This window comes from Meriones unguiculatus, chromosome X, assembly GCF_030254825.1.
Source record: "Meriones unguiculatus strain TT.TT164.6M chromosome X, Bangor_MerUng_6.1, whole genome shotgun sequence".
Taxonomy (NCBI): domain Eukaryota; kingdom Metazoa; phylum Chordata; class Mammalia; order Rodentia; family Muridae; genus Meriones; species Meriones unguiculatus.
The window spans coordinates 66668721-66812899 of record NC_083369.1 but is presented as its reverse complement, the minus strand read 5'-3'; the positions used below and the strand labels follow the sequence as shown (position 1 = coordinate 66812899).

Here is a 144179-nt window from a genome sequence, read left to right as displayed (position 1 = left end):
TGTTAATGATTGTACCTCACATGGTTCATTTCTGAGTAACATTGTTAATTACTTTTCTTCCCCAGAAACCTGAAAAAACATCTTTCTTTTTCAAATCAAAATTACTTTGAGTTTTAATCTTATTGCAGTAAAAATGGCTATGATCAAGAAAACAAAAAGCAACAAATGCTGGTGAGAATGTGTGGAAAGAAGAGCCCTTAAAATACTATTGATTGGAGGGAAAACTGTGCAACAACTATGGAAAACAGTATAGTGTTTCCTCAAGAAGTAAAATAACAACCATATAACCACTCCCAGGTATAGACACAAAAGATTATGTATCTTATACAGGGATACTAGCTAATCTTCTTTCATTGCTGCTCTATTCACAATAGCTAGGACATAGAGGATCAGACATGGGGAGAATCAGGGTGGGAGTTGAGAGGGCTGGGATCAAGAAGGAAACTGGGGAGGGACATCTCTTAGTCAAGCTGGAGGCCTGTGATAGGATAGACTTCTGGGAGGATATAGGTGTGATTCTAGCTTAGAGACCTATTGGGAGGGGGCATGAAGACTGAAGTGACCACCTCTTAGCCAGGTAGGACTAGTGGGAGGAGGAGATCAACAACCTGCTGACAAAATCTGTGAACCAAAAATTCCCCTGTTTCCAAGAAGTATAAAGATAAAGAGGGAACAAAGATTGGGGGAAAGACAAACAATAATTGGCCCAACCTGAGACCCACTCCACGGTAGAGAGCCAGCCCCTGACATTAATAATGATACTCTGATATGCTTTCAGACAGGAGCCTAACTTGACTGTCTTAACAGCAGATCGACACAGATGCTGAGGCTTGCAGCCAAGCATGGAGCAGAACTCTGCGGGTTCTGTGGAAGTGTTGGGGGAAAGATGGAAGGACCTGAAGGGAACAGTAACTTCATTAAAGACCAACAGAGACAACTAAACCAGTCACATAGGGGATTTCAGACACTAAGACATCAACCAAGGAGCATGCATGATCTGGACCTAGGTCCCCCTGCACACATGTAGCTGATTGGCATCTTGATCTTCAAATGGGGTGCTTAGTGAGTGGAGAGGGTGCTGTTTCTAACATGGACACTATTGCCTGCTTTTGGATCACTTACGCCTGGCAGGGCTGCCTTTTCTGGCCTCAGGAGATAAAGATATGTGCAGGCCTGATAAGGCTTCATGTGCTGGAGAAGGCTAATGCAGGGGGAGGGGACTCATCTTTTCTGGGGGGGGGGGGAGGGCAAAGGGAAGGGGGAAGGAGTGGAAGTGGTTGAGAGATGGGAGGAGAGTAGGGAGGGGGCACCCCTGGATGTAAAGTAAATAAACCAACATAAAATAAAAAAAGAAACATCTTAGGTGTCCATCCAGTGGTGAAAAAAAGAAGTATGTGGTTTCTAAACACAATGGAATTTTATTCAGCTATAAAGAAAAATTAAATCATGAACTTACAGGTAAGTGAATGCAACTATAAGTACTCACATTGAATGAGATAATTCATATTCATAAAGACAAGCAGCACATGTTCTCTCTCATATGAGGATCTTAGCTTCAAATCATTTTTGTAGAGTCAAAGAAACTGTAAAGTGGCTAAAGGGGTTAGAAAAGTAGAAAGGTATTATTAGGAGCAGTTAGAGTTTAATGGAAGGTTGATGTTAGAACATAGGTGGGATTAAGGGTTGTAGTTTAAATTAGGAGAGAAATAGGAAGTCAGGGAAGAAGGGAGATAAATAAAACTAAAGATGGCTTTAAAAGCTATATGGAATGTTGGCATACTTTTAAAACCTATTTTATTTTAGTTTCTTGTATCTCTTTCTCCCTATTGTACCCCAATCCCTTCCCATACCCCAATACCAGCTAGGAGAGAAAGAATGTTAGTGGGACAAGGGGTTGGAGTTCCTTAGACTACTTCCTGCTGGTTAGGGTCCTGGTTTCTTAGGGCAAGTCCAATCTTCGTTTCAGGATATCTCCAAATTCTTCTCATCTAACTGCATCAACAGCAACCAGGAGCAGTGGAGGGGAAACAGCAGCAGCCTTCTTCTTTCTCAGATCCCCCTTTCTTTCCCTGGGCTCTGACATTTATTCTTTCTCCAGAGTCCTCAGATTTAAACTATCTGCAGCTGGCAAATAGCCCCTCTCAGAGCCTGCACCAGGCAAATAGTTTGCTGCTGTGGACCGTCTAAATCAGTCCTACATCCCACACCTGAGATTAAAACAAAACCATGTTTACATCCACAACAATGAAAATTTACTGTTTTAGAAACTTCCATATATATATAAAATTAGGGTGGCGATACCTTATAAAGGGAATAGTACCTTTGCTTAGACACCATAGTTTATCAAACAAAAATCCCAGAAGCAGTTGCCATATACCTTCTTTTATTTATCAAGAGGTTTTCCACAACCTCTCCCAAACAATACAGGCTACTGCCATCACTTTTGGTCACCTTCTAGAACTTTATAAGACCCTATTGCTGAATACACTACAATACTTGGGTCACATAGTATGTGAGAAATCAAGCTGGTCTTGAACTAGAAGCTTCAAAGGACATCTTAAATAACAACTCATTTTTATTTCTATTATCCCATTGCTGTCCTTTATATTTTTTCAATTCTTTATTAATTATACTTTATTCACTTTATATCCCCTCTGTGGTTCCCTCCCTCCTCCCTTCCCAATCCCTCCGTTCTTCCACCCTCTACAAGAATGCCCCTCCCCAAGTCCACTGATTGGGGAGGACTTCTTTTCCTTCCTTCTGATCCTAGTCAATTAGGTCTTATCAGGAGTGGTTGCATTGTCTTCTTCTCTGGCCTGGTAATGCTGCTTCCCCCTCAGGGGGAGGTAATTAAAGAGCAGACCCATCAGTTCATATCAGAGACAGTCCCTGTTCCTATTACAATGGAACCCACTTGGATACTGAACTGTCATGGGCTACATCTGTGCAGGGGTCTTAGGTTATCTCCATGAATAGTCCTTGGTTGGAGTATCAGTCTCAGGAAAGACCCCTGTGCTCAGATTTTTTTGGTTCTGTTGCTCTCCTTGTGGATTTCCTGTTCTCTCCAGATCTTACTGTTTCCCACTTCTTTCCTAAGATTCCCCTCACTCTGCCCAAAGGTTGCCCATAAGTCTCAGCATCTGCATTGATAGCCTGCAGAGCACAGCCTTTCAGAGGTCCTCTGTGTCAGGCTCCTGACTTGTTCCCTCTTTTCTCCTTCTTCTGATGTCTATCCTCTTTGCCTTTCTGGATAGGAATTGCATTGCTGTCCTTTTTATCATTACATCATATATTCATAAAAATTGCCAAATTCAATAGGTAATGATATGTTTAGTGCATAAAAGGTCTTTTCTCATTTATAATTTGTTAGTTCTCAATTTAATATGTAATTTTCTAAATTCTCTTTTGTATCATGAATAGAATCCCACAATATAGAAAGAACACTAGTGGGGAAAGTTGAATAAAGGCTAGAGTTTAAACAAGTACCAATATTAATCTCTCAATTTTGACATATGTGCTAACATACTGTATAGTATATGAGTTGTGAAGATAGGCTGACATGTATACGATAACTTAGTTTGATATTTTTTTCTGTAAATATAAAATTGCATTTCAGAATTTTTATAGTGTATTAATCTAAACTAAAAGTTTATTATAATATAATAAAGTCTAGCTAGTTTTGAGCTCTAATTTTCTATAAGAACTGTACTGGAAGAAGCCTGGTAGAGAATCAAGAAAAAATATTTTTCCCCAAATAATTTTCTTCTTTTTTTTTTTTTAGTTAAGACAAATATTACAGTCCTCATACGCACGCATATGGTATGATCTAGAAGATATTTTGAAATAATGTTGGGAAACTAACAGTTAAACTAAATGACTAGGAAGCTAATTGCCACTTGCTGGAAAAGTGAAAATACTCTCATATATACTGCCCTCACCCTACCAAGCTCCTTGATATTTTTCCCATATCAGCATTTTTTGAGCTGTAGACTGTGGAATTGAAAAGAAAGAAAATTCTCAAAGCAAACTGATTCTTTAAATAAATTTGTAAGCCACCTAAACCTTCTTTCCTTTTATAAACACATTTCATGCCCAGAGTCTCCAGGAAAATTATTTATTTCCAGTGTTTTATCTGTAAGTGACACTTGTAAGTATCGTGGTATGCTTAATAGTGACAGAAGAAAGGAAATGTGTAAAGAAATATAGATTCCAATTGCATTACCACTAATGATAGTGTAACTTTATCAGAATCAATATTCTTTGATACATGAAGAGATAATCTAAAACATGACTAAAGGGTGCCAATTGTGTGGAGAGAACCAGGGACATTATTTCTTAACTTTCTCAGGACACTTTCGCTGTTTCTGCAGAGGTTAGCAAAATATATTAACTCACCTAGTTTATTTTCAGTACAAAGACAATGCTTCGGACAAGTAAGTACTTTCAGATGCTCTTTAAGGGGATTAATGGCAGGAGACATTTCCACACTCCTTTTCCCTAACATTGATCTTTAGGACAAAGGTTAGGGTATGATTAAGGAAAACCTTTTGAGTTTGAATCTGGCTACTTTTAAACATTTCATTATTTTAAATTATATGTTTGTGTGTGGGTTTGTAGACATGAGTACAGTGCTCAAGGAGGCCAGGGTTATAAGATATTCTGAAGCTGGAGTTACAGGCAGTGAGAGCTGCCTGACATGGGTGCTCGGAACAAGCTCAGGTCCTCCAAAATAATAGAAACTACTCTTAATTGCTGGACCATCTTTTTAGTTAAATCTGGATAATTTTTGAAATATTAAACAATTTACATTTTCATTCTAGGGGTTTCCCACTAATCCATTACCTACTCAGGTAGATTCACCATAGAGCATGCGTCTCCTCAGAGTTAAGTCATCACCACACAAATAATGTGAGAAAGAAATGAGTCAATTGCTGAATTCTTAAGTTCAAGCATAATCTAAGTGTCCATTACTGTGAGCATGGATAAATAAGCTATAATATACCTGCATGATGGAATGTCATGGATGTCAAAATGAGTGAGTTAGTTATTAACAATAGTGTTGATGGACTTAGTGGTATGATGTCAAATAAAAGAAGTAAATCCATAGAAGGTAAGACATAGGCTCCTTTTAACAGTATAAAGTCATGAGTTTAAAAACTATTTTTTGGCATAAAAGATGCAATAAAATACCATGAAAATGTGACAACTATGATGTTCTAGATAACAGTTGAATAATATAGAGAATAGTAGAGAAAGAAACAAAAAAAAAGGGTTAAAACATAGCTGGCCCTGGGTCAACAATGCAGGTAAAACAAAGAACATAACGTGCTTGACCAGATTTGAAACGTTCAAGTAAATTTGAGCATCTCTCACCTACATCAGTCAATCTCCATTTTAGGAAAGTTCTAGGAACTATCTAGAAACTTGGTTACAGGTCTTTTGGAGAAATGTATGGTGTGTGTGTGTGTGTGTGTGTGTGAAAGAGAGAGAGAAAGAGATGGGGAGAGAGATGGATAGAGGCAGAGACAAAGACAGAGAGATGAAATGACCAAAAGTGATCATGACTGAAAGTCTACAACTGATCTCAGTAAAGACATAAAATAGAAATGAAGTTGAACTATAGAAGACATAAGAATGTCCCATTTCTTACACAGTTGAGGCATGAAACCCCTACATGACTATACTATCTAATCAAAGCCAATGGGTGACTAGAAATATGAGAGTGGGAAGCAAAGCAAGTAGATGAGTCTTGTATGTGTTCCATGACTGGCTGTGTATCTTTAAGCAAGCCCTCACCTACAGCTAAAGTTTTGTTTCTATTATATAATGGCAACAGCTGGAGTGTACATTTAGGTCTGTCCCTACTAGTAATAAGATGTGTGATATAAGAAAACTTCTTTCCTTCTTGGTTTGTTCATGTGTATGAGAATGTACACATTCAAATGGTGTGTATCTCTTTCATATAAGCTATATATAACTTTCATATAAGCTATTGCCGAAGACACAACATATATTTTCTTTTTTAAAACTTTTTTTTATTAATTACAGTTTATTCACTTTGTATCCCCCCATAAGCTCCTCCCTCCTCCCCTCCCAGTCCCACCCTCCCTCCCCCTTCTTCACGCATGCCCCTCCCCAAGTCCACTGATAGGGGACGTCCTCCTCTCCTTCCTTCTGATCTTAGTCTACCAGATCTCATCAAGATCTTTGTCATCCTCTGTGGCCTGGTAAGGCTCGTCCCCCCTCAAGGGGAGGTGATCAAAGAGCAGGCCAATCAGATTATGTCAAAGTCAGTCTCTCTTCCCATTACTCTGTAACCCACATGGACACTAAACTGCCATGGGCTACATCTGTGCATGGGTTCTAGGTTATCTCCATGCATGGTACTTGGTTGGAGTATGAGTCCCTGGGGAGACCCCTGTGTTCAAATTCCTGATTCTGTTGCTCTCCTTGTGGAGTTCTTGTCCTCTCCATATCTTACTATTACCCACTTCTTTCATAAGATTCCCTGCACTTTGCCCAACAGTTGGCCATAACTCTCAGAGTCTGCTTTTATTGTCTGCAGGGCAGAGCCTTTCAGAGTCCCTCTGTGTCAGGCTCCTGACTTGTTCCCTCTTTTCTCTTTCTTTTGATGTCCATCCTCTTTGCCTTTCGGGATGGGGATTGAGCATTTTAGTCAGGGTCCTTTCTCTTGATTAGTTTCTTTAGATGTACAGATTTTAGTAGGTTTATCCTATATTAAATGTCTATATGACACATTTTAACAACAACACATAGAGAAATCAAGTTGGGGCTGACCAGGAAGTTTCCTCCACTTTATTCAGCTTTCCTGGTACTGAGATGTGCTATGTAGTCTGCTGTGAGGGAGAAGTCTAACAGCCTAACACACTATCCACCACACATAACTCTGTGAATATAAAAGGATTGATATGACAAGAGATGCCCATTGGTACAATAGTGGCACAAATTAAATGGGGGTAACCAACTGTTTTCTAATTAAGGTCTGCTCAATAGGAGAATACACATACCTGTTAGTAATATCAAGCTAAGATCTCATGGATGGAGAAATCATGAACCCAAGGGATGAGATTACTGCTATTGTTCTGATGGACATAGTATCAGACTTTCCTCTAAATTTGTGTCTTTATACTCATAGATTAGTACAGCTTTTATTATTTTTTACTTTTGCGGAATTTCTATTTTTTTCCTTTTTTGTTTGTTTGTTGTTATTAATTACAGTTATTCACTTTGTATCCCAGCTGTAGCCCCCTCCCTCATCCCCTCCCAATCCCATCCTCCATCCCTCATCTCCTCTCATGCCACTCTTCAAGTTCACTGATAGGGGAGATCCACATCTCCTTAAATCTGACTCTAGCCTATCAGGACTCATCAGGACTGGCTGCATTGTCCACCTCCATGGCCTGGTATGGCTGCTCTCTCTAAGGGGGAGGTGACCAAAGAGCCAGCCACTGAATTCATGTCAGAGACAGTCCCTGTTCCCATTACTAGGGAACCCACTTGAAGACTAAGCTGCCATGGGCAACATCTGTGTGGGAGGAGCGAGGGGGGAGAGGATCTAGTTATCTCCATGCATGGTCCTTATTTGGAGTATCAGTCTCAGAAAAGACCCCTGGGCCCAGATTTCTTGGTTCTGTTGCTCTCCCTGTGGAGCTCCTGTCCCCTCCAGGTCTTTCTAATTTCACTTCTTTCATTAGATTCCCTGCACTCTGCCCAAGGTTTGACTATGAGTCTCAGCATCTGCTTTGATACCCTGCTGGGAAGAGTTTTTCAGAGGTCCTGTGTGGTAGGATCCTGTGCTGTTCCCTGTTTTCTCCCTCTTCTGATGTCTATCCTGTTTACCTTCTGAATGAGGATTGAATAAAGATTACCTACAGTGGTCTTTCTTGCTTTTTTACTTGTACAGATTTTAATATGTTTATCCTATATTATATGTCTACTATCCACTTATGAGTATATATATACCATGTGTGTCTTTCTGCTTCTGGGATACCTCACTAAGGATGATCTTTTCTAGTTCCCACCATTTGCCTGAAAATTTCATGATTTCCTTGTTTTTCATTGCTGAGTAGTATTTCATTGTGTAAATATGCCATACTTTTTGTATCAATACCTCAGTTGAGGGTTGTTTCCAGATTCTGGCTATTATGATCAGAGCTGCTATGACATTGGTTGAGCAAATGTCCTTGTACTTGAGCCTATTTTGGATATATGCCTAGGAGTGTTATAGCTGGATCGTGAGGTAGCACTATTCCTAATTTTCTAAGAAAGCACCAGATGGATTTCCAAAGTGGTTATTCAAGTTCACATTCCCACCAGCAGTGGAGGAGGGTTCCCCTTTTTCCACATCCTCTCCAGCATGTATTCTCACTTGAGTTTTTGCTCTTAGCCATTCTAATGGGTGTAAGGTGTGATCTCTTGATCATTTTGATTGCATTTTCCTGATGACTAAAGATGTTGATCATTTCTTTAAGTGTTTCTCTGCCATTCGATATTCCATTATTGAGAATTCTCTGCTTAGCTCTGTACCCCATTTTTTAATTGGATTACTAGATTTGTTGGCTTTTAACTTCTTGAGTTCTTTATATATATTCTGGATATTAGCCCTGTCAGATGTAGAGTTGCTAAAGATCCATTCCCAATCTTTAGGTTGTCATTTTGTTCTGATGACAGTGTCCTTTGCTTTACAGAAGCTTTTGAGTTTCATGAGGTCCCATTTACTGATTTTTTATCTTATAGCCTGTGCTGTTGGTGTTCTGTTAAGGAAGTTGTCTCCTGTGCCAATGAGGTCAAGGCTCTTCCCCATTTTTTTTCTTCCTACAGGTTTAGTGATAAATGTGGATCTATTTGCATTTTCTACATGTAGACATCCAGTTAGACCAGCACCATTTTTTGAAGATGTTGTCTTTTTTTCCAATTTATTGTTTTTTTCTTCTTTGTCAAAAATCAAGTATCTGTTGTTGTGTGGGTTTATTTCTGGGTCTTCTATTAGATTCCACTAATCTTCCATTTAGTTTCTACGCCAGTACCATCCAGTTTGTATTGCAGTTGCTCTGCAGTACAGCTTGAGTTTAGGGATTGAGAAACCTCCAAACAATCTGTTGCTGTACCGTATTGTTTTAACAATGCTAGCTTTTATGTTTTCAAAATGAAATTGAGAATTGCTCTTTCAAGTTCTGTAAAGAATTGTGTTGTTATCAAACTAAACACAGAATAACTTAGATCAATCACACTGAAATAAGGGACAAGGCAAGGCTACCCACTCTCTCCATATATCTTCAACATAGTTCTTGAAGTCCTTCCTAGAGCAATAAGACAATAAAAAGAGATCAAGAGGATTCAGTTTGGAAAGAAAGAAGCTAAAATATCACTATTTGCAGATGATATGATAGTATAACTGAGTGACCCAAAGAATTCTACCAGGGAAATACTACAGCTGATGAACACCTTTGGCAGTGTGGCTGGATACAAAATTAACTCAAAAAAAAAAAAAAATCAGTAGCCTTCCTGCATACCAAAAACAAATGGAATAAGGAAGAAATTAGGGAAAAAAAACACCCTTCACGATAGCCATAAAGGATATAAAGTACCTTTGAGTAACTATAACCAAGCAAGTCAAAGACTTCTATGAAAAAAATTCCAGTCTCTAAAGAAAGAAGTAGAAGAAGATATAAGAAGAAGGAAAGATTTCCCATTCTCATGGCTTGGCAGAATTAACATAGTAAAAATGGCCATCTTATCAAAAGCAATCTACAGATTTAATGCAATTCCTATCAAATTACCATCACAATTCTATGCAGAACCTGAAAGATATAAAGTGAATATATTGTAACAAAAAAATTGAAAAAATTATTGTGTTGGTATTTTGATGAGAATTGCATTGAACCTATAGATTGCTTTTGGCAGGATGGCCATTTTCACCATGTTAATCCAACCAATCCATGAGAGTGGGAGATCTTTCCATCTTCTGATATTTTCTTTAATTTCTTTCTTCAGAGACTTGAAGGTTTTTTCAAACAGTTCTTTCACTTGCTTGGTTAGAGTCACACCAAGGTACTTTATGTTATTAATGGCTATTGTGAAGGGTGTTGTTTCCCTAATTTCTTTCTCAGCCCTTTTGTCTTTTGTATACAGGAGGGCTTCTGATTTTTTTTAATTTAATTTTATATCTAGCCACTTTGCTGAAGGTGTTTATCAACTGAAGGAGTTCTCTGGTTGAATATCGATGGTCACTCATGTATACTATCATATCATCTGCAAATGGTGATGCTTTGTCTTCTTCCTTTAAGATTTGTAACCCCTTGATCTCCTTTAGTTGTCTTATTGCTCTAGCAAGGACTTCAGTTACTACATTGAAGAGATATAAACAAAATGGGCAGCCTTGTCTTGACCCTGATTTCAGTAGGATTGATTTAAGTTTCTGACTGTTTAGTTTGATGTTGGCTATAGGCTTGGTTGCTGTACATTGTCTTTACTATGTTAAGGAAATGATCATGAAGGTTTTTCTCCTTCAGTTTCTTTATACGGTGGATTACACTGATGGATTTCTGTATACTGAACCACCCCTGCATCCCTGAGATGAAGCCTACTTTGGCATATTGGAAGATATCTTTTATGTGTTTTTTGGATTCTGTCTACAAGTATTTTGTTGAGTATTTTTTCAGATTTTTTTATTATTGTTTATTATTATTAGTTACATTTTATTAACTCTGTATCCCAGCTGTATCCCACTCCCTTATTTCCTCCCAATCCTACCCTCCCTCCCTCGGCTTCTCCCTGCTCCTTTCCAAGTCCACGGATTGGGGAGGACCTCCTCCCCTTTCATCTGGCCCTGTTTTATTAGGTATCTTCAGGACTGGCTGCAAAGGTCCTCTGTGATCTAGCACTACTGCTCCTCCCTTGGGAGGTGGGGAGGTCAAAGAGCCTGCCATTGAGTTCCCGTCAGAGATAGTCTCTGTTCCCCATACTATGAGAAACCAATTGGTTATTGAGCTACCACGAGCTTCATCCGATCAAAGGTTCTAGGTTATATCCATACATGGTCCTTGGTTGGAGAAACAGTTTCAGAAAAAAGCCCTGTGCCCAGATATATTTGGTCCTTGTGGGGTTCCTATCCTTTCCACATCATACTAACTACCTTTCTGCCGAAGGTTTGGTTATGAATCTTAGTATCTGTTTTGAAACGCTGCTTGGTAGAGTCTTTCAGATGCCTTCTGCGGTAGACTCCTGTCATATGTCAAATGCACATCTCATTTGTCTTTCTAAGTGAGGATTGATCATCTTACCCCGTGTCTGCTTTCTTGTACACCCATCAGAATGGCCAAGATGAAAAACTCAAGTGACAACACATGCTGGAGAGGTTGTGGAGGAAGGGAACCCTCCTCCATTGCTGGTGGGAATGTAAACAGGTACAACCACTTTGGAAGTCAATCTGGCACTTACTCAAACAATTAGGAATAACACTTCCTCAAGACCCAGCTATACCACTGTTAGGTATATACCCAAAATTTGTTCAAATACACAACAAGGACATTTGCTAAACCATGTTTGTAGCAGCTTTAATTGTGGTTTTTTGCTTTTTTTTTTTTTTTTTTTTTACACAATGGAATACTACTCAGCAATCAAAAACGAGGAAATCATGAAATTTGCGGGCAAATGGTGGGATCTAGAAAAGATCATTCTGAGTGAAGTATCCCAGAAGGAGAAAGACAAACATGGTATATACTTGCTTATATAGACCTACAAGATATGATAAACATAATGAAGTCTATACACCTTGTTGAGTATTTTTAATCAGTGTTCATAAGAGAGATCAGTCTGAAGTTCTCTCTCTCGCTTTTTTGTTGTTGGGTCTTTGTGAGGTTTAGGTATCAAGGTGACTGTGGCTTCATGGAATGAGTTTGGGAATGTTCTTTGTTTCTATTTTGTGGAATAGATTAAAGAGTGTTTGTGTTAGCTCTTCTTTGATGGTCTGGTAGAATTCTGCACTGACAACATATGGAGCTGAGCTTTTCTTTTTTTTTTTTTTTTTGGAAGGGAGACTTTTATCGACAGCTTCTATTTCCTTGTGGGATATAGGACTACTTAATCTATTTACCTGATAGTGATTTAATTGTGGTAATTGGAATCTATCAAGAAAGCTGTTCCATATGAGGATGAAAATTTTTCTTTCCAGGTCTGTAAAGAATTGTGTTGGTAATTTGATGGGAATTGCACTGAATCTGTAGATTGCTTTTGGTAAGATGGCCATTTTTACTATGTTAAATCCTGCCAAGCCATTAGCATGGGAGATCTTTCCATCTTCTGATATCTTCTTCTAATTCTTTCTTCAGAGACTGGAAGTTTTTTTCATACAAGTTTTTGACTTGCTTGGTTAGGTTCACACCAAGGTACTTTATGTCCTTTGTGGCTATTGTGAAGGGTGTTGTTTCCCTAATTTCTTTCTCTGCCTTTTTGTCTTTTGTATACAGAAGGGCTACTGATTTTTTTTTTTGAGTTAATTTTGTATCCAGCCACTTTGCTGAAGGTGTTAACCAGCTGTAGGAGTTCCCTGGTAGAATTTTTGGGGTCGCTCATATCATCTGCAAATAGTGATACTTTGACTTCTTTCTTTCCAATGTGTATCCCCTTGATCTCCTTCAATTGTCTTACTGTTATAGTAAGGACTTCAAGAACAATATTCAAGAGATATGGAGAGAGTGGGAAGCCTTGCCTTGTCCCTGATTTCAGTGGGAAAGATTTAAGTTTCTCTCCATTGAGTTTGATATTGGCTATAGGCTTTCTGTATATTGCCTTTACTATGTTCAGGTGTGTGCCATGTATCCCCGATCTCTCCAAGACTTTAAACATGAATGGATGTTGGATTTTGTCAATTGCCTTTTCAGCATCTAAGCAGATGAAACTCAAGTGACAACACATGCTGGAGAGGTTGTGGAGAAAGTGGAACCCTCCTCCATTGCTGGTGGGAATGTAAACTTGTATAACCACTCTGGAAAGCAATCTGTTGCTTTCTCAGACAATTAGGAATAGCGCCTCCTCAAGATCCAGGTATACCACTCCAAGGCATACACCCAAAAGAGTCTCAGGTACACAATAAGGACATTTACTCAACCATGTTTGTAGAAGCCTTATTTGTAATAGCCAGGAGCTGGAAACAGCCCAGATGCCCCTCAGTGGAGGAATGGATGCACAAATTGTGGTATGTCTACACAATGGAATATTTCTCAGCAATAAAAAAAAAAAAAAAAAAAAAAAAAAACAAGGAAATCATGAAATTTGCAGGTAAATGGTGGGATCTGGAAAAGATCATCATGAGTGAGCTATTCCAGAAGCAGAAAGATGCACACAATATATACTCACTCATATAGACATATAATATAGGATAAACCTACTAAAATCTGTACACCTAAAGAAACTAATCAGGAGGGAGGACTCTTGCTAAAATGCTCAATCCCTATCCAGAAAGGCAAAGAGGATGGACATCAGAAGAAAGAGAAAAGAGGGAACAAGTCAGGAGCCTGACACAGAGGACCTCTGAAAGGCTGTGCTCTGCAGGCTATCAATGCAGATGCTGAGACTTATGGGCAACCTTTGGGCAGAGTGAGGGGAATCTTAGGAAAGAAGTGGGAAACAGTAAGATCTGGAGAGAACAGGAAATCCACAAGGAGAGCAACAGAACCAAAAAATCTGAGCACAGGGGTCTTTCCTGAGACTGATACTCCAACCAAGGACTATTCATGGAGATAACCTAAGACCCCTGCACAGATGTAGCCCATGACAGTTCAGTATCCAAGTGGGTTCCATTGTAATAGGAACAGGGACTGTCTCTGATATGAACTGATGGGTCTGCTCTTTAATTACCTCCCCCTGAGGGGGAAGCAGCATTACCAGGCCAGAGAAGAAGACAATGCAACCACTCCTGATGAGACCTAATTGACCAGAAGTAGAAGGAAGGAAAAGAAGACCTCCTGAATCAGTGGACATGGGGAGGGACATGCATGCAGAGGGTGGAGGGAGGGAGGGAGGGATTTGGACGGGAGGAGGGAGGGAACCACAGGGGGGATACAAAGTGAATAAAGTGTAATTAATAAAGAATTAAAATAAATTAACAAAATGAAAATTGTTCATTTCATTTAGATTTTCAAATTTTGTGGCATGTAAGCTTTTGTAGTAATACCTAATGATTATTTGAATTTCCTCAGTGTCTGTCGTTTTCTCCTCCTTTTCATTCATGATTTTGCTGATTTCTATTATTCTTAGATAATTATTCTTGGATAGTTTTCTCTGCCTTTTAGTTAGTTTGGATAAAGGTTTGTCTATTTTGTTGATTTTTTTCAAAGAGCCATCTCTTGGTCTCATTGATTCTTTGAAGTGTTTTCTTTGTTTCTAATTCATTGATATCAGCTCTGAATTTGATTATTTCCAGTTGTCTACTCATCTTGGGTGTGTATTGGGTGTGTATGCTTCTTCTTCTTTTTCTTTTTATCCCCCTAGGACTTTTAGGTGTGCCGTTAAGTTACTTGTATGAGATATCTCACACTTCTGTTTTGAGGCACTTGGTGCTATGAACTTTCCTTTTAGCACTGCTTTCATTGTGTCCCTTAATTTTGAGTATGTTTTGCCTGTATTTTCACTGAATATTGGAGGTCTCTAATTCCTTTTTCATTTCTTCCCTGACCAAGCTATTATTGAGTAGAGTATTGTTTAGTTTCCCATTGTATGTAGGCTTTTTGTTATTTCTGTTGTTATTGAGGTTTAGTTTTAAGCCATGGTGGTCTGAGAGGATTCAAGGGATTATTTCGATCTTGTATCTGTTGAGGCTTGCTTTGTTCCCGACTATGTAGTTAATTTTTGAGAAGGTTCTGTCAGGTGCTGAAAAGAAGGTATATTCTTTTGAGTTTGGGTGAAAATTCTGTAGACATCTATTAGGCCCATTTGATTTAGGACCTCTGTAAATTCCTTTATTTCCCTATTTAGTTTCTCTCTAGATGATCTGTACCTTAGTGAGAGCTAAGTGTTGAAGCCTCTCACTGTTAAGGTTTTAGGATCGAGGTGTGATTTCAGCTTTAATAATGTTTAATTTACAAATTCAGGTGCTCTTGTATTTGGGGCATAGATGTTCAGGATTGTGATGTCCTTCTAGTAGATTTTTCCTTTGATGAGAATGAAATGCCCCTCATCTTTTTTGATTAATTTTGGTTGAAAGTTTATTTTATTAGATATTAGGTTAGCTGCCTCAGCTTTTTTTCTGGGTCCTTTTGCTTGAAAAACATTTTTCCAGCCCTTTACTCTGAGGCACTGTTTATATTTGTTGCAGAGGTGTATTTCTTGGATGCAGCAGAATGTTGGATCCTGTTACCACAACCATTCTGTTAGTCTTTGTCTTTTTATTGGAGAGTTGAGTCCATTGATGTTGATAGATAATAGTAAACAATGAATGTTATTTTCTTTTTTTGTGGGTTTGGTGATGTTACTGTCTTTCTATGTTTGTTTTCTTTTAATTTTTTGTTGTAAAGTTATCTATATCTTGTGTTTTCTAGGGTGTAGTTGAGTTCACTGAATTGGAGTTTTCCTTCTAGTATCTTCTGTACGGGTGGGTTTCTGTGTAGATATTAAGTTTAATTTTGCCATGAAATACTTTGTTTTCTCCCTCTACGTTGACTGAAAACTTTGCTGGGTATAGAAGTCTAGCTTGGCATCTGTGGTCTCTTAGAGTTTGCAGGACATCTGCCCATGCCCTACTGGCTTTCATAGATTCTGTTGAGAAGTCTGGTTGATTCTGATAAGTTTAACTTTATATGTTACTTGGCCTTTTCCCCTTCTTGCTTTTAATTCTTTGTTTGTTTGTTCTCTGGATTTGGTGTTTTGACTATTGTGTGACATGAGGAGTTTCTTTTCTGGTCTAGTCTATTTGGTGTTCTCTAGGCCTCTTGTATGTTAATGGTCATCTCTTTCTTTAAGTTGGGAAATTTTTCTTCTATGATATTCTTAAAAATACTTTCTGGACCTTAGAGCCTGGAATCTTGTTTTTCGTCTATTTCTATTATTCTTAGATTTTGTCTTTTTATGGCATCCTTGACTTCTTGGATGTTTCCTGTTTGGAACTTTTCTGATTTTACTTTTTCTTTGAGAGATGTATCAATTTGTGAAAGTGTATCTTGTGTCTGAAATTCTCTCTTCCATCTCATGTGTTCTGTTGGTTATACTTACCTTTGTGGTTCCTGATCTTTCCTCTAAGTTCTCCAGCTCCAGAGTTTTCTCAGTTTGTGTTTTCTTTATTGATTCCAATTCTGTTTCCATGTCTTGCACCATTTCCTTCATCTGTTTGAATGTGGATTCCTGTCTTTACATTATGACCTTTAGTTTTTTGTTTGTTTCCTCTCTATATGCCACTACTTGTGCCTTTACATGTGCCTCTATTTGTTTGGCTGTATTTGCCTATATTTCTTGGAGAGCTTTGTTTGTTTCCTCTTTATGTGTCTCTAATAACTGGATAAGCATATATTTGAGAACATTTTCCTGTGTTTCCAATGAATTAGAATATCCATTGATTTTGAGGTTTGCTGGTGAAAGCCATGATATCCTGATTTTTGTTGGATGTGTTCTCACTCCTATGTCTAGCCATCTGCTTATCTCTAACCTTCGTTGTTTCTTTCTGAAGTCTGTACTTCAGACTGGGTCCCTCTGTCTCTGGTACCTGGAATATTCTTCAGGAGTATGAGAGAGCTCCACTGGTTAGAGAGTGTATGTTGGTCTTTCAACTGTAGCTAAGGGAGGAAGGTGGCGGGTGCATGTGTCTAAGCCCAGGTGTGTGCGCGTGGAAGTAGAAGGACAGGGTACTAGAGCATATAGATGCTGGGAAAGATGAAGCTTAAATGCAGGAGGGGTGATGGTCCTCTATGTGGGGCAATGGGCGTATGTAGGTGCCCTGAATACCTCAGTGGCCTACATACCTGTAGTACTGTCCTCTTTGTATTCAGATCTGTCTGGGCTTCAGGAATTGTTTGCCTGGATTCCACTGGTAGACAAGAGGGGCTTCAATGTTGAGAATGGTGTCCCAAGGATCCCTATGTTGCCCACAGTGGGGGTGTGGGTGAGAGGGATCAGATATCTGCCTGCTAGCATAGAGGGACCCTGGATCTAGGGCTCTGCATGTGGTTGCTTGAGGCAACCACTGCTGCCCCCCGCTGAGCAGGGAGGCTAGCGCTTGTAGTAAGGGGAAGTGCAGGGGGGTTGAATATTCTCCACTCTCAGGCTCTGGAGATGTTTTCGGGTAACCTAGATCCAAACTGTTTCAGCTCACAGGTGTCCCCTCTCACCTAGGAAGCTTCAATATCAGTGTTCTGGCTTCAGCTGCCCCTCCACTCACCAATGTCTGTGTTTTGGATCCTGCGCCCCTCAGACACAGTGTGCACTGTTTTCTGTCATCTTGGACTCCCTAGCATAACTTTTAGATTTCATTTAAGAAGTTTCTTTGTGCAGTGAATGGCAGATAATGAAGGAACTCGCACCTGGTACAAAAAAATAATAATAAGTGTCTGTGAAATGTTGATCCACCAATGGGACATCTTTATTATACCATCCTGATAAGGCTTAGACCACTGTGTAGAAAGGGGGTAAGGAAAGATTGTAGGAGCCAGAGGTCAGAAATGGCCAGAGCTAACCACTATCTTCTGAACATCCTGACCAGAGCCAAACACTGTCTTCTTGACATCACTGCACTCATGAACTCAGGGCAGCTGTAGTTGCCCACGTAATATTTACAGAAGATCAACCCAACATTCCAGCATGAATATTAGCTCAAGAGTACACACCTCAAGCTGAGGAGCTGTTGACAGTTAATTGCTTCTGGGGAAGGGAGCATCGGTTTTCATTAAGGGTGTGCCCCATGTAGTTTTACCAAGATCCAGTAGATGCCCCCCCACCACATGATTAAATACTAACACAAATTAGACTCTGTTTATTATAAAATAATAAAGGACATAAGGTAGGGAGGGGATAGGAAAATAATGGGCAAATCTGGGAGAAGTTTGGGAAAGAGTTGGGGGTGAATATGGTACAAATATATTTGTGTTCACACATGAAATTTTGGTAAGAATTAACAAAAATTTATTTTAAAAAAACATTGATAGACAAATTGGTTTTGTAGTGGACCATTTCACCAAATCTACAACCTTTCACTCAGATAGCCAGAAACAGCTGAGACATTAATATTTAACCATGAAAAACCAGCAGGATTCTTCTGCAGAAATAAATACAATCAAATTTTGTTATTTTACTAAATATTATTTGCTTGGCTGTCTCTGCTTGAGAACAGTTTCTAAGTGTCATGAATATAACCAGAGAGACCTCTTCCAATGCAACCTCAAAAGTGGCTCCATTTACTTTTTTTAAGAGTTGATGTATAGGTTTTGTCCCTCTGAACATTTCATTTATTTGCCTGCAAAACAACATCATGATAGAGGGATGAGGAGATATGGATATAGTATGTAGTTCTGGTGGACTATGACTCTGGTGATGGGAAGCCAGGAGCTCACTATTAGGTAGAAGGTAAAGAATGAAAACAAGGTTTGGCAGTACATGCCCGGGCATTTATAGACACATGGCTGGTGATCGTTAGCATGTGGAGACACATGATGTGGGGAATAGAGATGGATAAGAAGTGAAGATTTGACATTCAGACACAGGACTTGTGTGTTTTGCTTATATATTACTAGCACCTACACAATAGGGTTGCTGGTGTTCCAAATAAGAGAGTACATACATTAAAGGACAGAGCTTTATGCCTGATATGCATTGAGTATGTTCTCATTTCTATTGCCATGAAAAAATGCTGGCCAAAAACAACTGAGGGGAAAAAAGGGTTTATTTCATCTTAGAACTCCTAGGTCACAATGCCTCATTGAAGGAAGTCAATGTAGGATTCCTCAATGCAGGAATCCATAGGCAGGAACTGAAGCATAGATCCTGGAAGAATGCTGCCTACTGGCTTGCTTTCTATGAATTTCTTGCCTTGCTTTCTTATACATTTCATGACCAACTTCACAGAGTGGGACAGGCCCTCCCAAACCAATCATTAACCAAGAATATGTCCCCACAGACAAGCTCCATAGATAAATTTGATGGAGACATTTTCTGATTTGAGGTTTCCTTTTCCCAGCTGATTCTAGCTTGTATCAAATTGGTAAAAGCTGAATAACACATTGCTTAATATATTAAATTAACATTTGATGGTTAATAATAAACATCACTCTAGAAAGTCCTGAAGTTAGAAAGATGCCCTAAGATCATTTAACTAGTAGTCCGTTGGTTGTAAAGATGAATAAGACTAGACTGACTTGTAAGAAGATAAAGTTGGCAAATGGCAACACCAGTATTAAGATGAAGGTTTCCTGAAGTCCAATCTAAGCTCCAACCATTGATGTCACATACATACATTATATTTATGTTCTTCTACAACTAATTCCTGTATTCTGGGGACTACTACAAGGCTCAGGGTGATTTTCATCAGGGTAAATTTCCATTCATAGAAGCCAGCCTACTACCCTTATGGGTGATCATAGCAAAGATATACTTCAAGATATATATATATGCTTACACTAGAGAAAAATGTAATAAGTAAAATAATCTACTATCTCTGGCTGTCCTCAGAGGGTTTTATGTTTTATGTCTGAGGCTGACAAAGAGAACCACCAACTACTGAGCCCACTGCTCTAGAAACTCATGTGGTAGATAACTGAGAAGGAACTTGAGACCTCTACCTCACTTTTTTTTGTTGGTCAACATTTTTAAGTTTTTTTTATTAATTATGCTTTATTCACTTTGTATCCTCCCTGTAGCTCCCTCCCTCCTCATATCCCAATACCTCTCTCCCTCCCTCTTCTCTCCTCTTCTCTCTTGCCTCTCCCCAAGTCCATTGATAGGGGAGGTCTTCTTTTCCTTCCTTCTGATCCTAGTCTATCAGGTCTCATCAGGAGTGGCTTCATTGTCTTCCTCTGTGGCCTGGTTAGGCTGCTCCCCCCCCTCAGGGTGAGGTGATCAAAGAGCCGGCCAAACAGTTCATGTCAGAGGCAGTCCCTCTTCCCATTACTATGGAACCCACTTGGACACTAAACTGCCATGGGCTACATCTGTGCAAGGGCTCTAGGTTATCTCCATGCATGGTATTTGGTTGGAGTATCAGTCTCAGGAAAGGCCCCTGTACTCAGATTGTTTTGGTTCTGTTGCTCTCCTTGTGGAGTACCTGTCCTCTCCAGATCTAACTATTTCCCACTTCTTTCATAAGAAGATCTAACTATTTCCACTTCTTTCCATACACTCTACCCAAAGGTTGGCCATAAGTCTCAGCATCTGCTTTGATATTCTGCAGGGCAGAGCCTTTCAGAGGCCCTCTCTGGCAGGCTCCTAATTTGTTTCCTGTTTTCTCCTTCTTCTGATATCCATCCTCTTTGCATTTTTGGATGGGGATTGGGCATTTTAGCCAGAGTCCTCCTCTTGATTAATTTTTTAGGTGTATAGATTTTAGTAGGTTCATCTATATTATATGTCTATATGAGTGAGTATGAGTGAGTATATACCGTGTGTGTATTTCTGCTTCTGGGACAGCTCACTCAGGATGATCTTTTCCAGTTCCCACCATTTACCTGAAAATTTCATCATTTCCATGTTTTTTTATTGCTGAGTTCCATTGTGTAGATGTGCCACAATTTCTGTATCCATTCCTCAGTTGAGGGGCATCTGGGTTGTTTCCAGCTTATGGCTGTTACAAATAAAGCTGCTACAAACATGGTTGAGTTAATGTCCTTATTGTGTACTTGAGCCTTTTTGGGTATATGCCTAGGAGTGGTATAGATGTATCTTCAGGAAGCGCTATTCCTAGTTGTCTGTGAAAGTGCCAGATTGATTTCTAGAGTGGTTGTACAAGTTTACTGTCATCAAAACAAAATGACTGCCTACAGACTGGGAAAGAATCTTCACCAACCGTCTATCTGATAGAGGGATAATATCCAGTATATATATAAAGAACTAAAGAAGTTGAAAAGCAACAAATCAAGTAATCCAATTAAAAAATGGGGAACAAAGGTAAACAGAGAATTCTCTATAGAGGAATATAGAATGGCAGAGAAACACTTAAAGAAATGCTCAACGTCATTAGCCATTAGGGAAATCAAATCAAAACGACCCTGAGAATTCACCTTACACACATCAGAAAGGCCAAGAAGAAAAACTCAAGTGACAACACATGCTGGAGAGGATGTGGAGAAAGGGGAACCCTCCTCCACTGCTGGTGGGAATGTAAACTTCTACCTCACTTTTGAGAGCTAAGATTGGCAAAATATTTCAGAGCCTTTAAGTATTAATGCATTTAGTGCTTTGGAATGAGGTGTCTTCTTTATGAATTCATCTCGTATTCATCCAAATAATAATTTAACAGAAAAAGTCAGGTCTCTGGGGGATATCATATTGATTTTATAAAACACATGCACACATACACACACACACACACACTTTACTTTTTTATTTTTTTATTTTTGCCAAAGAATCATTCTCTGTCTTCTTGTCTCATGTGATAAGGTATCCCAAGAGACCACTGAAGTACTGGATCTCCACAATGATTCTCCAGAGGCATATTTAACCAGTGTTGTTTTGAGAAAGAAAAAAAAAAAGAGCTTGTCAAATGGGCTTCGTAAAGATGATAATTAAATTAAATGAAATTAATCCCAAGGACCACTATTATAGGATTGGCTGATTACATAGGTAGCTAAGACCCACTAACTACCATTTTCCCTACTGCACTCAGAAAGGACATTTTTGTTCTGGGTGAATGTGGTAAGAACAGCTGAGTCCTGTCCAAAGAAGGGACTCTTCTTCATGTATACTGAAAATCAGGAGTCAGAGTAGAGGCTCTGGAGTCTGCCCTCTGGCCTGATGGCTGTACTCCTGAATGCTCCTTGCTGTGTTGTGCCATAATTAATCAAGCTTTCTAGGTTTTAGTTAATTTCAGTACCCCAATAAATTGGTTTGTACTGGCATTAGTCCAATTCTGATAATTTCACAGCCGTGTGCTTGGAAACTGCTGTAAGTTTGCACAGGACTTAGCAAGCAGGGAGCTGGGGGAGAAAGCATAAAAGGGACTCTTGTTTGGCTTAAGTTCCATTAATATTGGAGAAAGCTGAACTCTAAGTGACAGAAAAACATGGTTTAGCACAAGGACTTTGTACATGGGGAGGGGGAGGGTGGGTTTCCCTGAGTTCTTTTCACTTTCCCTCCCACTTCAACTCATGGTGGATTTGAAAACAATAAAATTAAATAAACCCAGACCTTTAGCTTGACATTTCTCTTTGTCTGATTGTTCTTGAGTTTTCTGTCTCTGATTTCACAAGAGTCCCTTGAGGAGTAAGCCTGCAGCCCATAATTTAGTAAAAGGTTCATTTGGGTTTTGGCTATTTCTTGTTAAAAACGTGATGCTTTGCGTTTCTTTTTCATTTCTCAGTTTAAGGAGGCATTTATGACTTAGGAGGTTATCAGAAAAATTCAAAGGCAGCAACAATAAGTCCCTGATGAGAATACAAATTTGTGGCTGGCTATCTAAAGAAATGGCTGTAGAAATGATTTCAAGAACAAAGAAGTATACAGGTTTTCAGCCATGTAACTGTCTCTGGCACTTGGGTACCAAAATGTCATGCAGCCAAAGAGACTGGGGCAACCCAATAAGCTGAGTGAATGGACACCTGCTGTGTGATTCTACAGTTGATACAGAGTTTGAAAGCTCTGACCATTCAATTCTTTCACTTTGCAGATGGGAAAACTGAGGCTCACAGGAAGCAGGCAGTTGGCATGTTGCCTGTCAATGCAGACACAAGGAATAAATCTAAGACTCCTAAGTTGTAGATGAAGAATCCTTCAAGGATCTGATGGTACTTTTCTTTTGACAGGAACATTATATTTTCTCTAAAATGGAAAGAAAAGAAAAAGCCCTGGACAGTTGCTTGCAAGGCTGTTGTGAGAACGGCTTTTTAGATTTTTTTGGCAAAACCTCTGAATGTGCAGATTCTCTGCTAAGTTTTTGTTTGTTTGTTTGTTTGTTTTACATTTCATTTTCTTTTTTTAATTTTTTAATTTAATTTTATTTTATTAATTACACTTTATTCACTTTGTATCCCCTCATAAACCCCTCACTCCTCCCCTCCCGGGCCCACCCTCCCACCCCCTTCTTCACACATGCCCCTCCCCAAGTCCACTGATAAGGGAGGTCCTCCTCTCCTTCCTTCTGATCTTAGTCTATCAGATCACATCAGCAGTGGCTGCATTGTCCTCTTCTGTGGCCTGGTAAGGTTGCTCCACCTTCAGGGGGAGGTGATCAAAGAGAAGGCCAATCAGTTTATGTCAGAGGCAGTCCCTCTTCCCATTCCTATGTAACCCTCTTGGACACTAAACTGCCATGGGCTACATCTGTGCAGGAGTTCTAGGTTATCTCCATGCATGGTACTTGGTTGGAGTATGAGTCTCTGGGAAGACCCCTGTGTTCAAATTTTCTTCTTCTGTTACTCTCCTTGTGGGGTTCTTGTCCTCTCCAGATCTTAATATTTCCCATTTCTTACATAAGATTCCATGCACTCTGCCCAACAGTTGGCCATAAGTCTCAGCGTCTGCTTTGATAGTCTGCAGGGCATAGCCTTTCAGAGGCCCTCTGTGGCAGGTTCCTAACTTGTTTCCTGTTTTCTTCTTCTTCTGATGTCCATTCTCTTTGCCTTTCAGGATGGGGATTGAGCATTTTAGTCAGGGTCCTCTCTCTTGATTAGTTTCTTTAGATGTACAGATTTTAGTAGGTTTATCCTATGTTATATGTCTATATGAGTGAGTATATACCGTGTGTGTCTTTCTGCTTCTGGGACAGCTCACTTAGGATGATCCTTTCCAGTTCCCACCATTTACCTGCAAATTTCTTGATTTCCTTATTTTTTATTGCAGAGTAATATTCCATTGTGTAGATGTACCACACCTTCTGCATCCATTCTTCAGCTTTATTTGTAGTAGCCAGAAGCTGGAAACAGCCCAGATGCCCCTCTGCTAAGTTTTTAAATCACTTAAATGTAGAGAAAACTGGAGACAAGTGTTTGGCTGTGTCCACATGATTGTGTCAACTGTGTTGACAGTTGATTCCATCAAAAAACTATTATTTATATTGCTAATTTTGTGGACTGAATCTTTCTGTTTGTAACTCCTTGAGAAGTACCAGTAGAAAGCCCAGGCTGACAGTCAGAAACCTGTCTTAGAGGCCTGACGGTTCTAGTTTCACTCACAACTGAACCTCAGTTTCTCTTTCTGTGAGTTAATCAGATGATACTACTCCATATGCATACTCTTCCTCTAGGAGACAGGAGAAGCTGACAGCCACCCTTGAGGCTTTTCCATTTGCTTATAAGGTCAGCAGCCTCACACTTGTAGTGTGAGAAGAGATTCCTGAAAGTGAGCCACAGCCTATGGTCATTTCACTCTGATCTTAGGTTCTACATAAGCAGCTACTGCTCATTCCAGTCCCATCCTTTAATTTCTTCCTCTTAGGGTGAAAGGGGTCTAGTGGTCTGTGAGAAGAACTCAGTAGTACTGTCAACGGTCCTGTACTTTACATCTTGTCCTCATCAAAATAGTGCCAACTATTTCTCATCCCACACCTTCCTTGAAGATTATTCATGCCCAATGGCTATGTAATTGGTCTGTGGGCTTCTAAAAAAGAGTAAGGGAACAAGGCAGCAGTGTGGATGTAATGATGGGTTCCAATGAAGGGGTTGGATCAGATTCTTTTTGGATACTTTCTGAATCCTAGCCTGTGAATAACGTCTTCTGGCTTTTGCTCTTGATCACGCCAATAGCTTGCTGAAGCTTTCTAAGCTTCAGCTGGAGGAACTCTAACAAGCTCTCACCAGCTTGTAAACAGATTGCACACCAGTTTTACCAACTTCACACCAAGTGACAACATGTGTTGACATGTCCTTAGTTGGAAATTGACTATTTTGGGACTGTTTATGCACAGAAATTGGAAATTGCTATAAAGCTTGTATTTCTTCCTAGAGAGTCGGCTTTTCATTATCACTGCATACTGTGTTTCAGATTTAAATGCCTTTAGGGCCTAGAAAGGTAACAGCAACAAGTAAAAGAAGCCAGAGCATAACCAATGAGGTATAACATGGTGTGGTGGAGACTATCACAATTACCAAGTATTTATGCCCTCTGAAAACAGCCACCTCAGCCTTTTTCAGACTGTGTTCTCTGTCATGCAGGAATGTCAATCCCATGTCACCTGGAATTCTAAGTTTTCAAACTAGAAGCAACGTTTTGTGTGAAATCTCCCGATAATGAAAACAGGAGATCTTATTCAAATTTGAGAGAGAAAAACATTCGTGTTTAATCTAGGCAGATCATGTGGGCAGGCTCTCCTCATACCTTGAGTTTGCACTGGACTCTCAGTGCTTTTTACATTTTCTGCTTCCTGATCTTTTGGCTGTGATATAGCTCCTATGTTGAGTTTCCTGCATCCTCCATAATCTGAAACATTTTCTATCTTGAGAACTGAAAGAATAGTCTTTGGGGATCTGAGAATATCCAAGTGGCTTCTCCAAATTCTATTTTGGCCTATGGCTTGTTTTCTAGTCCACTTGCCATCAAAATGAAGAAGACTGTAGCTCAAAACCTGCCTCTATCATATGTGATATATTCTAGGTACCAAGACAACATCTGATGCATATGAACCTGTGTGCAAGGGTTTTCATTCACTGTTCCACCTAGAGGCATTTACTGTTCTACTCTTTGACTCATTCTAAGACTCCCTCTCTTCTAAAGACAGGAAAACAAGAGTTAGTTAAGAAAGGCAGGAAAACTAGAAAATAGTTAAACCAAGTAGCTAATAAAGGACTTTACAACATTGCTAAACAGCTCTCACATTTACATAAAGTGAATGGAGGCACAAAGGGGCAAGTGAGGGTGGAAACAATTACTATTTGCCTATGATTTGCCAGACACTGCCTACATTATACCATTGAATAGTGACAACAGCATCATTATCAACCTTTTTTACATATAAGGAAATGGGATCGGAAAGTTTATATAAATTTTAAAAATCCAAGTTAAGTTTCATTTGATTTTAAATTTTTGGTTCTGTGGATTGTATGATGATACTCCCTGAGGAAGCTAGAAGCTTTGGTTAAGACAAGATTGCCACTATGTGGTTCTAATGAAAAAAAAATGAATAATGAATAAATTACCTGTCTAAGGAAATAAAAATGATATTCATGATAGCTCTCAGTGATTGTGGATAACTCAGAATCCTAGAGTAAGCTATTTAAGGAAACGAAATTTGGTAACGTAATTAAATATTCTATAGCAATACAGGTTCTAGAGAGCCACTTCCTATTCTGCATTTGGCAATACATAGCATGAAACTTGTTCATATTCTATCTCCAGTTTGCTTGGATAATAAATTTGAAAAAAGAAACTTCTTGAAACTTTGTGAGACAAGACAAATGTTGATTAGAACTAATTATTTTATATTCTTCTCATGTGATCCACTCATTGCAACTGTGGGCACACTATTACACTGGAGCAGAAAGTCATTATTTTATCTGTAGATATTTATTATAATATGGTAGACTATTATATGTTTATTTGGATTGAAGAAATCTGTATGTTTCAAAGATTTTCTATAAACAAAAATTTTCCTTTGAAATGGCCTTTATTATAAATCTGAGGATGTGATCTTTTGGAAAAATAATCATTTTATTTAATTTTTATTATTTATTACAATTTACTCAATTTGTATCTCAGCTGTGGCACCCTCCCTTGTCTCCTCCCAATCCCACCCTCACTTCCTCTTCTCCCATTATGCCCCTCCCTTAGTCCACTGATAGGGGAGGTCCCCCTCCCTTTCTATCTGACCCTAACTTATCAGGTCTCATCAGGACTGGCTTCATTGTTTTCCTCTGTGGCCTGACAAGGGCATACCAGCCAGGGGAAGGTAATCAGAGAGCCTGCCACTGAGTTCATGCTAGAGACAGCCCCTGCTCCCCTTATTAGGGCACCCACTTGGAGACTGAGTCTATTGGCTACATCTGAGCAGGGGTTTTAGCTCCTCTCTATGCATGGTCCTTGGTTGGAGGTATCAGTCTCTTCAGGGCTTCCAGGGCTCAGATTTTTTGGCTCTGTGTCTCTTTTTGAACCCTCCAGGTCTTTCTATCTTGCCTTTCTTTCATAAAATCACATGTATTCTGCCCAAAGTCTGACTATGAGTCTCAGCATCTGCTTTAGTATTTTGATCAGTATAAACTTTCAGAGGCCCTCTGTGGTAGGCTCCTGTCCTGCTCCCTGTCTTTCCCTGCGTTCTGATATCTACCGAATTTGCCCTTCTGAATGAGAGTTTGAGTATCTTCCCTAGAGTCTTCCTTCTTTGTTTAGCTTCTTTAGGACTATACATTTGCATTCCTTCCATGGCTCAGCTGGTAGAGCAGAGAATTATAGATTTTGGTATGTTTATCTGATATTATAAGTCTAAAAACAACTTATGAGTGAGTATATGCCATGTGTGTCTTTCTGCTTCTAGGATACCTCACTCAGGATGATCTTTTCTAGTTCCCACCATTTGCCTTCCAATTTCATGATTTCCTTGTTTTTAATAGCTGAGTAGTATTCCATTGTGTAAATGTACCACAATTTCTGTATTCATTCCTCAACTGAGGGATTGTTGTTTCCAGTTTCTGGCTATTACAAATAAAGCTGTTTTGAACATAGTTGAGCAAATGTCCTTACTGAATGGTGGAGCACTTTTTGGATATATGCCTCTGAGTGATATAGCTGAATCTTGAGGAAACACTATTCTTAATTATCTAGAAAGAGCCAGATTGATTTTCAAAGTGGTTGTACAAGTTTAAATACCCACCAATAATGGAGGCAGGTTCTCCTTTCTCTACATCTTATCTAGCATGTGTTGTCACTTAAGTTTTTGATCTTAGCCATTCTGTTGGGTGTAAGATGAAATCTTTGACTTGAAATTCTCTGATGATGAAGGACTCTGAACATTTCTTTAAGTGTCTCTCTGCCATTCAATATTCCTCTGTTGAGAATTCTCTGCTTAGCTGTTTAGCTCTTTACCTCATTTTTTAATAGTATTACTTTGTTTTTGTTTAACTTCTTGACTTCTTTATATATTCTGGAAATTAGCCCTCTCTCAGATATAGGGTTGATGAAGATCCTTTCCCAATTTGTAGGCTGTTGATTCGTTCTGATGTCAGTGTCCTTTGCTTTACAGAAGCTTTTCAGTTTCATGAGGTCCCACTTATTGATTGTTGATCTTAGAGCCTGTGCCATTGGTGTTCTATTCAAGAAGTTGTCACCTGAGCCAATGAGTTCAAGGCTCTTCCTCACTTTTTCTTCTAACAGGTTACTGTATCTGGTTTTATGTTGAGGCTTTGATCCACTTGGGTCATTAGTTTTGTTCAGGGTGATAAATATTAATCTATTTGCATTTTTCTACATGTATATATCTAGTTAGACCGGCACCATTTGTTGAAGATGTTATGTTTTTACCATTGTATGGTTTTAGGTTCTTTGTCAAAAATCCAGTATCCGTTGGTGTGTGGGTTTATTTCTGGCTCTTCTATTTGATTCCATTGATCTACCATTCTCTTTCTATGCCAGTACCATGAAGTTTTTATTACTGTTGCTCTGTAGTACAGCTTGAGATCAGGGATGGCCTTACCTCCAGAAGATCTGTTATTGTACAGGATTGTTTTAGCAATTTTGTTTGTTCTTTTATTTTTCAATATGAAATTGAGAATTGTTCTTTCAAGTTCTGTAAAGAATTGTTTTGGTATTTTGATGGGAATTGCATTGAATCTGTAGATTGTTTTTGGTAGGATGGCCATTTTTACTGTTAACCCTGCCGATCCATGAGCATGAAAGATCTTTCCTTTTTCTGATATCTTCTTCAATTTCTTTCTTCACAGACTTGAAGACTTCTGCATACAGATGTTTCAATTGCTTGGTTCTAGTCATACCATGGTACTTTATGACTTTTGTGGCTATTGTAAAATGTGTTGTTTTTCTTTCTCAGTCTTTTTGTCTTTTGTATATAGGAGGGCTACTGTTCTTTTTTTTTAATTAATTTTGTACCCATCCACTTTGCTAAAAGCGTTTATTAGCTGAAAGAATTCTCTTGTACAAGAAAAAAAAATCATTTGCAATCACACACAGAGAAAGTTCTTTCTATAAAAATTCCATTCATAAAAAGTACTAAGCACAAATAAAAAAGTGCCTTGAGTTATCTTTCCTTGGCTAAAAACAACCAAAAGGCATTAATGGAAATCTGACAACATGACTAAAAACACTATATTGAAGCAACAACATCTTGCTCCTGATTCTAGACCTGAGGATTTGTTTTGGTATTATAGTGTGGTTGAAATGCACAGGCCCTGGGTTCAAAATACAGTGCAAAAATAACAAAATTAATTTAAAAAATACGTGTTCTTATTAGTTCAAATTCCAAGATGCTATAAGTTACTTTGCATGTTTACTTTGCTGGTTTTGTTAAATTTTAAGAAACAGACTTAACTGGTGATAAGGGCCACCATTGGGTAGGTTATCCTGTAAAAATAAACAATTTCAAATCTCAGAACCTTAACACAGAGTGCTTCCTCTGTCACCCATTCTTGTAAGAAGATAAAATACACCTGCTTGGAGCTTTAGTTACCTTAGTCATTCAAAAACAGAGCCTTCATTTGAATATCTGTACTAATTATTCCTGTGGCTGGGAAGAGGGAATTAAGCAAATTATGCATTGCTAAAATTTATACCCAGAAAAAAAAATGATATATCACTTTTGGTGACCAAAGCAAATCTGATGGGCATGTTCAACTCCAAAACAGGAAAAAAAAGTAAACATTTTCTATTGTTCTCAAAGGAAGAATGCTCAAAATCCCAGCTAAATTGCATTAATGGAAATCAAAGGTTTTTTTAGAACTTACTATAAAATGATGACAGAAATAAAATACAACACAGACCCAGATTTCAGTAATAAACAAAAGTGCACAAAACCAATGAAGCATTACTGCTTACTTGTATTAAATGGTCTGTGGAGAGGCTTGTCAATGCTTATATATTAGATAAAGTAATTACAAATGCATATTTTAGGTTAGTTTGCATTTTATAAGGGGGTAAACCTATACTATAATACATTAATCAATTTATATGTATATGTATACATATATATATAATCATTTTCAGGAAATTAAATCAACAATCTTACTTTTTTATGTTCCATTGGGATAAGAAACATATAAAAATCTAGAATTTTGAGCTGGATAAATGGGTCAGTGATCATGAAAGCTTGTTCTTCTTGCAGGATCCAGCACCTACATAGCATTTCATAGCCTTCTTTAACTCCAGTTGCAAAAGATTTGACACTGTCTTCTGACCTCCACTGGCACCAGGCACGCATATTGTGTACAGATATACAAGCAAGGAAAATACACTCATATACATAAAATAAATAAATCTAAAATTCGTGTCATCCGAACACTGTTCAGTATTTATCAATAATTCAGTAATGTGCCCATTTGCGCTTTTTGGTTATTTTTGAGCTTATTTTTTAATTACACTTCTCCTGTCACTTTCCTCCCTCAAAATCCTGCCATATTCTTTGCCTCATTCTCTTTAAATTCATGGCCTTTTTAACATCAATTGTTATTAAATCTACATATAATATATGTGTATACACTTAAATATGACATGTTGAACCCATATGATGTTACTTGTATGTATGTTTTTGGGGCTGACAATTTGGCACTGGACAAGCCATTTTTGCACTCTTTCCTAAGAAGGGACCATCTTTCCTGTCTACAGCTTTCTTCAGTTGCCTGGCGTTCTTTGGAGTTGAAACCTCATGTGGTCTTCTCTGTCCAGTTTGTCATGCTCACTATTATCATCCTTGCCCAGCTCACAATTGAGAAATCTTGGAGGTATTTCATGGTTGTAGCTCCTGATGTAAGTAGGAGACAAAAATCTCACATCAAACTCCCTGATCCTTTGCCTCTTACAATCTTTCCATTCCATCTTTTGCAATATTGCTTGAGCCTAAGGTGCAGAACTATTTTGCATTTTTAAAATGAGTATATATTCTGAAACTCTTATTATAGATTAGCACATCTTACTAATTACATTTATAAATATTAGCAATGAATACCTGGAAACTGAGCTTAGAGCAACATGATATTTATAATTCTTTCTTTTTTTTTTTTTTTTTTACACCTGAGAGGTTTATTAAGGGAATGGGAAGGAAAGGAGAAAGGGAAGAGGGAAGGGAAACAGAAGGGGGAAGGGGTCACAGAGACAATCTCTGGGCAGGTCAGGAGAAAAAGAAAGATATTTATAATTCTTAAAAGAATATATATATATATAATTCTTAAAAGAATATATATATATATGACTAGCTAAATATGTAAAAGAGATTTATGCTGAAATGTGAAAGGCACTGATAGATACAGTAAAAAAAGACTAGCATAATTTCTTAGTATATTCTGACCCTTATCCTTATACCTACAGATAGATGTAGTTACCAAACCTGATGAAACTAGTCCCTCTTTACAGAAAATGAAAACCATTAGTAAAACCCACAACTCTACACAATGCACATATCAACAGATTGTGAGAAGCCTACTCCCATCTATATCACAGCTCCTGCATCTATGGCTTAAGGCATTTTGGATGATGGGGTAGAAAGATTGCAAAAGCCAGAATAACAGGGAGTCTCTTAAAAAGTGGCTACTTAGACAAGACCTGAAATATGGCAATATCAATGGTCTTGATAACATGAAGGAAAATTTTGTTGGAACCTACTCCTATAAAAAGAACTACAGGCAACTAACAATGAGAGGCAGAATTAGCCTCTCCCAGAGATGAGCCCCATCATTGGTTATCCAGTGCACACCAGCAAACCAGAACACCCACACACCACCCCCCCACCCACCCCACCCCCACACACATACACACACACAAACAAAAAAATGGATTCAGGAGGTTTTATTTATTGATGTATATTTGTGTGAGCATGTACATATATATGTATGTAAGGATAATAAAGTAAAAGAAACCATCAACTTGATAGTGAATAGACATGGGTAAGGTGTTGAGAGACGGTAGCTGGGAAGGGCTAGCAGAAGAAAGGAAGAAAGTGATATAATTATTTCAAATAAGAACATGCTTTTTTTCATTGAGAAACTGGATATTGTTTTTATTTATGTATGTATTTAATTCGTTTGTTTGTCACAATTTATTCACTTTGTATCACCTCTGCAGTCCCTCCCCCTCCACTTCTCTCAATCCCTCTCACCCTCCTTTTTCTCCCCCTATGCCCTTTCCCAAGTCCCCTGATAGGGGGAGGACCTCCTCCCCCTCTGACCCTAGACTATCAGGTCTCATCAAGGCTGGCTGCATCATCTTCCTCTGTGGCCTGGCAAGGCTGCATCCCCCAAGGGGGAAGTGTCAGAGACAGGCCCTGTACCCCTTACTAATGAACCCTCTGGGAAATTGAACAGCCTGTGGGCTTTCTCTGAAGAGGGGGTCTAGGTCCTCGCCATGCATGGTCCTTGGTTGAAATATCGGTCTCTGCAGTCACTCCTGGGTCAAAGATTTTTGGCTCTGTTGTTCTACTTGTGGAGTTCCTGTCCCCTAAAGATGATCCTGACTGAGGTAACCCAGAAGCAGAAAGACACATATGGTATATACTCACTTATAAGTGGATGTTAGACATATAATATAGGATAAACCTGCTAAAGTCTATAGTCCTGAAGAAGCTAAACAACAAGGAGGAACCTAGGGAAGAGGCTGAAACTTCACTCAGAAAGGCAAACAGGATAGACATAGGAAGTAGGAGAAGACAAGAAACAGGACAGGAGCCTAACACAGGGGACTTCTCAAAGACTCTACCCACCAGTGTATCGAAGGAGATACTGAGACTGATAGCCAAACTTTGGGCAGAATGCCGGAAACCTTGTGGAAGAAGAGGGAGATAAAAAGAACTTATGTTTTAAAAGAAGATTTAAATAAATGCAGAGGTATATAGCATTCATGACTTAGAACACAAAACTAATTAAGTCCTCTCCAAACTAATTGTTAGGTTTCATGGATTTTTTTTTTTTTTTTTTTTTAGAAAGAATGGGTATCTCTGTGTAGCCTTGGCTCTCCTGGAGTCTCTTTGTAGATCAGGCTGGCCTCAAACTCACAGAGTTCTGCCTGCCTCTGCCTCCCCCGAGTGCTGGGATTATAGGTATGTGCCACAGCACCATGCTATGGTTTCTTATGCAAGTCCTAGTAATTACTTTCATAAACATAGATAACTATATTCTGAAATTTATATTGAAATACATGGGACTTTCGTTAGCTAGAACAATATTTAGGAAGAATAAATTGAGAGGACTTATTTTCTTTATATTAAGCCCTTCAGTCCATATACAATAATCAAGGATGGTAGAATGATAAACACATAGATCAGGGGTATACACAAAGAAATCAGAAATAGTCCCAGGGAATATTTGCAATCGGTGAAGTCAAAGTGTAAAGGAATTCAGTGGAGAAAAGGTAGTTTTATCCACAAAAGACAGAGAAATTAAATATCTCAACTTTACATTTCATGTGTGAATCCATGTGAGACAGATAAATGTACAGCTTGAAACTTAACAATTTCAGAACAAAAATATAAGAGAGAATGCCTGATAGGCAGAACTAGACAAATTTATTAGCCATAGCTACAAAACATGATCCATAAAAGTAAATTTTGATAAAAATCAACTTTTGAGTTTGATGGATGGCTCAGTGGTTAAAGTTCTTGCCAAACAAACAGCAAGCAACAAGCATGAGGATCAGAGTTCAGATCCCTATAACCCACATAAATGCTGCATGGTGGCAGCAACTCTCTGTAAATCTAATGTTTGCAAAGTGGACACAAGAAGCCCAGCTGCAAGCTGGCCAGCTAGACTAGTTGTTTGAGTGAGCTCCTGGTTCAATCAAGACACTGTCTCTCAAATAATAGAAAGTGATTAAAGAAGACTCCATGACATCAACCTCAGGCCCTCATCACATATACACTCAAATGGACCAGCACACATGTGAACACACATATAAATACACATGAATAACACACAATCACATCCCTACAAGAAACCCTTTTTATCTGCAAAAACTCGCAGAAAGAGAACCAAAGATTAGCTTCTATTTTCCTAGACAAACTAGAAAAAAAATATTCAAAGAGATCTACAAAAGTCAAAAAAGAACATGAAAAGATGATAGATATCATTAGCTATTAGAGCCAGCTCTTATAGCTATGGTTCTAGTGCTTTGGTAATTAAAGCAAGAAAACCCTACGTTTGAGGTTAGGCTGAGTTGTTACAAACTGAGGTTCAATATCAAAGGGAAAAGGACAAAAATATCATTAGATATTAGGAGGAAAATACAATTAAAATCAAAATGAGATATAAATATACATCTACTAGAATGAATAAGTAAAAAAATCCTATAATAATTATAATACCTATAATAACTATCCTTCTGAAGTTTCTTACAGCTGCAAATGAATCAATAAATCATAAAGAAAACAAAAAGCCTGAAATGAAAATGAATATGAGATTATTTACGATCTCATTTCCACTTACTAAATAGGGAAAATAAAACATAATAAGTCATCAGCTTAGTTTGGAAAAGAACTGGTATGAAAACTACTTTTGATTCACCTATAGTAGAGTTACAATTCAAGAAACAAGACCAGAGCTAAAACAAGGACCACAACATTCTTACTTATAAAGATTCTCTCAGGGAATTACAGCAGCCACATTTACTGTTGCAAAAAAAAAATGTAAAAATGGTCTTGAGTGGACTCAATAAAGCTAATTAAGTAGAACCAATTGACAATGAGAACTTGCTTAAAGCCACTAAGTGTTGGGATATTTTATCATACAGTAATCTAGATACTATATCAACCAGTGGGGTGAGTGGTTTTAAGTCTCAGTGAGTCTATTTATTTCAAATGCTAGGATCCATGATTGCCCTTGTTTCTTAAAACACATTTCCCTGAGTACTTCTGTCAACATGTTGGAAGGGATCCTGGGAGCAGCACACACACACACACACAAAGGAAATTGAACAACCAGTCCTATCCCTGGAAGAACTCTATTTAGTGATACAAAATATCAGCACACTAAATGGCACAGAAACAGTTATAAGGCAACAAATCCCCAAGTTCAAACTAATTTAATAAAGCACAAATTGAATGCACGTGGCAATGTATGGCTACTTGGACAGCAGAATGTATCTAGACTTTTGTGTGCGTGTTTGTGTGTTTTCTTTTTCTTTATTTATTTTTATTTTTCTACAATTTAATCATTATATATCCCGATTGAATCCCCCTCCCTCAATTCCTCCCAGTCCCACCCTTTCTCCCTCTTCCCCCCATCCCCTTCTCCTAGTCCACTGAAAGGGGAGTTCTCCTCATCTGCTATCTGCCCATAGCTTATCGAGCCACATCAGGACTGCCTGGATCCTCTTCCTCTGTGGCCTGGCAAGGCTGCATGGCCAGGGAAGGTGATCAAAGAGCAGGCAACTGAGTTCATGCCAATGAATGCCCCTGCTCCCCACATAGAGACTGAGCTGCCATTTGGCTACATCTGAGCAGGGGGTCTAGGTTCTCTCTATGCATGGTCCTTGGTTAGTGCATCAGTCTCTTCAGGCCCCCTGGGCCCAGATTTTTTGGCCTTGTTGGTCTCCTTGTGGGGCTCCTGTCCCCTCCAGGTTCTTCTATCCCCCATCCCAATCCCACTTATTCCATAAGATTCCCTGCACTCTGCCCACAGTTTGGCTGTGAGTCTCAGTATCTGCTTCAATGCCCTGTTGGGTGGAGCCTTTCAGATGACCCTCTATAGTAGGCTCCCATCCTGTTCCCTCTCTTCTACAGCTTCTGGTGTCTATCCTGTTTGCCTTTCTGAATGAGATTTAAGCATCCTAGGGCATTCACTCAACTACATTCTTAGCTAGACCTTTTAAGCCCTGAAGGCAACATCTCATAAAGGTCTTCTATCTTTTGTTACTGAGGATATAAACATCTCTAGCAATGCAATGCCTGGTTGAATGATATTAATGCTTAATAAGTAGAAAAATAGGATTCCTCCTAAGGACAATTATTCTTGTTTCAATTTTCATTTGTTCCTTTCTCCCAATATGTAGGGGTTTGCTTGCTTGCTTTTGGCTAACCACAATTTCACTGAGTGTCAATTATATCCCCACCTATAGACTGGAGATAACAGAGTACAATGAGTTAAGATCAGGGTATATGAATTAGAATACAAATATGTTATTTACTATCTGTGTGACCTTGGATACATCTACTGCTAGTATCAGTTTCCACTTCTGTGAAAGAAGAAGTTGATCTGAAAAACACCGAAGGTCCCCATCACTTCAAAGGTGAGGCCACTGGATAGCTTAGCTAGTTTGTAAGACAAGTGTGAGGGTTTTAAATACTAATATTGGTGTAGTGCACTATATGCACTCTGTAAGCCACAAAGTGGCGCACAGATGTTTCGAATATCAGTCTTATCCGTTTCCTGTTCAAAATACCCTTCAGCTCTTCTCCAAATTTGGGGGTTCAAATTATAAATGGGTACTATCTGTCAAGAAGGCGCTTTAGTGAGTTTGCAAGGATTCTGAAGAATCTCTACAGCTGTTGTTCGTCATATAAGCACACATCAGGAGCAGTGTGTCTGCGAGTTCCAGCAATTCTACTCAGTGGTGCTGTTTTGCTTTTGAGGTCAGGCCCGTAGTCCGATAGAAAATATGAAGGATTTCTAAAACAGTGGGAGTGATGTTGGGCCACTTCAAGTTTTCCTCAAAAATATTTAACACTTAATAGGGACCCCTCCCTCAGAGGTTGAGGATTGATTTTTTTGTGGCAGAAACTAGATTTCTGAGTCCCCAACAGTTTCCCTCACGTATAACCATTATGCTCACAAAGACACCAAGCTTTTGTCACTTGTCACAGCGAAGATATGAGAAGTGCCCTGAAATGATAAGCTATGTCTTAGGGAGTGATTTGTGAGGCTACTTCAACTTGCGCAGTGAGCGCAGGCTCAGGAGCAGACAAGGTGTTCACTGAAAGTCCGTGCCCCGCAGGAGAGAAGGTGCAGTGCATCCATGCAGAGAAGCCAAGGAGAGTTAGAGTTGGGGTCTTCAGTACATGCACCAGAGGTGGGGAGCTCTTTGGAGCATCCATTGAAGAGGACGACGATGGACCGCAGAAGATGTGCGGTCCCTTTAAGACCCCAACGCTGTACTAGCCAAAGGAGGGGTGTGTGATGGGGGCGCTGCGTGATAGGAAAGTGCCGGCTGAGCCTCACACTTTCTCCCCATTTTGTAACTTTCAGGACTGGGGTGTAGGAATAAAGCCCGGTGCTGGGACTAAGAAGGGGTGCGTGCTGGTGCTTGCAGCCGCTCGGCTGCTTGCTGGAGGACTTCCTGCCAGCGCCAGGCGGCCGGGCCAAGTGGGGAGCGGACAGGCGGGCGGGCAGGTGGCCCTGGGCCGCCGCGCCCACTCCTTGGCTCTGCCCCCTGGAGCTAAGCGAGCCTCTGCTCCCTCTTGGTGCGAGGGCGGTGATGTTTTTCCTCCCACCCACTTTTGAGTCCCCCCTCCCACCTCGCACGCACTCAAGTTCTCGCCACAACCTGCGAGCCCCAGACCTCGGAGGAGCGCCCCAGGGAGCTCAGAGCGTGTGCAAGCGTGGCAGAAGGAGGAGGCCAGTGCCCAGGTCAGTAAGCAGTGCCCTATGCCTTACCCCTACAACGTCCCCACTTCCTGCCTGTCTTTGTACCCTTTTCACAGGTGGGGTGCATTCTGTTGGCTGGAAATGTCCCTGGACATTCCCACAAGGTGTTTTGAACTCTGGGACTTGACATTCCAACCAGTTCTATGGTCCTGCTGATGGAATGAAGGTAGTACTCTAGGTACCCCAAGAAACAGACTTGGGACTTGGGATTTGAACCCACAACTTGCAGCTCCCTGTTCACCCTGCATTTCTACTTGTTCTGGTACTTCTTAGGCTTCCAAAGGCACAGACATTCCCTGCTAAGCTACCTACAGGTTTTGTGCTTTGCTGCCTGTGTACAGGAAAGAGCCTGTTTTGCTCATTTAGCGAAGTACTGGATTCATTCACAAGTTAATGAAATGGGAGTGGGTGAAGGAGAAGCTTCTGTCTCTTTTGGGCATTCTCTCCTTGACCTCCACTTTTTTTTTTCAGGCCCAAACCTCTGGAATCAGACTTTGAGACAGTAAGCTCAGGAAACAAAGTGAGATTGCTAGATTTCAGGGCCTGAAAAACCGACCTTCCAGCCAGGCCACTAACTCAACTCTGATTTCATTCTCTCTCCACAACACTGGCCTGTGTTGGAAGGTATAATTGTAAGGAATAAAATGCAATGCTGGATCAGAAGGTGTTTTATAATCCCAAAGCAAGGCATTCTTTGTCAGTCAGAAGCGGTGATGAAGGCTCTGCCTCTGACAAGAGCTACCTTGGACTTTCAAACTCTTATGTTTCTTTCGTAACCCACAAGGAGTTAACCGAGCATTTGCTGTAGGTGGTAGACTAGTGAGAGGATATCTGCTGATGGACAAGGACCGGAGTCTCCAGTGTCTTTCTTATTGTTTGTCAGAAAGAAAGTCGCTACCCCAGGGGCTGTCCCGGAGATGATATTGACTGAAATGACAAGGTCGGCTAAGCTTCTCCCCTGAGCATAGAAGAGACACTATCAGGTGTGAAGTGGTGCCTGTCAAATGTGTATTTGTTGGCTTTTTTTTTTAGAGATGTCTCTTGTTCTGTTCTGTTTGAGAGACCTGTTTTTGAGAGTGTACCCAGATGATCTTGCAGTTACAGTGGAGCAAAGAGCAATTGGTCTCCTTGCTGGATGCAAGTGAACAATGTGAACAGTGGATTCCTGGAGAAACCTGAATTGACTCATTTCCCTGGGTATCTGACAAATTGAGGCATCAAATTGAGCCCACACGCTCTCACATCCCAACCTCCCCCCCCCCGATTATTTGCAGGATTTTGTTTTCTTTGTTCCTTTCACCTTGGGTCTTGGATCCTCCACCCCTACTTTAACATGTTAGTGGTTACAATTCTAAGTAACCTGTAAAAGAGTCAGTGCAAGTTCAATAGCACAGAAGCCTGTGTGAAGCAGAGAGTTAATGCAGAAATAACTCCAGTTAACTGGGTCAAAGTATAATTTGAAAAATTAGGGACACTTTGGTTCTTTGCAGGAATAAGAATCGGGTGTTTTCTGAGCGGTGCTTCTATTTGTTGCCACAGGTTCCCCCCTCAAATGTCTTGAATAACCCCCTGCCCCAAATAAAAGGGTAAATGAATAAAAAGAAATAATAATGAAGAGCCTTGGGGAGGGACCCTCCGCAGTTCTTATTTCTGCACAGAACACAAAGGCAAGACTTCAGGATCTTGTAAATCATAAGTGAATATTTATAAAACGATTCATTTTCTGATGTTCTCCATCGCCTCCTGGGAGGCCACACAGATGACAGGAATGCCAAAAGAGATTAATTGCTCTCTAGTCACCAGCTTTCCTGTTTGCTCATAAGATCAGGTGGGACCCAAGAAAAGCAAAAATTCTAAGGGCCATTTTTTTGCCAGCTTGAGTTATGAAGCAATGCTACTGTTCACCAAATCACCCAACCATTGTATAAGAAAAACAACCCTGTTGGTTCTTACATGGGGAGACTCAAAAGCCATGGCTTCAGAAGCACCCCCTGAGGTCCATATATAATTGTGATTAATTAGATTTCAAAAGTTTTAAAAAAAATCTTTGTGTTCTGGAGGCTTGGAAGAAAAAGCTGTTGAGGTAGGTGACTGTGTAAAGCTGTTAATGAAAATGCTTTGCTTCAAAACAATCTAGTCACTCTCAGCATACAGTGATGTTCTGAGTGACTGAAAGTAGATTGGAAACCCACAGAACCGACAAAAGAATCAGAGTTCAGGCTTCAGCACGGCTAGTTATGCACGCTAGGAGAATTTGAACCCTTCATCAAGTGCAGGGAGAGCTGAAAAAGAAAGTAGATGGGTGTTACAAATTGGCCTGATAGCACAATTTGTTCTCAGGTGTACACATATTTGTAATGTGAAATGATGTGGGTTTTTTGGTTTTTTTTTTTTTTTTGGTGTTTTAGGCAAAATTTCTCTGTGTGGCCCTACACGGCCTTGAACTTGCAGTGATCCTTGTGCCTCTGCCTGCTGGGATTACAAGCATGCACCAGCAGACTGTGCTGAAACAATGTGTGTGTGTATATATATATATATGTAATGATCATGGCAGTTTAATAGTCTTTAAAGTAAGACCTGTGACATCTACTTTAGAACCCAAACAGTTTCAGTTTTCCACAAATGAGCATCTTGCATTTCTTTCCCTCAAATAGTTTATATTCAATATTTACATTGGATTCACTGAAAACACCACAGTGTTTAAGTTCAGATTCATGATTAACCCCTGATTGATTGCAATGCTTCTAGAATATTTAAATAGCTTCCAATCGCCTGTTGGAAAAATTTTGTAAACTCTGAAATCCATGGAAAATAGCCCTGACTGGATGGAAGCAAATTGTCTGTGCTTTAAAGCTCCAAAAGCTTAAGATTTCAAACTTGCCCACCAATACCTATTTTTAAAGAATTGTGGTTGCTTTAATAGTCCCTTGTGTGATGGGATAAATTGAATGAATCACTGTTGAAATTTGTTTATTTTCTTTTAAAATTACCCCTTTTGTATTGCCTTTCACAATGGGCTTCATGGGAAGAAATATGTCTGAACTATTCTAAGCAATAAAGCTTCTCAGATGTTGAACTGCACCCATTACCAGATTACATCTATATTTTGCACCATAAGCATCCAAAGTGAAGATTCTTTTAACTCTCATAGAAGGCAATAGAGAAATCCTGACTGGGGAAGGATCATTGAAGGATTAATAATAAAATTAATCTAAATCTAAGACTACTAAACTTGTATTTCATCCTTTGTTGCAGTAGAATGTTTGTTACTTAGACATCATTTTTCTGGGATAGTCTTTTTATAAACTCCCAATTCCCGATTCTCTACCCTCACCCGCCAACAATAAAATATCCTGAGAAACCAATTATTAATTTCTTTAGAAACTGTTTTTCTTATTTTTCTATGACTTGCTTGTAAGGATTTAGCCTCAGTGCTGGGCTGGAATATGTACTCAAAACATGTGAATTTCCTTTCCATAATCTTTACAAGACAGGAGAAGCAAGTCCTTTGTCTTCGGGAAAACAATGCCTGCACTCCGGTACATTCTCTAGTTGTTTTCCTTTTTTTGTTTTGTTTTGTTTTGTTTTTTCCACTAACAATTTAGAAACCTAAGTATCATTGATGTTCACCAGTTCCTAGGGATCAGTTTTAATTAGTTCTTTCTTTTTCTCAACAGCTTAAGTCCACCACTTTTTGGAGTTTCTCAATTGAATATTGCAGTAGCTCAAATGAGAAGAAAATAGAAGATGGGAGGCATGAAATATATCATTTCCCTGGTTTTCTTCTTTATTTTCCTAGAAGGAAGCAAAACAGAGCAAGTAAAATGTAAGTGTCTTGCATTTAAAAAGTCTTATATTCATCACATCTTTGAAACTGTGGTTGTAATATGTAGGGATTATGATTAGCCCAAATGTGGTCATGTTGCTGTTCTATTAGAAGAAAGTAAATGTTACTGATTTATGTATGAGTATGATTTATGTATGATAGAAGAATGAGAACTTTGAATCAATCCAACTAAACTTGAAGCTGTTTAGGTGATTATTATACAATTTTCATCTCAAAGAACACCTGACACATTTTCACTTTCCTGTTCTTGACTGTACAAATATCAACCATTTTACCTAACTCTAGAAATATCTGACAGATGAGCTGGGGTTTTTTCCCCCATTTTCACACTCTTCAGTGAAGGTTTTAGTTTATGAAAAAGAGTCAAGCAAAGAAAGTAAACAAAGGCTGGCTCTGAATATCCCTATTATTGGATAGCAGTGAAGGACCTGGATTCAGACCCAGTGATAAAATTTAGGTTACAAGAACTGTTAGGAAGTTAGATGTCATTTATTGAAAGGAAGGTCCACACAAACCCATGGAATAGTTGTAGAAAATCAGTGATACACATGGGCTAACACATAAGAGAAAACAGAGGGTGGCAGGAGAGCTTGGGTTGAGTGAAGTTTAATTACACACACACACACACACCCCACGTGCTGACATTGATGAATCTGTTCTCATTATAAGCTCTCTGCTGCATTTGCTCAGTTGTAGGCCTCAACATCTTTTGGCTACTTGCAGCCACATCTCAGGTGGATTCTTGCCCTATGTTGGAGGAGGAAACTAAACTCTGTTTCCTTGTTAGGCCTACATCAAAAAAGAAGCACAAAGTGGAATTGGTCCAACAGGGATATATACTGTGCCCCAGTGAACGTATTCATGAAATAGAGGTGTAAAATATTCTTGGTAGGAGTTGCAGCAGCATTTAAATCCCATCACTTGAACACTTCTCTCTTCTATCTGTAAAATTAAAAATGAGAGGCAGAAGGCATGTTGATGTGGAGGGTAGAACCAAGCCTATTCCATTATTAAGAATGTTTTTGTCCCGTAATGATTTTTCTAGAAAACAGTCTTCTTCTTTGGAGAAAAGGTGTATTTGATAAAGAGCTTAAGCATCCATTATGTATAGTGACATCTGGTATAACTGAGGCATAAATGGAAGGGAAGTGAGGAACAGCTTCTGAAAGGAAATTTGAACTTCACTTGTATTTCCTATATTACACACTTTTCCTCCATCAAACAGTAATCCATATCAGAACCTTTTACCTTTATTTAAGTGCATGTGGTAGAAATGTTGGCTGTTCATTCTTTACTCAGTTCACAATCAGAGGAAATTAAAAATTCCTGATCTCTTAGAAAGACACTTCCTTTATAGCCTGTGTTACTGACGGCCTCATAGAGAATATTATAACTCTCAATAGACCATCTCTTCGTGAGCTCTTCCATACTTACAAAGAATTGAAGAATATTATCCATAAAACTTAGAGCTTTGTTAACAAAACAAAATGGTCTACAAAGGTAAAACAGATACTCTCTGATGTTTTTTTTTTTTTTGTGCCATTTTAATATCTGGTTGGTGTCGAAGTAATTATGTAACAGATGGCCCAAGGCACTGGTTTTACTCTAATAGTTCAGATCATAGTCACATGGAGAGGCAACCATTTTGGTTATTCTTTACTGAAACTTCATGTTGCCACACCCAAATAAAAAATATGCAAAATAATCTTTACTAAAGACAGAAGTATCATACCATATGCTTCATGTATGTTGCCTTTACAAATTGCAAGGGTCCATCCACAGGTATTTATATTGATGCCCTAAAAATGACAAGTTAGACAGAGTAGAAAAATCAACCCAGTGGAGAATTAGCATAAATGATCCAAGTACTGTATTAAAAAAAAAAAAAAACCTCATCATTCGTGGACCAAAACATGTTTTTCTTAAATTATATCTTAGAAAAACAAATATATACATGATAGCCTTCCATGTTATGTCAAAACAATTTTTAACTATGTCATGTTTTTCTAATGCCAACATTATTTTCAACGTCATGTTTATTCTATGGTTTAATTAACCAGCCTCTATTTGTAGGTATATATGTTGCTTCTAGTTTTTGACATTACAAATTAATGGCATTCATAAAACCTTTTAGGATGCTAATGCACGTATTTGTGAAAAATTTCTAGTCAAATGGTGTTTTTAGTTTTTATCTTGATAAATGCTGTCAAATTGCTGTTCAGTAAGTTCCTACTATCTATGTGTGAATATCCATTTATAGTTCCTTCACCAAAAGTGTTGTTGATCTTTATATCGAAGGGTCCTGTTAATTGAAGAAGTTATATTTTATTTTTGCCTTGATATTTTCTTATTCCTATGTGATCTTTTCAATAATATTTTGGCTTAATTGGACTTATTGGTTACCTATTTTTCATGTACAAAATCTTACTAGCTTTTTTATTATTCCAAATATTGCTCATGTAAATTGTATTTTTATATCATTTTTAAAATTCTGTGTGGTAAAATCTATATTCCTTTCCTCTGTGGCTACTGAACTTCCTGGAAGGTTGCCCCCACCATATATTATTATATTTTCTTCTGGAATTTATTCATAGTTCTCTGTTCCATTTGAAATTTAGATTCATATATGGGATGCACCATAGAATTGCTCTTTTAAATCTCTGGATTCATGAGTAATATTTATGATCTTTTTTATATTATCTATTCCAGAATTATTTCTACACATGAAAATTACTCTATTTTTAAACAGAAAAAAATCTCTTCAAAGTAAAAACAAGTATTTTTATATTTTTACTGTCTAATAAAGGAGAAAGGAAGGCATAGGAGTACATGAAAAGGAGGGTTATATTTAAATTTTATAAACCTGAGAAAAATGCATAAGTATAGAAGTGTTTAAACTTTTCATCTATTCATACTGTCTGTTTTCATTTTGCTTGGGGGAGCCTGTTTTTTTTTTTGGGGGGGGGGTGCTAGTTAGACTAGATTCACCTTAAGTCCAGGAGCATTTTTTTTCTCCTATCCGGAGCAGCCAAGGTGGGGAGCATGTGAAGTACCCTTATGGTGAAAGATCTTTTCTCAATTTCTGTGGAGACATGAAGAGTTTTAGGGGGAAAATGTTTTGTATGTAGAAAACTCTTCACAAAGAGTCTTGAAGGCTTTTGTTGCCACTTGCTGCTAGCTAATTAGCCATAGTTGTAGTCGATTTCACAAGCAGGAAGACAGGCTTAGGACACCAGGAAATACTGATAGTGCACGGCAATGGATGAATGAGCCATTTGTTGCTTATGTAAAAGTTTGCTACTGTTCAGCATCAGTAAAGTTTGAGGTCCTGAGCCAGGAAAAGATCTTTCTATAACTCCATTATACTCTGTTGTTAAAGTTGTAGTCAATGAGGCCAGGAAGTTCTTTTGAAGTTCAAAGGAGCGTAACATTCACAGCATAATATTCATGCAAATATGGGACAAATGGGCTGACAAGTTTGCCCCTTTTGGCAGATCTAACTTAGGTAATGAAGTATTGATCAAAGTGAACTTGAAGAAATGAGTTGTGAAGAATATTTTATTATATGTTTCTAATGAACCAGACTATGCTAAGTCTGGCAGAGGTTCTAGAGACAAAAAATGTGTTGCATGGGTCCGTTCCTGCTCTATAAAAGTAAACTGGATCTTTGAGAGACTATATTCTCACTCATTTTTTCTCCTTCAAGCTAAAGCTTGCAAACATTTTGTTTGGATTAAATAAAGTAGGACTCTATACTTCTCTGGAAAGGCGAGCCATCAGCAGAGTAATAGAAGAAAGAACCTTGGCAGTTTGTGGCCATGCAGGCATCTGCTTTGTCTCTAGAGAAAGATAGACAGAGAAGCCCAAGTTTTCTAAGTTCTCCTCAATATTTCATGTGATTATTAAACATTAAAAGAAGCACTAAAGAGAGCAAACCTGTTAAATGTTATCTAGATGGAAGAAGAAGAAAGAAAGAGAGCCATAAAGTCAGCTAACTTTGTCATGGTACACATGCCTGTTATTCCAGCGCTAGAGAGATACAGGATTGTGAGTTTTAGGCCAACATGAGCTAAGCATCTTCTTAAAACAAAAAAGATTTATTCATTTATTAATATTCTGCCCGCATGTGTGCCTTCAGGCCAGAAGGAGTGCACCAGATCTCATTACAGATGGTTTTGAACCACAGTGTGGTTGCTGGGAATTGAACTCAGGACCTTTGGAAGAATAGCCAGTGCTCTTAACCTCAGTGCTATCTCTCCAGCTCCTAGGCTAAGCACTTTCTTAACCCTCAGTTAGATAGCTTAATGTTTTTCAAAGTAAATTATTATTATTTTTTAAAAATATGAGAGCATGGTGGCTTTAGAATTAGCCTAGATTCAACCCATAGTTTTTACAACTGTCTTATGTACTTGGGGAATAGTACCCTCTAGGCCAGTGGTTATCAACCAGTGGGTCACAATGGCCTTGGGGGTTGAATAACCCTTTCACAGGAGTCACATATCACATATTTACATTATGGTTCATAACAGTAGCAAAATTACAGTTATGAAGTAGCAACAAAATAATTTTATGGCTGGGGTCACCACAATATTAGGAACTGTGTTAAAGGAGCATAGCATTAGAAGGGTCACAGAATTAGGAAGGGTGAGAACCACTGGTATAGAAAGTTCTTCCATTTTTCTATCACAGCATTGAAAGAAATAGTGATCACCATTGGATTGTTGTATCCCCATTGCTGTGTAGAAAAAAAGAAACTGACAGAAGGAACAAATTTAGGGAAAAAAAAAAAAAAAACTTTGTTTTGGCTCTCAGTTTGAGAGTATGATCCATCATGGCCAGAAGCGCATGGCTGCAGGAATGTGAGGACACTGATCACATTGTGTCTGTGGCCAGGAAGCAGAGAGACACAAATGCTGCTCAGCACCCTTGCTCCGGTTCATTCAGACAGGGACCAGAGCCCAGTGGAACTGTACTGCCCACAGTTAGGATAGTTCTTCCTGAATCAGTTAAACGCGTCTAGAAAAGACCATCATGGGCATGCCGAGAGTTTTGATTCCATAGGATTTCTAACTACTATCAAGCTGACAATCAATATCAGCCATCAGAACAAAAAGACTCATTTGCATACTGCCTGGGACAAAATTAGCTTTTAATAAATGGTAGCCATTATAGAAATATTTTTAAAAATCCAAATTACACGGTCCACTAAATTTTGAGATGGAGAATTGAAACAAAATGGCAATGCCAGCCAGAGTCAGAACTAAAGCACTGATCTCCAAATACAATAATCTCTTCACTATAGCAATTTGGCTTTGGAAATTCTTTTAAAAAGCCAGTTCATTTTCTTGAATTCAAGCCCAGTCTTTTACATGGGGCAGAAATTTAATATATAAGTGATGATCTAAGTGAATGAATAAAGACCTTTATAACAACATTTCTTTTTAAATTTTTATTTATTATTTATTATAATTTATTCACTTTGTATCCCAGCTGTAGCCCACTCCCTCATCTCCTCCCAGTCCCACCAACCCTCCCTCTTCTCCCCTAGTCCCTCCCATAGTCCACTGCTAGGAGAGAACCTCCTCCCCTTCTATTTGACCCTAGCCTATCAGGTCTCATCAGGACTAGCTTCATCATCTTCCTCTGTGGCCTGGCAATGTTGCACCCCCCCCCCCCCCCCCAGGGAGAGGTGATCAAAGAGCTGGCCACTGAGTTCATGTCAGAGAGGCAATGTGCCCTTTGGGACACAAAGAACAAAAGGCTAGGAATAGAATTCAGAGCTAAAATGATTACCCAGCAGGTACAAGGTCCTGGATTCCGTTTCCAATACTGCTACACAGTAACAATAACAACAACAACAACAAAACCGAGGCTGGGGCTGGGAAATGGCACAATGAGGAAGACTGCTAAACAAGGGTGTGGGATTTGTGTTCTAATCCTTAGTAACTCATATAAAATTCTGTAACCAAAGCAAAGTGAGAGACAAGGACAGGAATTATGCTGAAATTTGATCGCCATCAACCTAAGTCCAAATTCAGTGGAATATTATGTCTCAAAAGAGCATGGCAAAGAGTTATAGAACAAAGTATTCTGACATACATATATAGGCATGGCTATGCACACACATGAGCATGTACACACAAACATATAAATACATCACTCACATTTATATATACCATATATACCATTTGCCACACACATATGCCATATACATTCACACACACAAAGATGTAGACACAAATAAAATGAAATTTCAATCTTCAGAAGACAGACAAAGATGAAAAATATTCAGTTATCAAAACAAGCCAAATGAAAATTCTGAGAAAGAATTCTGGGAAGAATTCTTACACTCTGGACAGAGAACTTAATATCAGAATAGAAACTATGGGGAAGAGACAAGAGAAACCAAGACTTTGGTTTTGTATATTTTGCATATACCACCTAGACTTTCAATCATATCACAAAGTCACACTGAAAAGAATTCTATTCATTTAAAATTTATAGCCTGTTTTTTTTTTCCAAAAAAAAAACTAGATACCAGTTTGAGATGAAAAGAATAGGTAGAAGATAATGATTTTTTAAAGATGAAATAGATTATAGGGCATCCAGAGGAAAAAAGTAGATACAGTTAGCATGCATTTAGGTAGATTACAACATCTTTACTTTAAATTTGGCTTGTACCTTCTGAAAAAATAAAAAGAGAAGACTTTGAGTTTGTTGAAAAATAGCAGTTGGACCTTCAGAGGTTCTTCATTTCCCATCTACTACTTAAGCTCCGTTGATCACGAACTGCTCAATTAAAACATACACAATATGGTACAATGAGAACAGCCATAAGCTTGGTCTCGTAAGATAAAAAAGGATCTCCTTTTTTATTACTAACCATCTGTAAAGGAATAGGAAAGAAATTAAGTAATAATGAAGTAAACGTCTTTCATAAATTATGGTAAAATGTGCTCCATATACTTTAACATTTAGTGACATTAATTAATTGGCGTACAATATAATAAGATGATTAAGTAATGAATGTTTAATGTGTCTATTAGACTAATAGCAGCTGTCAGGTGTCCGAAAATGTTCACATTAACATAGTTGTTTTTCTTTTTTATTTTCTTTTTTTTCATGGAATCAATGTATTTATTTATTACAATTTATTCACTTTGTATTCTGGCTATAAACTCTCCATCTCCTAAGAACAGATGTTCATTGCTAAGCAGGCAGAAATATATAAACATGTAAGAAAAACAACAGTAATATCTAGATTTATGGATAATCATAGGTAATTATTACAGCTACATATAGAATCCTTGTTTTCTATGCTCAGCAATACATATATATTAACTGAAACACTGTCTTAAAACCAATTGGAATCAGTGCTTATTATGTCATTTCATAGTAATTATCTCTAAACTGTGCCAACACTGAACATATATTCTCATGCAATGTTTGCACAAGAGATAAATTTGATTCTGTTGTGAAATGTTCAAGAGCGCATTGTACTCTTTTATTTTTTTATTATCATTTATTACAATTTATTCAATTTTGTATCCCGGCTGTGACCCCCAACCTCCTCTCCTCCCAATCCCACCTTCCCTCCCTTTTCTCCCATGCCCCTGTCCAAGTCCACTGATAAGGGAGGTCCTCCTCCCCTTCCATCTGACCCTAGCCTACCAGGTCTCATAAGGACTGGCTTCATTGCCTTTCTCAGTGGCCTGGCAAGGCTGCTCCCTCTGGGGGACTTGATCAGAGAACCTGCCACTGAGTTCATGCCAGAGAAAGCAACTTGTACTCTTGATCAAACAGAAAATATCTCTAGTCAAACAGGTTTTCTTTAGCTAAAACTTGTGATTTTGAAGTGCTGATAGGAGAGTTTTTTGTTTTTTGGTTTTTTTTTTTATGAGAACTCGGATTTTTGCCCACAGTCCCATGCCATATGACATGGAACAGATTTTTTGGCCAGAAAAAAAAATTCAGGTCAGGTTTCACCAGCCATGTAGCCTTTTCTGTAAAAGGATCTCCCTATGGTCTCATAGAAAGACTAATGAGAATACCATCCAGTCTCAGTTATCTATGCTACTATGAGATAGAAGGACATGATGAATTGAAATTTCATGGCATATCTCCAGTTTTCGTCTTAGCCAATGGTGTTGCCTTCCTCCTATGTTAACCATCTTTGAACTACTTTTTATTGCATTTGAGTACGTACTAGTAGAAAACTGAAGTAGCCACAAGGCAAATAAAGAGAGGACCATGGTATGTGTACAATGCTTCACATGGCTATAGCAGAGAGAGAGAGAGAGAGAGAGAGAGAGAGGGGGGGGGGGGGAAATTTGAATTAGTTTGGGGCAAATGATCCAGCAAATATTATTGCGATATTTATTTAATTTCCAGATTAGGGAATAAGCCATAACCATGGATTAAGTAATATTACTTCTTCTCAGATTTCCTTTTTCACTGTTTTTCACAAGTGGAAACGAGGTCTTAAAGTCCCAAGGGAATGGGACAGAATCTTCAGTCTAAAACTTTAGGCCAAGGAAGAAATAAGTTATGTACCTACTGCATGATCTCTTTCTTATATTAGGCTTAAAGTTTGATAAATGGACAGAGAAAAAGTACTTATGCATTTCTTTTTTTTTTCCTGCCTCACTGTTCTAGGAGCTTTTTAAAAATAAATTAATAATTAAAAAGGAATTTGTTTACTTGGTGTGTCCACTCCATATAACTCATAGCAGCGATTCATTTTTCCCTTTCCACTGACCATATGTGTTATAGTAGAATAAATATTATTGTAATGCTGACATAGTGATGTGCCTACAGTAAGAGCTGTTATCAAAAACAAGTTCATGGGAATGTCCTCTTGCTTTTGGACTGGTGATAGAATTATTGACCCTTTGACCTAAACTTGGGAGAGGTACAGAGCACTAATGACACAGATGTGCATTGTGGCTGTTTACATTTTGAATTGTTCCTATTAACAGAGGCTACTAAAGTAGTAGGAATTTCTACTTCTAATTAAGGCCAGCTGAGCTAGTTGAAAAACAGCTCTAATGATTCAGATTGAAGGTCCATTTCACATGTTAACTGAATTCCTTCAGGACCTCACATGCCAGTAGTTAGTAGTAAGTCATAACTTCTCCAGCTGATGTTTCTCAGATATTGGCAATGGATTGCTGTACTTCTCTTCTTCATATCTCCTAGAGATTAGTGTAACATCTTTGTTTCAACAAAATCAGCTCATTTTTGCTTCATATCCAAGATGATATACTAGAATTTTAGGTGTGGTTGATAATACATTGTAGTTCATTGAATTCTTTCCTGGGTGGTGTCAAAAGTTTTTAAAGTCCAAACTTACAAGTATATGTTGAAATTGAATTTATCCTAGTTTCTGAAAAGTGATCATTGTTCAATATGCGTGTGGAGGAATGTTCACAATTGTGAAAACCACTCCATTCTCAGCAATGTTAAATATTTCTTAATGATTCTGTTTAATTTTATTATATACCAAAAAATATCAATGTCAGTGATTGCTGGAACATTGTTTAATAGCATCCATGTTACTGCTTTGTTCCTTGGTTGTCCCTAGTCCCTGTCTTTTGCATCATTAAGGTTTTCTTGGGCATAATAAGCTAAATAGTATATCACTGGCATAAAATCAATGTATGTGATTTAAGACCATTAAATTTGCATTAGGATTGCTTTTGTACACCACTAAATAGTACAGTTTGGAAGATGGTGGAATAGTAATGTGTCTTCAATGAGATGTGAGCATATAAGGTAGAGCTTTGTAGGTTTAAGAAGAAGAAAAGAGAACTTTAATTTTGGGTAAATTTTGTTTTCTGAACGAATTGCTTTAGCTTAAGACTGCTGTTGTAAATTTGATGTTTTCTTGCTGATACAGATACAGAAGTTCAAATTGAAGCATTGGCCATGTATATAATTTTTATAGTTAGTTCTTTACATTTATTTCTTTTATTTGTGTGGTGGCTTGACACAAATGGAAGTTAGGTTCAAATTTGCAGGAGCCTGTTCTCTTTGACCATCATGTGGGTCATCAGGCTTGGCAGCAAGTGCCTTTCCCCATTGAACCATCTCACTGGCCCACTTTGAATAGAAGTTTATTTGTATGTTTTTAATGTGTGAATGCACTTGAACCTCATATGTAGGAATATTATTTTATTTTATTGACAGATTAATCTTTCAAAAGTCTTAATTTTCTATTATCCTATTTGTTCACCAAGTAAAACAGAGATAAATCATCAAACACGCAGATCACAGCTGATAGCAAAAATTCATCCAACATGATTTTGAACAGGTAGATGTGATAGTAACCACACAGTGTACTAATCCACGTGAGAGAATAATAAAATACATGGTATACAGAGTGAGTTAGTTTTTATGTACACCATGTATTTATCCTTAAAATAGCTTTTCAACATATTTATGTGTAGAAATATTAAAGATTGTTAGTGTCGGTTTTTCAAAATTTAATCTGTAGGTCAGCACCAGTCAAAATTACAAAATCTTTTTGTGAGTATTGACAGAGTGACTGAAATTGGCATGCAAAGGTGAAAGATACAAAACAGCAAAACAAACACACAAATACACACACACACCAAAACAAAACAAAACAAACAAAAAAAAAGAAATACCAGTGTCATTGGAGTGGATACTACTTGACCTCAAGCCTTATTGTATAAGCTGGAAACAATAGAAGATTGTGATGCTGGTCAAAAGAAAAAGAAATAGAACAATAGAAAACAACAGGAAGCCCAGAAATAGATATCCATAAACATTGTCAGGAAACTTTCAACAAAGAAGGAAAGTTGTAAACAAAATGGGGGATAGTCTTTTCAATAAATGGTGCTTGAACAACAGAACACATATATCCTCATGTAAACAAATTAATGGAGCCGTGGATCTTAAATTACTTAACAAAAGCCTCAGTGTATCATTGAACAAAGTCTTGGTGGCAATGTGGCTTTGACAGTGACATTCAAAAATAATCAAAGGAGCAATTCATGAAATAACTGATAAACTAGACTTTATTTAAGAAAAATTTGCTTCACTAAAAGACCTAGGATCAACACATAGTATATGCTAAAGTAGAAACCACCGTTCCCAGGAGAGCACACCAGTTAACTGCAACAAACATTTATGTTGACATTTAGTAACATTTATGTTACATGTTAGTTCTATGGTTTGTCCCAGAACATAAAAGCAGAAGAAACCCTTCCTAACTGATTCCATGATTACCATGTTTTTGTCATACCCAAACTAGTCAAAGACAGGCAAATAGGAACCACTATAGGAATCAGAATGTAAAGTGAATATATAAATAGTAAAGTGCTCTCCCCAGTGAATATAGGTGCTGGGGTCCTTGAAATTTTTAGTTAATTGAGGAAGTGGAGGCACAAATCATTTGTTTAAAAGTGTGTGCTGTTTTTACAAAGAACAGGACTTTGGTTCCTACATGTGGTACCTTAGAACTTTCTGTAATTCTGGGTCCATGGGTCTTGCCACTCTCTTTTGTCCTCTGTGGATACACACATACATTTGAACACACACACACACACTTAAATAAAAATAATCTTTAAGACATTGAATTCAATAATATATGCAAAGATGTTTTGCCACAGTCAGGTGGGATTTATTACAAGTATGTGTGTTCCAGCATTATAAAATCAGTTATGGTATTCTATCATATCAACAGGCTGAAGAAAATAAACACGTTATTTTTATCAAAAGATGTAAAGAAAGCACATGATAAAATCCAATACTATCTAGCAAACTAGAGGTAGAGGGGAACTTACTCATCTTGACAGAGGAGAGCATCACAATTAAAAGTGAGACACTAGATGCTTTCCTACTAAGGTTAGGAATAAGGAAATAATATCCACTGTCACTTTCTTTGTATTAATTACTTCAATTTACATCTCGGTCATAGGGCCCTCCCGTCCTCCTCTCCTCACAGTCCCACTCTCCCTCCCGAATCCCCTCTTCTCTTTTCCTCAGAATAGGGGACCACCCCCCTATCTAGGCAGCCTAGCTCATCTATTTACATGCGGACTGAGTTCATCTTCCTCCTCTGTGTCCTTGTAGGGAAATTCCACTGGGTGGAATTTCACTCAGTGTGGTACCTCACTCAAGACGGTCTTTTCTTGTTCTATCCATTTGTCTGCAAATTTCATGATTTCCTCATTTTTAATAGCTGAGTAGTATTCCATTCTGTAGATATATCACATTTTCTTTATCCATTCTTCAGTCGAGGGACATCTAGGTTGTTTTCAGTTTCTGGCTATTACCAATAAAGCTGTTATGGACATGGCTGAGCAAATGTCCTTGTTGTATGGTGAAACATCTTTTGGGTGTATGCCCAGGAGTGGTATAGCTGGGTCTTGAGGTATGGCTATTCCCAGTTTTCTGAGAAAGTGCCAGATTGATTAACAAAGTGGTTTTACAAGTTTGCATTCCCAACAGCAGTGGAGGAGGGTTCCCCTTTCTCCACATCCTCTCCAGCATGTGTTGTCACTTGAGTTTTTCTTCTTGGCCATTCTGACAGGTATAAGATGGAATCTCATGGTCATATTGATTTGCATTTCTCAGATGACTAAGGACATTGAGCATTTCTTTAAGTGTTTCTCTTGACATTAAATATTCTCTGTTTAATTTCATTTTTCTTAACAGATGAATAATATTTCATTATGTGACTGTACCAAATTTTCAATTTCCATTCATTAATTGACAGACATCTAGGGTGTATGTAATTTATGACTATTATTAATAGAGAAACAGTAGACATGGATGAGGAAATATCTCTATAATGAGATATAGAATCCTTTGGGTATAAGAGTGGTATAGCTGGATCTTGTGCTATTTTTTTTTTTTTCATTTTTTGGTCACTGTATATGGAGTCATGTGATGGATTGAATATAAAGAATAAATGTTGTCTCCTTTTTATAACTAAGACATGTAAAACATGACAAGTAATATGGAATGTGCTCAAACATCTTGTAGTATAATGCAAATTGCAACTATAAAAAAAGTTTTAGGGTATGAAGAGATGACTCAGTGGTTAAGAATACTTGATGCTCTTGTAAACAACCCAGATTCATCTCACAACCCCAACATGGCTGAACAAAATCATCCATACCTCCAGTTTTGAAGGATTCAATGCCTTTTTCTGGCTTTCATGGGCAATTACATGCAGGTAGTGAACTTACATAATGTAGGCAAAACACTTATACACATAAAATGAAAACAAATATATCTATATTTGTGACATTTATTTTTAAAAATTAAAAATATATTTATTTATTTTATGTGTGTGGGTATTTTGCCTACATGTATGCCTACGTACCACATCAGTTCCTGTTGCTTGCACAGGCCAGAAAGGAACTTCAGATTGCCTGGAACTGACATTATGGATGGTTTTGGGCTGCTATATTAGTGCTGTAAATTGAATCCAGGTTCTCTCAAAGAATAGAAAGTGCTCTTAACTGCCAAGGTATATCTCCAGCCTTATAAAAATTATTCCAACAAAGGGAAGTGTATGATTTAAGCTAACTGAAGGTTGCTCATGCCCAAGAATATCCATATATTGGATGGCAGCAAAGTTTTCATTATTTTATCCTTGGGAAGGAAGCATTATCTTTTCAGAAATCAAAGACCATTGATGTTTTCTTATATTGATATTCTAACAGAGTAGTAAGTGAGATTTAGATTTCCACTGTCAGATAAACCTGAGTTTGGGTATCATCTCAGCTGCTTACTAATTATATGTCTTTGATTTCCTTTAATCATAAAGTAAGAGTAATAGTAATATTTAATTTATGAGTTATTATAAAGATCCAGTAAGCAAACTACAGAAAGCACTGAGCCAGCATTAGAGTCTGTAAATGCAATGACCCCTTGATGTGCATAGTAAAATGACTGGAACACCTGATTGTCTTTAGATTTTGTGACTTTGGCCTATATTTACTAACAGTTGTGTTCTCCTCCCCCTTTTAACAGATCCTGAGACATATTGTGTGTTTCAAGACAAGAAGTATAGAGTGGGTGAGAAATGGCATCCCTACCTGGAACCTTATGGACTAGTTTACTGTGTGAACTGCATCTGCTCAGAGGTACCGTCCTTTATGGCATGAGATTTCCCTCTTTATTCCTTAACACACAGGGTGGTTATAAGTGCTCATTTTGCCAGGAAGCTTAAGTGAGTAAAAGCTATTAAGTGACTAAAACGGTATCAGTAAGGTGTCGTGGTGTGTGAGGTAAGGCAGAAGAATGATTAATAGTGGATGATTATTCTTGGCTGTATAGCAAATTTGAGATCCACATGGTGGTGGGAAGAAATGGAGGCCAGATTGCAAGGACTATATCTACTGATTTATTTTCTCTTAAAGTTAATTTCTTTTTTTTAAGGTTTCTGAATATTTACTATAAATAAATTTCTGTAGTCCTTTTGTATAATTATATATAAAATAATAGGAGAAGGTAGAAGAATCAGATAGTAGGAAAATTAATCTTTCTTCTAGATGACAGTAGAAGCAACCTCAGTTGTAGCAACAAATAATGTCTCCAACATGGTTAATTGCCTTAATGAAAACCACAACATTAAGCCAATTGGGAAGGAAAACCGCATCATAATCTAGAAGAATTGAGAATTCTGAATGTATAAAATGAACTAGTCCCTTAAGATGTAGGGTAAAGGCTGCATGTAACTCCTCTTCTGTGCCTAGCTTGAGCAGGCACAGTCACTCACGCTTGTTCTTTTTTCCATTTGAACAGAACTTCAAGCTTTCCAAATTTTTACCCAATATAAAGCAGCCTTCAGGTATTACAAAAGCAGGAGGTATTCGGGTTTGTGGAGTTTTAGCTTTGAGGTAGACTAATTTTCAGACCCTAACGTAAGCCACCTATGGCACATGGTATGTTGGGTAATTTACCTCTAACTTCTCGAAGATTCCTCCAGCTTCCTCTTTCAAATAGGATAATAATGCCTGGCATGGTGGCACATGCCTGTGAATCCCAGCACTCAAGATGTTGAGTCAGGAGGAGCTTGAGTTTGAGTCCATCTTTCCCCAAAAGAAGACATAGTGATATTACCTATTTCATATGTCATAGGAAGGATTAAATTTAAGAAGTCATCTAAACCTGTGCTTTCTGATGTGCTTCTGTGAGCTCATCTACAGATGCTCTGAAGAGCCATGCTCTAAGAGCCTCTCTGCTGTTTCCAAATGCAGTATTATAAGACTTTATTCTGGAAAGCACATGAGAAAAAGAAGAAAAAAAAAAGAATTGTAGTAAGGTGACTCCAGTCTGGAAAAAGAAGCCTGCCTCTTTAAATGGCTAGGGTTTGTATTAAATAGAGCATCTGGGGGCTGATTAACTGCCTGGTATGGCATTATTTTGTCAAATTCTTGACTCAGTACATTGGAGATGGACAGCTAGCCCTTGGGGGCCGAGGCTTTGAAGTCCACAAGGCAGTGAAAATGTTAACATGATCCCTATGCCAACGGCTCACACACTAGGCATATTATTTCTCTGTGCACTCCGCCAACCTTTACCCTGTAATGGTCTGACAGATGCAAGTCACCCTTCCTTCAGATGAATTATGGATGGGAAATGTAAATGTGGAATGCATTTCCAAAGCTTGCTTTGTTCTAGCTATGACACAGAGCTGTCAGAGTTGGGGGATCATGTATCACTAAGTCATACAGGGACCAAGTTGCCTCATCCAGACGTACTAGCTGATCAGCTCAGTTTCTAGTTCTAGCTTGTTCTCGGAAACAAATGTTGGCTGAAAAGGGAAATGAGGAGAGGAGTCATGCAGCCTAACGAATCAAGGCAGAGCTCCACAGAGTCCAAAGACTCACATGCCATGGATGTCTCTGTGCATAAGGCTGGGAAGCAGCCCTCAGGGGACCTATTACTCAACACCCTTTCTCTTCTATGGCATCAGGCAGATGGTTATGAAATCAGAATAGGTTTTGGAAAAGCCATGCAGCTAGAACTAGGAAGGGTAGAACTATCACAGAGCAATGCCAGAGAAGCCTCCATATTTAATATTAAATGTGGGAGGTTTTTTTAGAAGGATGATTGCATTCAGATTCTTGGGAATGCATTATTCACTGTCTGGGTGAGTCCCTGCATGACTGTCATGACTGTTACCCAAACTGGCATAATCCCAGTGACCTTTGAAAGACATTATTCTCTCTCTCTCTCTCTCTCTCTCTCGCTTCTCTCTTTCAGAATGGGAATGTGCTTTGCAGCCGAGTCAGATGTCCAAGTCTTCACTGCCTTTCACCAGTGCATATTCCTCATCTGTGCTGCCCTCGTTGCCCAGGTAATCCAGTTTGCCTCTGTTTCTCCAAACTGCGCATTTCTGTTTTCCCCCTTTTCCTAATTCAACTAGTCTTCCTAAACTCCCCAGAAGGGAAACTTCCAGTCAGAAATAAGAATAGAATACTTGTAGACAACTTAAGCTATCCACCCTAAATACACTTTATAAGCCAAATGGGACACATTCTAGGTTCTAATATGTTATTGGGTACACGACAACGATTTTCATTGGGCTTTTAATGATTTGAAAGAGAAAGAAAAGAGAGAAAAGAATTATAGCTGTAAACAGCCGTTTCCTGCCGTGGACAATGGGTAACAGAGAGGTCTTATCATTGTGGCACGTGTCCTATACAATTAGTGCTGGAATTGCATGCAGGCATAGCTTCAAACTGATGAGGAGCTGTTCATAAATCAAAAGGAACTGAACCAGTAAGGTTTATGGCAGTATAAAGCTGCCTGTCTCCCCCACACCACACAGTTATTAGGTACACACTGTTAAGGCTAGGCCTGGGGAGAACCAGCTAGAGACTTTTTCACAAGGTTGTTAGTAAACCTGCTTTCACAGTTTCTGGTTAGGGTATTTTCCCGAGGTAGAGATCCCCTCAAATACACTTTATTGTGATGGACTGGGGCTTGGTTCCTGAACCAAAAGCTTGAAACCATGGAGAGACTCAGAGAATGCCTGCCAACCTGACGGCTTTCCAAGGGAAAGCTATCAGACAGTCTTGACGTCTACAACTTGGAGGCCTTGCCACACTCTAGGCTTATTCATCATCTGTAGGAGAGAACTGTTGAGAAGAAGGTTCCTGGGGAGACTTTTGGGAGTCAGAGAACTGTTTACAATTAATTGTAGGTTTTATATTTATCTGTGTACAGAAATAGATTCCTTTTTAAACAATCATTGTTTTATTGATATTTCTTTATACAATACATGTTCACGTCCTAGTAAATAAACTCCAATAAACATGGGCATTCCTTTTCCCAGGTGACAAAACTTCCCACACAGATCTATATTTCTTTGAATGTTGGTAAGGATAGTATATCCTTCAAGACATATGGAACTGACCAATCTGAAAGTTACTTTTGAGAGTAAATTCTTACATGACCTTGCACCTTTTGAATGTGTTCATTTGCTTCTGCTTAAATTGAATTACAAGGGTATAACATGCAAGAGACTCCAGTAAATGAGAGAGAAATATTTCTGGTTAAATGGCCATTCTAGAGATTTTTTTTTCCTCTTCCAGATAGCCTATTAAGTGTCTCAATGTCATAGGAACTTATCTAAACCACAGCTTCTTAAATCATGGGCCACTGATAGAAAACAGTTAACAACAAAAAATGGTAAATACAGGCTAGCAGATATTCTAAGAGAAGAGAAAAATGTTAAGAGAATTGAGGAAATCCCAGAGGAAAAAAAAGGTGAAATAAGATGACTAGAAGAGCTAATTTTATAGTGCACAAAACAAGCTTTGTTTTTCCTTTCTTTGCTTTTGCAGTTAATATTTCTTTTTTCTTATGCAAAGTCTTTCTGAGAGTAGTTGTGCCAAACTTCCCTAATCCTTATAAGCAAGATATCTGAGGTCGTTACCTTTTTTGAATGATAATTTGGCTGGGTATAACATTTTAGGTATATGTTCATTTTCCCTCAGCACTTTTGAAGTGATTTCTAAATGGCTTCCTAGCTTCTTTGTTTATGGACTATTTGATTATAGTTCTCTTATAGGTCATCTAATTTCTTTTTTCTTGAATTTTTTTCTTTTATGTTGATGAATACACTGAGGTGTGTTTGTGTATAATTTATGTTCCTTTAGCCTGGATGGTATAATTCCTTTTTTTGTTGTTGTTAAGACAAGGTTTCTCTACTTAGCCCTGCATGTCCCACAACTCACTAGTAGACCAGGCTGGCCTGGAACTCATAGAGATCTGCCTGTCTCTGCCTTTCAAGTATTGGAATTAAAGGTGTGTGCCACAATGCCAGGAAGAATGATTGTTTTTCAGCCTGAGGATTTGGAAATCTGTTTGTCAGTTATCCTTAAAATAAAAAAAAAGAAAGAAAAAAGAAAAAAAGTAATAATTTTCCCCATATATTGTTTCCTTTGTTGAAACTGTATCCCTCCTCTCTGTCTTCTCGCTCTTCATTAATTTTTTTTTTTTTGAGACAAAGTTTTATGTATCCTACACTGACCTTAAACTCCTAGTCCTCCTGCCTAAATGTCTCTGGTACTATAAGGGTGTCTTTGATGTAAATTTTGCACCTCATTTAATTTGTCCCCTGTGTCTACTAATGTCTCATTAGCTTTTTTCATTTTATGTATTTCCCACAGTGATACTTCATCAGTTCTATTCTCTATTTTGTGAATTCCTTTCAGATATACTATTTGGACAATCTGTTAGGTTTTGTTTATTTATCTTCTCTTCCATAACTATATTTTCCTCCAAGTTTTCAAATTATATTTTTAAAATATTGACATGTTATTTTGTGATATTGTTATAATTTCTTGTGGATGATTTTCTTTTTGTTTTGTTGTTTACAGTATTTGAAATTTTCTTATACTACATTCTAGGTTGAAATATTTTTTTCAGACATAAATTCTGATCTTTCATAATTTTTTTAAAAGCTCTTCTTAACTCTAAATTTTTCTTGTTTTTCTAGATACTGTTTAAAAGCTTATTCTTTGTGATATTTTATCTTGGATGAGCTCTTTATTCCTTTATGAATGGCTATTTTAGGTCTTTTTACACACTTAGCTCTAACCTAGAAGTTTGGGTTTCTCAGACTAGGTACCTCCTGCGTTGATGGAAACTTGTTATAATGTGGAGTATTATTCTTTCATAATGTTCTTGAAATAGGATATCAAATACAGCTGCCAACCTTGGGTAATAGGTGTATTTGGGGGGAACAACATAGTGTGGGCAAAATTATGTTAGAACCTTTTTGATTTGAAGCATGTGACCTTGGTCCTAAGCCATGCTAGTCATGTTTCTATTGTTATAACAATAAATGTGAGAAAACCCAAATTAACTGAAAAGGAAAAAAAGTTTATTTTGGCTCACCTTTTCCGAGGTTTCAGTCCAGGATCCTTTGGCTGTGTTGCTTTTGGCCTTATAAAGACTAACATGTTGGGAAGCATTTAGCAAAAGAAATTGCTTATGCAATGTCAGACAAGCTATCAAGAAGTGAGAGAGAAGAGACAGACAGAAAGGTATTAAGAGATCAGGGTCTCATTATTTGTTTCAAGAAAATGCCCCACATTCTAAAGGTTCTGCCCCATTTTAGCAATATAATATATTGGCTAACGGTGAAGGCCTTTCAGGGATGTTAAAGAACCAAGCCATAACACCAGCTTCACACAGAAGCCATTTACAGAATGTAATTCCACCTTAGCCATTTAGCCCCACCTATATGTATGTTGTCCCAGCTGCCAGCTGATCATTTTATTTGGCACTCATTCATTACTGTATTCTTCTACATCTTATTCCAGAAAATTCTTTTCTTTCTTTCTTTCTTTTTTTTTCTTCACATCATAGTCATTCTTTATTTGGAAAAGAATCAAGAGGTTTTTATATGTTCTCTTTTTATTATATAGAACCAGAGTACAAAAAAGCTACTTTTTCTTTCTATTAAGATAAAAAAAAAAGCAAATCGTTTAAGCCATAGTGAAGAAGAGTGGGTTTGATAAAAGAAAGAATTTTGCTATGTAGTTGTTCTCAGTTCTACTATGGAGATTTTTAGCCTCGTTACTGAATATTTCTAGAAATCAACAGTATCAGTTATGTGAAATAGAGTGTCATAGTCCTCTTATGAGATAAGGAATTAAATTTGATGATACCTCTATATTATTTGCACTCCAGTGATTGTTAGGCATGAAGAAACTAATGCCATGAGATCCAAAGAGATGCTTGGTAAAAAAAAAGGCACTGCAACTATAATTGCCATATGACCCAGCTATACCATCCCTGGGCTTATATCCTGTAACAGAGATAGATAGATTCATATTCACTGTTGCTCTATTTATATTATCGAGGAAAAGGAATAAGCCTAAACATTCATCTGCAAATGAAAGGATAATGAAAGGTGGTACATAGTATAATAAAATTTTATTAGTCCATAAAGGAAAACAAAATTATAGAATATGCAGGACACTCAATGGAACCAGAAGGTAGTATACTGAGTGAAGTAACCCAGACTAAGAAAGTTAAATGCCACATTTTCTTTTTCATATATGTACCATAGCTTCTGATGTTTACATATGCATATCTACACGGTTGTGAGTAACTATAGATGCAAGAAAACTAGAAATGGTCTTACAAAAGATGGATGGGAAAAGGCTTCTGGTGAGAGCAATAGGGAGGGTAATACAATACATGTGATATAAAACCAGAAGGGTAAATACTACTGGGGATCAAAGATCCAAGCAAGGAAGGAAAGCAAAGAGATAGAAGAGAGGAATATGGAGATTGTCCAACAGAAACTAAGTGTGAAAATGACACAAGGAAACCTGTTATTTTGTATGCCAATTTAAGAAAAAAAATACACAAAAAGGCTATTTATTGATAACTAGAAGTAGAGAGGAGAGAGAGAGAGAGAGAGAGAGAGAGAGAGAGAGGGAGAGAGAGAGGGTGAGAGAGAGAGGGAGGAGAGAGAGAGAAAGAATGAGAATGAACATGTTCCATAGAGTGAAAACATAGAAACTGTGTATCTAAGCCAGTAATTTTCTATAATGGCCAATATTCACATAGGTAATGACAAGCTTAGTGAAATCGTTCTAAGTGTCATGCTTAGAGAAGATGTAGAGGCTCTGTATTCCTACTTGCTTCTTTGTTCCCAAACCGTTCCTTTACCCTCAAAATTTCCAAGGTCTCACCTATGTTTGAGGCTGTGTCTTGTAACTCCTGGAAAAGATAGAAATCTGGGTATGCAAACTGCATTTCCAGAATTGCCAGTGAAAAATAGAAACTGCTTGCCATGAAGAGCAGATGAGGGGGGTGTTTTCTTTCTTTGGTCACATGCCACAGGCCTCTACTAGGCCCAAAGAAGCAGGTGTTAAACGGAGACTGGGGCATTCTTACAGGGAATTTTAAACTGCCAGGAGTCGTGGATGTGGTTGAACATATCCTTGTCTCTAGAAGGGACTGTATGTGGTCTTTGAGAAATTTGTAGTAAGGCAATTCCCAATCTTCTCTGTTAGAGTAAAGAAGTAGTAAAGAAAGAAAGATAAGAAAATAAACTTCTTTCCCTTTGCTTTTATATATAATTTCGTTATCCAAAGAAGACTTTCCTACTGACCAGGACCATAAACCATGATTTTAATCTAAGAATTCTTACTGTTTATTCCATGAGAGTTTGCCATTCAGAATTAATAAATCTGTGTTCCCTTGGAAATGTTCCAGAATTCCCAGGTTATTAAAGAGCCGTTATAAAGTGGCCAAAATAACTGATTTGATCTGGTTACCGGTGGTCTAATCCACACTGTTTGCTTTCTGCTAGGTGTAAAGAAGTTTGGCTCTGTTGACAATATTTTATTAGTGATGGGGACATAGTGGCTTTTGCCTCCCTCATCCTGATTTTTTTAATTCCTGGTGGAGTAAGAAAAAGTCTTTCCTAGTGAAGCACTGTATTCTCATAAGGAGAAGCCTAGAAACCTTATGTCCTTTCTTTGGCTAATAAGCAGAGCTCTGAATGCGCTTGCAAACACAGGCATTTCTGCTATAAGGCAATAGTGTATTTCTGAAAACCCTTACTTTCTGCCAAGTTGTGCATTGAAAAATTACAAGGCTTTCAAGAAAAAAAAGATTGGAGAAAACAGCTTATGACTTATGAAATCTATAACTGGAATACTAAGAAAACAGTATACTAATAATATGTAAGTGGAGCTAAAAACATTTCTTATATTTGCAAAAAGGAATATTACAAATATAGAAGCTTCATCTTTTAAAATGGTGACACTGTCTTATATTGGGGATAAGGAAGGTCTGAGGCTGCTGAGTTATAGACAAGATAATAACTCACATAATTATAAGCATTTAAAAAGGAATATGTCCCTGAATTGGAGACAAAAGGAACATAGGGGAATGAGACTAAGATGAGGCATTATAGATTTCATTACTTGTTGGTGCAAATGAATCAATGTACTTGACATTTGACTTCCGTGCATTGATAGTGTAAAATCTTATGTCCAAGTGAAGACAACACACATATACACAGATTTACATTGTATAAATCCATACTCTAGCAGAAATCAACCACATAAGATGAGGTAGATGTAGTCTCTTTGGCTTTTGACAGTAAAGAGAAAGGGGTACAAATCACTTGACCACTATGAATATATGTCTTCATGTTTCAACATTAACTTCATGCACTTTTCATTTTGCTCCCATCCCATACATTGAATCAAATGGTTGTGCCTTTGACTTCCAGTGTTAATAATAACAAAACACTTGAAGGCCTTGTTATTGGATGCCTGTCCCATAACTGGGCTGCCTCGTCTAGCCTCAATAGAAGATATGCTTAAACTTATAGCAACTTGTAGCATGTACCAATGTTTCATTACATTTTATGGATTAATAATATTCATGGAACGACCATGCCATTTGTTTTAGTCACTGTTCTGTTGCTGTGAAGAGTCAGAATAACCAAGGCAACTCTTTTTAAAAAGCATTTATTTATAGACTTGCTTACAGTTTCAGAAGGTTTGTCTACTATCATCATGGCAGAGAGCATGGTGGCATACATGGTGCTGGAGCAGTAGCTGAGAACTGCATCCTGATCTGGAGTGGGGAGGAAAAGGGAGAAAGAGACAAGAGACTCTAGCCTGACATGGGCTTTTGAAACCTCAAAGTCCACTCCCAGCAACATTCCTCCTCCAACAAGGACACACCTACTCCAACAAGGACATACCTCCCAATCTTTCCAAACAGTTCACCACTGGGGACTAAGCATACAAATATATGAGCCTATAGGGGCCTTTCTCGTTCAAACCATCACACCACATATGTTTATCCTTTCATCAGTTGGTGCTCATTTTGGTTGTTTTCACTATTTGACTGTTATGAGCAATGTGCTTTGAATATTTGGCTACAAGATTTTGTATGGCACATGTTTTCATTGCTTAGGGTCAATAACTAGAAGTGGAATTTCCAGAACATTTCTAAATCATTCTCGAATTTCTTCCAAATTTTCAAATGGCCTCATTTTTGTTTGTTTTTTGTTTTGTTTTGTTTATTTTAATTATGTTGCATATGGTATGTGTTCATGTATGTATGCAAGTTTGTATGTGTGAGGGAGTGTCTGTGCACATTTGTGCTTATACACATAAAGGCCCAAGGTTGAAGTCCAATGACTTCCTAGATCACTCTCCACTGTCTATATAGATGCAGCGTCACTCACTGAATCCAGAGGTCGCTGGGTGAACACATCTGGCTAGCCAGCTTGCTCCTTCCGTGCTGTTTCCTCTTGTTCCCTGTTCTAGTACTGCAGCTGGACAGCACATTTACCTGGCTTTTTATATGAATTGTGGGGATCTGAAGTCTTGTCTTCATGCTTTTGTGGCAAATATTTTACCCCATTAAGCCATCTCCTTAACAACTCCCTCCATCTTTTTCTTTCTACTGCTTTATTATTCTTGCCAATACCTCTTTCTTATCATCATGTCTTTCTCCTCACTTCCTGATTTATTTGGATTCTGTATTCATCTACCTTTTGTACATTTTTTAAAAAGTCGATGACTTTCATCCACTTTTTTCTAATACATGAATGCTATAGTTGTAGCATGAAATTTGATCAACTCAGGAAAATTTCTCTCTCTCCCTTTCTATTTCTTCTCTTCTATTTTCTCTTCTATTTCTTTCTTTCTTTCTTTCTTTCTTTCTTTCTTTCTTCTTTCTTTCTTTCTTTCTTTCTTTCTTTCAGTTTTATTTTAGTTACAACATCTCTCCCTTCCTCTTCATCCTTTCAAACCCTCCCACACATTTCTCCCTATTCTTCTTCATATTCATGGCCTCTACTTTTTAGTTGATATTTCATACACATGTATTTCCAAATATAACCTGTTGAGTTCATACAATGTTACTTGAATGTGTGCTTTCATGGCTGTTCGTCACTGGACAACTAATTTGGTATGTTCCTCCTTAAGAAAGACCATCTCTCCTACTCAGCTTTATTCAGGCACTTATAGTTCTTTGTGTAGGGTTGAGGTCTTGTAGGCTCCTGCCACTGTGCAGTTTGGCATGTTCATTGGTGTCCTCCTTGTTCAGTTTAAGTTTGTGCAGTCATGTTGGTGAGAATTTATAGATATAGTTTATGTAGAAGGTTAGCATCTAGTGAAGAGAAGGGGTTGAAAAGGTAGGAAGACGATAAGAAAGAATAGGGGGGAGTGTAATAAGAATGAGTTTGGTATATACTTATGAAATTGTAAAAGAATAAATATAATTTTAAAAATTATTACATATTTAAAATAAAACAAAATTTTCCTAGATCTGATATATTATTAAAATTATTATTAATATATTATATTATATATTATTTATATTATATATTATAATATTAGCACTTGGGAAACTGAGGCAGGAAGACTGTGAGCTCATTGCCAGCTTGGGTCATATAATGAGTTCCTATATCAAAAAACAAAGCAACTTTGCCTGTTTAAAACCCAGAGTTCATTGTTTTACATCTCCAAATAGCCACTGACGTCTTGCTGGGCACAATGGCATGCACCTTTAATCTCAGAACTTGGGAGGCAGAGGCAGGCAGATCTCTGTGAGCTGGAGGCCATATTGAGTACTACGTCAACAGGGGCTATGTAGTGGGAGCCTGTCTCAAAAAATAAAGAAGCAAATAAATCCCAAAGCACTTTGTTTGGGATCCAAAGCTACCTAGAAGTATAAAGATTCGGTACTGTTGGCCTGTGGCTGATAGTTTATTCTATTTTATCACTATTATTTCATCATTTATATCAATTTTATTGTTTCTATACAGTTTGGTAAAGATTGTCAAAGGGCATGCCTACCAATGATCACTAGACCCTCTGTCTACACTGATAACTTTCTCAGACCCCTTTAGTTATCCACCATCATTATTTACATCATTTTCTTATATTCCTGGTCTTTGGAAACTTTGTAAAACATGCAGTTTTAACACCTTTTTCAAGAAAATGTCACTTGTCACTTTGCTTCAGGTTAGACAGTTGGATAGCTTTTTACTAATAGTTTGATTTCCTATATAAGAACAAGGCTTTTAGGAATAGCACAGAACAGTGAGCTCTCAGACAGATGTTAGCTAGCCCATCACACAGGTGGAAAAGGCAGCAGCCACTTCAGAATAAGTCTTTCATTTGTTTTCGATATTCCAAAAAACACTGGGGTTGGAGAGATGGCTTAGTAGTTGAGAGCACTTGTTGCTTGTCCAAAGGAGCTGAGTTCATTTTCCAGTACTCATATTAAGCAACTCACAACTATCTGTAACTCTAGCTTCAGGAGATCCAATTCTCTGAGCTCAATGGGCATCTGTACTTACATACATACCCAAATGTAAACACAGCACTGTGACACACACACACACCCGACATACACACACAATTTCAAAATAATAGAAATAAATATTTTTTTTTCAATGCAGTTTATTCAGGAACATTGAACAATCCTCGGACCCCGGGGAAAGCCAGCCCACAGCTTAAATAGCCTCTGGGTAGCTAACCCAGGCGTGCCACGGGGGCAATGCAGATAGGTCCACATACATGGAAGCAAGCCAGATCCTTGGCCTTAGCCAAATGTGGAGTTGTTCGTGACAGAGAGCACTCACCATCGGGAAGGTGGAAGGCGGAAACCAGCTCTATCTTTAAGGCATAGCATTCCGCAGCTCTCTACAGTTCCCCCTTTTTGTTTTAGACGCATCAGGCAAGAGTAGAGGTCTGATCTCTGATATTAGAAATAAATTGGGACTTTGTACCGATGTTCATTTAGGTGTCATCCACCCAAAGAGCATCAGACCCGTCCAATACCTTTTTCTCAGAGGCGGGACCTGGGGCATCAACCCGCATGCAATCAGACATGCTCTTCTCTGGGTCCAAAGCGGCTGACCCTGAGTGCAGTGCTTAGCCTCGCATCCTGAGCGTATCATTTTAGCTTTTTATGGTATCCAACCATATTTTTTTAAACTTCACTATTACGCTGTTTCTGAATCTGGATGGTGTTTCCCAAAGTTTCCTCTAAGGAACATTATTTTATAGTAACAGGGTTTATTGGGGAAAATATTTATATGGTCAAGTACATTTTGGAGTTTCAGAATTGGCCTTCAACCAGCTACTTTTCATGAAAGACTTCTCAGCACTATTAATATATTAATATGCATTACATATGGGAGATGTGTGGAGGAGACAGCGTTTCCCAAACTTGCTCAGCCATGGGACTCCTGATTTTATAAAGAACTTTGTAGGATTATTGTTCTGTGGTATATATTTTAGAAAGGGTTGGATTATGTCACTCAATTATGTAAGTTAGAGTAATAATTTGTTGTGGGGGGGCACTGAGGATGCAATTCGGTTGGTAGACTATTTGCCTAACCTGCAAGAAGCCCTGGTTTTGAAACTCCAGCATCACATCAAACTCTGTGTGGTGCCACATGTGTTATAATCTCAGCACTCAGGAGGTAGAGGCAGGAGGATCAGAACCTCAACGTCATCCTCAGCTACAAAGAAAATGGGAGTCCAGCCTGACACATGAGACACTGTTTGAAAGACATAGTAGCTCTCCTTTCTTGTTTCTTTGTTCAAGGCTTCATCCCTCTCCCGTTTCTGTGCCCTGGAATTCATTGTGTAGCCATTTGGCCTCAAACTCATGGCAGTTCTGTATCAGCCACCTATGAACCTGGATCATACGCATGAGCTCCCAAGCCCAATTTTATATAGAGTATCTTGATATGAAAGAGTACCTTAGCATATATTTTTCCACTATTCTGTAAATACGTACTCTTTTTTTCTTTTTTTCATTTTTTATTATTTTTTTAATTTTATTTTTCTCATTAGTTACATTCTGTTAATTCTGTATCCCAGCTGTATCCCTCATTTCCTCCCCAATCCCACCCTCCCTCCCTCATCTCCTCCCTGCCCCTTTCCAAGTCCACTGATAGGGGAGGACCTCCTCCCCTTTCATATGACTCCCTTTTGTCAGGTATTTTCAAGACTGGCTGCAAAGTCCTCCTCTGTGGTCTAACAGTACTGCTCCTCCCTTGGGAGGTAGGGAGGTCAAAGAGCCAGTCATTGAGTTCCTGTTAGAAACAGTCCTTGTTCCCCTTACCATGGGAAACCAATTGATTACTGAACTATCACGGGTCACATCCGAGCAGAGGTTCTAGGTTTTATCCTCTCATGGTCTACATTTTATTCATTTTGTATCCCCCCATAAGCTCCTCCCTCCTCCCCTCCCTCCCCTTTCTGCATGCATGCCACTCCCCAAGTCCACTGATAGGGGAGTTTCTCCTCTCCTTTCTGATCTTAGTCTATCAGTTCTCATCAAAAGTGGCTGCATTGTCTTCTACTGTGGCTTGGTAAGGCTGCTCCTCCCTCAGGGGGAGGTGATCAAAGAGCAGGCCAATCAGATTATGTCAGAGGCAGTCCCTCTTCCCATTACTATGTAACCCACTTGGACACTGAACTGCCATGAGCTACATCTGTGCAGGGGTTCTAGGTTATCTCTATGAATAGTCCTTGGTTGGAGTATGAGTCTCTGGGAAGTTCCCTGTGTTCAAATTTTCTTGTTCTGTTGCACTACATGCTTACGTGCAACTTTGGGGAATATGATTAAATGTTAATTGTCATGCCCGACACTAAAAATTCAAAACCAGTTGGGCTCTTAGTTTTATACACATAACCCAGACACTCTTATTAATGTCAGCTCCAGGATTTGGAAAAGGCAGTAAAGTAATCGAATCCAGGGGAGACTCTGGGAAGGGAGCTCGGGAGAACTCAGTGGCAGTCCTTTGCAGGACTGAACTGGAGAGACCTTGCGAATCTTCCAAAGGTAGTGAGTGGCATGCATTCAGTGTGCCATCTGGCCTGCCTTCACCTAGTTTGCCAGCACTCCAATCCAAAGCCTTTCTCTTTTGTCACCATGCACATTCAGAGGCCCTGGCTGTCATGTCCAGAAAGAAGGACCCTCCTTGGGGAGCTCTCCTTTCTACCCCACCCCATTGTTCATAACTTGTTGTTGGCCAGAAATGAATGGCATTTCTCGGAATTTGCCCAGGAATTTCTGCTGATAAACAAATGAAACTCTCAAAGGAAAAAGCAATCAACATAGTTTGAAGTATCAGTGTTTTCAACTTAGTTTGTTTTCAACTTGATTTGAAATAAGAGTCATATCTATGGTATTTTAAGGAATGGATTAGTGAAATCTCCTTTAGTGGGTTGTCAAACTAGTTGTAGGCCTTAACTCTTCAACTAGGACCTGACTTTTGCTCCAGTTTGCAGAAGAGGTGATTATTACACTGATTTCCTGTGATCTATCTGTGCCTCCAAGTCTTATTAAGCCTTGCATATCCCCCATTTCCCTGTTAAGTTCTGACACCTGAGGTTGTCACTATTTCAACATTGTTCTTTCCATGCAAACCTAGATTCCTGATATATTAATGCACTTGTCATATGTGTGTGTGTGTGTGTGTGTGTGTGTGTGTGTGTGTGTGTGTCTGTGAGAGAGAAGGGGGAAGAAAGATAGGGTTTGGGGAGAGAGATGTATATGTTCATATGGGTGTGAACATATGTACATGCATATTTGTGTATGTAGGCAGAAGTTGATGCCAGCTATCTCTCTCTATTACTGTCCACTTGCTTTTTTGAGAATGAAGTGTCTGGGCATATATACTAAAGAGCTATACCCCATTTTTAATTGAGAACATGTACTGTGAAGAAATTTGAGAAGAGTTGGTAACAAAGCTCATAAATAATGAGATAACCAAGGACTCTTAGAGGAATCAGGCAAATGTTGGTTTTTCAGAGCACATGCCCTTTGTGTTGAAGAAGATTCCAAAAACCAACAGGAATGGTGACAAAGATTATCAAGACAAAAGCAGCTAGAGTTAAAGAATATGAAATGCTGAATTTTGAAAAACACAAAAACTCCTTATTTCTACCTCAGAGGAATCGCCAGAGAAACTTCTGTTAGAAAGTGATTAGCAAAAGCTCTGGGGACATTCACAGTCCTAGAAATGTGCCCACATTTCCCATTGTCTGGAGGAATATATTCCTGAAAGTGCTTTTCCTGCCATTGCTTTCTGAGGGAAATCATGTCTAGGATCATTCAATATTTTTTTTATTATAAAAAGATAATTAAAGGATTATATTATCAAGCCAATGAGGCAATGTTGAAGGAAAACTGTAATTACTAAGCTTGCTGAAAGAAATACTGAGGGTACTCCAACAGGTTCAGAAAGGTTAATGACTTTTGCCTTCTGTCTCCAAAAGGGGAGAATGGACAGAAATGAGCTTCAGCACAGTGAAGTAGTTCTAGGCTTTAGTAGGAGAGCAGGCGTTATTGCAGCTCACTCTTGATATTAAGTATAAGCAAGATATGCATGTGAGTCAAAATTGTTAGAGTGGTGACAACCCTTAGTACATAGGGAAGTATTTACTAGGGCTGCCACAGCAATTATTGCATCTGCTAGGTGACTATCTGGAGAATTGGTGTAAAATCATCCATGCAACTGTACTTTTGTGCTTTTAGTATACATGTCATATTTTTCAGGTTTACATATTTTGATCACATGACATCACATGACATTTGTTTGGAATGGTGGGATTAGAGGCAGGGGCATGTTGGAACCAGCCATAGGATCCTGTATGCGCATACACTTCTCTGTGTCATGGTTTTGTATGACTTTGGTCTCCTTGGTGTTTAATTTGTTTCATCTCTTCCCTCTTCCTTCTACCCCCTTTCTTCTGTTATCCTGCTTTACTCCTTCCTCCTCTTCCTCTTCCCCTCTTCCTTCCCCAACAGTTAAACTTAGCAATCATAAAGTCTAAGAGCTACAGAAGGACATGCTCTCTAAGTGGGCTCTTCAATATGCACAGAGGTATTTGGCTGCATTTGGTACCATGACCTCCAAGCTGCAGAGGGCACAGTATGTTGATGTCTGCATAAAGGCACCTAGTTCCAGGCGTAGGTTCAGAGTGGTCTTTTTGTTTCCAGAAAGTCTAGCTGAACAAGTTTCCTTTTAGGAGAGAGGGAATCTTTGTCATAACAAGGATCAGGTTCTCCCCCACCTAAAGATGTGTTGTGTTGTTAGAGAGGAAAGGCAAGGGTCTAGCCCTAGTCTCTCCACAGTTGACTGAAAAGTTTACAGAGTGTGTTAGCCTCTTTGTACCCTTCCGGTCAACTTGTAAAATGTGTGATAATTATTACTTCTACCGAAGCTTGTATTGACATGAAGAAAGGGGAAGATGATACAGGACATTCTTTTGAAAAATGCTAAAAGCGCGAGTGTATTCATTACTTTTCTGTCACTGAAACAAAAGACCTGAAAGGCAACTTTGGGGAGGAAATATTTATCTTGGCTCACAGTTTCAGAGAGATATAGTAGACCACTGAAGACAAAGGTTTGTATATACAGAGTGGTGGAAAAGGCATGGAGCAGCAGTTTGTGAAGACAGGAGCATAGAGTAGCTGTTTATTCCATGGCATAGACAAGGAGGTAGGGAGCTAGGTCAGAGCCTGAAGCAGATAACACCTTCAAAATACTACCCCTATAGGCCATGTGCCCCAAATGTTCTGCAGCCTCCCAAAATATTACTGCTAAGTGGACACTAAATATTTGAACACATGGGTCTAGGGAAGACCTTTCAGTCTTAAAGTATAACATATATATATATGTATGCCTGACAATGTTACATCACTGGAAGGAGGGAGGAAGTTAAACCCAGGGTCCCAATACTGCATGTGAACATGTCTCTACTTGGTAAATGAGAACCTTGGCATTTGGTATTTACTGTCCAGAAACAGACACTGATCACGTGTCTCCAACTCCAGGGGAATGATTTGTGGGGATGCAAGGAAATGGGTGACAGGTTTTATGACAGTCAAGAAGACAACATGGAATCACTGGCATCACTGTGTCTGGCCTTTCTTCTGATGAGGTTCTGACAGGTACCTTCAGTCATATACCTCATCATAATGCTAACTTCAGAAAGCAGAGACCTGTGGTGATAGAGAGAACACACTTGGAGATAAGGTGAAAATCTCTGTACTTCCTTGGAATCTTGAATTAAGAGAGTGATTTAACTTGACTAGGCTGGATTCCTCTACCACCATTATAATTAAAACATTCTTTGCTTTGAGCATTTGTACAAGGATTAGGCTGACATAATTTCTGTATGCTGCCTAAGACTGCTTTGCTCCCTCCTTTTTCACTATTTTTCTACTCTGGCTGGAGCCTGCCATCTAGCATTTCTTCCAGGAACACAGCCTGACTCTTCAAAGAGTGTCTCAGAGCTTGGTGTGGGAGTGGAGGAAAGATCCCTTGCTACAGTGCTACTTCCAAGTCTAGGAGGATCAATCTCTTTTCTTTCTGTTGGGGCTTTGCAAGTGCCTTGGTTGTCACAATGTTATCAGGGGAAATGTCATCCACATTTAACAGGTTGCAGCTAGGGTGATATTCAGAATTCTATAACGAATAAAATCATAATGCAATAAAGAAGTGTTCCATACAAAATTCTACTGCTGTCCCTGTTGAGAGACACCAGAGTGGACAGCACCCTTAACCACAGAAACAAAAAGCTGTCTACTCCTAATAAGAATTCAATGGTCTGGGTCCTTCCTTTCTTCACTCTCATATATTCATTTCACAAACATTGAGAGAGCACAAGATTTGAAAAAAGTTTCTGATATGTTTCACAGTTCCTGTTTCAAGGAGCTTATCATCTAATGGGGTACACAGGTATAAACAATATTATTAAAAGAGGATATGGTGAGTGCTACGGTAGATGTGCAAACGAGGTCTATATAAGTGGAAAAATCTATCAAAGGCAGGCAAAGCCTCAGAGAGGAGTTGATATGTGAATGGATTCTGACAGACAAATGGATATTGCCAGATGGTGATAAGGTGTTGAGGAGAGGATATGCAAAGGCATTTGTGTAACATGTGACCAGCTAATCACAGTTCATGCAGGAATAAGCTGGAAGGTCAAGTGGATAAAGGCCAGTCTTGGGGGATTTTACCTGTTTTGTGGTTGGGCATTATTTTGTAGAGCCCAATACAAAGTAGGGAGTAAATAAAGTTTTAGTAATTCCATAAATCTTCCTACATTTTCCCTCTTGTCTTGAAGTTTCTTCCATCCAAATCTCTCTCCAGCCACTCAGCACTTGCAGTCACTATGTCTGATGAGAATGAGCCAGTTATTGACAATTGACAGAACAGATGATACTGAATTTCAGTAAGAATTCAAGAATATTTCATGTGACTTTGGAGAGAACACACTGAACGACTGGGCACTGAGAATAGTGAATACAGACATCACCCTCATTTTAACATGCTTGATATGAGGATAAGGGTGTGTGTGTGTGTGTGTGTGTGTGTGTGTGTGTGTGTGTGTGTGATGGTACCGTAGTAATTCCTACCTCAGAGGACTGTTGTGAGGATTACCTGAAGTAATGTATAAGGGCCATAGCACAGATGTTATCTGGCCAACAGTATGCCTTCAGTGAACTGAAGTTGTCCTGTTGTTATTTCAGGCTAGAGTGTAGTATGGAGAAGTGGAAACATGTGCTGACCAAAATGAGGATTTTGTTCTAAGAGTTACTGACTATGTCTAGTCAGTTTCAGTTATATCCCTATGCATCCGAACTCTTGGACATATAATTTTCACTGTTTTGTTGTCAGAGTGTAGCTATTCTTGTGTAGGAACATAGCATTATTTTGCATGCATTTGAATATTTTGTTTCCATCCCAGCAATGTGGCAGGTAGAAAGCTTTTGTCTTCTAAGCTGTGGAATTAAGTTCATCTCTGCAATTCCAACATTCAGAAAACTGAGGAAGGACGATCGAAAATATTAGGCCAGTTGGTGCCACACTGCAAGTTCAAAGTTAGCCTGAACCACATAGAAAGACCCTGTGTCCAAAAAATAAATATACTGCTGAAGACACAGACTAGTAATAGAATGCTTATCTAGCATTTGAGGAGTTCTCGGCTTTATCTCCAACACCACAAATACATAAATATACACACAGGTAAACAGACTTAAAGCACTAATCTGTGTTGATGTCCAAGTCAGCAAATCTGCTCTTACTATATGGGAATACAAAGCAGAAGACCCACATCAGTCAGGCCAGAGCCAAGGAGATGAATTAGAAAGAAATTAAGTTGGGAGGGGCTGGATAAAGGAACAAATGTCTGAATCCAAGAAGGAAGGGAAGAGCAAAATCAGAGGGGAAAAAATCTGGGAAGGACAGGATACATAAGATCATCCAGCTGACCCCAAACTGAACTTACAATGTTTTCTGTGTTCTCTTTGCAAGAGGGGTTGGCTAGTGCAGCATTCAATGGAAACTTGTTGACTGACACTTCGCTGGGCACAAGTTCAATGTGAGTGTGCCTTTAGCTATTTATTTGATTTTTAAAAATCACATCCTTTGCAGTAAGACTGTTTAGCTTCTACTGGCGCCCTGGGGCAGTAAGTTTAGATTGTTAAAATAGCAGCCATTAACACTCTCTGTGTTATGACACTGGTCTCCCTGCCCCCCCTTTACAGAAACTCTGCTGGAGATTCTTTGACAAAAGTTAAAGTCTCCTCTCCACACAGAAAAGAAACCTAGTCTCCTGAAAGCCCTGCTGCTTTTGCCTAGCCCTCAATTCTGCCCTCCCCAGCCCCATACTCACACATGTGATTCTCCTGTACATTCAGAACAGGAGCACTTCTCACACTCACTCCTCCCAACCCCCTCAAACACTCACATCCCACAAACAAGAGGGACCCTGGGGAGTCCTTGTGGTTGATTTGCTTTCTTTTGTTTGGCTTAGTTTGATTTGAAATCTGTTTTTTAGAATGCCACTAGCTATTTTTCTTGTGTATTAGTTGTGCTGTGGAAGGAGCATGTAAGGACTTCCTTTTGAGTGCTGGTCATGCTTACTTCCCTAAACTAGTAAGAATAATGCTAATTCTATTGATCAGTTAAAGTGGTCTTGGTGGACATTTCATACAATGCCTCTTGAGCAAATAGACCAGGCAGCTTCTAAAAGATTTATGAATTCCTGGATTATCTAGATTATTCATAGGTCTACTTAAAAGGGAATTTTTCATGAGAGGACTGGATGGCCTGGGCTTTTCCAAAGGTCCTTGGGGAGAGATCAAAAGAACAGAGACAAAGGGGACAGTGTGGAACTGCTCAGCTCCCTCAACAAGGCAATAATCGAGACCAGACACAGAGAGTCTACCACCATCTCAGAATCTGTACTGGTCACAGCTGAGCTACCACCTAGGTAGCTCAGGAGAAAAAAAAAAAGGAAGTTCTGTGTTCTTTGGGAAACTTTGGAATGCTTTCTCTACTGACACATTCCAATGGAATTTTGTGCAATAGTGGACACATCCCATTACAGTAGCCACAAACACATATGACCATTGGACACTTGATATGCTATGTGACTACTGTGAGACTAAGAAACTGAATTTAAAATGTGTTTCATGGTAATTAGTTTAACTGTAAATTGATGCAAATGAGTGGTGACTACTGTCCTACATGTCACCACTTTGTCTCATCTATTGGGAGCATTTATCCTGAATTGAATTTAGTTTTATACTTTCTATTTGTTTAATTCCTTACAACTATCATAAACTTCTTAAGAGCAGATACTGTATATTCTATGAAGACAGAAAATCATACCTTGAGGTGATGAGTTACTCAGCCTTCTATCTCCACACTTGACAAATCCCATAATCTATTTAAGAAAGACTGTAACCTACCTGAAGCCACAAGGCACATTCAAGTAGCCTTGAGGCCAAGTCTGTCTGCTTCCTGGATTATGTTTCCATCACATCTTTCTTTCAAATCAGGTTTTTAAATGTGAATAATCTTTTTGCCTCCATTGTCTTCAGGAATCACAACTGAGATTCATCCTTTGTCCTTTGGATATATATTGGAGACAAGTCTGTCTTTATCTACTCATATGCTCAGGCACAAAGTAGACTCCGGACAAAGGTTTGTAAAGTGAGGAAATTCTCTAAAGCAGTGGTTTTCAGTCTGTTAGTTGCAGCACCTTAGGGGTCACCTAAGACCATCAGAAAACAAGTATTTACATTATGATCCTTAATAGTAGCAAAATTATTGATATGAAGTAGCAACAAAAATAATTTATGGTAGGGGGTCACCACAGCATGAAGAATAATACTAAAGGGTCCCAGCATTAGGAAGGTTGAGAATCACTCCTCTAAAGCTATCATATGTTACCTTTTACATTTTATTTTGCAGGAAAATGTGTTTCGATGCTTTTGAATGAGCCAGAGCTTATGCAGGCTCAGCCAAGGGAGACATGGAATCTTTGAATCTCCCTGACATGGCCCATGTAGCTGTTTAGATATAGAGGAAGAAAGCTGGGAAACTGGCTGGCAAAAGAAAACTAGAGCACTCCAAGCTCCCAGCTTCTCTAGATTCTGAATTTTCTTGATTTACCGAACTCACTGATTGTTTCTTGCTGGTAACCAGAGGCATGGCACAACTCCCTCTCTTCTCCAACTTTCTAGAATTAAACCTAGAATTAAACATGTCCAGGATAGAACTTGGAGGAGTTCATCTTTCTTGTCACGTTAGAAAGTGATACAAAGTACTGACTCCAAACTAAGCCCAGAATCCAATGCTAAAAATGAAGAGAATTTAGTGTATAGGTGGAAGTAAATAATCCTCTTATAATTCTTGTCCTCTCTGCTTCCAACCCTCATCCCCTTTGCCCTTAACCCAGAACCAACCAATGGTAACTCAACACTGGCTGAACTGAAGCAAAACCTGTTACCAGCCACCAAAGGTCAAGTTGTAGCCAGGCAGTCCTGCCAAGAGCCAGGCCCAAGCGAGGAGGCAAATAGTTTGTGCCCCATCTGCATTGCATGGTCTGCTCATTTGTTGGTACCACCTACTGAAGAAGTGACCTGGTCCTGAGATAGAAAGCTTCCAGGGACCCACTCAGTCCTAAAATTCTGAAGCCTAAGTACAGGCACTGAATGCCAAAGACACTGGAGAAAGTCTCTGGAGCATGTAGAACACCAAGCCAATTGGAGTGCCTGCTAAGCCAGCCCAGGATTCCTAGCATTCCAGCCACACCATATCCACCCCCACCCCCAGAGGGCAGCCAGTGGCCACAGCAGAGCCCACATCCAGCAGGGCGAGACCCACAGCAGACCCTCCAACAGCTTGCTTCCTTGTTAATGGCCTGCTTGTTTGCTTTGTGCTGAGTTCAGGGTGGACAAACTGTAACACCCAGTTTAGCCTAAGAGTCGGACTTGCCATGGACTCTCTGGGCAGTGAATCATTTTGAATAAGCAGTTAATCAACTTTCCACTGAGTCATCTTGAGGACTGTCAGGTTCACTAATCCTGACATATACTGTGTATATGTTCAGATCCTGTCCCCGTGCTGATACTGGGGCTGGATATAAACAGCAGAACTTGAACAATGTGCTTGTTGGAAATCATTTGTATTAGGATTTCCATTGCTCGGCTCTTTTCAAAAATACCTGAAGGACAAAGAAAAATCTTACCAGTACCAACTCTTTGTCTTTGTGTGCTTTTGGCAACATTGCTACCAAGAATATGTCCTCTTTACTTTGAGTGGCACTGTATGTTCAATTTCTTTTCCAGATCCTCACATGGATCTGTTTTCATTTGGCTTATTCTAGGCCAGGGCTGGCATTTTCTTTTTCCTGTAAATATTTTAGCATTTACAGGCACCTCTTGCTACAACACTTCCTTTTCAGTGTGAAAGCTGTCCTGGACAATATGTGAATAATGGCTATGGCTGCCTTCCAATAAAACTTTATTTACAAAGACAAGTCCTGGGTGCATTTAGCTCAAACCCCTGTTCTAGACAGAATAATCTAAATCGGTGGGTGAAACCTAGTTTCCCATGCTCAAATGTCTGTGAGGACCATTTTGAAGATTGGGCTGTTTTCCTTCTCCTTTTAGGAAGGAGACATAGACATTGTAAGAACAGTTTCTTCTCATTTTGACTTATCAGAGTGCCTTTTCAAAGGTGTTAGACACATTTGTGATCACTAGGATTGCCTAAATGAGGGTGCATTAACAACATAAACTTCAGAACTTAAAACACTTTTAGATGTTCACCTCAGGTTGACATCTCATTCTTACCAACTACCCTGACTAGCAGAGCATTACCATCTAGAATTTAGTCCCATTGGTATGATAAAGAAGCATAGTCAAGTAGTAACTGGTGCCCTGCTTCTTAAGTCTTTTGCCTTGGAACAATAAGTTACTTTTGTTTATGTCTCACTGCTGAGAGGAAGTCAGCTTTTCTTGGGACCTGATTTTCAGGGACAGGGAAATGTAATTCCAGCATATTTCTGGACAAGGAATGTCAATGGCATCAACAAACATCTGCTCCAGGAACTACTTCTAAGCGTTCTTCTTGCTACCTTTTTGTTTGACCTCATTATCTCTTTTGCCTAAACCCTACTTGGCTTTTATCATTCATTAATAGCCATTGAAATTAATACCCTACCTGGGAACACAGCTGAGGGGCTCATGTATTGGTACCCTAAGCAATACTTAGAATTTTTTGTAGTCCAGCCATGAATATGAAGTCAGGCCTCTAGCCAGGTCCTACATGCCATTGGATCCAAGCATTGATTGCCATTGGGCAGCCAGCCTAAGAACAATTAGACCTCCCATGTCTCTGGTTTTGATTTCACTTTTATTTACTTTTAGTGGGAATTTGAATCAGAGAGGGAATTCTAAGCACAATAACTCTAGGCAGTTAGTTCCTGCTTTTACTGCTATGAAGAACAGTTGTCAAGATGGAAAGAGGTTCAGCAAGTAAAAGACAGCACAGATAACTGTGATGCTGTTTTAGGAACTAAGGTGATAGCTTTGGAAGAGGAGATTATACAAGAAAACCCAAACTGGGCAGGACAAGCTAATTATTTTAACAGTTTCAAATCCCTGTAACTGTAAATACAAGGCTAAGGGTGGAGCTCTGACCCTGCTACATGTGATTGTCCAAGGATGCTGGCTCTTTTCTTTAGTATGCCCTCCTTAGAATGTTAGAGTTCTCTGTTGTATTATTTGCATCTGTCCCTCAGTCCGGGGGGGGGGGGGGAAACAAGTAAAGGAAAGGTATGCAGGACATTTGACAGGTCAGTCTTTAAAAGAACAGTTGGCTCATTTTCACGATGTTCTATTGACAGCATTCACATGGATCCTAGCTGCAAGGAAGCCTATGAAATGCAGTGGATGTAACTGCCCCTCTAAATGGACTTGATGAGCATGGGACATCTGGGATGGGACAAGGGAGACTGCATAGGAAATGTTCCCACTGGCTGTCTTAGACTGAAGCCTTGAATAACCTACTGTCAATATTGCAATATTTTCCACTCAGAGAGAGAGATGGCTCAGTGATTAAGAGAGCTAGCTGCTGTTCCAAAAGACCTGAGATTGTTTCCCAGCACCCATGTTGACCTGCTCAGAACTGCCTATAACTCTAGCTCCAGGAGATCCAATGTTCTCCTCTGGCCTCTGTGCATACAGATGCACACATGGAGGCATGCATACATATATACATAAATAAATAATAAAATAAATCATTTCTTAAGTAAACAGCAGCCCTTAAAGGAAGGACAGTGAAACTAATCTTGCTGTTGTTTTTATCCTGGCTACCAGGAAATGTAGAGTCCTGTAACATATACCACAACTTCATAGGTTTCTTGGTCTGTATTTTTGGTAGTTATTGCTTGGGTTAGGTTTTGTTTTCTATTTTCATGTTTAATTACTTTTCATGGTAAATACCATTTGTTGCAGAAGGGAGAAAATTCAGGTATAATTTCTTGTTGTTTCATCTAATGTTACGTTTGAAGACCGGCATTTATATAAAAGCTTTTTTGTGTTTACTGGAAGTTCCTGGATAGTTGGTTTTACATGGTGTAGTTTTTGAAGATTATTTGTGAAAAACACTCAAGTAAGTGTCTAACATCACGAAGAGTAACTAGTGCTTTAGTGCCTATCTACAGCTATTAAAATAAAAATTTCCTCTTATGTACTTTGAATATTGGACACAAACATACCAATGATTTATTTTAGTGAAGTGTTGCTCATCCACCCTGAGGATAGATAGTTCCTTATTATTCAGGGCAGTCCTTTTCATTGTAGAATCTTTATCACTCTCCTTGGCTTCTGCCTACTGAATAGGAGCAACATCTTCCTCCCTCATGGAAATCCAAACTGACTCAAACCATTGTCACAGATCCCCTCAAGAAACACTTTCCCAATTTGAAAAATCCACATGAAATAGTGGGTATCTTACAGAAATTGAGAACTAATGCTCTAGTACGAAAGGTTTCCTATTTGCTTTCTTTTGAAAATTATTTTCACTATTTCAAATATAATTTTTATTTCATAATTTCGTACATGTGTGCAATGTATCTTGATCATGTCCAACCCAAATCCTCTTTCTCACTCTCTCTGGGACCCCCAAATATTTCACTGTCCCATCTTTATATCCCTCTTTTGTTTCTTACTTCTAATTGCTCACAGAATCCAGTTAGTAATTCCTGCATGCACATAGGTGTGGGGCCATCCACATGAGTGTGGGAAACCCACTAGCAACTCCATCCCTGAAGAACAACAACTCCTCTCCTCTCAGCACCCATCATTTGCCAACAGCTCTATAGCTAAGTATGAAACCATATATAATATATATCTCTCTATATATGGTGTCTCTTAAAAGCCTACTTTGAAATTCAAAACATTTTTGCATGTCTTCCAGGAATGGGAATTAGAGATAAAGGTTCTGGGTAGCAGGTTGCTTAATGATATGCATACTTGCATTCAGATTTGTGACAAATATTGAGAGAGACAGTACGGAGAAAATGTCCCATGTGTATGTTCAGAGCTTGGATTGAAGCTATTTGTCAATACTCATTGACCTTTGAGAAGGACATTCTTCTAAGGTATTTTGGAGGGTCCTGGATGAGATGAGCTCTAGAACTAAAGTCCTGAAGCAGTACTTTTTAATCTTGAACCTTCACATGAATTACTGGTCATCTTGAAATAGTGCAGACACTAAATATAGAAAGTGGATTGTGAGCTTCTGCATTTCTACTTAACTCTCTGGTGACAGCAATGCTGCTCACATCATTAACGTTTTTGAGGAGAGTGTTTGTATTCATGGAAACAAAGAGCTGTTCATCTATATGCCACTTTCATATTCGGTAGAACATGTACTAGTCTGGTATCTAATGAAGTATTATTCATTAATGTTTCTTCCTGATACCTCAGTCAACAAGATACAACCAATATGACAACCTTCTTCTTCCTTCTTCTATGCAATCAATTAAGGTTAGGAAAAGTGGGGTAGCAAGTTCTTCCTATTAGTCATCATCTACCCCATATATATAAATGTATATGCATATATGTGTACATATATATATATGTATGTATGTATATGAACTTATACGTAGGCTGACCCAAAACTCACTATTTAGCTGAGAATGGCCTTGAACTTCTGATCGTCCTTTCTTTACTTTCTAAGTGCTAAGATTAGTCATGCACCTCTATGTCCAGTCCATACAGTGCTGGGATTAAAGGTGTACACCACCGCCCCACAGCTTTCTGCTGGTATTTCTAGCACATGGAAGATGAGTCCCTCTTTTGGTGTCTAAAAGGAGAGTCACTGCATTTTTTTAATAGTGTTCCCCTTGCTCCAGCAGCCTGGAGCCTGAAGTTTTTTCTTTTGCCTCTTTCTCTGCAATGTGTGCCAATGACCTCTAGGGACTACTTTCTGAAGGCTGATGCTTACAGTTTACCAAACACTCTAAAATGCATGTTTGGAGAAAAGTTTTCTCCATTAATTCTCGAGTGCCGACTGTATTTTTCCTCCTTTAGTAAGTAATAGGCTAGCAATAAGCTCTTTGAACCATCTTCAGACAGGTCCTGCTTTCAACTTTATTTTCTCTCCTCCAGTCATTCCAGAACACTTTCTCACCAGATCACTTCACTGCTTAAATCACTTCACAGGCTTCTCATCATATTCATAAGAACTGCAAACCGCTGGGCTTGACATCTTAGTGCCTGATATCACTGCACTATCATTGCAAGTACCAACCTGTAGTTTCTATCATTAACGCTCTACAGTATTTCATAGGGGCAGGCCTTTTATCTTGTTTTATATGTCTTCATCATAGAAATTAAAATGTCAGCGAAGCGAAAAGACACAGGAGCTGCTAGAGGTACATGCTAGGCCTTAGCTGAAATGGATAACTCACGATGAGAAATGGGATCTTAAAAATTCACTAGTTAATACTATACAGGAGATGACAAACACCATGATCCTCATATTGTCTAGCTGTTATATTGATACACTGTGGTACATCTCAGAGAGTGCTCCTCTGATGATCTGAGCCTGAGAGTTCACAGGCTCTGTTGTGATCATACAAATTCCTTTACTGTGAGACTTCTGAGATCCTTTAACATGATGAGAGGTACATGGGGTACCTACTATGTAAATCTTTCCCCAACTTTATTTGATGGCCAGAATCTTATTTACACAGAGCATCTTGTGGACTAGTAGTGCTCTGTAGAGCAGACTTGGAAAATGCTGCTGTAGGCAATAAAAAGGAATGCCTGACCAAACTCCCCACTGTCTCATCCAGATGCCTCACATTGTTTCTGTAAGTGCTGCTTGAGGGTAGTGACTCATTTGTCCATTTCAAAGGGGCATTGGCCTAAAAAAAAAGTTCCCCATGGATTAGAACTAAAGGAGTAATAGTAGAAGTCATTTGGGGAATTTATTTGGGGGAAAGAGAAAGGCAGAGAGTGACACATGTTACCACACACCTGTCATTAACAATTACAAACACTGCATGGTAGTTTTAACATTTTCACTGCTAGTGCTAAGCCAGTTAAGATACCTCATGAGAATTAGAAAACATGAAAACCCATAGCTGAGCAGCAGAGGAACAGTCCACAGCTACCAGATCCACAATGGAAAGGTTTGGTTGTGTGTGGTGTTGTTTTAGCCCACATATCAAGAGTGCAATTGAACATCTAAGGTTGAAAATAAATTCGTGCCATTTCTGCTTCAGTTGCTGCACTAGGCTTCTGAGGACTTTTCTAGCCATAGTGTTTGTGGTGTTAAGTACAAAGAAAAGTCCTGACTTTTAGTCCTTTTTTTTTTGGCACTAAAGTTCAGTGTCCCCTTTGCACCTTCAGGGTCTTACTTCCATGGGTTAAAACCAGAGGGATTTCTACTTCCTTCTTGGAGGAAACCTAGAAGATTTATGTATGAGATTAGATAAATAATGCAGCTGATGAGAAAGCTGTGGGATGGAAGTGGAAGAAATCTGGACAGGAAAGGATGTTGAGGTGCCCTCTGAAGATTGGACTGTGAGGAGGCTCCAGAAATATATGCCCTCAGCCCACTGAAGGCTGCTCTCAAATGTGCATCACTGTGGGTGCAGAGAAGATAAAGCAAGTTCTGTGTAGAGACTAGTACTACTGAAGTACCCAAGCACCTATTCTATATCACAGAGTAATATGAATCTGGCAAAACTCATTGATAATTTTCCCAGAAAAAATACATGAATGTAAGCATAAAGTTATTTTATAATTTAAATGCTGATTTCTCTAACCCGTATATCTGGTTGTAAACATTGTTCTCAGAATATCCTGTCCCAATGTTGTGTAAACCCTGTTTCCCAATGGTCCCCTTCTATGTCAATAAAGCAGCTTACAGCCAAATACTGAGCAGGGGAGAAAATGGAGCTGGACTTCCTGCCAGCCAGGTGAGGAGGAGTTAGAGGATAGGAAGTAGGGGAACTAGCTAGGGGATACACGCACTTTCATATGCACAAAATTATGTAATGCACTTCATAATCATATTTGGAAATCATGACTCACCCCATCAATCTGAGATTTAAATGAAGAGCCATTTGACACCTGGATGTGTATGTTTACATCTTAGTGGAATTAAAAATAGACTCTGAATGTTTATGACATCTGAAATACAGACCATGTTTGTTACTTCATGTTTTTCCCTGTGTCTGTGCTAAAGCCATCAAGAGATGGAGGATGAGAGACATGGGCCTTGTTTCCTTTGTAGTTATTGATTACTTAGAAAATAATATAAGTGAGGCCCATGAGATCATACATAAAGACACATGCAGGGAAGCTTAGTGACCTGAATTCTATCTCTAGTCACTGTACATTTTCCCCTGACCTCCACACGCACAATTTAGTATGTGTGCATGCCACCCCCACCGTATACCTGATAGCGAGAACTATGCATTAGGAAGAGACAGATCATAGCAGTTGCTGCAAGACCTCAGAATGCATTTAGTAGACCCTAAGGGCTAAGGAGGATGTGAATCAGCAAAGGGTAGTTTGTGGGGGTGTTTGGTTCAACCATGAGTCACAGCAGAGTTGGCCAGGAGCATAAGGGAGCAGGGGCCTAGTAGTAGAGCATTCTTTAGTTCAGTGGGATATCCTCAGGAGGAACACAGTTGAGATGTATGCCACACCTCTGGCTGGGTCATGCTGTGATGCTCCTCTGTCTGTGCAGGTTTGGCATTGGGTATTTTTCCACAGGCCAACTGATGAGTAGCACTGCAAAGATGGCACTGCCACCAGAAAGGCAGCAAATCACCAGCAGAGGGGCTCTTGCTGATCTAACAGAACTTGAATGGGATATAGTAAGCTCCTGACTGTTACTTAGTTTGCAAGAATAGAGTTCCAAATCTCCTCGTTACCTTCAGCTAGACTGCCATCAGTAAAGTGGAGAAGGAGTCATAGTCAATGAGCTGTTTTGTATAGTTTACTGCACCCCAGGAATTTTCAAAAACAAAAAGCCTGTGTGCATAGTATAAGCCCTACAAGTAAAAATGACTCCTCACAACAAACGCACATACACATTTACGGAAATTTTTTCAAAATAGCACTGGGTGAGGCAGAACTGCAGCAGCCTCATCACTCAACAAGCTGGTCCCCAAACCTAAGAACATACAAGCTACAGCCAAAGCCAAAATCTGTGCTCGGGCTGAAAACACCTTTTAATTCCATCCTTCCCAGCCTTCTGCCTGACAAGAAAGCATATCAGACTGGGTCAGCTACTGCCTGACAGCAGCTGAAACACGAACAGAAATGGGATGAAAAACAACATGCAGCTGGGGTCCGGATGAGGAGGGGAGAAGTGGGATTTAATCAGGGTGTGAGCTTTCAGCGCCCTCTTCCACTCTTTTCCCTCCAGCTGCAGCAGCAGAAGACTGTTTCCTCTCACTCAGCACCTTCTTGCTTGGGACAGAGTGTTGTGTCTGTCTGTTCAGCTGAAGAGTGATCTGCAGAACCTGCTGCAGGAATTTTCTGGTCTGGGACCCCTACTGGGTTGGGCCCGGGGTGGAAGCTGAGAGGCCACTTGTATTGCTGAAGGTGTACATACGGAGTTTCTTTACACTTTCCATGAAGGACTATCTTCCCTGCATCGGTCTTTTTGTTTAATGTAGCAGTGTATCGGCTGGATCGCATTTCCCAAGGTGGATTCTGGGAACCCTGGGCAAAACTATGGCACATGATTGGCCACCCTCTATCCTTTGCTAGTTCTCCATTTATTTTAATGTATTTCTATTTCTGTCACTAGGGTACAAAAGCACCTTTTGTATGGCTGGCATTTTGTCACCCACAATATGCCTTCATTGTTTGATGTACAGCACTTCAGTTTTCTTCTGTACCATTTTTCCCAGCATTTTTAATTTTTTTTATTTATTACAAATTATTTACTTTGTATCTCAGCTGTAGCCCACTTCCTCATCCCCTCCGAATCCTGCCCTGCCTCCCTCTTCTCCTCCCCTGCCCCTTCCCCAGTCCACTGATAGGGGAGGTCTTCCTCTCCTTCTATCTTACCCTAGCCTGTCAGGTCTCTTTGGAACTGGCTGCATTGTTTTCCTCTGTGGCCTGGAGGAGGTGATCAAAGAGCCAGCCACTGGGTTCATGTCAGAGACATTCCCTGTTCCCATTACTAGGGAACCCACTTGGATACTGAGCTGCCATGGGCTACATCTGTGCAGGGGTTCTAGGTTATTTCCATGCATGGTCCTTGGTTGGAGTATCAATCTCAGAAATGACTCCTGGCCCCAGAATATTTTGGTTGTGTTTCATTCTTTGTGAAGCTCCTGTCCCCTTCAGGTCATTTTTTATTTTAGTCTTTGAAACCAGAGCATTTGTGACTGATTGAAATCCTCAAGATGAACTGGATGCTGCAACAGCTGCACTCTTGAGTTTAGGTGTTGTTTTCTCACAAAATCCATGCCTGAATTTGTGATAGACAACTTTTAGGTGCCTCATCCGAGAAGTCCAGGTAGTGTTTCATCTCTTAGCCTTGACACTCCAGTTATACTTTCTCTTGAGCTTGACAGAGTAGCCACATCTGCCACAGGTCGACTTCTGAACATGGTAAGCCTTAGAGCCACAGTGGCAGCACAATGTGTGAATCTTATTGTGTTGCTTTCCGAGGGATGACGTTCCTTTCATTGTCTTGCTTATGCTGCCTAGGCCAAAGAGCCCCTCCAGGTCTTTCTATCTCCCCCTTATTTCATAAGATTCCCTGCACTCTGCCCAAAGTTTGGCTATGAGTTTCAGCATCTGCTTTGATACCCTGCTGGGTAGAGTCTTTCAGAGGCCCTCTGTGCTAGGCTCCTGTCTTGTTCCATGTTTTCTCTCTTCTGATATCTCTCCCTTTTGCCTTTTTGAATGAGTATCTTACCCAGGATCCTCCTTCTTCCTTAGCTTTTTTTAGGTATCCTTTATTTATGTCTAATATCCAATTACAAGTGAGTATATATCATATGTGTCTTTCTGCTTCTGGGATACCTCACATAGGATGATCTTTTCTAGTTCCCACCATTTGCCTGCAAATTTCATGATTTCCTTGTTTTCAATTGCTGAGTAGCATTCCATTGTGTAAATATACCACAATTTTTGTATCCATTCTTCAGTTGAGGGACATCTGAGTTGTTTATTGAGACATTTTCACATACTATAAAATTCACCCTGTTAAAGTATATAGTCTAATGCGTTTTAGCATATCCATAATTGAAACTAACACAATTATCTGCCTCCAGAATATTTCATGTTACCCAAAAGAGGTCCCATACTTACTAGCAGTCACTTTCTACTCTGACTCCTATCCTCAGATCCTGGCATCCACTAATCTAATTTCTGTCTCTTCAAATTGATCTTTTCAATTCATTTTTTAGAAATGGAATTATAAATGTAGTATTTTGTGAGTAAGTTCATTCATTTAGTATATTTTGCAGTTGTTATTGTCTTATTTTGGAACAGGTTTATCACACTTAAAATCAAGCTTATGTTGAACTCAATATTGTAGCTCAGGCTGGCTTTGAACTTTTAGCAATCCTCCTGTTTGCTCCAGATCCTTGAAAACTAGAATTAATATCCAGCCCGCTTATCATACTTTTAAAGAATATTTTAATTTATTTATCTTTGACAATTTCAACGTTTTTATATATCTTGATCATATCCATTACAACTCCCTGCATATACATCTCCTTTCCCCCTTCATATCCTCCACCTCTTCTTCCTCGTCCTTCTTGTTCAAGAAAGGGTTTCTCCACGTTGAATTTGCTGACCTGAAACTTACTCTGTAGACTAGGTTGGCCTTCAGCTCTAAGAAAACTGCCTGCCTCAGCCTCTTGACTTCTGGATCAAAGTGTGTGCCAGACTCCTCTTCTTTTATTAACTCACTTAATCCAGTTAGTGTTGCCCACATACTTATGTGTATGAGATCACCCATTGCAGCATAGACAACTCATCATTAGTCACATTCCTTAAGAAAAATGACATTCCTTTCCTAACTATCATCTATGAGCAAGATTTTCTAAGCCAGTGGTTCTCAACCTTCCTAATGTTCAACCCTTTAAATTTAATACACTTCCTCATGTTGTGGTGACCCCCAACCATAAAATTATTTTCATTGCTACTTGATAACTGTAAGTTTGTTGTTATGAATCATAATGTAAATATTTTTGCAGATAGAGGTTTGTCAATGGTTGAGAACCACTGTTCTATTTTAGTCTAAATCCATCACCAATCCATGCTTGTGTTTTGACATCTTGACATGGTGCAAAGCTTGTGCAGATTATTATAACTGCTTTGAGCTTGTGAATTCAACTGTATCATATGTTCAAACACTGCTGCTCATCATCTGGCTCTTACATTCCTCCATCCTATCTTTCATAGTGTTTCTTGGGCCTTTGAGGGGTAAGTGATACAGATGTTCAATTTAGAACTGAGCACTCAGCAGATACTTATCAGGACATGCCACTACAAAACCAGAAGCAAAAACAAAGCAAAGCCTTCTCTGACTGAAGTTGAAATCAATAGTAATCTATGGCCATGAACATAAATATTTAGAAGACAGCTTAGCAATGGTTCCACATGTCCATTTAGCAGAACAACTGTAGAAGCTTTCCCAGTAGGGCTTATGACCTCCTTAGCAAACGAAGGCTTTGACCAGATTGACAGTAGTAGAGACTGATTTCTTCCTCTGTAGCAGGTCTTAAATCCTATTGGAAAGCAATTGGTTAACATTTAGAAACATCAGTGGAAATCTTCTGTGCAGGCTTCTAATTCTACTCACCTCAATGACCATTAAGTGATAAAGTTGTTATGTGAGACTTCTCTGAGGAGGTGAGACTAGAACTTGCCATGAATGGAGAGAAGAAAGATGATAGATGAATGGAGAAACAGAACAGAATCCTAAACTGAAAACTTTTATGCAAGCCTTTTTGGAAAGCAACTCAGATACTAATTCAAAACAAGATAAAAACTCAAAACAACCAACAATCACCTTTGTTTAGCAATTCCACAAGACATACAGCAGGAAAGGGCACTAAAAAGTGATAGCTGAAATGTATTGAGATGGTGGGAAAAGGAGCTCAACTTTTGTTTCTCTTTCTTGGCTTTTGAGAACCATCCACAATCACAAGCCCATTTGTGACTATCCTTAAATCCTTTTGTCTAAGCACTTTAGTGATTGAAAGCAGAATCTAATATGTGAGTGTGGGAAATATTTTCTCATTCTTCACAGAAAGCAAACATTGAGACCGAGAAATTACAATTGTAAAATTGGGAAGATGGTTCATCTTGTAAGACCACTTACTACACAAGCATAAGGATGTGAGTTCAACTCCAAAAAATCTGCTTAAAAGCCATTTGTGTTCACAAGCACATAATTCCATGTGGTGGGGGCCTGAGACAGGAGGATAGCAGAGGCCTGATGGTTTCCAGTCTTGTTCCAGATTCAATGAAAGACCCTATCTCAAGGGAGAATGTGGAACGTGATAAAGCACAAGTTCCTCTGGCCTCTACTCTATCACACAGTTGTGTATACCCACATACACACATATATATACATACATAAAACCCACGCAACACTTAAAGACAAGTACTGACCCAAATATGGCTGTCACTGACATGGAGAAGATGAGGTAGATGGTGTCCATTAAAAACTGGGGCATAATATGATGATTCAGCACATATTAATATAAGAGCTTAGGAATGAGGAACTGTCTAATCACAATTCAGGATCTGGTAACTTTTGAGAAATTCTAGAAGCCATAAAGACTATGTTTTACTTTATGTATGTAAAAATAAACATTGTCACTGTGTTGAATCCCTGGATGATTTCTAACACAGTACATAGCATTGGCTGAAATTATTGCTTCTTCTTTGGGGTTTAGTGAATACCTTATACAGATGCAGGATCTGCCAGTGTAAGACCATGCTCACTGTAAAAACTATGCACCCCCTCCCCAGATCTTCCTTTGTAAAGATGCTTTCTGCCTTCAAGGGACCCCATCATTTGAGCAAGTGATTATATGATAATTTTACACATTTAATAATAGTATACAACCAGAATTATGTTGAAAACCACTAGATATCGTGTTTACTTCTCACAACTCATAAGGCTGTTATTGTTAGCATCCCCATTTACAGATGAGAGAACTGAGGCAATGAGACAAAAAGCAGTCCACTCAGTTGATATGAAATAGCTAGTTATATGAAAGCTAACTGTTAAGCCCAAATAAGACATTCTGAAGTTAGGTACTCTAAAGAGAAAAATAAAGGATAAAAGAATAAGCATACTATGACCCAGTTATTTTCACTAAGATATTAGTAGTAGTGGTGAGGAGTAAGAAACTTTTCCTACGAAGATACAATGCACACACATCTGTTCACCTCAGAAAGAGAACCCACAACAGACCATAGTAACAAGTAGACCAAAGTTCAATTTGATCAACCAATGAGTTTTCACTGGGGTTCTAACAGGAATATGGGTGAAGATTTACTTATAGGAGCAGAGATAACTCAAAGGTATAGGTAATACAAAACAAACAACAAAACAAAACAAAGCAAAAAACAGCTAACAACACAACAAAAACACCATGAGTGACAATACTCACTAAAGCACACCTTTGGAGCTCTCTGCTTTATTGCACATCCTTGGCGCTCTCTGCAGAACTCTACGGGTCCAAGAATCCCTTTTCTGCCATTATCTAGCCAAAACCTCTTTCTTCAGCAGTTGTTTACTGTTTTTATAAAGCAGGGCAGGGACTTTCAGATTTTTTTAAATATCAAATTTCCCAGACATGTGACAACCTCCTGAGTCTTAACTCTTTCTGGAAGGGGAGTTTTGATTCCCAGGAAAGTCTGTTGGATTTGAAATATCTAATTACAAAGTGACAACCACTTAGGCAACAGGATGAGTTTCCAATAGCAGTGTTTTAGACTTTGTTAAGAGCAAAAGAAGTAATAAATATTTAGGGTAAGGAAGTGTTCTCTAAGCACCCCAGAAATCATAGTTTTGTTTATTCATAAGGTCATCCTTCATGTAAGTTGAGGGAAATGGCTTCTTTTCCAGCTCATCCATAGTGATATGTCTCAATGCTGGTCTTATTTCTTCATGGTGTCTGTTTTCCACTACTTTTCATAGTGTTTTGTTGGAATTTAAGTGGAAACAGAGGACATGGGGAGACTAAAAGCTATGGAGCCTGGATACTTTTGTTAAAGTATTCCTTTGAGTGGTCCTGGAGCCTGCTTGGATTCACACTGATTTTCTGCCAGTTTTCAGCTAGAAGTTATGAGTTTGTTCCAAGGATAGTTGGTTCAAAGCCCAGCCACCTCAGAAAGTCTGAGAATGGAGATGATAGAGACTGGGGTGGCTTGTCTTGCTTATGTGGTTGGGAATCATGCTGTGTTGGCCCTATAAAGATTCAAGAAATGATTTGAGACATGTGCTCCATTCTTAGATAGAAAAATTAAACACAAACAAGGGAAAGTGGCTTGTGTAAGGTTATACAGAATTGATACAGGGACTACCATTATGATTCATAGATACAATTCCAAAACTTTAGCACTCATTTGTGAAAATAACACACATTGGAAGGCAGAAAAACTATTTCTGAGTCTACCCTCCAGCTGAGCAGCTATTGAACATGGATCAAATATTTTCATGTTATCTGTGGTTTCATTTTCATAATTTTCTCCCTGAAACCATTAAGAATGTTAGAAGAGTGAAAGAAATGAAGATACTGAAATAGTTCTATTGCATAAGAACTGGTGGAAGTTTGACCATAATATCTCTCACTTTCTTCGATTTCCATTTGGCTCTGTCTCCTTCTGTCTCCCCATATTCTGTTGAGTAGAGTAGTGGACTCCAGTGCCACATTACTCCAAAGACTACTGCAAAGAAGACTCAGAAAGCTAGTTATCCAGAGGAAAACTTCTCCATGCAGTTGCCCTGCCACTGATGCCACTGAATGCCCAATTGGAAAAATCAATTCAAATTCTTTTGAGGCTATATATTTCCAAAATTGTGTGTGTGTGTCTGTTTGCACACGTGTGTGTGTGTGTGTGTGTGTGTGTGTGTGTGTGTGTGTGTAAATTCAAAAGATCTGCCAGCTTCTGTGAGAGTCATGGCAAATATTGTTTTGTAGGTCATTGTATGTTTCATTTACCACAGAACACTGAGATTTGGAATAATTAGAGCCCAAGGGGCAAATGGCCCTGCTCCTGTCCTTTCCCCAAAGAGTTCCACTCTTTTCTGCCAGCTGCAGCTGTCTGCTTGTATGCACACATGGGCAGGGCCAGGGACTCAGGCCCTAGACAGAAAGTCAATTAGTTTGAAATGAAATCTTTCTTAAAGGGTTCTTGTTTTTTAGGCAAACTTCAGGAACTAATCTTTACATGCTATAAGGATCATGGATAAGTAACATCTGAGGGAAGAACAATCGAGGTTAGAGCAACTTATCCAGAGAAGTAGAAAACCAAGTTTTGAGGCAGATCATTGACTAAAAGTGCAGTTCTCTGGGTATTTTAGGACACATTAAGACAACATAGTTCTCATGCTCTGTCAGTTTGGTGTTTTGGTTTTAACTAAATGAGACTTTTCTTGCTGCAAGTTTGAAGTGATTGGCACTTTTCTTGATAGTGGATAGGAAGGAATTTCAGAATCAGATTCCGGTCAGTATGCTGGTGCTGCCAATTTCAAGTTATGTGACCTTGGGCAGATAAATTAACTTTTTGTGGTACTATATATCAAACTTGATGGCAAGCACTCTAGCACTGACCTATGCTCCAAACCCACGTGATTAAATTTCTTTATTCTTGATTTCTTCGTTTATAAAATTGGCATGACCACATATACATGAGCATATTATTGATGAAAACCAATGAAATAATGTACTTAAAAACATCATGTGCATAATGTACACATAGGACTCAATAAACATTAACTATTGTTATATTATAATGATGACAGATAATGTTATTCTTACCCTTTATCATTTTTACTGCATCTTGAGAATGTCAGTTTGTTTTTAATGGTTATGGTGCTGTATAATTTATCCACATAACATGGATTTTAATTCCCTATAATTTTTACTGGTAAAATTACCCCACACTTTGAACCACTCTCTAATGAAACCCACAGCTCCTCTGATTTCACCTCTTCTACCATCCTGCGGCAAGCACTCTCTACACATTATACATTCTTTTTCATGTGTGCATTGTGTGTCTGCATGTGTGTATGATAAAGAGAGCAAGAGAGAGAGAGAGATGAAGAGAGAGCTACAGAGAGACAGATGCAGACGAGTAGATCAAGAGCATGCTACTCATGCAATATAGAATATAGTAAAGGAAACCCATTAAAAAATTTCCAGAGATCATTCACTTTAAGTAAACTCACTGAGTGAATTAACATTTCTGCTATATGGCAACTGTATGCTAGACTCAGTCAAATAGAGATACATGAAATAGACTAAGTTTTCAAGAAATAATACATACACATACGTACACATACACATACACTGATAGAAGGTGAAAATCAGTTTCAGGACACCAGGATTTGAGTCTTCTTTTAACTTCATTTACTAGTTTCAATACTTCAAGTAAGTCAGTGTCATGATAAGTTTCTCTCCATCATAAAAGAAAGGTAAGACTCTAAACTGCTTGACCCATAGATGGTTATGAATATCACTTTTTAATAATACAGCCTCTTTGTAATGGTTTGCTAGGTGACCATAATCTACAGACACATGTTCCAGAGATATTCACTGTCCAAATTGTGTGCTTGAGCGGTCTAGAGCACTGGCTGAATCATTGTACAAATTTGTGGGAACAAGCAGATGAGAGTTGAAACTTTATATGCAAGGAATTCAGCAGGTAGAAAACAGTGAAGGAAGAAGACTGCCTTCATGGAGGAACTGACAATAAGTAACAACCACAGATACCACAGGAAATTAATGCAAAGTATGAAAAAGCTATATACGACATGACAAGGTATAATGTTCCCAGGATAGTTACAATAGGCAATAGATGGTTCTTTTGAAAGTCTAAAAGAAGACTAAACAGTGGTAGTATGGGTTCCTTTTTAGGTAAGTCCATATCTTATCTAGGCTGTACCAAGTATAAGTTCAATCAAGGCAAAGCCTTGTTCTCTCATTTCTCCAGTCCTTATGATAGTGCTTGGCACATAGGAAGTGTTCAATAAAATCTTGAGAAAAGAACAGTTGCTTAGCTGTAAATCTTCTGTAGCTATCTAAATACTACCTACTATCATTAACCTCTGGAGCAAGGATTGTGTTTTAACTCCCTCTGTATAGTACAGCACCATCCTCTGTTTGGATTATGAAATTCTTTGCAATTTTGCCAATGCTTGATGTGTTTTGTCTGTTTGTCTATTTCTTTGTTTGTTTTCCTCCTCCACTCTGTTCCAGAAGATTCTTTACCACCGGTGAACAATAAGGTAGCCAGCAAGTCATGTGAGTACAATGGAACCACTTACCAACATGGAGAACTGTTCATGGCTGAAGGGCTCTTTCAAAACCGGCAACCCAATCAGTGCACCCAGTGTAGCTGCTCGGTAAGACCCTGCTGCATCTCAATGCCCTTGCTGGTCAACACCCAAATAGGAAAGTCACCACCTCTGCATTCCTGCTGCCAGTGAAGCTGACACTATAAATTGTTTGAACAAAGATGTGTCGTATTTGAATCTTAAGCCTCCCTGCCTATCCAAACTACCTGATCTTCAGCAAGTTTGAACAGCTGCCAAAGAGCTCCAAATCAATTGTATCCAAGGCTTATAGCCACAAGAACATGAAAAAGGCAAAGATGAGCTCTTTGACTTAATCAGCACATACTTTCCCTGAATATTTATACCAACTAACCTTTCACCTGAAGGATTCATAGTTATTGAAGTCCTGGTAATGTCATAAGTAGAACACTTAGTAAGGCCACTTGATACAATTTATAAAAAAATGTGGCATAGATTTATTTTTATCCTATTTCTAGCCATTTCACGAGTGGACCACATCTCTATTCCTTTCATCTTATTGCTAACAGGCAGTCACTCCCAATTTTCTACAATGAAAAAATTATGTTAATGTCTGATAATGACAATTTCCATGGCAATATTAGTAACTATGAATACTTTATAAAGTCTAGCAACTATATCCTTACCTAATGGTGCAGTACAGAACAATGAAATAGAGTGAAAGTATATATTTAGAATGAAGCATGAGAGGAACAATCAATGGCTTCTCGGGGAGACAAAGTTAGCTAGTGGCTTCTGGGGGTAGGGAACAACAGTTTTCTTTAAGGCTGTAGGTCCTCATTCTCCATTGGATGACCCTTCATGCCCATGAGTGGTAAAAATGGACTCAGTGATTTACAGAAAGAAAAAAAGGAAGAGAAAGAAAGAAAGAAAGAAAGAAAGAAAGAAAGAAAGAAAGAAAGAAAGAAAGAAAGAAAGAAAAAGGAAAGAAAGGGACAAGACATTGGGAGGGTTTGGGGATGGTTGGGGGTCTGTGAAGAATTAGGGGAGAAGTGAGGGATGAATGTGATCAAAATGCATTGTATGCATGGGTGAAACTCTCAAATAATTAGTAAAATATTATGCTTTTAAGAAGATGAAGAGTGAGGGGGTGAGGCTCAGCCACAAGTCTGAAAAAAAAGCTGAGCTACACAGCAAGACCACTTGCCTCAAACATAAAAACAAAAAGTAAACAAACAACAAAAATGAAACCAGAAAGAACTTACAAACATCTTTACTAGTTGAATAGGGCAACAAATACTGAATAATCAAGAGAAATGATAGAATCTCTCCCAGTTCAAATTTTCAGTAAAACTACAGTATCTCAGTAACATGGGAGAATATCATGTCTGATGGCCTTTCTGGCCTTGGCAGGATGAGTATCCAAGAACAAACCACAAGGCTTAAGGGATACCATATAAAAGGTAGAATTTTAGAAATTTGGAATCATTTAAATAAGAGATACAACTCCCAAGTAAAATGGTTCCTCTCCCTTACCTCACATGGGTTTGAGCCATGAAATTAAGATCAACTTGTATAATTTCATTCCTCACAAAGATAACCTGTCTTTTTTGTTTCAAGAGAAGATTCTACTGAATGTTATAAATAGTGACTATGGCACAAAGCCTCACTTCCATTCACTCCAAATAGCCAGCTAGGGTTATGAAATGCACTAAAGGATATAGGAAAAATAAAAGGAACAAGACTGTGAGGGTTTGGAGGCTGGTGACAGTCCTCCCTGAACACTGCCTGTTTCCTTGTGCCAGGACACCTGACAAAGATTGCAAAGTCTTTGGAGAGTTTTGAGTCCCCGCTGTGTTCCTGGTACTAAGGCAATCCCTGAAAAATACTTATCTCTGCTCATCCTGGAAGTAACTCTGGTTTTCCTTGGCAGGAGGGCAATGTGTACTGTGGTCTCAAGACTTGCCCCAAACTGACCTGTGCATTCCCAGTCTCTGTTCCAGATTCTTGCTGCCGAGTGTGCAGAGGTAAGTGTTCTCTATCCCAAGAATCGGAATACTGCCATCCTAAAGTACTGGAATTTAGGAAAGAGAAAAATACCTGTTCCATGTCTGAGTCTTTATTTACAGAAATGATCTCAAATTATATGCCAAATGGACTCATCCACCTCAAATGAGTATTTTCTTATTTAGCTTCTATTTTGGTTTTACAATGGTGTCATACTTTCTTCTAGGCTCCTGGACTCGTACTTAACTTTGCTTTGTTGCCTCCTCTCAAATTACCAAATCCATCAGCACTCTTTTCTAGTTTTCCCCACTGGAAATATTAATATTTTCTTCTTCGGCTGCACATAATCAATGGATGTATGAAGCACCTCCTGTATGCTAAATTACAACTAAGCTATGCCCAAACCTGTGTATATAATATATGCACACAAGACATTGCTAGACTTTTTATCATCTTTATGTGGATTACAAAATGGAACCCATACTTAGAATCCTCTATTGCCATTTTTCAGAAAGTCTTTATGTATTTATACCTTCGTATGTGACACCTTTTGAGTGAGACACAACCTACACAGCCATAACAAAGTTTATCATTTCCCTTCCAGAACTCATATTTCATCAGAGGAGGCAAAAGAATAAATAAGCAGCAAATGTCTACATATAAACAATATAAATATTATTATGGTAATAAATAAAATAATATTTTTAAAAATCAGAGGTTTAAGCTTGAGTTGTGAAAAAGGTACTGGATAGAAAGTTTTGAAATTCAAAACTGAAAGACCAAAAGGAGCCATCCATGCAAAGAGCCTGGAGAAGCAAATTCCACACAGAGATGAAAAATAGTTCTAAGGCTCCAGGAAAGGGAGTGCTAGAGGCATTCCAAGAGTCTGAGGAGCAATGTGCCTGGAATAAGGTGACTGTGGTTGAAACTGGCAAGAGACAAGAAGAAGTTGAGGAAGAGCAGAAGTTAAAACATGCAAGGCTGTGGAGGCTATAGAATGGGAGTTTGGATTTCAATTTTTGTGCCCTGTGAAATGAGTTGAAATTTGTGAGCAAGAGCATTGCATGGTTCCATTGTAAAGGGCTCAGTGAATCTTTTGTACAGATTACATTAAAGGGAGGCAATAATATAGGAGGAGAGCCTCGAAAGTTGGTAGAGCGACCTTTCCAGTGTGGAAGGATGGAGCTTGCTCTAGTACCACAGTACAGAGAATTTGTTCTAAGTGGAGCCTAAGGGATCATAATGCTTTGGTTTTAGACACAGCCTTGCTATGTTCCAACTGCATGAAAACCTTCAACCTAACAGTCTCTACAATAAAGAAAACAGTTGTGGGGTTTAAGTGGGATAAGGCAAAAATGGGATGTAGGACAGTACCTAGCATAGCATGAGGAATCAATAATGAAAAGTAAACAAATATGGTATGTATCTACCACCTTGTTTATCAGCCATGGATGTACATAGGGATTGTCATGGTAGACTTAATCCCAGACCAGAAGACTTTGTTTCTAAGGTGTAGCCAAATTAAGAAGCACTGAATTAAAAGGAAATAATATGGGATTTTCCTGTGGCCGTCAGATAGATGAGCCCTATATATTATTTCCATCTTAATATTTCAAAAGGGTGGCTTTAACTATGCTATACCTCTATTCAAACATCTTTGTCCTTACCTATACCATACTTAGCAATGTTTCAGACATAGTTCTAAGCGTCATTCCTAGGTTCCCTTGGCTTTATACATTTACCATTTCTGCTCGAACTCCCTGTTTCCATCTCATGAGGACAGTGTTGATTCATGTCTGAACCACACCTCTAATGACCTTGGAGTAGGTCTCAAGAGTCAGTATTTAAACTGACCCCTCATTCTTTCTACAGTAAAATGGTGATGTATGGACCAGCACTTTGATAAAACACTCCAGAGATCAGTGAGAACAGGTCTCAGTGGTGGTTTGCTGTCTGCTTTGCACAATGAAAGTGAGCTTGCTGAAAGTCTGAAATTGAGATAAATGGATATAAATGTAATTAACTTTAGTATCTGATTTGTTGATCATCTAATTGTTCTATTGGTGTATACTCATTTCTTTTAATATCCTACTTTCCCAGTCCTTGTAAGTCAATACGGATTCAATTACAGTCTAATTAGATTTTTGCTTCAATAAGGTCATGCATCATTCCCTACATTCCCTGTATTTTAAGGTGTGTGCATGCTTGTGTGCGTGTGTGTGTATGTGTGTGTCTGTATGTCTGTGTGTGCCTCAGTGTGTGTATGTGTGTATGTGTGTGTGTGTGTGTGTGTGTGTGTGTGTGTGTGTGGTACCACAGTGTTGTTATTACGTTTGAGTCAGAATAATATAAATTGAAGTATCATGTCCTTTTGTCTTTTTTCCAGCTTAATTTTAATATACCTAATGTCTAAAAGTCTATTATGCACAGATACGCGTGAGGCTGATAATATTCTGATCATTCTAATCCAGTCCTTAGGCCAAGATAATTTTGTTTGAAAATAGAGGTGTGAGAAATATAAACTGGAGAACACTTAATATGAGAAAAAAAAAAAAAAACATTGTCAGATGGAGTACATCCAAAAAGCTATATGCTGCAGAAAACAAGTTATCAAGACCGAAGGACATAAATTTGACATTGTAGGACCACCATCTACACTATTCCATTAAACAAGGCACTTAACCACCCAGAACCTGGGATTTCTCAACTGTAACAATGAAGGATGTGATATTCACCACCCACAGTGGTTGTAAAGATTAACTGTGATGCTATAAAGTGCTAGGATAAAGCCGCATAGAGAGTGATTGTTTAAGAAGTGGCAATTATCCTGAAGTTAAGTAGAACTGAGCCTTCTCTTGTCTGATAACTCTGCCTTTTATTTATTTAATCTCCACAGACAGAGCTTTATTTCTAGTCCTTCTTGTGGGAACAGATCCTGGTACTGACTATTTTCAATTCTCTTGTCATGATTTAAATTTTCCCTTTTAGTGAGTCCTCAGAAGCAGCAGATGAAAGTTCATTATTACTGATCAGGTATTGTCCCTTCATATGCTTGACAATTCATTAAATTCTTCAGTTGGCAGCTCCAGCCTAAATGCACCAATTTCTTTTATCTTTTTTTATGAAAGCTAAACCCTTCTTTTATAAAAAAAAAAAAAAATTCTGTGCCTTTAATTTCTTTACATCTTTCAGTTGTATAAGATGTGCTTGAAATGCCTTTTGAGTTCCCATTTCTGAAGCACTAGTTTGTTGTTGTTGTTGTTTTTTTTTTGAAATGATGTTTGTACAAAGGTGTATCTTATAGAAATGTATTACTCACACAGCAGGGAACCCAGACACTTCTTCCCTATGCTGACCACCCTAACTGCAGGCCAAACATGAAGGAAAAAAAAACAACCTTCTGAGTGCTGAACTTGCAAACCTTCATATAAAAGGCCCCATTGAAACAGCCTGTCTGCACTGTCACCAAACACTAATTCTCGCCATTCTCCATGGGTCAGATGGCAATCCTAGACTCAGATTGAATCTCAGCCCCAGCCTCAGTTGTTTAGACATGTCTGTGAGGCTGGGACAGTCAGGAGAGTGTTGGCAGGGTGCGTGTCATTGCTGGCACTTCAGCAAACCTCATCTGGACTGAAAGCGTAGTGCAAACAGCCACTAGAACTGTAAGGGAAACTTTATCAGAAGAAAAGATCTCTTCAGAGATTGTACTACTCCCATATATGGGGCAGACAGACCTCAAACTAAACCCACACCCATAATTCCCCTCACCATTTATCATTTCGGCTTCCCGTCTCCTGCCTATGTTGCCAAGTGAAAGGAGAAGGCTGTGTACTTGGACTATGGACAAGGGAGGAGAATTTGGGGTAAGCTGCTAAATGTATTCAAAGCCTATCATGTATTTTAAAGATCGTGCGGGTATGTAACACTTACTATACACCACTTGAGCCATACAACAGTAGTGAGAATTATTTTCATTCTTATTCTATAGCTACAAAGTGGAGACAGAGACCCTAAGTGATCTACCCCAGAGTAAGAGACCAAAAGGCAGAATCAAAAATTGAGCCCAGTCATTCTGATTCCAAAGTCTCAAATTTGTAATCGCCACACTAACGTTGGGATACTTTTTTTTTAAATTTACTTTCATCAGCGTATGCTAAATTCTTCTCTTTCCCAGAAAAAAAAAATGTCCTAAGAGCAAATTCCAAGGCTGTTTTTGTCCACCCTTTTATCTCCATCACTGAAGTAGGGCCACTTACATAGTAGTTATGTAACAAATATCTCGTTAGTGAATGGAAGTAGATATCTACACCCAAAATTCTTTGAGTATGAAGAGAGAAAAGGGTAGGATGAGGTATTCCCCTCCAGTTGTGATTAAGTAGATTGGAGCCTTACAAAGAAGGGTGGGCAGTACAACTTATCCTTAAGAGGATTTGTCTATATTATGCATCATATATGTTCTTTTTCCTCTTTTACTGTCTTGCACCAGGAAACATTTTTGTCACAGTACTGTAAATGTGTCCCAACAGTTAGTGAGGCAATTACTAATTTGAGACTATGGAGTCAGAATGATTGGGTTCTTTTTAGTTTTGTTTCATTTGCCTCTTATGCCCATGGATTCCTGAACAAATAATGTAATTTACAGCATATACCATATGCCACCAAGGATAGGTGTTATAAAAGTCAGTACCTGAAAAGAAGGGGGACCATAGTTTTGAGAACAGGACTAGAATCTCTGAAGTATCTCCATTCCATCAACTCCTATGATTTCCAGTCTCTTTGAACACTCCAGGATGAGGAAAGCGGGGCATCTAAAATAAGAAAACTGGTGATAGTCCTATAGTCTTGGAATTTTTAAATTTCTGATGCTACCATGAAACCAGCACTGCCATCCAGGCATTTTTCTGCTGTTGTTCTACATTGTACGTGGCCCTAACACTTTAATCTTTTGTTACTTGTTTGGGTAGCTGATGAATAGGGTTGGTTCCTTTTTGTTTTTGTTTTTAAGCTTGAAACTGAATGTCCTTATGCAAACTAAGCTTGCCTTACATTTGTGATCCTCCTGCCTCAGTTTCCCTAATGCTAGGATTGCAGGCATGTGACATCAGACATAGCTCTTTGAAGACCTTGGCTTGTTTTTAAAAGCTTTAAAAACAATCTGGTCATTTCTCTACCTACAACTCATTTCATTGACATGAACACACACTCAGACCCTGTAGCCAAGACTCTGCCATTTCCCCTTGTATTATATATCTCTCTTCAACTTTTCCTACCACAAGCTATAAATGACACCTCCCTTTCACCTATTAGAATGTAATCCATTTTTCATGAGTGCAGCTGAAACCACAGGGCCTCTGAAAGGCTCTGCCCTGCAGACTATCAAAGCAGATGCTGAGACTTATGGCCAACCTTTGAGCAGAGTTCAGGGAATCTCATGAAAGAAGTGGGAGTTAGTAAGACCTGGAGGGGACAGGAGCTCCACAAGGAGAGCAACAGAACCAAAAAATCTGGGCACATGGGTCTTCCCTGAGACTGGTAGTCCAACCAAGTAGCATGCATAGAGATAACCCAGAACCCCTGCACAGATGTAGCCCATGACAGTTCAGTCTCCTAGTGGGTTCCATTGTAATAGGAACAGGGACTGCCTCTGACATAAACTGATTGGCCTGCTCTTTGATCACCTCCCCATGATTGGGGAGCAGCCTTACCAGGCCACAGAAGAAGTCAATGCAGCCAATGCTGATGTGACCTGATAGACTAATATCAGAAGGAAGGAGAGGAGGACCTCCTCTATCAGAGGACTTGGGGAGGGGCATTCATGGAGAAGAAGGAAGAAGGGAAGGATTGGGAGGGGAGGAGGGAGGGAACTACAGGGGATACAAAGTAAATACAGTGTAATTAATAAAAAATATGGTTTTTATTTAGCACTTGACAGTTTCATACATGTACATAATAAGTTTTGTTCGTATTCACCCTCTTATCTTACTCCCACTTCTCCTGAAACCCTTCCTCCCTACAATTCTCTTCCTACCCCTTGCTGAGAAATGATTGGCAGTCAATGAAACTCCATTTCTAATAGATGTGACTCGTGCATCTGGCTTATTGACTCCCTTTTTCAACTAACTGTAGGCCTTAGTCTGTTTCCTAAATGTTAATCTACCTTGTGCTGATAAAACACATCTGAAACTAGGCCGTTTGTAAAGAGATTTATCTCAGAGTTCTAGAGGTTGGAAATTTGAGGTTGTGCTACTTTATCTGTTAGGAGAGGGCCACATGCTACTCCCTCTATGACAAAAAGTGGAATGAAGGAGGCTGGAGAGATAGCTCAGAGGTTAAGAACACTGGCTGCTCTTCCAGAGGCTCTGAGTTGAATTCCCAGCAAGCACATGGTGGCTTGCAACCATCTATAGTGAGATCTGGTGCGCTCTTCTGGCGTGCAAGTGTACACAGGACATTGTATACATAACAAATAAATCTTTTTTTAAAAAAAGATGTTGAATGGAAAACTGGTAGTTTCAGAAGCAAGGAAGCAAAGAAACAAGGAAGCAAAGAAACTGATCTGCTTTTTGTCCACTATTAAAAGAGATCTAGTCACCAAAGGGAGATGTTAATGCTCAAACACCACACCTTCCAACACCATCAGAACCAAATTTGTACTTTACTTTTGACAGGGGGCAGGCTACTTCTTAACTATAGCAAAAGAGTTTAGTATTTAAAATATTCTGTTATCTTGTATTGTTCATTGTTCCGTGTCTCTTGTCTTCTGAATTGTATGCTTCTGTGGACCCTCATTTCTTGTTTTCTCTAACATAGAATTAACCATCTATCCTGCTGATAGGTTTCATAAAATCTAAGACAGGCATAATTGCAAAAAGCTCTTTACATGGTTTCATATTCTGATCTCACTAGGAGACAGAAGAGGTAGTGAAACTCACAGCTTGTTCATTCAAAGCTCATTGATCCAACATGCATGTCCACTTAGCTTCCATTTATTCATTCAGCATTCATTCATCTCAAATGAGCCCCCTGACCAAGCTAAAGTCTCTTTTCATTAAACTGAGATTTTTCTGTTGTTTCAAGGATACCCAATTGGAAAGATCATCTTAAAATGAACTTTCCAGTGTTCAAGAATACTGCCATTTTATTTAAGTTTCTTTTAAAAATAATTATTTACATTATGTGTATAAGTGTTTAGTATTTTGGCACTATGTATGTCTGTGCACTATGTGTGCCCAGTATACACAGGCCAGAAGAGGGCATCATAACCCTCAGAACTGGAGTTACAGATATTACAGATAGTTAAGAATTACTATGTGGGTACTGGGAATCAAACCTGGGACCTCTGGCAGAGCAAAAAAGATGTATCTTAACCACTAAGCCATTTTGAATCCCCTTATTTAAAATTGTTGATTTGTTTTTCTGAAAGCAACAAAATTGCACCTCAGAGGCTACTTTGCCTAGATCTAGGGATCATTGAGGAAGTAAATACCAACCCACAAAAAATTTGATCCAAAATTTACCCTGCCTACAAGATGTACAGGTGTAAAAATAGAGCAGAGAGAGGGGGAATGTCCAACCAATGCTTGACCCAACCTGAGACCCACCCCATGGGAGAGAGCCAACACCTGACACTATTAACAATACTCTGCTATGCTTGCAGACAGTATCCTAGCATAGCTGGCCTGTGAGAGGCTCCACCCAGAAGATGCTGAGACTCACAGCTGAATTTTGGATGTAACACAGGGAGCCTTGTGGAAGAGTGAGGGGAAAGATAGAAGGACCCAGAGGGGACAGGAGCTTCACAAGAAAAACCAACAGAGCCAACTAACCAGGGCCTAAGGGTGCTTGTGGAGACTGAAGCACTGAGCAAGGACCATGCAAGGGCTGGACATAGTCTCCCTACATAGATGTAGACGATGAGTAGCTTGGTCTTCATGTGGGTTCCCTAGTAAAGGGAGCGGGGGCTGTCTCTGACATGCACTCTGTTGCCTGCTTTTTGATCACTTTCCCATGGCAGGGCTGCCTTTCCAGACGGCAGGGGAAGAAAATACACTAAGTTCTGATGTGACTTGATGTGCTGGGGTAGGTTGATAGATGGGCTCCCCTTTTCTGAGGAGTAGGGGAGAGGAGATAGGGGAAAGAGGAAGAAAAGGTGGGACAGGAAGGAGAGGAGGGAGGGACTATGTTCAGTAAATTTAATTAATTAAATAAATAAATGGAAAAATTTAAATATAGAAAGTATTTTAGTTTTAGAAATGAAGGAAAAGCTAGGCATGGTGGCACACACCTTTAATCTCAGTTCTCAAGAGACAGAAATAAGCTTATCTCTTTGAGTTTGAGGCAGCCTGATCTATGTAGTAAGTTCCAAAGTAACCAAAGCTACATCATAGTGAGACCTGGTCTTGACAAACAAACAAACAAACAAAAAAGAAATGAAGGAAAATGATAAGATGGTAACAGTGAATCCAAACATAGAGCCTCACAAATCAGTCTGGGGTTGTTTCTAACTTGGCCCACATTTTTGAAAGAAGCACTAACCTCTCCTCCTGGTCAGGATGGCAGGAAGGAAATATTGTTGATGGGAAACATGACTTAAAAAGCAACATCTGGGCTGTGGATGTAGGTCAGTGGTAGAGGACTAGCCTGGTGTGTGGACAACTCTAAGGTCTATCTGCAACACTGTCATCTTTTTAAGCTAAAACCCATGTTGTGTAACTGAAACTTTATGCCTGTTCACTAGCAGCTTTCCATTTCTCCTTCAAATGAAGAGGTTATAAAGATTCATTAAATATTCTATCTATCATTAACAACAGCATCTCATACAGTTTTAAAAGTGAATATTCTATCCTAAATATTTGTATTAAAGTAAAATAATTTTTAATTTAGTATATTCTCATCTACACTTAAAACACATCGGAATACCATATTTTCAAGGCTATACAAAAGTCTGACCACTGTTAGTAATACCTTTTAAAAAGTACATCACTTGTGGTCGGGAATATGGAACCATCTTAGAAATTTTCCAGTGTTGTCTGCCTGCCCGCTTCACCCCACAACTAGAACCTTTATTTTCTATGGAAATTTTCTAGTTTGTTTCTGTTTTTCTTATATTCTTTACTCTCAAAATTCATCTCTACATGATTGTGAACTGTCTCAGGACCACCACCCTTCTAACATGTTTCTTTTTTTTTTGGCACTTATTTTATTTCTAGGCTATTGCTTTCTTTAGACAGTGGGTGGGACAGTCTGACTTTCATATAGAATTTAAATTAGTAGTCAAGTATTCTAATTGACCTTCTGGGATATTCTGTCAGTGTCAATAACATCCCATGCTTTTGTGGAGTAGTAGGGTTTTGTTTTGTTTTGTTTTGTTTTTTCTGTGATTGTGTGAGTTTGGTTATAAAAATAAAGAGTTCCTAGAGCAGATTTCACAATTATTTTTTTATGGGTGGTTAAAACCACTTTTTCCTTATCCTCGTTCTTTGTTTAAGGTTTATTTATTATTTATACAACTTTCTGCCTGCACATCATATCATATCTTACTATAGATGGTTAGGAGCCACCATGTGGTTGTTGGGAATTGAACTTAGGACCTTTGGAAGAACAGCTAGTGTTCTTAACCTCTGAACCATCTCTCCAGCCTCCCCCTCTACATTCATTTTTTAAGTACTTCTAGGAATCCTCTTACTGACCAGAAGTTCATCACTGGATATGCCCATTGCTCACATTATCATAGTCTCCATGAGCCTACATGTCAATATTTATAGGTATCAGTCTGAGTTCTTGATCACAAACATAAGCAGATTGTAAAGAACCATGGGAAAGAACAGTGAAGCCACGCAGAGATGTCTTATCTGACTATTATCCACATTATAACCATAAGACTTTATAGAGTGCACTCCACAACACAGGTTATGTGCCATGTGTATAATTGTCTAGTTGTTTCACAGGTGCCACTAGCTGAACTACATTTATCTTCCATCTTCTTTTGGTTATTAAAAGCAGATGCATAGCCCCTATTTTCACCATGTAGCCCACTCTACTTTGAATAAGTAAAAGCTAATAGAAAGAAAGAAAGAAAAAGATCAAAGACCTTACTTCTTTTCATTTCCAGGATGACCAAGCTGTAAACATGGATAAATCATGTAGTTTCCCTTCTCTGTCTTGCTTGTTTTTGTTTGTTTGTTTGCTTGCTTGCTTGCTTGGTAGGTTGGTAGGTTAATTAGTTTTTCATTACTTTCTGATGTGGTGGAATAGCACTCTATCCGGGTACTTGGAATTTTAACACTGTACTTTATAGCTATGAAAATTGAATTGCTTCCAAATGAAGCAGATAGATACAATCTTAAGTTCTGTTTGTTTGTTTGTTTTAGCCAAATGAGAAAGGGGGGGTTAATAATACACAGAATTTATTTCCTAAAAACATGAAAATAAAGTGTTTGTTATAAATATGAAAGAACCTAAGCAAGCTTAGAAAATCCTGAACCAACCTCTGTCTCATACGTATGTATATGTATGTGTACATGTCTATGTATATAAGCATCTATCTTGTGTGTCTATATCTGTGTGTCCATGTGTGCATGTGCTCATGTCCATATACTTTGTCTCTGATGATTTAGAAATAAAATATTCCTCTTTCTATGTGAGAGCTATATTAGCATCTTACTAGGTTCTGCTTGCGTATTTAGTCTAAACTCCTTCTGTTAAATGCCTCCACTTTTGTAGGAGTTTCTGAAGCTTGGTTTTTCCCACCATGTGTCAGATGCTTTTGAGGAGGAGGAAAAGAAATTAATGGATTGAAGGGATGGAGGAAGGGTTATAGATAATTTCCACGTGCTAAGCACTGTTCCAAGCAGGTGTGTGTGTGTGTGTGTGTGTGTGTGTGTGTGCGCGCACACACACACACACAAGCATTTATTTTTCAAAAACCTATAAGGTAGCCATTATTGTATCTGTTTTAATAGCAATGAAAGTGACACACAATGAGGTTGATGGATATATCCAAAGTCACACATGCAGAAAGAGGAAAAGCTAGGATTTGCAGCCAGACTGCTGTTCCACTCTGCTCTCCTAGGCATTTAATATATTCTGCCTATCAACTTGGAGGAAAATAGCAACTTGAAAACTCTGCTATCTCTGAGGCTACTGAAAAATAGTCTTTGTGATGATTCTGTCTCTAGGGACTAGATATGGGACTCTGGGAAGCCATGGCCCCATTATAAATGATGGGTTTGGATCTATTTAGCCATATCAACATCGAAAGACTAGAGTGCTGGTCATGCACACCAGGCACATTCTGGATCCTTTCCCCTATATCCCTGAAACTCAGCTGCAAATGGGCTCATACTCACAATGTAGCTTTATAAAAGTATTGTTCATTTTTCTGAGTAATTGCCTTGCACATGGCAGGGGGAGCTCTCATGATGGCTTTCTCTGTGCTTGATCTTTCATTATTCCTCAAAAGCTCCTTCACTATTTGCCACGGTTCTGCTGGTTTCAACTCAGTTCTCTGAAAATGTGAACATACCATGCCCAACCCTGATGATTTCTTTCTTTTTTTTTTTTTAATGATTATTATGCCTAAACCAGACATTTCAGAAATCAAGATATGAAGTCACACTAATTGTGACTTATAGATAAAAAGAGAAAATAAAACTAGGTTAGCCTAGATAAATTGGATCTTATGGCCATCATATTTCTGATGTTCTGAGTGGCTCAGAAGTGACCACTCACTGGCATACTTATCTGTTGGGGCCTACATTAGTGAGTTATGTCAAAATGTCGTTATACACATAATCATTTTGAGAAAGGAGGATTTGCTTCTTTGTCTTCCTCAAGCAAACCAAAGATTAATAGAAGTTGTGTAAGTTGTAAATAGTCTGTATTTCAGCCTACCTTTTGACCATTTTTCAAGTAGTTGTTCTCCATTTCTCCATTACCAGAAAGTCAAGCCATTCCTGCCTGATAGCATACTGCTCAGAGTATAATTGAGACCTGAATGAACAACACGTGTGGCTTTTAAGGTTAAATGAATATTGCTTGACATACAGTACACTAGAGTAGTTTTTCATTTTGGTCTAAAAATTGGTTAAAATTACACCTTTTTGCTTCTCAAAATTAACTAGAATACATCTGTCTCCATTAGAATGACTGTTCTTTTTTTTTCAAAGCCATGTTTGAGAGAAAAAAAAAGTTCCATATCACTCAAGACAAATTGTCCAGTGAGTTTGGAAAGTAAAACAGTTTTTTAGGGTATTCATGCCTATTTCCCCGTGATATAATAGCTAAGATTAAATGGATGTGCAGTATCTATTTTTAGCTACTCACACAAACACTACCCAGGTCTAGAGAGCTACTTTTAGACATACAAAGTTTAAGCGTCTAAAACGATCGTTCAGTCTATTGATGGTTTTATTCAGATTAAGTGTTGCCTGATTTTTTTTTTTATCAGTTCTCCCTGGCATGACTGCCATACCAGAACACAGGAAAAGAGGATGAACTCATTTGACTTGATGACTAGGGTTGATGGATGGGGGGGGGTTCTTTTATGAGGAATATGGAGGAGGGAAGGGAGAGGAAGGAGAGAGGGAGGGTGGGCCTGAAGGGGAGGAGGGAGAGTGAAGTGAATAAATTAATTAATTTTAGAGAAAGAGCTGAAAGCTTTACCAGCTATTTACTAAAGTGTTCAAACTTAGGTAAGGTCCTTTTGATGACTTTTAAATCTCAAAGGTGACAAAAACATTAGCAGTCCCTGAAATAGGGGTGTGTGTGTGTGTGTGTGTGTGTGTGTGTGTGTGTGTGTGTGCCTGTAAAAGGCATATGGTAAACAATCTCTATGTGTATGTATGCATGTGTCTGTGTACTGAGAAGCAATGGCTTGAGTAATTTTTAAGTTGGTAAGATACTTCATTTTTGGAACATGTATCTGTCTGCAAGTGCTCAGGTTTACAAATATAGGCTATGTCACATTCATCTCATCTTGTTTTGCAGGATATCAATCTTCTACTGCCATTCTTGACACTGTCTTACCTCATTTGCTTTGCCATCTTGAGTTTCTGCCTAACCATGACTACATGCTTCTGTAATGCTTCTGCATTCTAACAGGACTCTTAAGTCCTTAAAGGCTCTTTAATAAGAAACCCTTTCAAAACTCCAGCCCCTTTCAAAACTGAATTTCTGAGATGGCTAGGCTAAGAAACCACTTGTTTGCTCACATCAATCAGGAAATCATTAAAAGTGAATTTGGTGAAGAAAGTTGCTTTATGATTTTTTTACAGTTATTTCTTTTTTATTTATTTATTTTTATTTTATTTTATTTTATTTTTTTTATCAGTTACATTTTATTAACTCTGTATCCCAGCCATGTGCCGATCCCTCATTCCCTCCCAGTCCCTCCCTCCCTCCCTCATCTCCACCGTGCCCCTTTCCAAGTCCACTGATAGGGGGGACCTCCTCCCCATTCATCCGATCCTGTTTTATCAGGTATCTTCAGGACTGGCTGCAAAGCCCTCCTCTGTGGCCTAACAGGACTGCTCCTCCCTTGGGGGGTGGGGAGGCCAAAGAGCATGCCATTGAGTTCCTGTCAGAAATAGTCCCTGTTCCCCTTACTATGGGAAACCAATTGGTTACTGAGCTACCACAGGCTACATCTGACTGGAGGTTCTAGGTTCTTTTTTATTTTTTTATTAATTACACTTTATTTACTTTGTATCTCCCCTGTAATTCCCTCTCTCCTACCCTCCCAATCCCTCCCTTTCTCCCCCTTCTCCATGCATGCCCCTCTCCAAGTCCAGGGGTAGGGGAGGTCTTCTTTTGCTTCCTTCTGATCCTAGTCTGTTAATCAAGAGAGAAGACTCTGGCTAACATGTTCAATCCCTATCCAGAAAGGCAAAGAGGATGGATATCAGAAGAAGGAGAAAACAGGGAACAAGTTAAGAGCCTGCCACAGAGGGCCTATGAAAGGTTCTGCACTGCAGACTATCAAAGCAGATTTTGACCAGCCTTTGGGCAGAATGCATGGAATTTTATGAAAGAAGTGGGAAATAGTAAGATCTGGAAAAGACAGAAGCTCCACAAAGAGAGCAACAGAACAAAAAAATCTGAGCACGGGAGTCTTCCCTGAGACTGATACTCCAACCAAGGACCATTCATGGAAATAACCTAGAACTACTGCACAGATGTAGCCCATGGCAGCTCAGTAACCAAGTGGGTTCCTTAGTAATGGGAACAGGGACTGTCTCTGACATCAACCCAGTGGCTGGCTCTTTGATCACCTCCTCCTGAGTGGGGGGAGCAGCCTTACCAGGCCACAGAGGACAATGCAGCCACTTCTGATTTTTTTTTATTATTATTATTTTCTCTCTTCAGTTACTCAGGTCTAGTTTGAAGCTATATCATGTAGCTTTATTACATTTCATTTTACCATTTGCTGGTAAATCCCTTTCTAGTTCCTAATCTTTTCTCTGGTCTACTTTCATTTGGCACAAACACACTGCCAACTAAAACAAGGCACACAAATCTCAGTCACCACCAAGGACATTGAACAGCTCTCCAGATTTTCAGGATAAAAATTATTTCATCGTGTCTCTGTTTTCTCCACCATCAGTCTTAACACTTTCTTTTGTTCTCCAGACATGTAACTCAGCTTTCCTCTCTGAGTAGTATGCAAGAATGGATGACTTATCTGTTACCATAGCTGTATCCTGGTTATAAGCTGAAGTTTTAGTGATCCCTAGCTAGTCTGCACTGCTGCCAGGAGAAACTTTTCCAGATATCATTTGTACTATAGGATCTTCTATCTAAAAATTAATAGGGTTAAATGTGAATTCTTCAACCTGTTTTTGATGCCACCAAATTATTTACAGCCCCTCTTTCACCTGTACAGTACCCCACTCTCACCTTCTTTCTCCTCCCTCACCCTTTCTCTCCAAATGATTACCAGCCCCATTTTTTCCCAATCTGAAATTCCTATTCAAACCATACCTGCTTAACTTTCTCCAGGATGTGGCTTGCTATTTCCAAAGTGCTGCTTCATTGCAAATGTCATTCATTTTGGCTGACGTACTCTGTCCACAGCAGTCTCCCTGTAAATACTTCTATACTTCTAAAACATGGGGCATTGTTCACTCAAGATGCTTTTCTGTGATTCCATTTGACTTGTTCTTTTCCCCCACTAAATATGGCCTGAGCATATATATTCCATTTGTTTTTTCAGCTTCTGACATTAATATGTTTTTAAACTGTATCTTCAACTGGTGTCCAGTCACTTCCAAATGCAGCATGAGCATCTTGAGAGCAAGAGCCCAGCATAATTTGTTTCACTTGCAGTGGTGTCAGTTTTTCCACTTATGCAGCATTCAAGACTCGCTATTTGACTCTTTGGCATTATTTCCAGTCATAGTCAACTCTCACTGTAGCCAGCCAGAGTTTCCACATAGGTCTTCATGTAGTTTTTGTCTGTCATCTGCACGCACACAGGAAAACTGTTCTTTAAGCCACACACTTACTTTGGTATTTTAACCAAAGTTTAGTTCCGTTACATATTAAGCCACATGTTGTACCAGCTGTTCCAGCTCAGTTATTTTTAAATTTCTGTATGCATCCAACTTCATTGAAAAGCTCATCAAAACCTAAATTATTAGCCTTCATCCCATAGTTTCCAATTTATTTAGTCTGGGGTGGGATCCAAACTTTTGATTGGTAACAAATTCACAGATGATGGCAAAAAACCCACAGTTTGGAAAGTAGTGACCAAGAAGATACCAAGATAGGCTAAGGCACACTCTCTTGTTTTAAGTAACTTACAGTTTGACCATGAAGGACCAAGAAACATTTAGCAGTCAAAAAATTTATAGTGTTTTCTTTTTAACCCATGTAGCAAATGTTAAATGAATATTATGTGCTAATTGCTATTGTAAGTGGTAATATTACATCAATGATCAAGGTAGACAAAAATCTTGATTGTCATGGTAGAATTATAATTGGAGAAAACAGAAAATTAACAAACTATTAAAGATGTAAGGCATTTATGAGTACTCAGGAGAAAAAGAGTGGAAAAGAAATAGCAGGGTGGTCAGAGGTTTCCTAGTTCCATCATTTGATGCTATCACAAATAACAGAGAGTAAGCTATGCCCTTATAGAAGGAGTATGATTATTCAGGAATGTGGAAGCCTGTAGTTTGGGTGTTAATTCCCATGAGTGTTTTTTAGCTATGAATAGCTGTTTTGACTGTTTGAGCTTTGATTTCTCCATTTATTCCATGTAACACTTGGACAACATTGTATCTGAAGTTCTCTACATTTCTAAAGGTATAGGATACTAAGTCTCGCAGGCAATCAGGACTAAGTAAATGGTTTGGGCACTGTAGCTCACTGCTGTAATCCTAGCAAGTGTGCAGGAGGCTATTAAACTAATTTTCAAGCTTTTTCAAGTCCTGAAATATTATATAATTTCCCCAATAGTAGCATCATGTATTAAACCAGTTAGTATGTTACTATTTAATTCCAAGGTTTTGTAAGCCTCAGAGATGAATTATAACAAACAGAAAATTTCTATTTTTCCATCTTCTGTGTTACTTCATTCAACAGATGGCTAGTATTTAGCATAATAGATATTACATACATATTATGTACACGTACATACTTATATAAATGCTTTCATGGTCATATAGGTAACCGAAGCTTCTTGAAAATTTCCCAGGTTTTTTTTTTTTTAATTTTAATCAAGTAATGAATACACATATCTTTTGTATGCTTATATTTCACAAAACCTTAATATAAAATCATTCTCTTAGGAAAGGTTACTCTGAAAACTTCAAAACTCACTGTTTAAGGGTAGTATAAACACAAGTTAAATATGATCTGCAAAATACTTAACTGTCACTAGAATAAAATAAGCAAAAGTGATGATGATGGCTATAATAAGGTGAAAAGCGATTATTTTCCCATTTATATTCCAAGTTCTGGATAATGTTACCAGTTGATGTATTTATAAAATGATAACTTTCTTCTGAGTTGTTTTGAATCACGAGGCCCACCCATGGAAACTGTTCAGTGCTGTTTCTTGAAGGGTAGCCACAAGAGCTAAAATGCCTTGAGAATTTTAGAAACATAGTTCCAAATATGTGGCTGGGTCAAAAGGGTGATAGTTTTCCCTTCTGTGTATATGTTATTTATTTTTTATTCCTTTTTAATAAATAGGGGATGGAGAATTGTCGTGGGAACATTCTGATGGTGATATCTTCCGGCAACCTGCCAACAGAGAAGCAGTAAGTGTGAAGAGCTCCAATATTTCCACACTCTGCAGCAGCCAAGCTTTATTCTCCCCATGGCCATTAGTCTGTCAAATCCAAAAGAGGACCCATTTCTAACATCATTTATTTCTCATTCTTCAGAAAAATTAAACGATGTCATCACCAACCTCTAAACATTTATCATTGGTAATTAGGGACAGAAAAGAACACAAAGCAACCATAGCCTTTTGTCTCAGTCAGAAGTTGGTACTCTCTTAGGATGACCTGACAAATCTGCATACTCGCTCTAAGGAAGATAGTCACTACCTGTCTTCACTACCTGTCTTCACTACTTCACTACCTCAACAATGAAGACTTTCTGTGGGATTTTAACATATCCAATCCATTTTTTTTGTTAGATTCCTTATAAACCTGAGAACTCTTGGTCATGCAGTTGAAAGAAAAGAAAGATTGTGGGCCAGATTCCCCCTTCCCTGCTTTTTACCCCTATTTTTGTTGTTGAAAAGTAGAAACCTATCTATCTATCTATCTATCTATCTGTCTGTCTGTCTATCTATTTATCTATCTATCTATCTAATATTTTCATATTTATTACTAAATATAGCAGTAGTGCACATTTAATCAATTAACAAAAGAGACCATCTCTAAGAATGACTGCCTAAGAAGAGTTATTCTTCACACATCTTAAAATTTGAAAAGGAATTTTTTTAGCTCATAGAAAAAAATCACAATAAGGAACTTATAAAAGTGTTTCCAATGCACAAGGCTGTCATCGCACACACACAGGTGTTCAATGAACCACTGTATAAGAACTAGTTTTTAAAAAAATCATTAAAACATTGTTTTCATAAGTTTAAAACAAATTAAAATAAATATGAATCAATATAGGCCTGGTTACACACACCCAAAATTGGGATATTGTAACGTTATTAATGAGAATGTAACACAGGTTGACAATACAGCTCAACAGGCATTTGGCTGCCAAGCCTGAGTTCTATCTCCAGGACCCACATTATGAAAGGAAAGAACCAACTTAAGTTTTTCTCTGACCTCCACACAAAATCATACCATTATACGTGTGTGAAAGCACACAAACACACACACACACATAAACACAAACACACTAAATAAGTAATAATTTTTAGAAGTAAAATTGTATATAAATGTAGTAAAACAGAAAGAAAAAATCAAGCACATAAGACAAATGTGAAATTTTTGTGTGCTTTTATAAAAAGTGTATTAATGAGAATTATCTGAAAAATCATGGATCAATATGTTAAGATAGTAATAGAGAGATAGATATTAGGAAAAGCAGAATTTGACTTCTTAATTTTATCTTCTTTTTATTTCATGTTTTTCCACGGTATGAATTAGTTTTATAATAAAATTAAGTGATTTTGTAAAACCTTAGAAAGTGGAAATAAGACAGGACACTAGGTAATTATAGTAGAGGTTATTTTCATAAATAGAGAAAGCATGATGAAGTACTTCACAGAATTTGCTGTTGAATGACAGATGCAAACATCACCATGTTACTTAGGCTAGGATTCACTGTCATTACAGTGGCTAGTTCTGACTTGCACACCCCATCTTGCCAATGCCTTACCAAAAGCTTTAGCATTCATAATGCATAGTTTCAGTTTGCTCTCCTTCTTGGTGATATTGTTTTCTGAACATTGCTGCTTTAGAATTAGTGCCAAATCGTGAACAAGGTGGAAAGCAACTCTCCAGAGATCTCACAAAACCAACATTTATCTCACAAGAAAGATGGAAGTCTCATATTCAGGGAGAGATTTTCTCCATTCCACTATGTCTGATTTAGAGTGAGATTCCTTACAGAACCTAACAAAACATGCTAGCAGTCTCAGTATTCTGGGTTGTTGAGTTTCCTCTTTTCTTCAACCGTTGTTGTTGTTGTTTTGGTAAGAAGTTGAGCGCAAATGCTTTAGTGGCTGTCAGCTAGATGTCATTCAGAACTTTAGCTGCAGTCACCTTATGCTGTTTTGTTTCCACAGTAAGCACTGGGACCACTGTTAGTCTTGCTGGCAAATGTTATTTGCTCTTTTCCTTTAATTTCTTTTATGCTACTCCGAAGCCCCATATCTTGTCTTTCAGCTTCACTCTTCCTCCTATACTACAATAAGGGATGACTTAACCTAGGATATTAGCATGAAGAGCAAACCACCAATGGCCAGATGGTTCCCCTTTATTATGAGTAAAGATTTTCCTTTGTGCTAAAGGGGATTGATATTGTGGACCATGATTTGAATAATATATAGCATCTTAAGTAATGGGGAAAATATGTACCTGGCACACAGTAGGCACTCAGTAAACAAACATGTAGTGAGCAAAAGGGTACATAAGGTAGAATGAAATATGTGGGAGGGTAGACTCTTGAGTTTGGCTCCTCACCGCTGTAAATGACATTAAATTTACCATTACGTTAGTGAAAAGCTTGGTATATGCATTAATTAAGGTTACCATTGCTATAATAAAACACTATGAACAAAACAATTTGGGAGAGTAGCTCTTATTTCACCTACACTCCCAAATAACAGTCCATCACTGAAGTAAGTCAGGGCTGGAACTCAAGCAGAGCAGGAACCTGGAGTCAGGAGCTGCTGGAGAGGACACGGAGGAGTACTGCTTACTGACTTGTTCCACATGGCTTGCTCAGCCTGCTTTTTTTCTAGAACCCAGGACAGCCAACCCAAGGGTGGTACCACCTACAATGGGCTGGGCCCTCCCAAATCAACCACTAATTAAGAAAGTGCCCTTTAGGCATGTGTGCATCGTAATCTTATGGAGACAGTTTTTTTCCAGTTGAGGTTCCCTCATCTCCAGTGACTCTAGCTTATGTCAAGTTGACAAAAAAATACTAGCTAAAAGAGTATAGAAACAACATGAAACAGATAAAAATCCACATGCCAGTCACATTGTCAGAAAACAGCTTCAGACTGTATATTCTAGCTGTTGAAAATTTTACTAAAAAGTAGATTTTATGCCTCCTTAATTTCAGTGTAAGATGTTCTTAATTTTTAATTCTTATAATAAAGGTAATTAAAAATGTTAAAAATGGTTTGGGAAAGAGACTGGCGTAAAAATTCTTCTAGCTAGGAATTATAGGTTGATAGTTATTAAGATATAATGATTTTGTGGCTGTGTGGATTAGCATACATTCTGAAGACACCTTTCAAACTGAAATTTCTTTTTAGATTCAGGTGAATATCATTTACTTGCATTTATAAGAGATGAGATCCTATGTGTCCTTTGCCCAGTTTCCTCAAATGGTAATTTTTCACAAATCCATAAGAAAACATTCAGAACCAAAAAGGCCCATTAAAGATCCTTTCAGGACCCTAAAATTTTCTGTTAATATCAATGCAAATCATTTTCCTATTTTAAAGATTTTATTTGTAATTTCAATTACATACATACATACATACATATAGATAGATGATAGATAGATGATAGATAGATAGATGATAGATAGATAGATAGATAGATAGATAGATAGATAGATAGATAGATAGATAGATAGGATAGAGATATGAGAAGGGGTGTACATATGAGAGCAGTACTCATAGAGACCAAAAGAGAGTATTGGATCTAGACCTGAAATTACACATGTTTGTGAGCCACTAAACATAGGTTCTGGGAACCAAAATAAGATCCATGTAAGAGCAATCAATATATGTTGTTAACTGCTGAACCATCTCTTCAGCACCCCCACCCCATTATTCTTTCTTTAAAATTTTACTAATACACTATTATTTATTAAATAAAATTTACTCACTTTGTATTCCAGCTGTAGCCCCCTCCTTCTGCTCCCTTGCCCCTCCCCTAAGTCACTGATAGGTCAGGTCCTCCTCCCCTTCCATCTGAGCCTACTCTATCAGATCTCTTCATTGTTTTCCTCTCTGGCCTGGTAAATCTGTTCCAGCCTCGGGGAGAGGTGATCAAAGAGCAGGCCAATCAGTTCATGTCAGAGACAGCCCCTGTTCCATAAAATTTTAACAGTCATTGGAGTACCATGTAGTATTTCAATAATGTATACACCGTTTTATGTTTAAATCATAGTAAATGTATCTTTCTCCTCATTTATGATTTCTGTGTGGCAAAAGCTTTCCAAATTCTTTCTCCTGACTGTGTGCAATATGCACTTCATTATTGCATATAATCAGTAGCATGCAAGATCTTACTGCTGTCTAAATAAGACTTAGTACTCACCTTACTCCATCTCTTCTTCCCCACTGCTTTTCCCTGGTAACACATTCTACATTCAGTCTCCTTGTTTAATTCCTGATATGAGTGAGACCATGCAAACCCCTCATGTTTTAAATGTGAGAGCAAGGAAAGAAGGAGTTTCTATAGGACCCTCTGGAGGAGCTTTGTCCCAGTAGAAAAAAAAATATTTTAGGAAAGACCCTTGTGCTCAGATTTTTTTCGGTCTGTTGCTCTCCTTGTGGAGTTCCTGTCCTCTCCAGATCTTACTGTTTCCCACTTCTTTCCTAAGATTCCCTGTACTCTGCCCAGAGGTTGCCCATAAGTCTCAGCATCTACATTGATAGTCTGCAGAGCTGAGCTTTTCAGAAGTCCTCTGTGTCAGGCTCCTGACTTGTTCCCTCTTTTCTCCTTCTTCTGATGCCCATCCTCTTTGCCTTTCTGGATAGGAATTGAGCATTTTAGGAAGAGTCCTCCCTCTTAATTAGTTTCTTTAGGTGTACAGATTTTAGTAGGTTTATCCTATATTATATGTCTATATGACTGAGTATATACCATGTGCATCTTTCTGCTTCTGGGATAGCTCACTCAGGATGATCTTTTTCCAAATCCCACCATTTACCTGCGAATTTCATGATTTCCTTGTTTTTTATTGCTGAGTAATATTCCATTGTGTAGATATACCACAATTTGTACATCCATTCTTCTGTTGAGGGGAATATGGGCTGTTTCCAGCTTCTGGCTATTACAAATAAGGCTGCTACAAACATGGTTGAGCAAATGTCCTTATTGTGTACTTGAAAAACTTTGGAGACTGCTATTGTAACCAAGGACTATGCATGGAGATAACCTAAGACCCCTGCAGAGATGTAGCCCATGGCACTTCAGTATCCAAGTGGGTTCCATTGTAATAGGAACAGGGACTGTCTCTGACATGAACTGATTGGCCTGCTCTTTAATTACCTCCCCCCTGAGGGGGAAGCAGCTTTACCAGGCTACAGAAGACAATGCAGCCACTCCTGATGAGACCTAATAGACTAGGATCAGAAGGAAAGAAAAGAAGTCTTCCCCTATCAGTGGACTTGGGGAGGGGCATGCATGCAGAAGGTGGAGGAAGAGAGGGATTGGGATGGGAAGAGGGAGGGAACCACGGGGGGGGGGGATACAAAGTGAATAAAGTGTAATTAATAAAGAAAAAAAATATATTTAAAAAATATTTTAGACCTACCTCAAAAGTTGAACAAAGTTTTCAGATCTTTAAGTTAGTAAGTCAGATGTACCAAAACACTGAATAAAACATCACATTTCAAGCAAACTTTTATGCCTTTATTTTCTTTTCAAGCAGCCTTTTTACAACAAATTTTTAAAATAAGCTCTAATTTCACTTACAATTCCAAGGCCTTGATGCCTTTTCTTTTATGTTCGAGTTTACAAGGTCAGTCTGGCCCCTGAACTTTTTAAATTTGGTCAGAAGAAGGATTCCAAAATAGCCATTCTATAGACTGTGAAGGTTATACTTAAGAACACATATGTACACATACATAGCTTTTTGCACCCAGTAACAACTAATGAAAACAGAGGCCATACATTTGAAAGAGAGCATGGAGAGGCATATGGGGACAGGGGGTGGAGGGAGGAAAAAGAAATGGAAAAATGCTACAATTATAATATAATTTCAAAACTTGTAAAAGTAAAAACATTCACACACTAGTACCACCACCACCTTTCACCCCAAACAGAAAACCCTTTATGTCTATGAGTTCCCCCCACCCGTATTTACATTAGATGCATCTGCAGAGTATATAAAATTTCTGAGGCTCAAGCCTCAGCTCAGACCAGTTACATCAGAATCTCTGAGAGTGACAACCAGTTCCTGACATTTTTTTTTACAGCTCCTTGGGTAACCCTTATAAACAGTCATGGTAGAGTTCTATTTGTATATGTTGTTAAAAACACTACAGCAGAAAGTTCTTCTTAGAAGAGCTTTTAAACAAAAGTCTGTAGACCATTCTTCCTCCCACTCTTTCCACTTCTTTTCTCCTTTCTTCCTATTTCTGTTCTAAATACTTCCACTACATCCTCAACCTGCCATCTTGTATAAATTCCCTCTACTCTGTGTCCTCCACTTCTCTACCTGCAAAACAAAACAAAACAAAACAAAAAAATTGGCAGAATGTATTAGTTCTGTCTATGCTGTGACAAATACCAGACAGAAGTTACTTAGAAGAGGAGATTGACACAGTTTCAGGATGTAATAGTCCATGATGGCAGGGAAGACATGGTGGCAGGAGGGGATCAAGCTGTATTAATAGGAGCAATGATTGGGGCTCCTCATATGATGTGGCTTGACCAAGATGTAGAGACTGGACTGGAACAGGAGGGAAGTATAAGTTTAAAAGGTCACATCAAGTGACCAAGCTAAAACAGACAGACCTCAGAAGTTCCATAAACTGTCCAAACAGTATCACCAGGCAAGGGCCAAGTGTTCAAATAGACAAGACTGTGACAACATTTCACATTTAAGTTGAACGTGTGGGACCAAGCAGTCTACAACAGGCTCACTGCTCAAAATCCCTGATGCTTCTGTTTTTGTTCTTTCTTTGAAACCATTGCCCATACTACTCCTCAGTATTAAAGAACAGTTTTGTACTTCGTTCTCACCACTGCAAACCAGAGAACATCATGTACTTGCAAAGATTCCCCAGTCAATAACTGACCCTCTCTAATTGTATTGCTGTTCAACACCCTTCGTTCAGCAACAATGAGATACCCACCAGGCAAACTTTCTTCTTTGTGTTACTTTGGCAAAATGTTGTCAAACAACAGGAAGGAAAGAACAGCCTGTAACTGCCTTTGGAATGCAACCAATTATGGCAGAAAAAGACATAAAAAACTATTGTAGGAATGAAAGATTTGTCCTGAGAATCTTAACCAAGGGCATGATAACGCATTGGAGAACATTCTTTTTTGTGTGAATTGTTATGGCAATGTGCCAGAGTGGACTCTTCGACACAGAGAATAATGCATTATATCCGAAGTCCAGCTTCTGATCACTTTTCCCTTTTCCCAAAGCAAAATTTTCCAAAAAAAAAAAAAAAAGTATGCCTATGATATGTAGCAAAATGAATTTGTCTTATGGTAAGTTGGGGTCAAAGGATCTCCTAACTACCTAAGTCTCTGTTACCTCCATCTAATGGTTTTCCTTTTTAACTCCCTGTGAAATCCTTTAATGGACTTTACCTCTTTACCCTTAACATATGTGCCTACAACAGTGCATATTAATGCTCTAATCCTTAAGGTTTCATTATTATTCAAATCATCTCCCTTCTACCTGCACTCTACCTCTACTCCAGAAAAAAAAAAGAGAGGGAGAAGAATAGTTGATTTTATCACTCCTTGAACTCTTGATGAAAGAATAGTAGTTGCTGTATTAGTACTGCAAGACTAGCTACTTTCCTTGGGAAAATACTTCTATTCATTTAACAACTATGGATGAGGACAGTCTAGATATTACACAATGTTCTAGGCACTAGAGATATAGCAATGAATTAAACAAAGTTTTTGACTATAGAACTTGCATCCTACCACTGTTGTGTTTCAATGAAGTGCTTGGCTGTGTGATGTACTGCCGTTACCTGTGTTTATACCCTCAGTATCCATTCTCGAGACTTTATTTGATTCCCATCTTTTCCTCCTCTCCAGCTCGCTTACACATAACAGGGTTTAGTGCTCTAAAACAAACTTTTGATTAAGTCATTTCTGTGCTTAAAAAAAAATCCTTCAAAGGCTTCCATACTCCCACCTCTATCATTTACCACATAAACTACTTACCCATCAGCTAGTCATTTAAAGTTCTCCATGATCTGACTCCAACCTCCTTTGGGAATGTTGTCCTTCAACTGCTCCATCTTAAGGACTCTATGTTCTTTGCTACACATTCTCAGTTTGGAAACTTCTGCCCGGAATATTCTCCACAAAATGCTTATTAAAGAAAAAAAGTCTACCCACTGTTCATGCCCTCTGTCACAAACTCGCCTCAGCATCTCTCCTCATAATTTAAACACCACTTTGTACTTTTTCTTCTGACCTGTTACCTTCTGCTTTATGTTGCAGAGTAACTCTTAAACTAGGAAGTGTGACTCTCTTAGCAGAAAGGTACCTTAGCCTCTGGGGATGCTTTCTTCCTCAGGAGTTTGTCTGTGAATCTAATCCTACCTACAAGGACAAAGGAAAGCTTCAGCAAATTGCCAGTGCTGCTTTTTTCCTCAGTCACAACCTTACCTTTGCTGGTATAAGAAGACACACACTTAAGATCTTAGTTCGCCACTAAAAATCAAAATCATTGAATTGCTGCCAGTATATATAACTCAGTGCCTGCCATTTCATTGTTGATGCTTGTTTTGAACTGTTTTTTTTTTTTTTTTTTTCATTTATAGAGACATTCTTACCTCCGATCTCCCTATGATCCTCCACCAAGCAGACAAGCTGGAGGTCCTCCCCGCTTTCCTGGGGGCAGAAGTCACCGCGGAGCTCTTATGGATTCCCAGCAAGCATCAGGGACCATTGTGCAGATTGTCATCAATAACAAACACAATCATGGACAAGGTAAAGGGCATCCTCTTCAGTGTGCCTGATCTTTAGAGATAGAACCTGGAACAGAACCCCTTATCTCATAAAAACATATATACTCACCTGTGGATTACTTAATGTAATATCTGCAAAATGGATATGAACAGCTTACTCAGGAGGACTTGTAAGACTTTCCCCAAATGCACCCAGAATAGTGTACACAAGAATCCTTTCTGCTTATGAAACAGCCTCCAGCGCTTTATCCAGTGTCTCTGGGAGTTGGAGTTCCTTTGGGAAAATCCACTATCTTTAATCAGCAGGACATTCAAAGGTACTCAATGCCAAACAATTCTGAAGCTCCTCACAGTGTTAAGTAGCCTTTCTTCTGGGACTCTTGTTAAATATTCCTGGATCCAATCATTGAGACTCTCATTCGGTGTGCAGCAAATGAGGAGATCATAGGAAAATTGAGTGAGCCAGTGTGAGATATCCGGAAACCGCCTGGCTGAGCACTGGGACCACCGAGTAGGTTAATGCTGTAGAACACTCAGCCATGAGTCTGGTTGCATAAGAATCCATATGTGATCATTTGTCTAATTTTCTCTCCTCTGGCCTCCAATGGCACAAATCCACTAGTGGAGGTGGGAGGACAAAAGCATAATATTGCTTAGTTTGTTTGGTATCCTGTCAATCAGCTCTTTGGTACAAAATCCCAACTGGTTCCTTTTTACATAACCACAAGCATGTTTTATTTCCTTTACAGAGAAAATAAATCAAAAGGCAGTTCTTTGAACATAAAAGTAAACTATTAAACCAAATAAATGAATAACAGGGGTGAAAAACAATCCATTACAAAGAAGTCCTAGGATAAATCTCGACAGAGCTGGTCAAGCCAAAGCTAGTTCATTACATCTGTTAATAGTTAGATATAAATTTCAGATTATACATAAAAATATCGCTTTTTAAATCTACAGGCTTAAGAAAAAACTCAAAATATAATTTAATAAAACTGGCTATTAAAATAGAAATATGTATTATTGATCCATGTTTGATTTGAAATTTATGACTTGTAAGTTGCAAGGCTTTTTAGTTCAATGTTGCAAAAGGAAGAAAAGTTAGGTAAAGATACAGTTGGGTTTTTCAATCCTAAATTACCCCCAATAGATTCCATTTGCTCTGGACGCATTGCAAAGCCTGAAAAAAATGATTGAGGATAAAAATAGACTCTGAAAGCCCCAAATATCATAATTTCCTTAAGAACTCTTCATTTCTCACAGTAGAGGCTCAGCCCCTGATTGCCTCAATGTCCTACAAAAGTCCTGGCTGCTTCGCCTTTATTCATCTGAGACATTAATTTGGATACAGCCCTTTTCTTTTGACCTTTCTGTTAGAGTTCAGAGAAGAATCTCTTGTCTTCACCTTAATGCCCAAACCCCAGCTGGATGATTCCAAATCATCTTCTGGAATTTTGTTGGTGGGAGGAGGCTGTCTTCTCTTTTAAGACTGCATTTTAGTCCACTGCAGAGTGTGGAATTCTGCTCAGTCTGGATTGTTCCCATAGTCCAAAGGTTTAGAAAGAATATGAAGCTTACATATAAAACTCTGATAGTGCTGCCTGCCCTGTTTTCCCTGAGTATGGATCACCCTTTGCCTGAGCTTTCTCCATAATGATAGGGTCCTCTGAGGTGCATGCTCTCAGACCTTTTGTTAAAAATCACAAAAGAAAAGCAGCAAGATTCCTCCATTTGAAACTCAAATTGGTCCAAAATGTTCTAGAAGACAACTCTGCACACAGTTGTTCAGTCTAGAAAATAGTTTTACTGTGTATTGAAGAGAGAAAAGAGATAAAGGTAGGCAAAAGAAAAGCACATCTTGTCTGATTTCTATGATTCTGTTCATATTCCTGAGCCTCACACTTTAGTATCTATTAAGACTTGCTGTGCACTGGGATCTTCTCCAGGTTAGGTTCTTGGAAAACTTTACACAGACAGACCTGTTAGAGTGCCCAGTACTCCTGCAGTACTTATAAAGGACAATAAAAGACAGCCAACATCTTTCATATTCTTTAATGTGACCCAGTGGAGTTAATGAGAAAAAAAATGGCTAATGATTCATCCTGAGTCTGTGTTGCAGCCAAATCAGTTAATTCCTAGAAATGCCCCAATTGGGAATATGTTTCCCCCAGCCCTGCTCAAAGCAATCCACCATACTATAGAGATAACGTTAATTAAAATGCTGACAGTTCTCCTTGGGTATGACTGGGAGATGAAAATAATGAAAGATACACACAGATCCAATTACGGCTTGCAGTATCTATAGCCTCAGCCTTTCAGAAATGCAGAACATTTGTTCTCAGACCTCTCCATTCACAGCACTGAATGCTCATTTATGTCCCTGGAACCTAGCTCCATGCTATACAATAGTAGCTTAGTAAGTGTAAAGCTGACATATATGGAAAGATGTTCTGTCTCTTTTCCTTCATATTCCCTCTGACTGTAGCCCAGATGTGTGTTCTTTCAAGGTATCTCAGAAAACATGGAAGATGACTGTACTTCCCCCTCAAAAACTGTCTGAGAAGCAAAATATCTGTAAAGCAAGAACCTATTTGCTGTAGTCAAATTTCTACAATAGCTACCAATGGGAAACTGAGGAAAATATCTGAAGACTTGAGGCATAAAATGCCATCAACTCACAAGTTACTTAACAGATATTTGCCTTTTACTCTTACTTTTGTCTTAGCATTCCTCTTCCTATACCAGAATATATTCTGGCACAATAAACCCCATGCCCATCTATCTATATGATAAAGTTAGGGTCTCATAACATTTGATATTCTGAGTGAATTTGACTCAGGACCTAGATGACACTGGCTCTTTGGAAAGAGAAGTAGTTTTGCATCCAACCCTCCTGGATAGCAAATCTCTTTGGGGTATTGTTATACCTAGAAGCATAAATAATTTGTTGTTGATTATTAATATTTAATATTGAACACTGAACTGCCATAGGCTACCTCCCTGCAGGGGTTCCAGGCCATCTCCATGAGTGGTCCTTGGCTGGAGTATCAGTTTCAGAAAAGACACCTGTGCCCAGACTTTTTGGATCTGTTGCTGTCCTAGTGGAGCTCCTGTCCTCTCCAGGTCTTACTATCTCCCCCTTCTTTCATAAGATTCCCTGCACTCTGCCCAAAGTTTGACTATGAGTCTCAGCATCTGCCTCAATACCCTGCAGGGTAGAGCCTTTCAGAGGCTCTCTGTAGTAGTAATGGGGACAGGGACTGTCTCTGACATGAACTGATTGGCCTGCTCTTTGATCACCTCCCCCTGAGGGAGGAGCAGCCTTACCAGGCCACAGAAGAAGACAATACAGCCACTCCTGAGGAGACATGATAGACTAGAATAAGAAGGAAGGGGAGGAGGACCTCCCTTATCAGTGGACTGGGAGAGGGACATGGGTGGGAAAGAGGGAGTGTGGGTTTGGGAGGGGAGGAAGGAGGGAGGTACAGGAGGGATTCAAAGTGAATAAACTGTAATTAATAAAAATAAAAATATTTAATATTTAATATTGATTTATCTTTTAGTTAAACATTGGTTATTCCTAAACCAGCTGTATACCCAAATCACCACACAGAGACTAGAATTTGTTTAACCTAGAGCACAATGCTGGGCAATAGTTACTCCATCCTAAACCTTCAAGGCTACATAGTTTCCTCCCATTCAGATTTCCCACATTATGCTTGCTTTTAGTCATATCTTAGGTCAGGTTCATTTCTCCTCATGGTTTCAAGTCCTCTCTTACTGATCTCTCCTCTCTGACCTCTCCTTCATTTCTTTCTCCTGGCCTCAGGACCAAAATGTCCCAACCTATTCTCTCCATTTCACAGTATTGGCTGGTTGTTTTATTGAAAATACAGAGAACAAACGGTGGCATATTTACACAAACTTGAGACAGGTGGTGCTTAGAATAAACATCAAAATGCAATGTCCTGATTGAAACCAGATAGTGCGGTAGAGAAATCAGCATTTGAATAAACAAGTGTAAATTGTATACATTCCACAAGAACATTATACCAACACTACTTAAACCACATACATTTGCTGTTGCACTCAAGATATTAAAAAATACTACATTTTACTGGAGATTCTTTATCAGATGTTCAAGACAAATAGAATTCCACTTCCATGTATTCCTTTGTTATCCCATTTAAAAACTATTTGCACACTGCCCACTATTTCTAAGACTATTTGTGAGCATCCAGAAGCTACTATAGATATAGTAGGATAACTGCTGAAGGTAAATTTTCACTCAAACAGTGTTGTGGTCAAAGACTATCTCTGTAAATGCATATTCTTTTCCATGAAAGAACAAAGGATGTTTGATATTTCAAACAATTCAAAGACAGTACTCTAAGCCTAGTAATACATCTTCACTCTCTCCTCCTGTGTTCTCTTCCAGTGTGTGTTTCCAATGGAAAGACCTATTCTCATGGAGAGTCCTGGCACCCAAATCTACGAGCATTTGGCATTGTGGAATGTGTACTATGCACTTGTAATGTCACCAAGCAAGAGTGTAAGAAAATCCACTGCCCCAATCGATACCCCTGCAAGTATCCTCAAAAAATAGATGGAAAGTGCTGCAAGGTGTGTCCTGGTAAAAAAGCAAAAGGTGCTTTGGCTGGAGGACCTGCCTTTGGTTGAATGAGAGCCACACATAGTCCTGTTCAGTCTTCTTTGTGCATCAAAAACATAAATGATCAATCATATATTTCTAGTAATAATAGTTCTAGCATAATTGAACTTCATCCTTTCCTCTTCTGAGAGACAGATGGTTGCTTTTGAGGAATTAACTACTCACAAATATCCTGGGGAGTTTCTTGTGTCTACAAACTCATACACATGTCAAATTGCTTAACTTGTTCTTGCTTTGCTGAATTAGATAGTTTATGTTATCACTGTTTTAGGAAAACACTCAAACCTTTCACATTTTAAATCACTAACTCACTTCAAGCCATAATCCAGTACTCATTTCAGATGAGAGATGCATGAGTTACAGTGGAGGGAAATTAGGTTCTGATTCAAATTTCAGGTCATTGTATGACCTTGAAAATATACCAGACCCATATTATCTGAGCCTCATCAGCCCTATGTGAAAAATTAAAGCAGTTTATCACTGTGCTCCATTTTTATATTTTAATTATTTTTGACACATAGTATCTGTCTATATTTATGGGATTCAGCTTGTTAATTCAAGACATATATACAATTTGTAATTATCAAATCAATGTAATTCTCATTCTATCTCCTCTAATATTTATCCCTAGACTCTTCTACGGACTCTTCATTTTGAAATTTATAATATTTTTTTTGATATGGTAACCCTACAGTGCTATAGAAAATAGAAATAATTCATTCTAATGGTGTTTTAGTATCTATTATTCAACGTGTCACCCCTTCACTATATTCCAACACTAAAATCTTATATTATTTCTCAATTAATAACAAGACAATGAAGTGTATAAACTGACTTTCCCAGAGCTATGTAACTGATAGTACAATCAAGACATCAAACCCAGGTCACTTCTAGCCCATGTCTTTATAGTTGAACATATTCCTGAACTTTTCTAAAGGAAAATTATTCAAATGGTGGTTTTAAAGACACAAACTAGATTAAAATGTCACCTATAATATTGGCATTATAACTATAACTTTGGCTTGCTACAGTTTTCCTGTGTGGTCTAAAATAGACCACAACTTTGTGGTTCAACTTTGTGAGGCCCAATTTCTTTTTCTTCAAAATGAGATGGTTAAAGCAAGTGACTTCCTATAGCTACCACCACCACCACCCCAATCCCAGAATTCCACTATCAGTGAGTTAGCCATTCTCACGCACATGACTTCATTATTTCTTTGGCCTTCTGAAAATAATTTATGTAAACCCAAGTGGAAAACATATACCTTTTATAATGGAGATGGATAGATCATTTATTCCTTACATTAAAGAGTTGCTCCTGCCTAGCAGGCAAACATGCATTTGCTGTAAATACATGAGCATCTTCATGTGATTCAATGATTCCTGAAACTGGCTGTACACTGGAATACCTATGGGGTTTCTAAAAGTACCTGTGTCCCATCTCCAGAGATTGTGACCTCATTGATTAGTATTGTGGCATGGGCTTTGAACTCTTTCTAAGAGTCTCAGACTCCTTTGACGTGCAGAAATGTTTTAGAACAATTACTCCATGTTCACAGTGGTTCATGGTCCTTAGAAGTGGTTCATGTGGTTGGTGGACCAGCAGTAGTATCTAGGACCTAAGTATAAATGCTGACTTTGAGGCCTCCATCTGCTCTGCATCTTCAGTTAAGATACTCAAGTGAAGTATATTAAAAATTGAGAAGTAAATCATCACTTAAATTATTACTTATCAAGAAGAAAGCATATTCTAGTAATGATAAGAATATTAGGTTTACCCAAACATGATGACTTATTGTCACCTCACTTATTGTCACTATATTTGATCCACAATCTTTATGTGAGTTATAATCCCCCAATATGTTTTTCTCTTAGGCCAAAGATCTAACATTTACATTTAGGCAATAATCTTAGGCAAAACCCAGTAATTACCTAAATACTGAAAATAAGGTTTTCCAAATTGATTTCTTTATTTTTAGACAAAATCTCATTTCACACTGTGCTTAGAATTTTATTGATATGGGTGATTCAAAATAAAAGGAGAAAATGGGACACAGAACATTCAGTACTTTAAGAAATAATTTCCCTCTCAGGTTGACAGTGTTTTACGAACATCTGGATAAGCAACTCCACCTCTGAATTTATTCTAAGAAAGAAAATGGAGACACATAAAGGTTTAGAAGCCAGGACTTTTGGTGCAGGGTTATTTACAATAGTGAAAAATGGACATTAATCAGAAAATTCACTCATAAAGGAATGGCTAAATTATGATATAACTGTGTTGTGGAATATTGTGCAGACATTAAAATTGTTGTAGACCAAGACTACTGGCATGGAAATACTAAGTTTAAAATCAAGCTACAAAAATATGTGAATTATTCTTAATTTTTGTGTTTAAGAAAGAGTTTGTGTGTGCTTAGATTTTTTTGAAGCCTGAAGGGACTATGACAGAATGTTTACAGAGATCATCTTTGGAAAACTGACTTATTAAGTATTCCTATTTTCTTCTTTCACTTGTATTTTTTAAACTTTCAATAATAAGCATGTATTACTTTCATCATTTGAAAACATAATAAAAGTTGTTTTTAAAATCACCCTACAGAATCCCAGCTGTCATTATATTGAATAATTTGACTGAATGAATGACTTTCCCTGCTGAGCTATTTTTACTGTTTATCATCCTAATCAGTTATAGTGAGGTAGCATATTCATCACGCATCATGGAAAGAGAGAGTTTCAATTTCATTCTATGTACTTTTCTCCCTCTGAGCCAGGGCTGGCTGTGTGAATTTTAAATCAGTCCTAGGGGCCATATTGCCCAGGAGTCACCGTGGGTTATATTGCCCAAGAATCACAGTTTGCATGGCCAGGGAACCTGTTACAGATATTCAGCACCTGTTAAGGAGCGTGTCCTGCATTCAACCTAAAAATGCATATTAAGTACCTGCTGCATGCAAACACAGACACTGAAGAATGAGAGATGAACTACATAGTCAAAGGTTACTTCCTTGTTATTGCATTTTAGTGGAGAAGAAACACAATGAAACCAAGAACATGAATTTTGCATGTGATGGGGACTGCGAAGGGAAACAGAAAAAGATCAGGATACTGTTAATGATGCAGGAAACATTTTCAAGACTGTAGTCAGTGAAGGCTTCTTTGTAAATGGAAAAGCATATCATTAGTGGCATCTTAAAACAATGGCTTATGATCTACAGGGAAACAGAGAAAGCAGTGAAAGAAAGAAATAAATATTTTTAAAATATTAAAGAATGGTTTTAAAATATTAATTAATTTAGTAGGGGAGAATAAATAAAGTTTACTGGTGACCAAGCCTAAAGTTTTATTATAACAAATGATAGCAGGCTCCCCCAGTAACAAACACAGGTCAAGATAAAGGATGCAGGTTCTGCCTCTCTCTCTTCTTACTGCTCTGCTAGAGGCTAGCCTTCCGTTTCACATTATTATCCACCTACTGGATTGACTAAGACACACACCTCTTACAAGTTTCCCAACTCACCTCTCATACCCCTGGTACTGCCCTAATACCTGGAATTCCTTACAAACTTCTTTTAGATTTGATCATTAAATGTTCCTGTTATGATGTAAGGGGTTTCCTGAGCTGAGATAACACATTACCACCTTCCAAAGTAATGGTATCCAAGTTTCTAAGTTCTAGAAGGTACAACATAGTGTTCTCATGGGAACGGACATGGCCAGAAATGATTTCCGTTGTGGCACAGTTGACTGAAAGTAGACGAGCACGGAGGCGAGGTACCTTGAGACAGAATTTGTGAAAAGTACAAGATGTTATTGAATACATCTTTTTAAGAACAAAATTTGGCTCTTTTACTGTCTTTCAGTTTTAGTTAGACTGAGTCAATAATGGGGTTTTGTTGTTATGGCTTTCTTCAGTTGGGTAAGTCCATATCTTAGGAGGAGTTGGTGTTTCTGAATGAGTCTTTGGGATACTGAGAATACTTCTAGCCCAAGTACTTCATGGCATCACGGTTGGTTTTCATTGGTCAGTTACATTCACAGCCACCATTAAGTTGGTGAACAAAGTTTAACAGATAGACTCAGATCTCTTTGTCAAAGTGACAATTGAATTACTAGAAATGTCTGTACACTCCATGACCTCCTTCTTCCTGTTTGAAAACTGTGAGCACACAGCCACAACCCTTGTCTAACATAACCAAAAAAGACTGGCCTGCCAAGTAGTCAAATGGCTAAAAAGAAAGACAAAGGCAGAAAGGAAGCTTAATTCTAAGGATAATCCACAAAATAAGTGATCCAAGTTGGAAATGTCAAGAGATGATGTTGGTTTTGTCCTCACAGTGACAAATGGTGGGGGTGAGGGGAAGAAGGAGAGAGGAAACTAAATCAGGTCTAAAAGAGACATGCAAAAACAATTTCATTACAATGTCCAGTCCAATATGTCTGATAGGACAAGAGTGAGTGAGTAGGTGCCACAGATCCCCCAAACATTTTGCCCTCGTTGCTTTTATTTCCTAGAGTTCAGATACTCTTACAAATGGCTTCTGCACAGTCTCGAGATTTTCAGTGTATGTAAGTCCTCTGGTCTTCTTTCCTTATTTGAGTTATACATTTTGAATACATACCTGAAGGGGGCGCTGATTACAAAGCTAGCAAAAGAACAACACACCAATAATCAATCAGGGGAACTTACTTTTTGGTATGGGGCCTGGACAAAGGGAAATGTGGAATGAAATGCCAAGTATTATGGGGCTGGTACCTTTCTTTATTCCTGGGATCTGAAGTTCGGCAGTTTTTTATACACAGGAAATGATCCACAGACGGTGGGTCTGACCAATTTTTTTGTGTATCTCCTAACCGTTCATTTGGCATAGCATCCACATGACTAATCTGACATCTAGATTTTGGCACTGGTGCTGATCCGGTATTATCATTCCTCTTACAAACAAATCAAAGAGCATTCACAAATGTCAAGCCAATTTGGATGGATCTCTTGGGCAAGTATATACACATCAATGACTGCCATGAGTGTTTTCTAAGTATACCAAAATGATGTCAGAAAAGCTAACCAAAGCCCTCTGTCAGCCCATTTCCTGGGCCTCTCTTAGCAACATGGGGCTGGAAAGAACATGATTATACCCTAGTATGGAAAATGTAATGTTCATTTAAGTACCTAAGAGTGTTACACCTGGCTATCCTCTTCCTCTTCGTTGAAGCTCATTTCTCAGTGACTGTCTTAGGGATATCCGGCTCAGTTTGTGGATGTCCCCTACACAACCACAGATACTGTGATCGAATAGACTCATGAGAGGTTGGATGTGTCAGAGATGAGTTACTAAGGTAAATCTGGAAACTTTCTCAAAAGTGTCAACAGTTATAGTTAGATGGCTAAATACAGAAGTTCACTTCTAGTTTTGTTTTGTTTTGTTTTGTTTTTAATTGTCAAAACTAAACTTGCTTCCTGGTTCCAGAAGAACCTCCAAGTCAAAACTTTACTTTTGTGGAATTTACTTTTGTGGAGAAGAAACCATGGTTATATATGAATCTGTGTTCATGGAGGATGAAGAGACAATCAGAAAAATAGCACTGGAGACTGAGATACCACCTGAAGTAGAAGTCCACATTTGAACTATTGAAAAGGTGAACAAAACGGTATTGAATTTGTGTTTGGAAGTGTAGCAGAGAAAGGCCGACTCACCTTAATTTTGCTTCAACATGTTTCTATGTTTGGGTCAGAAGTTATCCTGTTGCTTAGAAACTGGCAGGTGTCTAATATAGATATTATGCTTTCATATTTAACACAGTCTGTGCTAAAGATTAAGTATTAACTCTTGAGATTCCCAAGGTTGTCTCTTTCACAACACCAAAATCTGACTAAGGGGCTCTCTTTTTCTTCTGGTATCAAAGGTTTTTCTTTACATTCAATTTTTGGATAATATATACATCCCCCTACACACACACCCTTTCTTCTTTTATTGTTCAGTTATTTTCATTTTTATCATTTCTAGAGAGAAAGGTTCAATTTTGACCAGCAGGTTTTTTTTCTAATTTTAATTTTATTTTTTAAGTAGGTTACAAAGTAACAGTTTTCTTACTGCATGTTTATATATATTTAGTTTTGTTTTACCCTTCCCATTTCCCTGACAACCTTCCCTGCCTAGTCTTCCACTCCTGATATATCTCCTTCAATTTTCATATCAAATACTGTTACCGTCTGCACACTTTTTTCTTAAGCCTTCTTTTCTTATAGCTTTCCAACATCAACATACTGCTTACTTTCACAAAAATACACATACATACAAATTAAAAGGTAAAGTCCACACAAAAGAATGAGCACACACTTTTTCTCTTCCTGGCTGCATATCTTAATAATTAAACCAACATTTTGGCTAGGTTTTATTTTTTTATCAAATACTTAAGCCCTACCATCAGAGTCTAATTTGTCCATCTGAGCAAGGCATGCGTGTCAATCAGTATATTTCCTTAAATCCTCAAAGTGGTTCTAATCTATGGCCAATGAAGTAAACTGCAGCCTATTTTTTCCAATTCAAAGCTCAAGAAACAGAAAAACCCATCTCTTCAGTGTGAAGGTATGTTTATAGAATTAAACCATGTACTCTAGATTAAAATAATTTGAAAACATCCTACTTTCAAGAAGTTTATGGCCAGATATCGCATTAAGTACATGATCACTTCTGGGCCCAAGTACTATGGATAAGGGATGTATGGCCTCTATTTTAGAGCTAAGAAGTCCTAACAAAGTAGTTTTTATAATATTAATGATTTCTTCTCTGCCTTCCCCATCCAGCAAAACTAACCTAGAACCCCTGCACAGATGTAGCCCGTGGCAGTTTAGTGTCCAAGTGGGTTCCATAGTAATGGGAAGAGGGACTGTCTCTGACATAAACTGATTGACCTTCTCTTTCATCACCTCCCCGTGAGGGGGGAGCAGCCTTACCAGGCCACAGAAGATGACAATGCAGCCACTCCTGATGTGATCTGATAGACTAAGGTCAGAAGGAAGGAGAGGAGGACCTCCCCTATCAGTGGACTTGGGGAGGAGCATGAGTGAAGAAGTGGGAGGGAAGGTGGGATTAGGAGGGGAGAAGGGAGGGGTTATTAGGGAGATACAAAGTGAATAAAGTGTAACTAATAAAAGTTAAAAAAATCATAAAGCTATCCTGGATACTTGTTTAAAATCCAGACTACTAGGGTTTGTTAGATGACTCAGTAGTTAGGAACACTGGATGTTCTTGCAGAGGGACCAAGTTTGGTTCCCAGTACACGTGTCAGCCCACAACTGCTATGAATCCAGTTCCATATAGTTCCAAGACTCTCCTCTAACCTCCACCGGTATCATGCTCTCACGTGGTACACATTTATACATATATGCAGGCAAAACACTCATAATATAAAAATAAACCAGTCTTTTATATAAAAAAAATAAAATGTAGATTCCTGAACCCCTGAAAACATACTATAGCAGACTCTGGGAGAGTGGGGGATTGGCACTCCCCCACTCAACAGGGCCTAAGGGGATGTTGCATGTATCGTTGTGTCACTTGCCCTGTATAGTATGTTAGAATACTACCATCATGCATGCTTACCTACTGCAAATTCAAGTTTTACTTAGCAAATTTCTAAAGGATCATTACTTCCCTCTAAATGGAGAATTTATTGTTTCTCCTGTGTTTTGTCTGTATATTGTCAATGAACACAAACGATATCTTAAACAGCTGCAGCTCTTTGTAGAATTATAGGTGTTTCTATAGTGTAGAGGTAGGCACTAGATGCTATATTTTACTCCTAGGAATTCTGTAGGTGCCTTTAAAAAGAAACTTAACTCCAGGCAACATATCCAGAATTTGAGTAATAAGATGCTTTTTTTTAAACCACAGCACAATAAATAGTTTTGTTAAGTTGTTTTTTATAAATGTGTTTACTTTTCATTTTCTTTATTAAATCTAAATGGTATAATAAACATAAAAAACACGGGGACAAAAAGAAGTTTATGGTCTTTGGCTCTCTAGAGTTTTGTGACAAGCCTGAGAATTTCAGTTCCATCCATGGAACCAACAGGGTGGAACTGAATCCTACAAGTAAACTGTCCTTTAACCCTCACATATGCAGTATGATGTTCAAGTGTGTGTGCATGCATGTACACACACACACACACACACACACACACACACTGAAAATATTATAGTCTCACACGAAACAATCCTGTTATGATATTCAGTTGCTTTTCTGATTCCTCACAGCAGGCACCACAAAATGCAGTGTTCTATTCAGTACTCAATGTGTTCCTGCATCTATCTATCCATAACACCATGCTGTAGAGACAAGACTAGTGGTGATCTAGGTTGGTCAAGGTCTTCAGGAATCCAAGTGTAGGGATAAGGATTTCACTTGGACAATAAGATACATCCATTTGAACTTACCTCCTGTCCAAGGCTCAAGAGTGTCTGCATTGCCAGGTATGATGGATGCCTTTTTTCTTAGCACTTGAGAGGCAGAGGCAGTTGGATCACTGTGAGTTCAAGGACAGCCTGAAATACATAGTTCTAAGTCATCAAGAGCTACACAGTGAGCCCTTGTCTCAAATCAGCAACAATAATAACCAGTGTTCTAACAGTGCATGTGTTTCAGCATCATGCATAAAGTTGTACTAATGTGCTGCTAGCTAGTCCTACTCCAGAGATGAAAGTTTAGTAGGTCTTGGATGCATTATAAACATTTCTTGATTTAGGTAGAACCTTGTGATGTTAATGCAAGTGGTACTTGGATCACACTTTATGAAATACTTCTGTAGTGTTTACTGTATCTTTTCTCCAACAACCTTGCTTTTTCTAAAGAATGCCTGCCTCATCCTACCCACTCGAAAGTAGGATAGATTGCATATATGCATTGCTTTTCAACCTCTCCCATCCCCACCTCCCTTTGGCTTTATATCTAGAGAAGCCTGCAGGAATTGTGACTATTTCCCAAAGGGGAAAAATATTCTTCAGGAAAGAGGGTAGCTTCTCCATTTACACAAATAATATGCCTGCAGTTCTACCACTGGCTTTCACTGTTTAGCCAGGAGGGCAGCCTAGTGGTTTGGCAGAACTAGTTTACCCGGATTATGGCCAAAGGCAGAATTTCTAATAGTGCCTTTGGCTACAGAAGCTCCAACTAGTGCTTATGCTTTTCTTAGGGAGGGTCTCATGGTGAGAAGTACTACCTTCCATTTCCCCAGTCCCTAGAGAAGCTAAAGAGAAACCAGTGAGCCAAGGAAACAAATGGAGTCAATTAAAGTCCCTGAGCCATCCAAGTTCCTAGTTAAGTACATTACACAGCACAGCTCAATACTCCTAAATCCCAGTAATGAGATTATATGCTCAGCTTGTGCAGAAAAGGGGGTCAGTGATTCCAGAAAGAAATAGAAAATATTTCATCACCTGTTCCACTTGTGCTTCACCCTAGGTATTCTCCAGCACTTCCATATTGAGAAAATCTCCAAAAGGATATTTGGGGAGCTCCATCATTTCAAACTGGTGACTCGGGCCACCTTGAGTAAGTGGTACCCTCTTTTCCCCTTTGCTGGAAGCCAGCTCTAACTTTTAAATGCATCATAGCCACTCATGAAGTCCCTCTGTGCTCTCAGTGAACATAAAGAATGCTCAGTGTCAACAATGGGGGGAGTCTTTTGGAGGACCAAGCAGCAAATAGGTTGTCTGAGTGCAAACTGAGAAAATTTATGCATGATGAATACAAATTGTGATATAGTCTACATACAAGCTTGTTCAGGTCAAGGATGCCTTGATAATGTCTTAAATGTCTCTAATGAAACTGATAAAGTTAGGGTTGAAAGACACTTCAGAATATTTCATGTGTGGTGTCACTGTGGAGTCTTTGTATCTAGAAGGCTCTGTTCTCTGGGAATGAGGAAGAGAGAGAGAGAGATAAGGAATGCCTACCAATTCTGTTATAGCAAAGCTCTCTGACTCTTTTAGAGCTACCACTAGGTGCTCATGTTTCTTTAAAAGCATCCAGGCATTCATGCAGACTTGCAGCTCTCCCTCTTTCTACACTAGATGGAGCTTAGGGACTAGATACTGCAGGGCACTGGGGAGGGGATGGCTAGGGAGCACTTCTTTTTTTTTTTTTCTTGTTTTTTTTTTAAGTATGATATATTTATTTATTTTTCTAAACAGTGATTTTATCTTTCTTGAGTTAGAGACAGGTATATATGTACTTCATTGCCAGATATATTCAAGTACACTTTATTTTATTTTATATTTCTGCATTATCCTTTTTTAAATTTTCATTTTATATTAATTACAGTTTATTCACCTTGTATCCCAGCTGTCTCCCTCTCCTTCATTCTCTCTCAATCCCACCCTCCCTCATCTCCTCCCATGAACCTCTCCAAGTCCACTAATAGGGTAGGTCTTCCTCCCTTTCTGACCCTAGCCTATCAGGTCTTATCATTGTCTTATTCTGTGTCAAGTAAATTTTATAAAGTACCTGCTATACTCGCCAGGGCAGTTCAGATTTAGCAAGTAATAAAATGAAACAGAAGCTTTCCTTCTCTTTTATTTGTTTTGAATTTAAATTTATTTTTTTACATTAATTACATATTATTCGCTTTGTATCCAAGCTATTGCCCCCTCCCTCATTCTCTCCCAATCCCACTATCCCTCCCTCATCTCCTCCCAGGCCCCTCTGCAAGTCCACTGATTGGGAGGCCCTCCTCCTCTTCCATTTAAACCTAGCTTATCAGGTCTCAACAGGACTATCTGCAATGTCCTCCCCTCTGGCCTGGCAAGGCTGTATCACCCAGGGGAGGTGATCCAAGAGCCAGCCACTGAGTTCCTATCACAGACAGTCCCTATTACCCTTACTAGAGAACCTGCTTGGATACTGAGCTGCCATGGGGTACAACTGAGCAGGAGTTCTAGGTTGTAACCATGAATGGACCTTTTTTGGAGTAATCAGTCTCAAAAAAAGACACCTGTGCCCAGATATTTTGGTTCTGTTTCTCTCCTTGTGAAGCTTCAGTCCTCTCCAGGTCTTACCAACTCCCTTTTCTTTCATATGATTCTCTGCACACTGCCCAAAGTTTGGTTATGAGTCTCAGCACATGAGACAAGTTCCTGAAGAGAACACCAACAGCACAGGCTTTAAGATCAACAATAGATAAATGGGACCTCATGAAAATGAAAAGCTTCTGTAAAGCAGTGAACACTATCGTCAGAACAAACCATAGCCTACAGACTGGGAAAGTATCTTCCAACCCTATATCTGACAGAGGGCTAATATCCAGACTATATAAAGAACTAAAGAATTTAAAAAGCAACAAACCAAGTAATCCAATTAAAAAATGGGGTACAGAGCTAAACAGAGAATTCTCTGTAGAGGAATAGAGAATGGCAGAGAAACACTTAAAGAAATGTTCACCGTCCTTAGCCTTCAGGGAGATGCAAATCAAAATGACCCTGAGATTTCACCTTACACCCATCAGAATGGCTAAGATCAAAAACTCAAGTGACAATACATGGTGGAGAGGTTGTGGGAAAAGGGGAACCCTCCTCCATTGCTGGTGGGAATGTATACTTGTGCAACCACTTTGGAAATCAATCTGGCACTTTCTTAGACAATTAGGAGTAGTGCTTCCTCAAGATCCAGCTATAGCACTCCTAGGCATATATCCAAAAGATGTTCAAGTACACAACAAGGACGTTTGCTCAACCATGTTTGTAGCAGCTTTATTAGTAATAGCCAGAATCTTGAAACAGCCCAGATGTCCCTCACTGGAGGAATGTATACAGAAATTGTGTTACATTTACACAATGAAATACTACTCAGCAATTAAAAACAAGGATATTTGCAGGCAAATGGTGGGTTCTAGAAAAAAATCATCCTGAGTGAGGTATCCCAGAAGCAGAAAGACACACATGGTGTATACTCACTTATCAGTGGATACTAGACCTCTAAGATAGGATAAACATACTAAAATCTGTACAACTAAAGAAGCTAAACAAGAAGGAGGACCCTGGATAAGATGATCAATCCTCACTTAGAAAGACAAATGTGATGAACATTGGAAGAAGGAGAAAACAAGACACAGGACAGGAACCTACAATAGAGGGGCTCTGAAAGACTCTACCTAGCAGTGTATCAAGGCAGATGCTGGGGAGCACTTCTAAAGGAATAAAAGGCAACAGATTTCTATCCACAGGGAATTTCTAATGGGCAAGACAGAACACGAACAGGCCTTCAGTGTGAATTAGAATAGCTGTGAGGAGTTAAATATCTAAGTGCTCAGGGGAACATGCAAAGACCAATGAGAGGAGAGCCAGGGGGCTTAGTTGAGGAAGGTTTTGGGGAGGAGGTGCTTTTTGAAAGGAAAGGGTGTGACTGGGCAACAGGTCAAGAAATCAGTCCAGGGAGAAGGTGCAGCCTAAGAGAAGGCTCGGGCAGGAGCAAACAAGAAATGTGGGTGGGGGTGAGGAATGATCAACAAGGCCATGTAGGGTGCAATGGAGATGAAAAGAGTTGGTATGAAGTAGTCAAAAAGGCCCTTGAAAATTGTACCTGCAAAGCAAGTAACCTTGGGAATTGCTACACAATCCAAGCAGCACAGTGATACCAACATGATGCTCTGGTCTTTGTAATAGATTTAACAAACACCCACCTTGGTGAATCCAGAATATGAAGAGCCTTGTTTGATTTGCTAAATTAAGTTTGACCTCCAGCCTTAAACACAGCAGTGGAGACTAGTAAGGTGGTGAATGGTGTATTCACACCTGGCTCTTAGAAAGAGGGACTTTCTGTGTGGATTGGGGTGCAACACAAATGACAGAGCTGGTGAGAGTCTGAATTTGGAAATTCTCACTTACACTACACTTTCTGTGAGACAAGGGAAGATAGGTCACCATAGGAGATATTTCTTCTAAGTCAACAGATATATGTCATGGGGGGGCAGGAATTAGTTTGGAATGACTCCAATACTAATAACTTCATAGATTGAGTGAATAGTATTGCCATTCAGCAAAGAAAAGCTAAAGAATAAGCATGTATTAGTGAAAAAAGGGCAACTACTTGGAATGTATTTTGATTAGGATGCCCGAGAACCATCTAGAATTGGGGTTGCCAAGGTCTTCTATATGTCTTTGGAAAGATCAATAGAAAGTAAAATGAACAGTATTGGAATCTGAATAAAGGAGTTGGGAAATCCCTACAGGAGAGTAAAGAATGAGGAAGACAGAGACAAGGGGCCAGAGATCAATGGGGCAACTTTCAAAATTACTTTTTTCACCATAGAACACAATTCAGTTTATGTTGTGAGCAAGACACTGTCTTAAGCTCCAGGATCCTTTAAAGTTGATAAAAAAAAAAAAATAGTCAAAGAAATAAGTCCAGCACCTTCACATAATGTGTCTTGATAATCTGACACATCATAGGGCTTTGATAAATGTTGTCCCCTTTTTTCCTTTTGGTTTCCTACTTGAGGCATAAAGGATAGAGGAAAATGAGGAATTCAAGGGATGAAAAATCAGGGAGATCAATTCTCAATGGGATGGCATTGTGTTCTCATGCGAGTAAGGAAAGCAGCAGGTCTAGGGTAAAAAGGGGTTTCCTGACTTTGGGATCAGAGTTCCCCAGATTTCAGCACCATAAAGATAAGAATTAAAAGATAAGTGAGAAGCCTTTGAGAATCAGCAGGCAATAGAAGTGATACAGCTAAGTTAAGAGAGTAGAAATGGCTGTGTCAGTATTAAAGTAGAACACTATAAACAGCCATAGGGTAGCATTTCGCGGTACCAAGGATGCCTAAGTAAAACATGTGGTTATAGGGGAAAATAAATATGTGCAGTTGTTGACAAAGGAGGAAAGGAATGGGGAAAATGATGATAAGTCATCAAGTAACCCAGACTATGAGGCCCAAAGAAAGCTAGCTGTGATCCAGCAGTACAGTAGCTATAGCTGTCCACAGGCAATGTTTTTTAACTTGGTGCCAAATGTGCCACCTAGAGCAAACCAGCAGACTGTGAAGTATTTTTCTCAAATTCTGAATACACTGTAAAAATTCTAAACACTTAGGGTGGAACTGGTTCAGTGGTTTAGAGGGTATACTACTCTTCCGGAAGAGTGGAGTTCTGTTCCCAGTATCCACATCAGGGTAGTCCACAACTTCCTGTAACTTCAACTCCAGGAGGGTCTGATACTACTGAACTCCACTGGCACCTGAACTCACATGCACATATCATCCCCACCCCACAAACACACTATTTAAAAATCAAATAAATCTATTAATAAAAGTTTTCTAAACATAGTCCTTAGGATTTATTCTTTGGAGAACAGTTACATCTCATTTGGGGGATCTCTCAACTGCTATGTATTGAAGTAAAAACTCCATGTCTTCTTTTCTCTCTTTCCCAAGAAACGTATTTGTTTGTGGGGGGGTGCTTTTTTTTGCTGAAACTACCCTACATTCATATTTAAAATGCGCTGAGGTCTAAAAAGATGTGTGAAAGAAAGAAATATATTCCTAATTAGTTGTATTCCTAATTAGTTCAGCTCTAATCTAACATAATCCTGACTATTCTGTATTTGCATTGTAGACTGGTGGAAGACCTTGACTGTAGGAGAAGTGCAGCTCAGACAGATGTGTTTAAGTCGGGTGTACAGAACTGAACTGGAAGATTTGGTTCAGGTTTGTACCTGGAGAGACCTGAAAAGGGCCACTGCAGACAAAACAGCCAGGACTATATAATATCAATCAAAGAAACTCAAGCTGCAGCTGGACTGCCAGCTTACTTTGCTTAATTCAACAGTGCTCTAAATCTCCAAAGTCAAACTCAGTCAAATTATCCACACCAGCCATAGCCTTCCTTGTTCTTCTATGTTTATTGGTGTGCCAGCCCTTTACCATCTCCTCTCTGGGGAGAGAAGGGATAGAACATTGTGGTGCACTTCTAGTTTCTTTGAGAATCACTTTTATTTGCAGGTTAAGAAAAAATAACCCTTGTAGGGATTCAATGGAGAAAATTAGTCACATGAAAAAGAAATTGCTTAGTTTGAGTTGGGTCACATAGAGCGATAATTTGTATGAAATACTTTGTATGAAAGTATTTCATAATTTGTATGAAAGATCAAGTGTCTCTCATTCTTTAAAAAAAAGTATTCAGTGGTTGGAGATACAGATCAAGCAGTTATAGAGCACATACTCTACAGAGTCCTGGGTTCTATTCTCAAGACTGAAAAAATTGCATCCTCATATTTCATATATATATATATATATGTATATATATATATATATATATATATATATATATATATATACTACACATGGAATTGCCCTCCTTTCTGGCTCTTAAATATTTTTGAGGTGATTGGCACCCAGGAAGACAAGTTTAAAATGTATGCAGAAAACTCTGCCCTAAAGCCTTTAAGGCACTTTTTAAAGTAACCAAGCATGGTGGTAGGGTGAAGAATGCCATTTGTGGGTCTTGTTCACTTTGAAATGCTAAATTCTCTTTCCTTACCTGCATTCAACGGAGCATCCATTAGGAAGATAGAAGTTGGTGAAATGACCACAAAGTAAATGTATACAAAAAAAAAACTGTAGAATACACCTGATTAAAAAGAAATAGTCCAACTTTTTGTTTTGTTTTCATAGCTATAAAGCTCACTGTTAATAAGCTGATGCTCACTCATGTTCGTGTGACATGATAGTAACCTAAAAAGACACTTGAGGGTTTTTAAAGGGCAATATTCTCTTTCTGAGTACAAGAATCAAGACTGACTTTATAAAGAAACTCAGTTTTTATGAGCATCTGAACATTGGTTCTTCTGTTAAGGGTTACTATTCA

The 144179-nt window shown here is 38.7% G+C and overlaps 1 protein-coding gene and 1 pseudogene across 1 annotated transcript; one reads left to right on the top strand and one right to left on the bottom strand.

Annotated features, from left to right (window-relative positions):
* Positions 1 to 41542: 41542 nt before the first annotated feature.
* Positions 41543 to 130916, top strand: Chrdl1 (chordin like 1). Its single transcript, XM_060374457.1, has 8 exons — positions 41543 to 41691; positions 55723 to 55835; positions 57961 to 58054; positions 95532 to 95674; positions 97518 to 97611; positions 114791 to 114858; positions 123504 to 123672; positions 128089 to 130916. The coding sequence occupies exons 1-8, from the start codon at positions 41613 to 41615 to the stop codon at positions 128328 to 128330; spliced, it is 1002 nt and encodes a 333-aa protein (XP_060230440.1). The 5' UTR covers positions 41543 to 41612; the 3' UTR covers positions 128331 to 130916.
* On the bottom strand, positions 87472 to 87762 carry LOC110566327 (large ribosomal subunit protein eL37-like; annotated as a pseudogene).
* Positions 130917 to 144179: the final 13263 nt, after the last annotated feature.

What these genes read in the sequence shown, in the direction of transcription:
- Chrdl1 (XM_060374457.1), top strand. Translation starts at nt 41,613, where the DNA reads ATGGGAGGCATGAAATATATCATTTCCCTGGTTTTCTTCTTTATTTTC. An exon ending in GCACCCAGTGTAGCTGCTCG is followed by an intron (nt 95,675 to 97,517) that starts GTAAGACCCTGC and finishes TTTCCTTGGCAG; the next exon opens with GAGGGCAATGTGTACTGTGG. An exon ending in TTGCTGCCGAGTGTGCAGAG is followed by an intron (nt 97,612 to 114,790) that starts GTAAGTGTTCTC and finishes TTTAATAAATAG; the next exon opens with GGGATGGAGAATTGTCGTGG.